Source organism: Stenella coeruleoalba (assembly GCF_951394435.1).
Source record: "Stenella coeruleoalba genome assembly, chromosome: 11".
NCBI classification, from domain to species: Eukaryota; Metazoa; Chordata; class Mammalia; order Artiodactyla; family Delphinidae; genus Stenella; species Stenella coeruleoalba.
In genome coordinates, this window is record NC_137157.1 from 98,824,552 (window position 1) to 98,964,212 (window position 139,661).

Below are 139,661 nucleotides of genomic sequence, written 5' to 3' on the forward strand. Positions count from 1 at the left end.
TTCGGTGACACCCACTTGGCTTCAAAGAACTGACTGGTTCGCTGCTGCCAAGCGATGGAATTATTGTGACAGAACAGGACGGTAGGAGGCATGCGAGGGACAGGAGTCTGAAAGAAGAATGGCAACACTCATGTTTTTATATAAATCCCTTTTATTTCTGTAGTGTACAAAAGGTATAAATATGATTCATGTGAAACCGGTCACCTGCACGATCAAGCAAGAAGGATGTGAAGCCGGGGTGTGTGTCTGCACCAGAGCGGGCAGGAGGAAGCAGGGCCAGATCCAGTCCCCCCCGGCCCCCCTTCCCCAGACACTGCATATTCTCCAACAGGAGACGAGTGAACAGCCTTCCATTTTCAGTGTCAGGCCGGTGGTCCCGCGCGCCTGGCAGGCACCTGATGAGTGAGGCACTTGAGGGGAAGCAGCCGTGTCAGGGCAGAGCGGGTGGGACTTACCCGTGGGGTGAGCCGCGGGTCTGCTCATCCCCCGGGTCTCTCTCCTTCCCGCTGCTATTTGATGTGGAGCAGGGATAGGAAGCAGGGACAGAAAGGAAGTCCACAGAAGGGACGGGACGAAGCGCAAGGCGCCGATGCCTGGCCCCAGGCTGGCAGACAGCTTGGCTGGCCACGAGGCCTGGGAGGTGACCGACGCCAATGCAGAGCTCGCGGTGTTCCTGGATCCTCAGGACTCGGATGCACGCGGAGGCCGGGAGCTAGCAGCAGAGCCGTGTGATTTGTGGGGAGAGGCTAACAATCGGAACGACTTAGCAAAACTCTTACAGTCTGTGAGGAAAAGTGACAGGACGTGATCCGCCAAGGATGAACCAGGCCTCAGGGGCTGATGACACTTAAGCCAAGAAGAGAGGCCCGAGCTCTGCCAGCCAGGCCCGGTCCTCACCGCTCCGGGCAGCGACAATGGCAAGTTCTCTCCCCTCCCACGCGGGCTGCAGGTGAGTCTGCACTAACGGCTCCACAGTAACCAGCGGGGACGCACTCCTGGGCTGGAGGTGGTGAGGCCTCTGTCAAGTCCCTCAGTCGTAAGCAGACTGGCCACCTCTAGAGGTTGTGCTTGCAGGCCACCCTGCGACTAAGACAAGCACGTAAACTGCTCGCATCACTGATCACAAACTGGGCCAGAGCCACTCTGAGCCTGCAGACAGCCAGCCGGCCCTCAGGGAAGGGGGACCGTGACACGGTGCCTCCCGAGCTGAGGGACGGTGGCTGGCTCTGGGGAACGGGCACCACACTCCCCCACAGAGACGGCAGAGAGGAGCGCTTCTCCCAGGGCCCCCCCCCACCACGGGTGAGGAATGATCACCAACGGTAAATGACACTCTGGAAACCACCGTGGCCAAAGCAAAGACAAGGCTACGTCACAGCGCATGAGGCCGGGTGCCGCTTCAGATCCGACCTACAGGCCTGCACTTCCTGGAGGCACCGTCCCCACTCAGGTGCTCTCACGACACGGCCGTTCTGGAAGATGGCCAAGCCCACAGGGGGCAGAGATACCCTACAGCCGGGACCGGCCTGCCGCCCACTTACAGAAAAACTCTGCACACCTGGAGCCTAAAGGTAATTCAGGGAACGTCCCTCTCTGAAAAGTTCTGCAAAAAAAGCGACCCAAGTACTGAAGTGTGAGAAGCTGCCTCTGGCTGCAAGTCTCCAAGCACAGGATTCTGACCGCTGGGCGGCGCCTTCACAGTCACCGTGAGCTCTGGACAGGCTCTCACCCGAGTCAAGCTGTGACCCCGACCAGGGCCGTGAGACCCCGAGAAGGGTGTGTGTGTACAGATATGTGTACACACATGTATGTGCATCCGTGCACGTGTACATACATACTCTCAGGGACCATTCCAAAAGGGGGGCCTGTCACTCTCCGTGTCCTGGGCAAGCGCAAGAGCGGCGGCTGCGTGCTCCAGAAGCCCTGCAGAGAGGAGGCCCAGCGCCTGCTCGGCCGTCATTCACAGGCCAGCTTGCTGTCGAAGCTGGAGAGCCCGATGGCAAAGGCCTGGAGCGCGCACAGCGGGTAGCTGTAGTCCAGGGTGAACACGTCGTCGGCCACACGTCCAAACTGCATGACTATGTAGTCAGCTAGAGGCAGAGAGAGATCGGGACGTCAGGAGGTAAGGAAGACATCCTCCAAATAGGTCTCTTTAAAATGGGAAACCCTTAGAAAGATGGAAAAAGGCCTGACCGAGAGTGCCTACCGAGCACGACCAAGGCTCTACTGCGACTCCACTCGGCTCCCTGCACGGACCAGCAGGAAAGGGCAAGTTGGGGGGCAGCGCAACCTCGGGGGGGGGGCCGGAAGGGCAAGGAGGGGCAGCACAAGCTCGGGGGAGCCGGAAGGGCAAGGGGGGGCAGCGCAAACTCAGGTGGGGGGCCGGAAGGGCATGAACCTTTCCTGAGGAAGGGCCTCTGCCTCTGCCCCCCCGAGCAGCACCCCCAGGACTCCTCCGGTTGCCACAAGAGACCTCACACGCTCCTGCCCTCAACTCAGCGGCTCAGACGGCTGACTGCAAGACTGCAGCTCTGTCTTTCCGAGGAGGTCATTTCTTCCTTAAATCATGCTCTCCTGAGTATAACTTCCTACCAATGAAAGGCAATGCTCATTTCCGAATCCTGTCAGAACACCTCTCTTCCTGGGGCTTACGGTCATTTTCGTGGACTATCTGGAAGTTCTTCACAGAGGCCTGAGTGACCCGGCCGTGGAAGTTCAGGACGTAGGACTGGGTGTCATCGTTCCAGACGGGGGACTTGTTGTGCAGCTCGATCAAGTTCTCCATGGCTTTGTCCTGCCACTTTGAAAGCAGGCTCTCGCGGTCCTGTAGGAGAGGGGTGTGTGCTGAGGACCATCGCAAAGCGCTCACCCTCAAGGCTGCTGAGGCGGGAAGCAGAGCAGGGGCCTACTTCCTCCGTTTCAGCAAGTAAAACAGAAACAGAGCCCAAACTAAGCCAGCTTTGTTGGATTCTTATAGAATAACTAGCGTTTCTCTTTGCAGACCCAGTGCTTGCAAATCAACCACGTCAGCAACAGCACCTACCCCGAGGTCTGGAGGGCTGGCTCTCCTGAGGAAGAGTGGCCACTCCAGGCTGGGCTCGGGAGGAATCAACACTGTTTTCTATTCATCTTGCCTGTGTCGCAGTCTTGTTGTTACAGTCCTCTGTTGATGAAATATGCTCTTACTTACATTTCGTGGCTGAAATGGGATTCGTTCATGATTCATATTCATCCCTGGGATGATCACAGACATTTTCCTCGGGCCTTTAAATCCGAGTACATTTGTTTCCTGGAAGAGAGGGAAATAAACAGGAACTTGAAACAGAAATGAAGATGAGGCCTCATTCTTTTTTCTTAATACCATGCATTGCCTTTCTATCGATCTACCTCTCTATCTATTTATGGCTGCGTCTATCTATCTGTCTATCTATCTATCTATTTATGGCTGCGTCTATCTATCTATCTATCTATCTGTCTATTTATGGCTGCACTGGGTCTTCGTTGCTGTGCGTGGCTAGTGGGGGCTAGTGGCGGCTACTCTTTGTCGTGGTGCGTGGGCTTCTCATGGCGGTGGCTTCTCTTGTGGAGCACAGGCTGTAGGCACACGGGCTTCAGTAGTTGTGGCACAAGGGCTCAGCAGTTGTGGCTCGCAGGCTCTACAGTGCAGGCTCAGTAGTTGCAGCGCATGGGCTCAGTAGTTGTGGCTCGCAGGCTCTAGAGCACAGGCTCAGTAGTTGTGGCACATGGGCTTAGTTGCTCCGTGGCATGTGGGATCTTCGCGGACCAGGGATCGAACCTGTGTCCCCTGCGCTGGCAGGCGGATTCTTAACCACTACGCCATCAGGGAGGCACACAAGACCTCATTCTTAACGCAAGGCCCTCCTGGGCACGTAAAACGGGGACAATATGGAGAGCGCTCAACACTATTCTATTACTTCACTGTAGTTAAACAAAGAGAGACGGAGAATCAAGCCCAGGAAAATAAGACTGTTTCCTCTTTTTAAACCTAATTTGAACATTTGAATTTAAAACACTCTCTAGGCTTGAAACCCTACTCTTACTCTTTAGCTTTAAGTGAAATTTCAGAAAATTATAAGCAAACTGTCCAATTTTGTCATCTTCAATAAATATATATTTCCCAGTGAGGACACGGCACTATATGATATAGAGTGAGAATTACAGTTTAAATTAAATAGGACCTGTATCTGGAGATAAAAAAAATCAAATGCCCGTCAAACCAGGCAGATTATATATGAATAAAATAACTACATTAAATACATGGATATATGTGTATTCATATACATACACACAAAGTCATGCAAAGGTAAAATATTTAATTGATTCTGAAGCTAAGAGAAAACATCTGTACATTATAAAGTGTTAAGTCAAATGATTCTCAGTCACTTAGATAAAATCTCATGGGAATCAAGTGATGAGATTAATTCCAACCGATGGAAAGCTGAGACTTTGGGATCAAAGGAACAACTGAGTCGGGTTAATTCCTTCTTGCTTCTTTGACTCCACAACTTCACATGCCCACTACGCGCCAGGTCCGTGTTCACGTGGACAGCAGTGAATGGGACTTTACGAACTGGTAGAGAAGGATGGTGCTGAAGAAGCAGTCTGGGGCACTAGAGAAAGCGCGGGGAACCGAGGGGAGCATCAAGCACATCTAGTGTCGGGAGAGACCCCTCTGCTGACGCTGGTGGACAGGCAGAGGCAAGGAGGGGCAGGGCAGGCTCTCAGGTGGGGCGCAGGGACGAGAGGAGCCGCTAGAATGACGGGAACGCACAGGAAGCGTGCCCCCGGGGAGCCGGAAGGGAAAGGTGCAGTGTCCAGGCTTGATTCTGGACTCAAGGGGCAGCCTGAGAGGATTTGGAGCAGGACAAGAGCAGCACGAGCTGGAGCTGGACCGCTCAGCAGCGGCTGTACAGGATGAACCAGGTCGAGAGGGCAGAAAGCAGAGACCGGCTTCCAATTTACGGTAACCGCGAGCCAACGGGTGAGGGGTAGCAAAGGCCTGCGTTAACATGGCGGCATTGGGAAAAGAGAAGAGGAGATGAGTGAGGGCCGGCTGAAACAGTAAATACAGCTAAACCTGGCAATTCGTAAATAACTCGAGTATACAGAAACAAGCTTGGGAGGGGGACTGCAAGCCCAGGGCTGGGACGCCAGGAGGCTGAGGAAACGGGAGGCGGCACTCACGTAGCAGACGGCGGCCAGCTCCTGCCGCACACAGGCCTTTTCTACCAGACCCTGGGCCTTGGCCGGGCTGACACCATGGTCATAAACTGTAAACTTGGTCCCCATGAGGTTGGACCTAGAATCAAGAGAAAAAGCCACCACAATGATCTGTATTTTTCTCCCTTACAAACACAAGCTAGGAGAGGTATGGGACAGCCTCTCGGCCCACTCTCCAAAGGTCAAGGGGTCATCATCGCTTTCTCAAAGATCTAGCCTTAAAACAAGGAAGGGCCTTAGACTTTCTATTAACTTTATTTTTTTAGATGACATCGACCGGCTCATTGTAAAACCGATATGGACTGTTCTGAAACTACAGGAGTCAAACCATCAGAGGAGCAGGACAGGATGCAAGGCTGCTCTCACCTGAGTTTGCCAACATAACTTTCCCCCTCACGAGACAGATCTGTTGGGTCAGTGGAGATGAGGTAGTTGGATGTTTTGCTCTTTTTCCGCTTTCTACCTGCAAGAAGAAATATCTAGAAAAGGAAAAAAATTTTCAGTAAAAAATGCACTCAAGAGAACTGCCATGTTTGTCCTACCTATTTAGTTAGCAAATATTTAGCAACTGCCTATCATGTACCAAGCAGTCCATCTCTGGGTCTTGTTTTTTAAAAAAACAGGTTTAATTCACTTTGACTTTTCTTGCAGAAAAACGATGTGGTGGCCACAGCTGGAGCCTGGGTCTCCCGCACGCAGACTTGGTGTGGGTCATTACAGGATGCTCAGTGAACCCGTGACAGGGACAGTCAGTGCACATGGTCTCCCTCCAGAGCTCGGGGGTGAGGCAGCCTAGGTCTTGGAGACAGCACAGAGGTGGCCTTGGCAAAGCTGCCCTGGCCAAGGTGCAGCATCGTCCACGCCGGCCAGCACCAGCTTCTCAGGCACAGCGGCTGGGATGACGCCGGTGTCCAAGGGCAGGATGAGAGGCACCGGCCCAGAGCCACAGTGGCCGGTCAGCCTGCAGGGATGGTCTGGGGCTGGCCGATCCTGTTCCCCCAGTAGCCTCACCACACGAGGACTACAGAGAACTTGGCCAGAACGATGGCCTCACGATGGCAGTGGTGATCTCCTTGAAGCACTGAACACCCAGACCAGCATCTGTCCACTGCAATCCCCAATAGCAACAAATGCCTTGACCCTGGGCCGCAGGGCAGAAGGGGTTATGCTCGCATCATTGTCAAAACCTCATCCTTGAAGGAGGGATGCTTCCAGGGAAGAGTCAGTCGTCTCGGATTCCCGGATGGATGAGCAGAAGAGAAGGGTCTCCTCCAGAGCCCTGACCAGGCGGCCCAGATGGGTGAGGGGTAGCCAATCCTTGCCCCCGGCCCTGACCCCGCGAGCTCTGTGGCCTCGGGCCCCGGAGGGGCCTCCATGCCCTATCGTAGCACCAGTGTACCTGCCATTTGGGGTTCTCTGGGAGAAGACCAATCTCTGGGTCCTCATCACTTTTTCTAATCCTCATAATGCTTCTCAGAATTCACTATCAAGGTTTCCCTCCTGCACAATTTTTCTAAATTCACTAGCTTGATTCTCCATATCATTATTTACAACTTTATCCCTAAAGCCTCCAGTGACTTTTTTAAAAAGCTTCATCCAATTTCATGAGTAAGAGTCTTTCCACCTTTGGAAGAGGCAGGACCCTGGACCCTGTGCTTCCCATCCTCCCTTCAACGGCTTTCCTGATGCTTCTTGCTGCATTTTGTATGTTGTTGTTCTAAACTCCTGTGACTTCCGTGATATGAGTACTGTCGTATTTATGCATCCTTCCCAGACACTCCTAGACTTGGACGATAATAAGGAAGCAGGAGAGGGCGGTTACTAAGGGGAGGGGGCACTTTGGAATCCAACAGATACAGGTTTCAATCTGGCTCTGCCACTTCTTAGTGTGTTCTGGGGCATTCCCTAAGCTGCGATGAGAAATCCTACCCTACAGCGTTGTCATAGGGTTGTCGGTAATAGTATACAGAAAGCATTTAGCACACACCTGGTAACCGTAAACACTCAGTAGATAGTGGTTATAGCAACATTAATATCTACTATCATCATCTCATTTCTAGGCTCTTTTTTTTTTTTTTTTTTTGCGGTACGCGGGCCTCTCACTGCTGTGGCCTCTCCCGTTGCGGAGCACAGGCTCCGGACGCGCAGGCTCAGCGGCCATGGCTCACGGGCCCAGCCGCTCCGCGGCATGTGGGATCTTCCCAGACCGGGGCACGAACCTGTGTCCCCTCCATCGGCAGGCAGACTCTCAACCACTGCGCCACCAGGGAAGCCCACATTTCTAGGCTCTTAAAATCATCCACTTAGACCTGGTATTATAAAATACATTGTTCATTAGCAAGTATTAACTGCCTCAAATTTATGTATAAAGTAAATTAGAATTTCTAGGATGAAAAACAAGACATTCCACTTGCATGTTTTCTGTTTTTCCAATTCCTCCTATTCCCTAAACCCTTCTTTCTTCCACACTGTCATAATCAAAATCAAAATCAAAGAGCACATGGGAAACTCCCCCACCCCAAAAAAGGGATGGAGGTAAAAATAATTACATTCAAATAGTCTCTTCCATCTTCTTACCTTCTGGATAAAACTTTCTCTTTGCGGGGTGGGTAGGTTTTGACTATTAGACTATGACCTCTTTGAAGACAGTGAGAACACAGCACTTGGGAACTAGTAAGTACAACCTAGTTCCTGTCGAATACCGGTGCTCCCCCATCCCCACCCCCCATCGTAAGACCATCAACGACCCAGCCCACAGAACTCTTCCCTCCATCTCAAGATCTGTCTTAAGAACCACTTCTCAGGACTTCCCTGGTGGTCCAGTGGTTGCGAATCCACCTTCCAATGCAGGGGACGCAGGTTCGATCCCTGGTCGGGGAACTAAGATCCCACATGCCTCGGGGCAACTAAGCCCAGTGCCTCAACTACTGAGCCCACACACCCTGGAGCCCACGTGCCACAACTAAGACCTGACACAGCCCAAAAAAAAAAAAAAAAAAAAAAAAGACCCACTTCTCATACCTTCCGATTTTCATCCTTTTCCAAGTGCATATAGTAGGTAGGGAAAAGCCCCCGATCCATTCCTTTTTTATCCCGAGTTATCCGACACTTCACTGTGACACCTCGAGGGGCAGGACTGTATGCGAAGCCCTCTAAATTCTCTATTTCTCCCAGCTGATTATCAGTGTGCTGGGCTGCAGTTCCGGAAGCTCCTGTATCCTGAAAGAACAGCCACATGTGAGCAGTAGGCGGCTGGGTCAGGAAACCTCATATTCTCTTTGAGAAACACTTAAAGGACAAAATAGCTTACTGATTCACCCATATGTCTCAGTCTTCTGACAAGGTAGGAAAGAACTCTGAGAAGTTAAATAGGTATACGAATACTGGAAGTAATGAAGCAGCAAAGTATGAAAATGGGATACGGCTTCACAGAAGCTGGTTCAAGACACAAGAAATTAGGGAGTCGTGTACTTTAAGTGTAACTTCCAGCTTAACTCTTTGAAGCAGCCTTCATCCAGTAATGGCATTTAAATTCCGGAGATGTTTAGGAAGCAGTGAAATTAGCTCAGAGGAGGAAGTTTCAGAGCTACATACTGTGGCTGGCTTCTGGCTGGATGCAGAACTGGGTCTCTCTGCCTCTGAAGAGGATGAATGAGATCTTAGTTTTTTCCCTTCTCCTTCCTCCCCATCAGTCTCCTCCTCATCAAAGTTCAAACTCCCTGAGATCCCTGGCAGAAAGGGAGAAACTGTCAAAAAGGGCCAGAGACCTTTGAACCAAATATAATTTTAACTTCCTTGCTTAAAAATTCCAAGCTGTTCTGACTTAAAACATGGCTATTTAATCCAAATTTTGACAATTCTTCCTTCATATTCTCACCTAGATCCATCCCTTGTTTTCCCTTCCTGCTGTTCCCTTCCCTAATTTATCCTCTTTTGCAAATCATATATCTGATAAACAATTAATATCCAGAATATATAACTCAACAGCAACAAAAACAAACCCAATTCAAAAATGGGGGAAGAGGGCTTCCCTGGTGGCACAGTGGTTAAGAATCCGCCTGCCAATGCAGGGGACACGGGTTCGAGCCCTAGTCCGGGAAGATCCCACATGCCGCGGAGCAACTAAGCCTGAGTGCCACAACTACTGAGCCTGCGCTCTAGAGCCCGCAAACCGCAACTACTGAGCCTGCGTGCCATAACTACTGAAGCCCGCGCTCCGCAACAAGAGAAGCCACCACAGTGAGAAGCCTGCACACCACAGCGAAGAGTGGGCCCCGCTCGCCACAACTAGAGAAAGCCTGTGCACAGCAACAAAGACCCAACGCAGCCAAAAATAAATAAAAATAAATAATTTTTTTTAAAAAATGGGTAAAGGACTTGAACAGACATTTCTCCAAAGAAGATACATAAATGGCCAATAAGCACATGAAAAGATGCTCAACATCACTAGTCATTAGGGAAATGCAAATCAAAATCACAGTGAGAAACCAACTGACAATCACTGGGATGATTATTATAAAAAACAAATTCCAAAAAACAGAAAGTAAGTGTTGGTGAGGATGTGGAGAAACTGCTGGTGGCAAATGCAAAATTATGCAGCCACTGTAGAAAACAACATAGTGGTTCCTAAAAATATATATACAGAATTACCATATAATCCAGGAATTCCATTTCTGGGTGTACACCCAAAAGAACTGAAAGCAGAGGCTCAGACAGACACTTGAACAACCAATGTTCACAGCAGCATTATTCACAGTTTTCAAAAGGTGGAAACAACCCAAATACCCACCAACTGATGAATAAACAAACTGTTGTATATACATAAATAGAATGTTATTCAGCCTTAAAAAGGAATGCAATTCTGACACAGGCTACAACATGAATGAATCTTAAAGACATTATGCTAAGTGAAGTAAGCTAGACACAGAAAGGACAAATACCTTATGATTCTACTTCTATGAGGCCTAGAATAGTCAAATTCATGGAGACAGAAAGTATAACAGAGGTTGCCAGGAGCTGGGGGTGGGGCGGGGGACGGGGAGTTGGTGTTTGATGGGGACAGAGTCTCAGTCTGGGAAGATGAGAAGGTTCTGGAGATGACGGTGGTGATGGCTGCACAACAACGTGAATGTACCTAATGCCACTGAGCTGTGCACTTACAAACGGTTAAAATGGTCAACGCTACACACACTTTCCCGCGATAGATGTCTCTATCAGTCACTTCTTTGTTTTCCTACATCTTTTTCATGGGTAGTCTTGTGAACTAATTTGAGTTGGGAATGTTGTTGTTGTTGTTGTTGTTTTGCGGTACGCGGGCCTCTCACTGCTGTGGCCTCTCCCGTTGCGGAGCACAGGCTCTGGACGCGCAGGCTCAGTGGCCGTGGCTCACGGGCCCAGCCGCTCCGCGGCATGTGGGATCTTCCCGGACCGGGGCACGAACCGGTGTTCCCTGAATCGGCAGGCGGACTCTCAACCACTGCGCCACCAGGGAAGCCCCTGAGTTGGGAATGTTTGAAGTACTACCACCTTGGACCTTTTAAAGAAAACTTCAAACTATCTGATTAAAAACTATTTTTTCATTTTATCCTCACATTTATATGAGTTTGAGGAGGAGGGACTGGCAAGTCGTATTTTTTGTTTTGTCTCTTGCTTGTTTATGGGACACAAAGTGTGCTGTGTGTTATAAAAGAAGCACGACACTCAGATTTACACGTGCGAGGATGATGCTCCAGGAGAAGCACTTCTGCCCAGGAGAAAGGGGCAGAGCTATGGGCGAGGCCCACCTCGCTGTTCTCTGTGGTCTACAAGGTAAAGCCACCCCTCATACAATAGCTGGAAGAGCCCCCAAGTCACACATGAAGGAGACTGAACAACAAGCAGTGCTGCCCACATTCATCCACCTCAGAGGAGGGACAATGATGGTCTGTTTTACATAGTTCACAAAATAAATGGTATCAAGTTTTTCCCAAGGACACCCAAGGATAAGACTAAGGCTAGTTAAAAAATTAATCTCAAGTGAAAACATATGTCCATACAAAAACTTATGCGTAACTATTTATAGCAGCATTATTCATAATAGCCAGAGTGGGAACAACCCAAATGCCCATCAACTGGAGGAACAAAACGTGGCTTATCCATACAAGGGACTGTGATCCAACGACAGAAAAGAATGAAGCACTGACACAGGCTACAACGTGGATGAACTCTGAAAACATGACGCTAAGTGAAAGCCAGGCATAAAGGGCCACACAGTGTATGACTGATTCTGTTTATACGAAACACCAGAATAGGCAAATCTGCAGACAGAAAGTAGACTGGCGGCTGCCCAGGGATGGGGAGTTGGAGGGAAATGGGAAGTGACTGCTAACAGGTATGTAGTTTCTCTGGCGTCAGACAACATTCTAAAATTGATTGTGCTGATGGCTGCAGACCTCTGTGAATATACTAACGAACCAATCAATTGTTCACTTTACATGGGTGAATTGTACGGTGTGTGAATTATACCTCAATAAAGCTATTATTTTAAAAATTCTTTGGTTTGTGAAGGATATTTCTTTCTTTCTTTTTTCTTTCCTAAAACGTTAACTTTTGGGGACGGGTAGCAAAACGCATAAAACTCTAGGGATCTCACTCTCATATGGATACTCAGTCCTACGTTTTCTTCTTTTTTTTTTTAAATTGAAGTATAGGTGATTTACAATGTTAGTACTATGCTTTCAAATGCCATATTTGTACCAAGAACTCAGTTCATGTGAATACATGTTTTAAGATGGAGATCAAGGGTTTCTCCCAAACTTGTAAGACAAGCAAACTGGATCCCCACTTGAGGAACGTTATCTTCCAAACTGACACTTCTTAAGTCTTAGTCAAGAGAGCACTTCATGGCTTCTATGGTCCAGATGCAACTTGTTCAGACTCAAAAAGGCATTAACCCATCTGGTCCTGAAAGGCCAATTCTGAGAAAGAACACAGCGGTCATTTAACAGGGCAGAGTACAAGGGACAGCTTGGTATTTACAGTAAGGGATCAGGAGCTAGACTAAGACTCAGAAAATCTAGGTCTGCCGCTATTCAGCTCAATGACCTGGGGTAAGTAATCTAGCTTTTGGTTAAACTGAGAGTTCTCCTTGCTCTGGCTCCTCCACATCTTTCACTGTCTCTTGTTATAATAACGATAGGAAAGTAACAGAATTACCACGGCCACATTCATGTTACAGACAGGGAAACTGAGGCAGAGAAAAGTTGTGCTGCTTTCCCCTTTACCAGCCAGAGGTGGCAGAGCTGAGACTCCAAACCACGCTGGCTGGCCCCAGAGCTGAGCTCTAAAGCACGCCACACCCTGCCCCAGTTTCCGCAAATACATCATGCTCTATACACCTGATGCCTCTGCTAACGTCATTTCTTCTGCCCAAGTTTGCCACCTAACCAACTAGCGGTGTGATCTAGAACGAATTACTTAGCCTTTCTGAGAGCCAATTTTCTTACATGTGAAAAGGAGAGGCTGACACGTGTAACCCCTCACAGTACTGTCACAAATACTGAGATAAGGTATGTCAAGTGCCTGACAAGCAAAAGACATTCACAGTGTCAGTCTCCAGCCACTCCTGGGCTGACAGCTGTGCACAGGAGCACACGCACCCCTCACGCCTCAGCTTAGTCGCCACCTCCTTCCATGTGGTTCTTGTCCCTCTCACTGCCCCGCAGTGGAGTTGTATTTCTCCTGCTTTCTACTCTATACACCAAAATACAGCTCGAGATCAGGCCATCAGCCAAACTATCTCATTAGCCTTCCTGCTTCCAGACTTGCCCACTCCAATTCATTCTTCATAGTGCAGATTAATTTTTCTACAGCCCAAATCTGCTATCATTCCACCTTAAAATCCCACATAGGTTCCTGTTACTCTTCACAGGAAGTCCACACCCTAGCTCGGCCTGTAACACCCAGTGTAATCGGAGCCCGCCCACCCCTCCAGCCCACGTCTCTCCAGGCCCCTTCCCACCTGTGACCTCGCGCTCCGCACTCCAGCCCTCCTGAGCTGCCGGCTCGTCTTCCCGCATCACACTCTGGCTTAGATGTCACCTCTGGATCAACTCTGGGTGGGCGCCCCTCTCCACACTCCCTTGGCCATTTAGGTCCATGAAGCCTCAATCAGAATAATTGCTCCATGAGGGCAGGAACCTCGTTCACAATTGTATCCTAAGTGCCTAGAACAAGGCCTGATATATAGCGTATCCTCAATCGTGTTTTCTAAATGAATGAATATACGAATCCATTTGAATGTGCATCTATCCTGCCAGTCTGTGGTAGAACCTCCTGACTCACATATCCCAGTACCCAGCAATGCCTATGACAAAGCAGGTTCCCAGCAAACATCCAGGCATTACTGGCCGTCAGTCTTCTCATCTGAAAAGGGGATGCTTAATTCCTTCTCGCTATAAAATTAGTTTTCTAGGAAGGAGAAGACTACAGAGGACCTCTGAAACGTACAGGAATATTTATGAGAATAACTCCAACTGGCAGAAAGCAGGCTCTCATGGAAAAAGTATTATTAGTTTAAGGATATTCTGATCCAATTTGTGTTTCCACTAAGCTGGCTATTTATCTCTCCCTTATCACTAGAGGAATATAAACCGTGAAACAGAGGCAGGGTAGGGTGCTGAGGGGCAACTCAAAGGAACAGGGTGGGGATGACAAAAATAAAATGTCAAAAGGAAGGAAATAGCCGTAATAGTAGCTAATGCTGCTGACATTACACACACGCACACACACACACACACACACACACACACATTTATATATGTATTTTGGCTGCATCGTGCAGCTTGTGGGATCTTAGCTCCCCGACCAGGGATCAAACCTGGGCCCTTGGCAGTGAAAGCGCAGAGTCCTAACCACTGGACTGCCAGAGAATTCCCTGTTTTATATTTTATGTAACTAACTCACTGCCTGAAAACTGTCAGCAATGCTCACCATGTTTCTGGAGAATCTCCTGGAGATCTGGCTTGGAAGCAGGGTCCCAGGTGCCATCTCCATCAGCACCTCCTTCAGCATCCTCCTCCGCGGCAGGAGATCCTACTGAGAGGACGTGAGGTCTGGTCTCCACGTCCTGAGCATCTGGCTTCAGGAAGGCAGCGGGACCATCAATGCCTAGGGGCCCAACAGAAAGAAGAAAGAAGAAAGCGTTGTCCACTATTTGGCCGGATGGTTTTGGTGTATGTGATCTAAGAAGCGCCAAACCGTTTCACTCCTTCTTTAACATCCACGAGGACATCTGTTAACAGCGGAATCCATTCTACGATCTGGTGGTCATTTTATCAACACGCCCTGACTGCCACTAAAGTAAATGTACCTGATGCTGTGCTTTAGAAACTTAAGAATGAGACTGAAAGCCAAGTAGGTCCTCCGAAGTCCATCCAGATCTCGTCCAAACCAGGAGCCGAGGGGGCTAGTTTTAGAGTTGTTTAACCTGGTTCCTCCTTTACCCCATCGCTGACTCAGATGTCCCTCTGAGTCCGGCTACTGGAAGAATGCGTGCTCTCTACCTGCTCCTGGCTTCATGGTTAACTCTGCCAGGAGGCAACAGTCGAGCCTGGAAGCTCCTCAAGTGGGCAGTTCCGGACACTTTCATTTTGCATCTAAAACAACAGTTCCAGGACGGCTGTGAACTTTAAGGTATCCTCCACTGATCAGACCACTGCTTTTATTCCAAGTCAAAGGCCCTGAATGGGATTATAAAGATAAACGAAGGTACCTGGTAACGATGCTAATATTGTCCCTTTGGTCCACCTGAGAGTCCTCCTGCCTCCCCCAGGTTTGTGAAAACCACGCAGCAGCAGGCAGAGATGCTGCCTGAGTACACACCGTGCAGGATGACGCCGCTGCGCGGGGCCTGAGGCTCCACCAGCGGAGCGCGCTCCTCGCTTCCCCTCGGCTTTGACCGACGTGGCCGGGCTTCTGGGTTCGGCTGCACCATGAGTGGCTCCAGGCGCTTCTTTCTCTGCTTCTTCTCCAGCAGCGCTCTCTGGGGAGAGTTGTGATGGTACAGCCAGGAGGGTGATGATGAGATCTAGCTACTTCAACACATACAGTCTTTCGTGGATCCTTACAAAACCTCTTGTAAATTAAATTTTCCCACTTAAGAAATGGGAAAATTGAGACCCAGAGAGAGGTAAGGATTCATTCACTTCATTTAATAAATATTTACTAAACACCTATAAAAGATCTAAAATTATACAAATGTATTTCTAGCAAAGCTGAGACCATGATCTAAGTATATTCAAAAGATATAGTAATTAGCATATTATGATCAAAGCACAATCAAGTTTAAAATATATGAACACATATGAATAGGAGAAAAGATGAAGGAATGGTGATTTCTCTGGGTGGTAGAATATGGATGATCATTTTTCCTTTTCCTAGTTTTCTAAATTTTCTTACTTTTGTAACTGGAAGAAAAAGATAAAACTTGTTATCAAAAACAAAAAAAACTTGTTATCCACCGGGTGTGGAGAAAAGGGGACCCTCCTGCACCGTTGATGGGAATGTAAATTGGTGCAGCCACTATGGAGAACAGTATGGAGGTTCCTTAAAAAATTAAAAATAGAATTACCATATGATCCTGCAATCCCACTCCTGGGCATATATTTGGAGAAAAACGTGGCTCGAAAGAATACATGCACCTCAATGTTCATTGCAGCGCTGTTTACAATAGCTAAGACATGGAAGCAACCTAAGTGTCCATCGACAGATGAATGGGTAAAGAAGATGTGGCACATATATACAGTGGAATATTACTCAGCCATAAAAAGAATGAAATAATGCCATTTACAGCAACATGGATGGACCTAGAGATTATCATACTAAGTGAAGTCAGAGCAAGACAAGCAACATATGATATCGCTTGTATGTGGAATCTAAAAAACAATGATACAAATGAACTTATTTACAAAACAGAAATAGACTCACAGAGAATGAACTTGTGGTTACCAAAGGGGAAGGACTGGGGTTGGGGGAAAGGATAGAATGGGAGTTTGGGATTGACATATACACACTACTCATATTTAAAATAGATAACCAACAAGGACCTACTGTATAGCACAGGGAACTCTGCTCAATATTCTGTTATAACCTAAATGGGAAAAGAATTTGAAAAAGAATAGACACATGTATATGTATAACTTAATCATTTTGCTGTACACCTTAAACTAACACAACATTATTAATTGACTATACTCCAATATAAAATTAAAAATTAAAAAAAACTTATTATCCTCTAAACCCCAAACTATTTTCATGTTTTTGTTTTTGTTTTTTTTGCGGTACGCGGGCCTCTCACTGCTGTGGCCTCTCCCATTGCCGAGCACAGGCTCCGGACGCGCAGGCTCAGCAGCCATGGCTCACGGGCCTAGCCGCTCCGCGGCATGTGGGATCTTCCTGGACCGAGGCACGAACCCATGTCCCCTGCATCGGCAGGTGGACTCTCAACCACTGCGCCACCAGGGAAGCCCTATTTTCATGTTTTAATCAGCTAAAAAGCAGTAAGTTTTGCTTTCTTGCTCATTTTTACATAATTAATAATCCAAAAAATTAGTGCCAAGGATAAGATGGGAAAAAAATGGCAGTTGGAAAATTCCAATTAAAAAACCATCAACTCTATGAATGAAAGCAAGAAAGAAGAGTAGGGTAGCAGGAAGTCAGGAAAAAAGCATGAGAGACTATCAGAAAAAAATCCAATGAGATGAAAAGGAAGGTACCAGCATATATATTATTTTTAAGCCTTGGCAAATAAGAGCTTATAATACATAGAAATTAACTATGGATCTGGGACGTCTCAGAACAGGAGAGTGTCAAGCCCCAAGCTAAAAAATTAAGCCATGATTTAAAAGCAAAGATATATAACCTACTTTACTGTTTCTCAGGCAAAAAGCCAACTGTTTACTTTTTTCATTGATACTGCTTTTAAAAAGTGCCACTAGGAAGAAGAGTTAATCTAAGGGGTGAGACTATTAGTAGGAAAGGAACCATTTTTTTCCAGAACTGGCCTGATGAATGCTTGCAGATAAATTCAGAAGACAAGAAATATACCTATTCTTTTTTACCCAACCTTGTGCATAAGGAAAAAGACTAGGGATGCTAAAATAATATGCCAAAGGGACTATACTGTCAAGAATGAAAAGAGAGCTTAGAGCAAGTTGGGAAAGAATAATTGGGGTTTTTGAGGTTATTTTGAGATCCATAAATTAATACGCACAGGTGGACCTTAATGTCCCAGGAACACTAAATACACAGGAGGTTATAACGAGGTTCTCCCCCTGGAACTTGCTGATAAGATTCTTCTAGCAACTAAGAAGTCTGTATAATGGATAAGAAGTAAATTAACTGCCTCAAAGAGATGGTAAACATGAAGTATAAAGACATGAGAAACTGTCGCATATTATCCATGTGGCCACAGCTATTTAGTCTCAAATAGTCTCATAACTGTGAAACAACTGGGACTTCCCTGGCGGTCCAGTGGTTAACACTCCGCTCTCCCACTGCAGGGGCACAGGTTTGATCCCTGGTCCAGAAACTAAGATCCTGTATGCCGCGTGGTACGGCCAAAAAAGTGAAATAAAATAACTGTGAAACAACTGATGAAACAAGAACACGAGCTACAGCGAATCCACTTTATTAAGATATGTAAAGAAAAAACTGTTGTACAGAAAAGGAGCATTCTGCTTGTGGTCTAGAAAAAAGCGGCCAAAGAGCAAGAATCTGACAGAATATGTCCATCGTGTCCGAGAAAGAGAGATACCGACTCTGGCAGACAAGCGCACCCTATCTACTGGGAAAGCTCCCTCTCTCTGAGGACAGGAAGCTATCCAAGGCTTCTTCATGGTCTTGTTGAGCGAGCCCTCAGGACTATCTCCTTCTCTTTCCTCTGACTCCTTGCTTACCAATCAGCCTTCTCACTTTCAGTCTAACTTCTTGTTCTTCCCAAGAACAGAGCATCATAAACAGTAGCAATGGATACACACTGCACAAGTACAGAGTCCTCACTGTAAATGAGTAAACTGGCATCTGGCTTCATGACTGAGTGTTGTAAGTTTGACTGGTGTGCATCTGTTCCAGAGGACGATGCTGCCTGTGGTCTAGAAAAGGGGAACCAAAGAGCTAGATGTTACATCTGGGCTCACTGACAAAACCAGGTTCTGAGACCTGCAAAGGGTAGACTAGATCTGTGGCCACAGTGATCCTATTAAGGTGTCTGGTGAAGCCCTTCTCTATCCAAGTCAATGCTAGTCACACCCATTCAGATCAACAACTTAAGAAAAAACAACTCTAGATTCAAACTGTGAACCTCAGGGACACAGCTGCTATATTACTGCACTGAACACACCCTCCTATTGTCCAAGTTTGTAAATAAGAAAAAACCCCACAAAAGGGCCAACTGCCATCTTGGTCAAAGCTGCCACCTCACTTAGCATTCTAATCAGCCTCACGTAACTCGGTCGGAGGAGGAGAGATGTGGTTGAGTTTCAATGTAATGGTGTCAACTTATTTATGCTTTACCCTCCCTGAAAAGCTAAGAGTGCTTTAGATGAGGCTATGTAAACAAAGGACTCCCTACCTTTGTAAGGGGAAGGTCAGGGCAGTCAGAAAAAGAGCCAAAGGTGACTGTTTGATGCCTAAATACAATGAAAAATGTTGACTTCAGGACTTTTAAGTATCACATAAACTAAACCTTTAAATTTCCCAGCTCCCTGGAAACTGAGCAATAACTCAAAGAATCCATCTTCTCCAGAATCTGGTGGTAGGTCCTACTATCATTCCCTGAAGCAAAATATTGAATGGTAATACCAAAATAAATGAGGAAATAAAGGAGATTATCTTCGGGGGGGGGGGTTCCATCAAAGGATTCTCTATCCAATAAAATAATAAATCCCATGCAAGCCTCAAATTAATGATAGCTTGAGACTCCACTGATTCTCAATTTTCTAAGGACTCCCAGAGATAATGGGTTGGTTACTTTATGACATTCTTGGAATGGACTGCGTAACCACAGGTACAACCACCAAGATCACAATGGTTGCCAGAGGTCTATCGGTTTGGCTAAAAATAATCAACCTTCCTGGCACACAAACAGAGATCATGGGAGGATGAAACTAAAAGTTTAAAATTGGACTTTTTTTTTTTTCCTGTTGCGGAGCACAGGCCCCGGACGCGCAGGCTCAGCGGCCATGGCTCACGGGTCCAGCCGCTCCGCGGCATGTGGGATCTTCCTGGACCGGGGCACGAACCTGCGTCCCCCGCATCGGCAGGCAGACTCCCAACCAGTGCGCCACCAGGGAAGCCCAAAATTTGACTTTTTTTTTGGCCACACCAAACGGCTCTGGGTATCCTAGTTCCCTGACCAGGGGTGGAACCCGGGCCCCTGCAGTAGAAGAGCCGAGTCCTAACGCCCGGACCGCCAGGAGTCCCTGCATCAGACTTCTTCAAGGACCGATTTGACGCACTGATGGCTGCCTCCCTTCGAAGGGTACTGTCCATAGATGGGGACCCAGCCCGAAGGGACTGCGCTACACTCTGATCCTCTGACTGCCAGACGGCGTAAACATCCTCCACCTAATGTGCATTCCTGTCTGAGCAGCATCCCGGAAACAATCTGAAACTCGTTACACTCTGGAGGTAGCTAAGGTGTCACATAGCCCGAAAATATGAGTATCTAGTGACAGTAGTAAAAATAAAAGAAAATATACTCAGTGGGAATAAATAGTGGTGGGACAACTGGATATCCACGTGCAAAAGAGTGATTTTGGACCCTGCCTCATACCATATAAAAAGATTAACTCAAAACAGATCATGGCAAGTGTAAAACTCTTAGAAAACAACACAGGAGCAAGTCTTTGTAACCTCGTTTAGGCAATGGTTTCTTAGATGACACTCCAAGTGCAAGTGACAAAAGAAAAAATAGATAAAACTTTTGGGCTGAAGATGATACCATCAAAAAAGTAAAAAGACAACCCTCAGAATTGGAGAAAATGTTTACAAATAATATTTCTGATAAAGAACTTGGATCTACACTATATAAAGAACTCTTACAACTCAAAACCAAAAAGAAAGTAACCCAGTTTAAAAACGGGCGAAGGATCTGGATGGACATTTCTCCAAAGAGAACATACAGATGGCCACTAAAAATGCTCAACATCACTCGTCAGTAGGGAAACGCAAATCAAGACTATAATGAGACTCTACTTCAGACTCACTAAAATGGCTCTAATCAAAGACAGACAATAATAAGTACTGGCAGGAAAGTGGGGAAACTGGAAGCCTTATACACTGCTGGTGGGAGTGTAAAATGGTCAGTGACTGTGGAAAACAGTCTGGCGGTCCCTTGAAATGTTCAACACAGAGTTACCATATGACCTGCAAAGCCACTCCTGTTACCCAAGGCATATTAGGTATATCTTGGTATACCTATACTTGGGTAGATCACCCAAGAGAAATGAAAACACTTCCACACAAAAACTTGTACACAGATGCTCAGAGAAGCATAATTTGTAATGTGGAAACATCCCAGATGTCCATCAACTGATGAATGGAGAAACATGGTCTGTCCACAAAACAGAATGTATTCAATAGTAAAAAGGAATGAATTCCTGATACATGCTACAACATGGGTGAGCCCTTTGCTAAGCCAAAGAAGCCAGGCACAAAAGACTGTATATTGTATGGTTCCACTTACACAAGATTTAAAAATCATTTGTACACTGTAACTGAGCATTAATAATATGTGAATTACATTTCAATAAATCTGTTCAAAAATCTGTATAGGACAAAAACAGCCATGTGTAAATTATCTGAAAGTCTAGGGTTTTTAAACATTCAATTCTAAGATGAACTATCAGAAAAACAGCATAGATATGAAGGAAGTGAATTTAATCAAATCAATAACACTGTAGTGGATGATAAAAGAATACACTGAGAGAAGGGAAGTGGTCTCTGTGGAAATAAGGTAAGTAGAACTGAAGAACAGGATTCACCCTGAGTCTCTAGTACGAATGATCCAAGGCAGGGAGTGTCCTGGCCAGATATCATGTATCTCATTCTGGGCAGGTACATCCCTTTAGTAGAGGTGAATTAATTACACCATCACACAATGATATTTACAATAAAGCTCATTTTACAAACTCCACTTGCTCTGATTTCGAACTCACCAGACTCTTCTAATGGGAAACCGATGACCTGATGATTCTGGTATATGGTTCACTAGCAATTAATAAATTAATCCCGACTTAGATTCACTGCTTATGATACTGGTTAGTATGAACCAATCCTCACGAGACTGATTAACTCTGGTTGCTCTCAGCAAACTACTTCTCAAGCTCAGACCAGTAACTCTCAACCACAGGGACATTCCCACAGCAGAATTCCCACACCGCAGGCGGGGTGGGGAGAGGGAGGGTCCCCAGCCCCTCCCAACTCCACTGACACTCACTGTCACGGATGGGAATGCCCCGTACCCCTCAGAGGTGGGGGGGTGGGGGGTGGGGACTGGCATGCCCTGGACTGTGAGCCTCCCACCAAGAGGCTGCCAGCCTGGAGGCCACAGTGAGAGCTACCGAGCCCTCCTCAAGGCACCGCCATCCACCCCAGCCCTAACTCCCACACTCTAAGATCCTCCCCAACAACCTGTTATTTTACCCAGTCTGACCTCGCTCCACACACGAAATAACTGGGGTTCACAGAGTTTGAGGACCTTCCTTAAAATCACACAGCTAATTAAAGGCACAGCTAGAACGGGAACCAAAGTCTGCTTCCGGGCCCAGCGCTGTATTCAGTATGTGGCGCTGCCTTTCCTGCTATAGGCTGTCTGACGGTGAAGTCCCTGACCCCCTGCTCTTCTGTTCACGGCAGCATTTCAGGGCTCTCATAGGATTCTCATACACTATTTAGCAACAAAATGTATACATCAGGTCCAAAGAGATCGCTTTGAATCTTTAAAAATTCCCATAAAATTTTATGTCTTTATATTCACTGACTATCTCTGGTAAAGAACTAGCCAAGTAGAGGGAGAAAGACTTTTCACCAAATACCTTTTTTGTATTATTTGAATTCTTATTATTTTTTTATTTTTTTGGCCATGCAGCAGGCGGGATCCTAGTTCCCCGACCAGGGGTAGAACCTGTGCCCCCTGCAGTGGAAGCACTGAGTCCTAACCACTGGACGGCAGGGAAGTCCTTCATATGCTTTTATTAACTACGTAAAGCCATAACTTAAAAATGTTTGTACTACAGAAAGGCTCACAAAATCCCCAAATCCCAAAACACCACACACATACCACACCACATGCAGCATTCTCACTGAAAAGAATAAAAATTACAAAATAGCTGGGCCGTCTTTTTAAAAATCCAGAAAATTTACCTATACACAAAACTCAAAAACTACACAAAATTTAAATCTTACGTCTTATTTCATTACTTGGTAGATGACCCTAGATTTCATTTCACGTTAGTAAGGGATGTACCCCTGAGCCTTATAAAAATAAATCAAAGATCTAAACAAAAATCTAAAATCTGTGGTGTGTCTCCCTAAATACAGTCTGCCATGCAACGGAATGTAAAAGACAAAGGGCTCATCGAAATTACTCTGCTCTTGGGCAGGGGCGCCCCCCCCCCCCCCCCCCCGCTGATAAATCTCTATCTAATCAGGATCTCCCTCACGATCCCAGATTCATTTCCTTCCTGTGTTTATCTGTTTTCTCAGTACTAGGAAGAACTGTTTGTTGCACAGGCTCGGCCGCAGTTTGACGCAATCAGGTGCACAACCCGAGCTGGCTCCTCCGCTTGGAGGCCACACGCCCTGCGCAGGGAGATGCAGGCAGCCTCCTGCAACTGCTGAGACGTTTGTGGCCGCTTCCTACCCTGCTGTGCAACGCCAGATTTGCTTAAAATGTGCCCCGGTCTCCTTAAAGGATGCCAGCAGTGGTTGTGAGGGAGCCTGCCTGTCCGTGAAGCTGCTACTGCCGGGCTCCCTGGGCCAGGACACCTGGAGGTGGGCAGGGCGAACAGCGCGCACCACCACCGAGCCTCGTCCAGAGGCGGTGAGGCTGAGGCCATGATCCAGGCCCGGGAGGCCGAGCCCAGCCAGGGAGGAGGGCAGTGGGCAGAGCAGGGTGAGTGGTGCTGACCACCAAGGCGACTGCCGTCACCTTGAAGCGGAGGGTCCCTGAAGACCACTGGGCCACGCTCCGTTCCAGGCGCACATGAGAAGGCCTCCCAGGTGGTGGCCTGAGAGGCGGTGGACTTGGTGACAGGCCCCACAGAGGCACCATGGACACCAAGGGCTTGGGAGGGGCCCTGGAGGCCAGATGGTCCCAGGCGCGTCCCCGTGGAGACCTCATAACTAGTTTGTAGTGATTCCACCTTTAAAGTAATTTACTACACTCCAAGTCCTGTTACGAGGTCCAACAGCAACATAAAAAAGCAAGACAAAACTTTGGAGGTATTTTTAGTCACCCACCACTCTAGACACTGACTGTTAAGGATCCTGCATCACAGCCTGGACCTACGGAATTTCCTGAATTAGAAAACATTCATATGGAAGTAATATATGTTGGGTGTAGGTTTTAAACTGACTAATCATTATGATCACATCATGTAACAGTACAAAACTGTTTATTTATTCCTTCCTTCATTCAAACATTTAATGAAGGATTACTATGGGCCCAGCCCTAGGCCAGGAACTTCTGATACAATGGTCATCATTAACAGACTCAGTTCCTGTTCTCATGGAGCTTAGTCTAATGGAGGAAATGAACATAAGTCAAATCAGTGCAAAAAAAAGATAATAATAATGCGTAAGTGAAAAGTGGGACCAGTGCTGTGAAGAAAAGTATTCTGTAGACAACAGAGGCTTTTAAGCAGCACAGTACCATTTTCAGATTTGCACTTTAAGATAAGGAAAAGGTCTTGTAGCTACATGAAATTACAGTGCAGAGAGGTGTTTAAGGCAGCAGGATCAAATTAACTACACAGAAATACAACACTAACGTTTTCCTAATTCTTATGACAGCTGCCAAGGGAGCTTCAGTGATTGTAAATCCAAGGCCAGTTTTAATGCTGATGTCCTCAAGGCATGTGGGTCTGGCCAGAGCCCGAAGTCCAGACCATCAGCTTCATGGTCAGTATAGCTGTCCTCGCCTTTCAAGAGAGGAGACTCTGCTCACCTGATTATCCAGTTTCAGCTGCCGAAGCTTCATGGTCTCATCCTCAAAGGCACTGTTAAAAAAAACATGAAAAAAAAGCATGTAAAGAGAAAATCCTTATAAAACCATGTCAATCTCATCTTTTCCATGTATCTAGTCCTTTGGGCTATTTGGAACCAATTAATTCTACCTTAGGGAAAGCACAGGTTTCTAGATGCTGCCCACACTGACTGCAGGTGGACATGCCATCCTTAATGCCACACATAGTCCACAGAGGACCTGAGGAGACTGAAATACCCAAAGGATAAGAAAAAGGCAGAGCACAGACCCCCATGCATGCGGGGATTTTTTTTTTTCTCTTTAAAACCATATACTGGGGACTTGCCACAACTACTGAGCCTGAGCTCTAGAGCCCGCGAGCCACAACTACTGAGGCCCGCATGCCTAGAACCCATGCTCCACAACAAGAGAAGCCACCACAATGAGAAACCCGTGCACTGCAAGGAAGAGTAGCCCCCGCTCGCCGCAACTAGAGAAAGCCCGTGTGCAGCAATGAAGACCCAATGTGACCAAAAAATAAATAAATGAATAATCTATAAACAACAAATGCTGGAGAGGGTGTGGAGAAAAGGGAACCCTCTTGCACTGTTGGTGGGAATGTAAATTGATACAGCCACTATGGAGAACAGTATGGAGGTTCCTTAAAAAACTAAAAATAGAATTACCATATGACCCAGCAATCCCACTACTGGGTATATACCCAGAGAAAACCATAATTCAAAAAGACACACGCACCCCAATGTTCACTGCAGCACTATTTACAATAGCCAGGTCATGGAAGCAACCTAAATGCCCATCAACAGATGAATAAAGAAGTTGTGGTACATATATACAGTGGAATATTAGCCATAAAAAGGAATAAAATTGAGTCATTTGTTGAGACGTGGATGGATCTAGAGACTGTCATACAGAGTGAAGTCAGAAAGAGAAAAGCAAATATCGTATATTAACGCATGTATGTGGAACCTAGAAAAATAGTACAGATGAACCGGTTTGCAGGGCAGAAGTTGAGACACAGGTGTAGAGAACAACGTATGGACAGCAAGGGGGGAAAGCGGTGGGGGGTGGGGATGGTGGTGTGCTGAATCGGGTGATTGGGATTGACATGTATACACTGATGTGTATAAAACTGATGACTAATAAGAACCTGCTGCATAAATAAATAAATTAAATTATTTAAAAAAGATATAAGCAACAAGGATATATTGTATAGCACAGGGAATTATAGTCATTATCTTGTAATAACTAATGTAATATTGTAAATCAACTATACTTCAATAAAAAAGGAATATTAAAAGTTAAAAACATTTGCTAATTTGATAGGTAAATTGGCCTCTTGATTTAATTTATGGTTTTGATGACTTTAAACAATTTCTAAATAATTTTTCATGTTTATTAATTACTTAATATAGTGAGTTTAAACAATTTTTCATATTTATTAATTACTTAATAAAGTGTAGTTAAATAGGGACTACATTAGTCTTGCATTTTCAGAAATAATGCTGAAGGGAATTCAGCACTATCTAGCCTCAATCTTTCATTTCATAGATAAGGACTAGTAGTTAGTCCAGGGAGGTTATATGGTTTGACCAAAGGTAAGACAGAATTATCACTGATTAAAAAAAAAAAAAAAACTTAGCACTGTGTCTGGAATATAATGAGTTTTCAGTATATGTTTTTTTTTTCCTAATTATTTATTTATTTATTTATTTTTGGCTGCGTTGGGTCTTTGTTGCTGTGCACGGGCTTTCTCTAGCTACGGCGAGCACGGGCTACTCTTCATTGTAGTGCGCAGGCTTCTCATTGCAGTGGCTTCTCTTGTTGCAGAGCACGGGCTCTAGGCACGCGGGCTTCAGTAGTTGTGGCACACGGGCTTAGTTGCTCCGTGGCATGTGGGATCTTCCCAGACCAGGGATCGAACCCATGTCCCCTGCATTGGCAGGTGGATTCTTATCCACTGCGCCACCAGGGAAGTCCCAGTGCTAAGTATTTTTAATGTATTATTTTATTTATTCCTCAAAACAGTCCTATGAATTAGGTACTATTATCTTTCACACTTTGAAGATAAAGAAACAGACCTGGAGAGCCATGCAGAAGCAGACACTAATCCTGGTCCCTTTGCAAAGTCTAAATTACACCTAAAAATCAAATATATTCTACTTCTTTTTTGAAGCTAGCTCTAGGAGACAGAAAGTTAGATAGTCTATAGCATCTTACTAAGGCCACTGACTTCCTTTAGATCTAGCAAGTCATTTAACTTCCTCTTCAATAAAAGAATTAATAAAACACTATGCCAGGGAATTCCCTGGTGGTCCAGTGGTTAGGACTCCACACTTCCACTGATGGGGGGGCAGGGGGGGCCGTGTTCGATCCCTGGTTGGGGAACTAAGATCCCGCAAGCTGCGTGGCCCAGCCAAAAACAAAACAAAACAATACAAAACTCTATGCCAGTCATCACAGTAGACTGCAAGTACGGATGAACAGACAAGATTTAATACCGTCAGGAGACAGATTTGCTTGACTGACGGAAGTCCACAAAAATGGAATCAAATGACTGTCTTCAACTGATAAACCAAACCCTTCTGAATGTCTTTAAGCTCTCTCTAAAGTCTTTTCTATTTCTGACAATTTCCTAATTTAAGATTTTGTGACTCTTCATTCTTAGAAACAGTAAAGTATAAAACAAGGCAGAAGTGGTTCTCAATTATTTGTACTATAAATTTTTTACTAGGAGTTGATTGCCAGAAAAAAACTATAAATACAAAATCTTATTTAATAAGACAAATTCCATGGCTACAAAGGGAAGAATGGCTTTCCAGCATTTGTGGTAAACACCCCAAAGCACTTTCGTTTAACGGTTAACCACCACATTCCTACGTTTTAGAGGTTTTATGCATTTTAATAATGCATTGCAACCTGGAATTTGTATACGACGTCCAAGGCTCTTCCTGACTACTAACGTGTAAGCAGATTTAATAACCCCTTAGATATAGATGTGGAGGTGCATTCTGGTTCTCTGACAGTCCCCTCTATTAATTCCTTTATAACCTTTACGTTTTAGAATAACAACAACATGGGCTTCCCTGGTGGCGCAGTGGTTAAGAATCCGCCAGCCAATGCAGGGGACACGGGTTCAAGCCCTGGTCCAGGAAGATCCCACATGTCACAGAGCAACTAAGCCCATGTGCCACAACTACTGAGGCTGCGCTCTAGAGCCCATGAGCCACAACTACTGAGCCCGCGTTTCACAACTACTGAAGCCCGTGCGCCTACAGCCCATGCTCCTCAACAAGAGAAGCCACTGCAATGAGAAGCCCGCGCACCGCAACGACGGGTAGCCCCCACTTGCCATAACTAGAGAAAAGCTCACGTGCAGCAACAAAGACCCAACGCAGCCAAAAGTAAAATAAATAATAAATTTTTTAAAAAAAGAATAGCAACAACAACATTGAGTGTTAAATAAATCTTCTCGTTTTTCTCCCTAATTTAAAAGACTGACAAACGACAAAAATATCAGATATGTTATGTTTCGCCTCGACTTTGTGGGCCCCTATCTAGATATGCTCCGGATTTACTTACTGTTTTTAATCCTCATTCACGTATTTTTAAACCAAGCTTTATGTATACAGTGATAGATTATTAGTATCCAGTGAACATTAGTATACACTTGAAAAAGTCCTACATAAAATAACTAAGACAAAAAGTAAACTCACTGTAATGGATTAGTATTTTCAACAGCTACTGCTATGAATCTGCTTTTCCTCCAACTCACTTGGTCCTCTTCACTAAACCAGAACTGTGAGACCCTCTAGCATGGAAAAAAAAATCATTCTATCCCCCCTTAAAATGCTAAAACCTCTTCAATAACTCTAAAATCTGAAACACAACTGAAGTCCTCAAACATTTCTCTTAAGACCTCTAACAGTGAAGAAAACAGGTGTTTCTTTAATGCCTTATCCTGACACCACTAATTCCTTTCATCAAGCCTGGGCAAGATGAACAGTTTACATAAACAGGGTGGTACAATCAAAGCATCTGACCGGAACAGAAGAGGCACTAAAAAGATGCTATATAACTGTTGCACTTAGGTACCTCCTCTAGATCAAAAGTTATACTTTCTCTGTGCTCTAGTTTTAAATTATAACTTAGCAGAAATAATAAAGATATTTTATGTACTTATAATAAATCTGAACTAGCATTTCTAGTCAGACTGGAATATGATCTTACTAAACTTGCATTTTTTCCTCTAATAGTGTCTTTCCTTCATTTGAAACGAAGTTGTTGAATAGCAAGCCTAAACAAGCCTGGTTAGTAAATCCACACAAAACAAAAAGCAGTCCTATAGAGTAAAAGAAATGAAATTACTGTTTTTCCTCCCACTTTTCTCATGGAAAATTTCCTGTTTAATTGGTACAGGAAAAACCTTAAACATGTATCTTTGAGGAACACAGATCTATCACACAAGTGTGGCCCATGGGAATGCCCACAGAACACCATTCTCTTGGACTGCTCTCCAGTTGCTGATTAGCCACAGTCTAAACTGAAGATACCCACAAGGCTCTGCTGCAGAATACACACAGAGAAGTTTCTGAGAACGTGCTCGACCTGCCCAACTTTGTTTATGGGCACCAACCTCAAAATGGATCAAAGACCAAAACGTAAGAGCTACAACTATAAAACTTAGAAGAAAACATAAGAATAAGTCTTCATGGGACTTCCCTGGTGGTGCAGTGGTTAAGGATCCGCCTGCCAATGCAGGGGACACGGGTTCAAGCCCTGGCCGGGGAAGATCCCACATGCCGCGGAGCAACTAAGCCCGTGCGCCACAACTACTGAGCCCACGTGCCACAACTACTGAAGCCCGCGCGCCTAGAGCCCGTGCACCGCAACAAGAGAAGCCATCGCCATGAGAAGCCCGCGCACCGCAACGAAGAGTAGCCCCTGCTCACCACAACTAGAGAAAGCCCGCGCACAGCAACAAAGACCTAATGCAGCCAAAAATTAATAATTAATTTTTTTAAAAGGCAATGAATCTACGTGAAGGGCACAGGTTATCAACTGTACTTTTCTTGCAACTTTCCAGAGTATTTAAATTTTTTCAAAATAAGAAATTAGAGGAAAAAAAGAAAACAGACATTTTGCTAGACGTCTATTTCACAGTCATGTACTGAGTACACTTAAAATCCACACGTCCTTTATTCTAGCACCTAAATTACATATGCAGTATTTCTAAGGAAGGCGGATGATATGAAACAATAAAGAAATGTGCCCAAGATCAAATATGTGAGAAACTCAGAGCCTACCTTAAAACATTACTCATTCGATTGCCGGTCCACAGCTGTACCTAACAGACCATGCTGCCAAACAATTTGAAGCATTTAGTAATGTATCAGTGACCTGCTAGATTCCACGATTATCCTACACTTTTAACATTCCTGTCAAGTTCTCTCAGCCTGCAAAAAATAAATAAATTTTTCTAGCGGCCAATAACAACATTCATTGCTGCTCTACAGTCAAGGAGTACTTCTTGCTGTATCCTACACTGTGCCAGATAATAGGGATGCTGTAACCAGCACCTAGCTGCAATCTGGCCCCTGATGCGGGGAGCTGAACAGGCTTCTTCTGTGGTTCTGCAGGAAGTCAACACTAATCCTGCCAGGAGTGCAGCAGGAAAAGACTTGCCAGATGAAGGCTGTGCGCAGCCCATGGCTTTCCTAACAGCAGCTTGAGTGAACACTTCTTTCGCTGACTATAATATTGCTTCACAACATGACAAATGATACTTTTCAGTCTCAGAAACTAGTTACAAGAACTTCCCTGGTGGTCCAGTAGCTAAGACTCTGCGCTCCCAATGCAGGGAGCCTGGGTTCGATCCCTGGTCAGGGAACTAGATCCCACATGCCGCAACTAAAGATCCCACGTGCTGCAACTTAGACCCGGTGCAGCCAAATAAATAAATATTAAAACACTTCTAATACTCAAAAGAAAAGCAAAATTACCAAAGAAACTTACAAACCTCAGCACTTTCTAACGTCACCAACATTACTAAGGGTGTGTGGTGCCTAGAATGTGGAGGATGTAAAATAAATGTCTGATGGATGAACTTTATAAATTATTTATTTATTATTTATTTTTGGCTGCATTGGGTCTTCGTTGCTGCGCGCGTGCTTTCTCAAGCTGCGGCGAGCGGGGGCTACTCTGCATTGCAGTGTGTGGACTTCTCATTGTGGTGGCTTCTCCTGTTGTGGAGCACAGGCTCTAGGTGCACAGGCTTCAGTAGCTGTGGCACACGGGCTCAGGAGTTGTGGCTCACGGGCTCTAGAGCGCAGGCTCAGTAGTTGTGGCACACGGGCTTAGTTGCTCCATGGCATGTGAGATCCTCCTGGACCAGGGCTCAAACCCGTGTTCCCAGCACTGGCAGGCAGATTCTTAACCACTGCATCACCAGAGAAGTCCCGTGATGAATGAATTTTAAAGGTACATGAAAAACATTCCTCTTACTTATGACTTAATGAAATACTCTAACTAATCATCCCTTGATTTGACTTTGAAGTAGGTAAAAGATATTATCATCCCCATTTTATAGCTGTATGACTATGGAAAATAATTAATAAAATTTTAAAGAATAACCCGTTACCTTGCCTAATTATGAGAAATAATTTCAACAGTGGTTACTGTAAGCCTAAAATGATTTTTTTAAAGGAAAAAACTGTTACTGTTATTTAGTTTTAAGCCTCAAATGAACCTTTCACAGATTTAATAAAATAGAACCTACGCTACTGGCTGAACACATACCGTAGTCTACTATCAGAAAGGTAAATCTCTTAGAGGCACAATCAATCCAGTTGCTGGGATGATAGAGCCTTCTGCTCTGTTCTTTTGTTTTCTCATTTATTTTCCTCTGTCAGTTATGTGTTTCATTGGGACAAAGTTTCAAACTATACTGTAGTATTGGTTATATCATATAACAGACCTTTAGTCTGTTTGCTGGCCAGAAATAGTCAGTCTGAGATCATTATTCTATATGACAAAAGCTGGCAGCAATGATTTTTAAACACATCCTCAAATTTGAACTCACTGCACTGTTCATTTCTTTATCAAAATGCATTTGAGAGCCAAATGATTAATAATTGTAGCACCTCCAAGGTGGCATATCGTCCCATTACACATTCAACTATATTTTTCTAACCAGATCTCTTGCACTTGTCAATCAAAATTTATTTTATTATATACTTCTGATAAAGTTTTTGTGGCAACTCCCTATTACAATTGCCAGAAAATCTTGGACTCAACAAACAATAAGCTTTGTTTCATCTACAAAGAATGATGCTCTGTTTGCTACATAATCTTGGCTACCATTGTTCCTACTTTGATACATCAATTTGCTGTTAGCTGTTGAATACTGCTTTGACCCTTGAAGGATGTGAGGGTTAGGGGTGTCGAACCTCCTCAAGTCAAAAATCAGTCCCAAATCTGACTACAACCTTACAGCCGGCCCTCTGTATCTGAGGTTCCCCATCCTAGGATTCAGCTGACCAACCAACCACAGATCGTGTAGTATTGCAGTACATATTTATTGAAAAAAAGTCTGCAAGTAAGTGGACCCACTCAGTTCAAACCCATGTTGTTCAAGGGTCAACTGTATATTCTTGCCTTACCTGATCAGCTTAAATTGACTCTGATCCAAATTGCAAATAGCCCCTCCGTTTTACACTCATCTTTATCACCTGTAAATATTTACTAGGCGCCTACCGTGCACTAATTTTGTACATACAAGGGACTGAGCAACAAGAATGGACAATTGCTCCACTTCAAAATGGGCATTCATCATCTGTTAAAGAAAAACTTTATAACCTTTTTGGAGGGAAATTTAGCAGCCTTAACCAAAATTTAAACTCTGCATCTCCAAACGTACTAAATTTACAAAATACTCGGCCAAACATACAAAGATACAGGTATCAACAAAGATACATATAACAAGCATTACTGTCTGTTTTCAAAAGGAAAAAACTGAACATGATATTCATGTCTGTCAACAGGTGAGCAATTAATAAGATACATTTATGAAAAATGATACTTTGTGGTCATTAAAAAGAATAAGATGAATCTAAAGTACTGAGTTGTAAAGCAATCTATGACACTTTGGTTTAAAAATAGGCTCAGGCAGGGCTTCCCTGGTGGCGCAGTGGTTGGGAGTCCACCTGCCGATGCCGGGGACGCGGGTTCGTGCCCCGGTCCGGGAAGATCCCACATGCCGCGGAGCGGCTGGGCCCGTGAGCCATGGCCACCGCTGAGCCTCCGTGCCCGGAACCTGTGCTCTGCAACCGGAGAGGCCACAACAGTGAGAGGCCCGCGTACCGGAAAAAAAAAAAAAAAAAAAAAAAAGGCTCAGGCAGAGACGCGGAGTGAGGAGCCCTCAGCGACTCCAGTCCAATCTCGGCCCGGGGTACCCTGGAGGCGGGTCGAAGGCTGGCCGAGGACTCTGCCCACCGCTGGCGCGGGGAGGAGAGCGAGAACCGACTGAGCCGGGTGTACTTTTCGCACCCTGCGTTCCCAGGCTGGCCCTCAGCCCGCAGCGCTGAAAAAGGGGCAGGGGATCAGAGTTGGAGGGGAGATCCAGGTGAAGCAGGTTCCTCTGCAGATCCAGCGCTGTTAAACCCTGCCAACGCACACTTTTTAAAACATGCAGAAATTAAGGCTTAGGGAACTAGACAGTCACCTGCAACAAGTGGATGGATTCGAAAAGTCCAAGCTCCTTCTAGAACAGCATCCAACCAGGCCGCACATTGCAGCATGTATGCTCTATACAATTCATAACACACATGATGACATTGAAAATAAAGTGGTTGCAGATCTAGGATGTGGCTGTGGAGTGCTTAGCATCGGAACTGCAATGCTGGGAGCAGGGTTGTGTGTTGGATTTGACATAGATGAAGATGCACTGGAAATATTTAATAGGAATGTAGAAGAGCCTGAGTTAACAAATGTTGACATGGTTCAGTGTGATGTGTGCTCATTATCTAACAGAATGTCCAAGTCATTCGATACAGTAATTATGAATCCTCCCTTCGGGACCAAAAATAATAAAGGGACAGATATGGCCTTTCTGAAGACTGCTTTGGAAATGGCAAGAACAGCAGTATATTCTTTACACAAATCCTCACTAGAGAACATATTCAAAAGAAAGTTGCAGAACAGAAAATCAAGATAGATATTATTGCGGAGCTAAGATATGACCTGCTGGCATCATACAAGTTTCATAAAAGAAAATCGGTGGACATTGAAGTGGACCTAATTTGGTTTTCTTTTTAAAAGCCTCCAAAGAGAGAAGCAGCTTAAAATCTAATTAAAATGTTTACTAAAAAAAAAAGGCTCAACAGTTTTTCAACAAACAATCCTAGGGCAACTGGATATCCACATGCAGAAGGATGAATCTGGACCTCTACCTCACAGCATACATAAAAATTAACTCAAAATGGATCAAAGACCTAAATATAAGAGCTACAACTTTGAAACCCTTAGAACACAGGAGTAAATCTTTGTAGGCTTGGGCTAGGCACTGACTTCTTAGACACGACACCAAAAGCAAAAGGAATAAAGAGAAAAATTAACTAATTGGACTACGTGTACATCAAAATAAAAAACATTCACATGTCAAATGACACTATCAGCAATTGAAAATACTATCTATAGATGAGATAATATTTGCAAAACGTTTATCTGATAGGCACTTGCATCCAGAATATATATAGAACTCTTACAATTAAGTAATAAAAAGACAAATAACCCAATTAAAACTGGGCGAAGTAAATGAATAAACATTTCTCTAAAGATACAGGAGTGACCAATAAACACATGAAAAAAATGCTTCATAGGGACTTCCCTGGTGGTGCAGTGGTTGAGAGTCCGCCTGCCGATGCAGGGGACGCGGGTTCGTGCCCCAGTCCGGGAAGATCCCACATGCCGCGGAGCGGCTGGGCCCGTGAGCCTTGGCCGCTGAGCCTGCACGTCCGGAGCCTGTGTTCCGCAGTGGGAGAGGCCACAGCAGTGAGAGGCCCGCATACGGCAAAAAAAAAAAAAAAAAAAAAAGAATCCGCCTGACAATGCAGGGGACACGGGTTCGAGCCCTGGTCCGGGAAGATCCCACAAGCCACGGAGCCCGTGCGCAACAACTACTGAGCCTGCGCTCTAGAGCCCGCGAGCCACTACTGAGCCCGCCTGCCACAACTACTGCGGCCCGCACGCCTAGAGCCCAAGCCCTGCAGCAGGAGAAGCTGCCGCAATGAGAAGCCCGCGCACAGCAAGGAAGAGTAGCCTCCACTCGCCGCAACGAGAAAGCCTGCGCAGCCACGAAGACCCAACGCAACAAAAATAAATAAATAAATAATAAAAAACCCTTCATATTATTCATCGTTAGGGAAACAAATCAAAACCACAATGAGATGCTATTTCACATCCACTAGGACAACAATAATGAAAAAGACAGACAATAACAAGCATTGGTGAGGATGCAGAGAAACTTGGTGGTAGTCCCATAAACTGCCGCAGCCATTCTGGAAAGCAGTCTGATAGTTCCTCAAGCTGTACAACAGTCACCACATGACCCGACAGCCCTACTTGGATGTATACGCAAGAGAAGTGAGAATACATATTCTCACAAAGACCTGGACACGAGTGGTCATATAGCAGTATTACTCGGTATAGCCAAAAAGTGGCAACAACTCAAATGCCCATCAATTAACTGAATGAATAAACAAAACGTGGCGTAGCCATACAAGAGAATATTATTCAGCAATAAAAAGGAATGAAGTACTGATATATGCAGCACATGATAGCATGAATGAACCGCAGAAACATTTTGCTAAGTCACAGTCACAGGATCCAGTCACAAAATACCACGTATCGTACAATTCCACTTATATGAAATGTCCAGAGGAGGCCAGTCCGTAGAGGTAGAAAGTAGATTAGTGGCTGTCTTGGGCTAGGAGTAGGGGAGGGGACAAGGGAATGACTGTAAATGGGCAGGTTTCTTTGGTGGGGGGGTGTGTATGATGGGAACGTTCTAAGATTAGATTTTGGTAATAGTTGCAAAACTCTGCAAACACGCTAAGAACTACTGAATTGCATACTTAAAATGGGTGTATTTTTCAGTATGTAAATTATACCTCAATATAGCTATTAAAAATAAGGTACAGTAATATATACTGTATTTTCAGTATATAAAGATTATATTTTTCCAAGTGGGGGAAAAAAAAAAAAAGATGTGTGTGATGTCCACAGGCACAGAACTCCAGGATATACACAAACTGTCAACAAGTCACCTCAAAGGTAGGGTATCAAAAAACCCTTCTTTTCCAAACCAGACATTTTTGAGAGTAAAAGAGTATGAGTAATTATACATTTATAATTATAATTAGTAATTACAACAGCAGCTGTAATCAGAGACAAGAGTAGTGAAACAGGAAAGCTTTCCATACCCCACGTTTTACTTCTGTGATTTCACAGAACCAGTCACTAGTCATTACTTCCCTCCAACTTATGGACATATAAATAGCCTTTAAAGTCTAATTGTATATCTAATAACCTATTATTGGCACACTGATGTTTATGTCGCTTTGTTCAGGCAATATTTCCATCAAAGTGCCTCTAACAGCCGAAGAGAGTGATTTCATAGGGAAAGGAGGGGAAGTATAGCCCAAAGAAACCATCTACAATACTCTATCTTTAGAACCTCAAGTTTTACCCTGAAAATTAATTTAACTTTGCATTCTACATTACATTATTACTGGCTCTATTTTAACAAAAACCCCACTTCTGTCTTATAATAATATTCATAATATGAATAAATATGACTGTCCAGGAAGAAACATCCTTATCTTGTGACTCAGCACAGGGGTCTGCAAACTACAGCCTCTGGGCCAAATTCGGCCCACTGCTTATGTCCGTATTGCCCGTAAGCTAAGAATGTTTTTTTCATTTTTAAAAGGTTAAAAAAAAATCAGAATAATAATATTTTATGACATGCACAAGTTATATCAAATTCAATTTTACTGTCTATAGCTAAAGCCTTTCTGAAACAGCCATACCCTTTCATTTACTGCACATTCCTTTATGTATTCCCTACAGCTGCTTTTACCCTAGAACAGCAAAGCTGAGTAGCTGGGACAGAGACCGTATGGCCCACAAAGGACAAAATATTTATCATTTGGTTCCTTACAGGATAGGTTTGCTGACCCCTGGCGCAGACCAAACGAAAGGGTCAAATTCCCCATTTAGGGAAGCACGGGTCTGTGGTTAGAGTGGTTTCTAACACAACTTAACCTCATCTACAAAATGAGGATAACTGAGCACTAAATCAGAAAGTTACTGTGAAGATTAAATGAGATTTAGCCCATATAAGTACTCAATAAATGCAACGACTGCTATCAATAAGATTTTTGCTCTACAACTTTTTTTTTTTTTTTTTTTTTTTTTAGCCACACCACATGGCATGCAGGATCTTAGTTCCCTGACCAAGGATCCAACCCGTGTCCCCTGCTGTGAAAGCGCAGAGTCTTAACCACTGCACCGCCAGGGAAGTCCCTACATTACAACTTTTTTAAGCCTACAAACAAATGTATTACCTTAATCTTGTTTTCACTGACAGGGCTTTAAATAATTTCACCATGATATTACCACCTCTTTAAAACTTCTTCATAGCCTTTCTAATGCTGGAAACCTAAACATTTCTAGATTTCTCCTTGTATTAAATAAATCTTCAAAATTTTGAATTTTTATTGATATTGAAACATTAATACGTTGTCACATTGCCAGGTGCAGTACAGTTCCATTTAGTAAAGAACTACTGCGTGCCAGAAACTACATTAAAAACTCTACATACCGTCTCATCTAATTCTCACAATAAACCTACAATCCCATTTCACAGGTACCAAACTCAGAGCGGAAGCTATCTGCTCAAGGTCAGACAGCAGATGAGTGGAAGAGCTAGACTTCAACCACAAGTCCCAGTGCCACCCGCCTCAGCCTGCAGACCTGCACCTCTGGACCACAAATATTCAAATGGTCAGCAGAGAGTCTGGGATTTCATTATTATGGTATTTCAGTAAGTCTACCAAAAATCTTTTCAGTCAAAATGCCAGTTCACTGGTATTCCCCCCCACACACACTGGTATTTTTAGGCAGCAGAATTTCGAAGCTAGTGAATGGATTTTTTTTTTTTTTTTTTAGTGAATGGATTTTGAAGAAGCCCTTGGAAGCAGTTGATTACAGTATAAATACTATTGGAAAAGAGTCATCAGATTTCATTGTGTCTGAACTGATTACAGTGTCAGGTAGTTGGGTCAATAGCTATTAATAAAGGAACTTTCTCTAAGTCAACTGACAAATAGATTCACCTTGTCCAAATCCCAAATGTCAATATAGGAGGCCATATTTTCACATGCACTGAGACTTAAGAGCACATCTGGCTGGAACAAAACATTGCTTCTGGGAAAAGGCACATAAAGATCAATTAGAACTGCCAGAAAGACTCATTAGAAATCTAACCTCCCGCATCAGCAGAGAATTGTTAATATTCTAGGCTCAGCTGTCTTCTACTTGAATGACTGCCACAATCTGGAGCTAACTTAATTGAAGCTAGAGAATGAAGATCCATTTCCGAAGAAGCCCATTCAGTAGAGACAATCAGAGAGAAGGGAGAATTGCTTGGGGAGAGAGAGGCAATGAGAAGGAAAACTTGGCAACCGATCAGATGATTCATTTGGCCCCAGAGAATGCAGCAAGGAAAACTGCTTTACATGAAGCCCTCTCCATTTTGCATGTCCCACGGAGCAAAAGCAAAAAGCATTCTTTTAAGCGAGCCAAACAGAAAGGTTATTTAAAATGAATGACTTGATCCAGAAGTTCAAGAACCCATTTATTCTTTTTTTTTTCTTTTTGGCTGTGTTGGGTCTTCGTTGCTGCGCGTGGGCTTTCTCTAGTTGTAGCGAGTGAGGGCTACTCTTCGTTGCAGTGCGCAGGCTTCTCACGGCGGTGGCTTCTCATTGCAGGCTCTAGGCGTGCGGGCTCAGTAGTTGTGGCACGTGGGCTCAGTAGTTGTGGCACACGGGCTTAGTTGCTCCACGGCATGTGGGATCTTCCCGGACCAGGGCTCAAACCCATGTTCCCTGCATTAGCAGGTGGATTTTTAACCACCGAACCACCAGGGAAGTCCCCCCATTTATTCTTTATAGATTTAAAAAAGGACATTACTCAGAATCACAGTGCACTCCACCTTTTGCTGGATTCTCCTTTCCTCAGGGGTTATAGTTTCTCTCCAGTAATGTTACTTATTTCCCTTCTCTCTTGTGTAAAGATGAAAGTACACTTTTTTGCCTAACAACACCAAATAAATATTTCCACTCCCATTCCATTGGATGAAATTAATACTCATTTGTACTTTGCTAAAATGTCCAATTTCTTCAACTGTTTGCCCTAAAAATAATTACTAGGATGTAATCAGTATCAGTTGTTAGCATTTATGTGCACGAATGGCATCCAGAAATATCTGGAACACATTTTGATAATAATTGAGAAAAAGAAGAGAGGAGACTAGAAGTCAAAAGCCCAGTTTTACTTCTAGATTTTAGTTTTGATTACATCATTTACTTGTCTTGTAACTTAGCTATATCACACCCTTTCCCAGCCTTAATTTCCCTATCTATAAAACAAAGATAACAACAGGGGCCGTGCTCTCTTCAGAGTTGTGCAGCTCAGAAGAGATCATGTACATGAAAGCTCTAGGAACACTGCAAAGGATACACAAATGTAAGCCATCATTATTGATCGTTTCATCTTGACAGAGCTCCCTTTGTAAAAGCACAGCTTGCCAACTGCACTCAGTCAAAACATCTCCTTCTACTTTGCCCCTGGCTTATATGACATATCAAATTGCCTTAACAAAATTACACTGAATTTCAATTGGAAAACAAGTCAACCCTCTATAAACTTGCTTCATTCTAAAACCTAAAATCAAAGGCAAACTATATATTTATTAACATTTCTTCCAGCAAATCTAAGAAGCAATGATTTATTTTTCAGGAAGGTTGGCTGAAAAATAATTCTTGTTTTCTTCCTACAAGGCTTATTTTCTACACATTAATTATCACAGAAAAAAAAACCTGAAGGAACTATAGTTCACAGTCTAAAAATATATCTTGCCCATGACGAATGCAGATATCAGAGTTTAGATTATCGTATTCTACCCTAAAACTCAAAATCATCACTTTTTTTTTTCCCCGGTACGCGGGCCTCTCACTGTTGTGGCCTCTCCCGTTGCGGAGCACAGGCTCCGGACGCGCAGGCTCAGCGGCCATGGCTCACAGGCCCAGCCGCTCCGCGGCATGTGGGATCTTCCTAGACCAGGGCTCGAACCTGTGTCCCCTGATTTGGCAGGCGGACTCTCAACCACTGCGCCACCAGGGAAGCCCTCAAAATCATCACGTTTTAAGAAGAGGAAAGGAAAATGAAGAGATTACTTAATATACAGAATACCTTTGGAAGATCCCCCTAAGAAACCTGCCAACGAACGAAGTGACACAAAGACAATGAGAAAAGACATACTTTCCACTGAATATCATTTTGTACCTTTTGATATCTGAGCTATGTGCAGTTAAAAATATGTTATTTTATTAATTCAGTATAAATCATGGAGGGAATCTGAAGAAGCCCTATTATTCCAGAGGAGAAAACTGAAGCCAAAGAAGTAGATGAGTGCTTCAACATCGCACTGCTGGACAGTGGAAAAGCTGGGACGAGAGCTCAGGAACCCAGTGGAAGCCTCCAGCGCTTCCCCCTCGCCACAATGCCTTGTGGTAAAACAGCAAGGGACCTGATAAACAACTCAAGTACTAATGCAATCCCCTTCAGAACTGTGGCCTCCCAGGGGTCCTCGCGACTTCTATGATACAACGATAATCATTAATGTTGTCACAGAAGTTCTACAGCAAAGGGTCAGAGATGCCAATCCTCATTACCAAGACTCATAACAAGTACTAAGAGTTAATAAAGACAGCACAGCCATCGCAATGTGGACAGTGTTCTCTTCTCAGGCATCAGCAGATTCAAGCTCTAACCGGACAGGAAAATGGCGCAGCCTTTACTAACAGTAAGAAAGTCTGATGAGGCAGCACAGATTTAGTACAAAGAGCTTCTTCCTAGCGAACTGCCTCAGAGGAAGTAAAAGCAGACCACAGGAAATTTTAGCTGGAAAGAAGCCTTAACAATTCCACTGAGAACTACTCTTGAATAGAACTAAGGATTATCAAGGCCCCTTCCAGTCCTAAAATCCTCAAACACGGAGAAGCAAGGCAGCTTCAGCTCCTCTTCTGAGTAACTCAAGCATGCTTTTCCTCTTGGGAAGAAGAAATGTTAACTTCTTCTTTCAGTGGGCACAAAGGCAGGGAAAACAGCAGCATTTCCATAGGAAAGAATAAGAGAAGCCAGAAATGAAAAGTATTCCAAAAACGTCTGAGTCTGTCTGCATGGAAAGGAAATTTATTACAGGGATTCTTCTTTCCTTCCTAGGTCTCTATGTAGCCTTCATATTTGAAGAAATACATGCATGTTAGACGTTATTAGGCTTTTACTGTAGCTTTTGATATCTGCCAAACATACTGTAGTCACGTATTAGTTAATCTAAGTATTTTTAAGCACTGGGTAAGTCTGTCTGCCAACAATTAGTTCATCTGATGAAGCCTTTGAAAGAGAGAGAACTTGAGAGAGGATAACAAGCCTGGCCAAGACATAACCTCCAGCCATCACTGCTGTTTGTGTTTCTGAAGAAAAATCATAGCATATGGACAAACCATACACTAGGACTTTCTCAGTCAACCCTGGGTCACAAGGTCACATCACGCGGAGAAGTCTCTCTCATCACATCTTCAATCCTGTATCAGGAACAGAAGGCCAGAGAGGCTCAAGTTCCGGCAACTAGCCGACCACTGTCATCTCCAGGGGAATCTACAATGCAAGCACCTAACCTCAGCAAGCATCTGAGAGTGCTGTTTCAAATTCCATCTCCAATTTCCACTAAATATTTCAGATACAGGAAGAAGGTCTGAAGTAGTGTTTGTTCATAATTTTTCTACTTTGTTGAAAATAACTCTGCCTCATGGGAAAATGGTCTCATCATTCAAAGAAGAAAAAAAAAAAAAGTCACGGGAAACTTGAAAGTCAGATGCTATCCTTCACACTGAAAGGTACTAATACCAAAAACTCTATTCATGTATTTCATCAAAAACGTCCTAAACACACAACCGGAAGCCAAAAAAGTCAGAGACATTAATTCCACTCCCTCTCGGCAACAAGTCAGTTAACCAGTGACTGAACCTACAGCAGAAGAAACACTTGGTGACTCACACATTCCCCTTTGAGGTCCATTTTAAAATTAAAGAGCAGGTTTCTTTGGGAAGAAAAAGAGGGACAAACTTTAAAATTATCCATTGAAACTTCAGGTCCAAAAACTTAAAAACCTCTTTGCCTCCTGGTCTCAATTTCAAAGTCAATTCCATTTTTCCTTCCAAAAATCATGAGTCACACCATACATCTGGTAGCCGGGAAATTTACTGCCTTAAATTCACTCACTTAAGACTGACCGAATGCCCACAAGTGAGCGAGCACCATCCGAATTCAACGAGGATGCTGAATTTTAACGGGATCTCCTCCTGGCGCTTCCATATTTATACCTGGAAACGCAGATTCTTCTTCTCTTGACTTCAGGGAAAAGAAAAAAAAAAAAAGCAGTAAACCAACTTCACAGAGCGCTGCTCTCACGTAAATAAAACCCGATGAAAGAGAAAAACGGGTCTTGTCCGCGGCAAGGCCACCTGGGCGACAAGCTTTAGAGTGGTTTTCAGCTGCTGACCCGCGACCAGGCGGTACCGGGCAGCAGGCGGGCGTGGGCGGCGTGTACGGGCTCGGGTCCAGGCGAAGCCGTGATTCCACCCCACCCGCCCGCATCCACGCTTCGGGATCCCGGCCGAACCTACAGGCCCGGCCCGGCCCGCGCTCACCCCTCCGGAGCACCGGCCCTGGGGCGGGATGCCGCCACCACCACGGCCGCTCCGCTGGCCCCCGGAACCACCCTGCACCCCCGGCCCAGGCGGAGCAGCCCCTGACGGACACGTTCTGACGAGGCCGGACCCACCGCGCGGGTGACGGCGCGACTGGACACGAGCCGGCCCTCGACGCGGGCGGCCGCCTGCCCGCACGCCGCCCCCACTCGTCTCCCGCCGCCCAGCCGCCCGCACTCCCCTCGGCTCCCAGCCCGGACCGCCACGGCCCCCTTCAGCCTCCGCTCGTCGCCACCGCTCCTGACCTGTCCCCGCGGGGCGCCGGGTAGCGGCGCGACGCCTCCATCCCGCTGCCCCGAGAGCAGCGACCTTGTCCACACCCTCGCGGCGGCCGCTGGGGGCTAGCCTGGCGCAGCGGCCCAGCCCCGCAACAGCACTTCGCACTGTCGCCGCCGCCCATTGGCCATCGCGCTCCCGCCGCTCCGCATCCATTGGTCCGCGCGCCCGCTGCTCCCCCCCGCCCCCGCGGGTGGGTTGCTAGGGGCGGTGGCGGCGCCGCGGGAGGGTTGCTACGGACGGGTTGCTGCGCGCTGCTTGCTGCGCGCTGCTTGCTACGCGCAGCTGGGTTGGAGGAGCCGCCCAGCCCCCAGTAACCGCCGCGCGCCCAGGCTGCCCTCACCCAGCGGTCCACACCCGGAGGCCTCCCAGGGCGCTTCGTGGGGGCCGCCCCCTCCCGACCCCGAGGACTTCCCGGAACCACACTTGCTCGCCCGGCAGCCCTTCCCAACCAAGTGCGTGTGCGCCCCCTCCCCTAGTCCAGCCCAAGCTTTTAGGGCGTCCCCGGACCTGTCCTGCACACCCGCCTGACGACCTTTTCCGTCTACCGCCCTCGGCAGCCTACCGGCCGTCTTCGAGCATCAGTATCTCATAAAGAGATCCGCTGTCGGATCCAGTAAATCTTGTCCCCAACTTATATGCAGCATTACAGTCCCTACAGAACATCCCGTCAAAACTCATCGCGTGTTGACTTTGCGGCGTTCCATTCCGAGGCCAAAGTTGTCCCCACACTGGTTTTGAGCCTCTAAAAGGCAGAAAATTTGGCACAAGCTAGGAGAGCCGAGCACTGCTTTCTCTGGTCAGCCTCCACTCACTGCGTGACCCCGAACACGGTTATCTGTGTTTCAAATCCCCATCTTTAAAATAATCCCTGCTTGTCTAGCTCGGGCTGGACCTGACACAGACTAGGTTCTGAAGGCTGACGAATGGAGTTGAATGAGATGCTGCTTATATGGGTGGAAGGAAAATTGAGATATTTTGTTGACCAGGCAGTCCTTCTACATGAATTCCAATAAAAAGTAGTATTTGAAAAGATTATATATTTATTTACATACATTTTAAACAGTTACAAGAAATCGTTTTCCCACCCTATTTAATATTTACAGATTACTACAGTTGGAAACAAAAATTCAAAACATAGTAACCCTAAGTAACCTATGTCCCCTTTATCTCCCTTGGTCCCACTGACTCATTAAAACAGGCTTGCTGCCCTTTCTTCATCCAGCCCTCTCAGCAGATGAGCCAAGATTGCAGAGACAGCAGCTCAACTACAAAAAGTCACAGTTTGCTTCGAGTTTTTCCGTGCATCTGGTCACAGAGGAAGCGGTCACTGAGTCGGTACTCAGACATGTGGAATGAATTAGTTTGAATGAAGTGTTTAAAAGGATGAATAAGCAGTGGTTAAAGGGAACAATTAAGAAAGACCATTTGTAGAGGGGGCAGTACTGCTGCATTAGTGACAGAAGCAGGGTTCTCTAAAAACTTCCTGCAGCCATTTATTTACAGACTTTTTAAACAGTTACAAGATATTTAAAATTTTTTAACAGCTAATACAAGGAAAATACAAAGTGAACTGTTTATGACACTAAAACTGTTTATGACACAAGATATTTTAAAAAGCAAATCTGGGAATTCAATTCCCTTTTGACTCCAGCAATCAATTTCTTGAGACCACGGATGTCCGAGAAACCCAGTCAGTTTTTCACAAGGAACTGGTTTCTGCTCAGCTTCCCCCTCTCCCTGAGGTAAGTGAACAGGTGTCGCCGCCTCCTCCATGTGACCTTTATCCCGTACTTCTCCTCAGGAGTGTCTTTAACCAGAACAGGCCCGGGCTCTGGGCTCTTGGGCGTGCTTGTGTGAAGGGAGCAGCTGGGAAGGCTGTTTTCCCTCTGCACCGAGGGAATGGGCCCTCCCTGCCCTGAGGACTCTGGGCTCTGGATATCCGGTGGAATGAAGACATAAGGGAAGTTCTGAAGTGCATGTGCTGACAGCTCCCCGCAGCTTTGGGGGCTGAGCATGGGAACCAAGGGCCTTCCAGAAATGTCCTTTTCTGGTTGACCGGGACAGTCCCTGATTAGGGGGATCCCAGGTCTGGCTGAACTGGCAGAAGGCTGTGGACTCTCAAATGTTAGGTGTGGAAACCTGGAGCTGGTAGACTGTCGACTTGAACGCCTTGCCTGGTCTCGGCAATGACGTTTCCTGTTGACCGGGAACCAGCCTTCTGCTGTTGTATCAAACTGAGGTGATACCTAAGGATTCCAAAAGAAAAAAAAAAAAAAGTGAAGAGCGCCAACTACCAAATACAAACCTAAGGAAACTGCATCCCATGACCAGAATCCTAAATGGGGGCCCATAACAGCAATGGACACAAAACAAAAGCAGCTGTCTATTTGGATAACAGTATCCAAGGGATACGGGCTTTGGGCAAGTTACTCAATCTCCCTGGCTTTCAGTTCCCTCCTGTGCACGAACGGGGACAATGCCTCTTTCGCTTCATCATACCATACGGCTGCAACACGCTTAACTGTCTATGTTTCAACTCTGAGAGCGGGCCCAGCAGTCTTATTCACCATCGATCCCCAGCCCTAGCAGAGCACCTGGCACCAAGAAGGCCCCAGTGAAGGACGAAGGGCTGAAGGAAAGAACGGGGAGTGAGATCAGGCACGGAAAGCAAATAGCAGGGGGCGTGGCACAGTGAGGACTCGATACATGTTCACATGTTCATTCCTCCTCATCAACAGGGTTCTAACATGTATGTTTCTTCCCCAGTCCTGAAGCCAGGGCTCTGGTTCTCCCCAGCAATCGTGGGCAAAGCACACTTACTAAGCTCTCTTAGGCTTTTGTCTGGCTCTTCTGCTACACTACTTCCCTGACATGCGGTAGCTGTGTTCTCTTCCCAGGGCTTTTAAACTGTCAAAATAGAACATATGCCATTTCTGAGGATTCTTCTTCAACGTTTGGTCATTTAAACAGTAAATAGAGTACTTAGCTAAAAACTCCACGTCTCACGGGAAGCTCAGGGAACAATCTCATTTTTTACTCATTCTGACATTTCTCTGGCTTTCTCACCCAGCTACTGGATAGTGAAACTTTTATACTGAACTCTTACAGAGGAATGTGGGGCACGGGAAAGAATCCAATTCCAATCAACCCACGCCTCAGTCTGAACTCAGGAAAAAAGGTAAACCAGAGAACATGGCTGAGGACAGACAGAAGGAGTACACCATCTCCTTGTCCCTGCGCCCACGAGTCTCCACATGGCAGCGTGAGAAGCCTGGTAGAGGAAAAGTCAAGGCAAGAATCCCATGGCCTACCCAGGAAGTGATGGTGCTGTCGTCAACGGGCTTGCTGGGCACCTGTCTAGTGTGGGTGATAGGAAGCTGGGGAGACCCATAGCAGTGTTTGGGGCCCTCCAGTGGTTGTTGGCAGAATAGCAGCTGGGGTTTCTGGGAAATTTGGCGGCGTTTTTTCCTGGGAGGCATCAATGGGTGAGGGTAGGGCAGTTAGTAACTGCATGATGCTGGTTGTGGTCAGGTCCAGGGAGAGACTCCACTTCCAACCCATGCCTGTGGAGAAGAAACAAAAGCTGGGAGAAAAAAATCTGCTGATTCCCCAGCTCTTCCTCACACTCTGCCAGCCGAGTCTGCTAGCAGCCAGCAGCCCTACCCCAAGATTGTGGGGTGGTACACCTACACCACCAAGGCAATACACACTAGTTTCACACTCAACGACATTCGTTCAATGAACACTTATCGAGCACGTGTTAAGCACCATGCTGGGTGTTGGGAGTTTAAAGATGAATAACCAACCACTTATCCCATGATCATTTACTGGGTGCCAAGCACTTGTAGAGACACAGACTGCCCGTCTTCAAAGAGCTGAGAGGCTAACAGAGGGAGACAGACAATTACAATAATGAGAGCAGTGCTCCCTTGCACTCCCCCCAGGGGAGGCCTTCTGGAGAGGGTGATACCTGATCTAGGTATAGAAGGGCTAGGAAAAGCCAAAGAATGGGGAGTGGGGGGGGGGGGGCGTTCCAGGCTGAGCAGCAGCACACACCAGGGCAGAGACAGGAAGGAGCACTGCGAATCCAGGCACTCAGCCTCCACGGAGCTGGACACAGGCATGAAAAGACAAAAGGCAAGACCTGAGGAGCGACGTGGTGTCAGGCTCAGGGCAGAAAACCAGGCGGACCATCTGAGTTTGGACTTTGGCCTAAGTAGTCACTGAAGATTTTCCAGCGGACGGATATGACCAGACTTGGATTTTTTTTTTTAACTTTTACCCCAGATAATTTCGAACATACAAAAAAATAGTTAATAATATAATGAGCTCCCACGTGCCCATCACCCAGCTACAACCATCAACCCACGACCGATCACATCCCATCCACACCCCATCCACTTCCCCCACCCCTTTATTATTTTGAAAATACTCTGTTCCCAGTCATGATATCATTCCTAGTAACACAACTAACATATATAAATATACATATTTATATAATATACATTAATATATATTTATATGTGTAAATTCCTTAAATAGTAAATATCAAATATTCAGGGTTGAATTTTCAGTTGTCTCCTAGGTGCCATGCTTGGCTTTTGTTTGCTTTTGTCTTTTAGACAGGACATCCAGGCAACAGTGTGGAAGGTGAGATCAAGTGCCCCGGAAGCAGGGGGACCAGTGAGAAGGTAACTGTGTTGCCTGAGAGCCGATGAAGCCGTAACCTGGGCAGTGTCAGCAGAGGTGGGAGGCGGGAGGCAGAGGCAGGGCCAACAGGACCCACAAAGGAATAACAAGTCTGAGAACGCATCCAGTGGGTCTAGCCCCCAGATCAGTTTTAATAAGGGTTCTGTCAGTGGGTTGGTGGGACGGAAGTTTGAGTCGAGAGGTGAACGGGTGGTGCCGGCATGCTGGAGGGAGAGGCACAGCAGGGCAGACTGGTTCCGTTATACAGCGTGATTCCTTCATTCAGTCAACAGCAGCAAAGCAACATACTCTGATTTATGTCACTGGGCAGTGGAGATACATGTAAAGAGAAATCAGGACGAGGTCTCTACCCTCAAGGAACAAACATTTTAGGGAGAACACAGGTAATGAATACATCCATTTGTTCATTCATTCATTCAGCAAATATTTACTGAGTGCCCACTGTGTTTTGGGCACCGTTACAGGTGCTAGAAATATATAGCAGATTACAAAATTAAATCCCTGACCTCATGGCGCTTACATCTAGTTGGGAAGTGATTAGAGGTACAGAGAAAAGTGAAGCAGTGTAAGGGGTTGAGCTGACCCAGTGCTACTTCAGACAGGGTCGTCGGGGAAGGCCTATCTGAAAAATGATATTTGAGCAAAGACCTGAATGAAGAAAGGAGAACAAGCAGACAAGAGAAAGATGTGAGAAAGAATGTTCCAGACTGAGAGAACAGTTAAGTGCAAAGACCACAAGATGGGAATGTGTCTGACTTGTTCAAGAAGCAGTAGGGTCAGCATGGCTGAACTGGAGAGTGGTAGGAGGTGAAGCCAGTTCACGTGACACAGGGTTAAGGCAAGGGTAAGGACTGGGCTGAATTATGCTTAGTGCAAGAGGAAGTCACCGCAGGGCTCTGGACAGGGAAGTAACACAGTCCGATTTATACTTTTCAAAGATAGCTCTAGGTGCTTTGTAGGAAAGGTGGGTTGGGAAGAGGGGGGACAGAGAAAGGAGGCAGAGAAGCGAGTTGGGAGGCTCTTGCAGGAGCCCAGCGGGGAGATGACAGTGGTAACAACCGCTCCAGGGAGAAGTGCCGAAGTTCACGCCTTGCTCAAAGTCCCCAGCCTCTTGGGGACACCACATTGTTCAGCAGTCCTACTGTGTCCTTGATCAACTCATTTTCCACAAAGGTTATCTTAAAACTTTCCCACTGTCTTAAAACTTCGGAACTCTTCTTCTCTCCAAACCAACCGCCTTACTTCCTACTTCACAAAGAACACAGGAGCCATCAAAGGAAACACTCTCATCTTCCAGAAGGCGAGCTCACAAACCTCAGTACATCTGCATCCATCCTCTTCCTTTCTGCTGTAACTAGAGGTCAGTCCCTTTTGCTACTGTGGCCTCTCCCTCTGGCTGGGCTTTGGAGCCTTCCTCACTCCACACGCCTTTCCCAGGCAATCGTCTGCTGACATGTCAATAACCACCTGGAAGTACACGAGTCAAGCATTTCTATATTTGGCTTAGAATTCTCCACACTCAGGACCCAAACATTCCACTGCCTACGCGATAGCAACTAGATGTCTCAAATGCACCTCAAACTCAAAGCATTTACACCCGAATTCATGCTCGTTTCCCCTGCACCCCCCTCCGTAAAAGTGATCATCTTCCAGGGCCCTTGCTCAGGAAATGGTATCATCATTCATCCAGCTATGCCACCAAAAACCTTGACATTTACCTTTTCCCTCTACCATCCAACCCAACATCAAGCCCTGTCAATCCTATCTCTTAAACATGTCTTCAAAAATACCCCTCTCTTGGGCTTCCCTGGTGGCGCAGTGGTTGAGAGTCGCCTGCCGATGCAGGGGACACGGGTTCGTGCCCCGGTCCGGGAAGATCCCACATGCCGCGGAGTGGCTGGGCCCGTGAGCCATGGCCGCTGAGCCTGCGCTCCGCAACGGGAGAGGCCACAACAGTGAGAGGCCCGCATACGGCAAAACAAAAACACAAACAAAAAAAAATACCCTCTCTCGAGGAGGGCAGTTGGGGGGAGTTCGCAAAATGGATGAAGGGAGTCAAGAGGTACAAACTTCCAGTTGAGAAATAAATACGTCATGGGATGTAATGTACAGTGTGGTCACTATAGTCAATATTGTATTTCAAATTTGAAAGTTGCCAAGAGAATCTTAAAAGTTCTCATCACAAGAAAAAAAAGGTTTTTGTCACTCTGTATGGTGACAGATGGTAACTAGACTTACTGTGATCATTTTGAGGTGTAAATAGGTAATCATTATGTTGTACATCTGATACTAACATAATGTGTTATGTCAATTATACTTTGGGGGGAAAAACAGATTTGTGGGTTTTAGCGACAGTTCAGTATTAAATGTGGGATCAGAATCAGTGGCAATTTTTGAGACTTATTCAACTCAAAATTTGATAAAAGCATTCCTTTGTGAAAAATAATAATCTTACCCTACCCCTCTTTCCCTCTCTCTCCACCACCCTTCAAGTCCCAACAGTTCTGACCCAGGGGTAATGCAATAGCCTAACTGGTCTACCCTAACCTCTGGCACCCCCTGCAGGGGGACCTTTTTAAATTGCAAATCTGATCTTGACTCACACTCCTGCTTAAAATTTTTGAGTTTTGGGTAAGGACCAAACTCCTAGTGGTGGCTGAGGTCCTGTGGCTCTGGTTCCAGCTTCATCTCACACGCCCTCCAGTGCAGGTCTCTTAGCTCAAATCCCTCAGATATTCTTCAGCCTTTGTGCCGCCCACGCTTCCTCCTGCGGCTTGGCCCGGCACACCTCATTCCCTTGGCTTGGAGGGTCTCCCTCCCGTGTTTGCATAAAGGCCTCAGATCTCAGACGAAGCTTTAGTTCATCAGAAATGCCTTTCTCTTGGGAATTCCCTGGTGGCGCAGTGGTTCAGAATCCGTCTGCCAGTGCAGCGGACATGGGTTCGAGCCCTGGTCCAGGAAGAGCCCACATGCCGCGGAACAGCTATAAGCCCGTGTGCCACAACTACCGAGCCTGGCTCTAGAGACCGCAAGCCACTACTGCTGAGGCCATGCGCCTAGAGCCCGCGCTCCGCAAAAAGAGAAGCCACGGCAATGAGAAGCTCCCGCACCGAACCGGAGACTCCGTAGCCTTTGCTCGCCCCAGCTAGAGAAAATGCCCCAACGCAGCCAGATTAATGAAATGCCTCTCTCACCTACCATAAGGCAAGATCCCCTTATTTACTAAGCAATTCGCTGCGAATCTGCTCCCATCAGACCGTAAGAGCAGAAGAAAGACCCCGTCTTCCACTGCATCCCAGCGCGGCCCGGCACACGGTAGGTGCTCAACTAAACGTGTTAACTAAGTTAGTAGATAAAGTCCTTTACTACAAAGAAAAGACTGCGGGGGGCGGGAGGAGATCAAAACTCGAAGATGCAGGGTGGAGGCGGGGTTCACCGTGTGCGAATAATTTTTCAGGAGGGAACCTGAACGAGGTCGTAACTGCGCTCCAGGAGCCCTCAGGCCGCTCGGGGGCCCGCGGGCCCGCGACGGTCGCTGGTCGGAGGTCAACGGAGGACAGTGCCCCCAGCGAGGGGGGAAGAGCCCGGGGCGGCGGGCGCATCGCAGCCGGGCGGGGCGGCCCGGGGTCCCCACTGTCCCTGGGGTCCCCCGCGCCCCGCCGCCCTCCTGCGCTCTCCCCACGAGCCGCCCGCCTCGTCCGCCTCACCCGCCCGCCCGCCCGCCAGGCCCGCACGCCGCTCTGTCTGCCTCACCCGCCGCAGACCAGCCCGCCCGGCTCGCACGCTGCTCCGCCCGCCTCACCCGCCCAACGAGGCCGCCGTTCCGCCCGCCTCACCCGCCCGGCTGGGCTGCCTCGCCAGCCGTTCCGCCCGCCTCACCCGCCCGGCTGGGCTGCCTCGCCAGCCGTTCCGTCCGCCTCAATCGCCCGGTCGGGCTGTCTCACCTGCCCTTCCCGCCGCCGCCCCGCCCGCCTCAACAGCCAGGCAGGGCCCACCCGCCCGCCGCCGCCGCCGCCGCCGGCGGCGTCCCGGCTGAACGCGGAGACAGGGCCGGCGCTGATTGGCCACGCCCGTCACGTGACCTCAACGCTCCGCCGGCGCCAATTTCAAACAGCGGAACAAACTGAAAGCCTCAGAGCGGGACCCCACCCCCGGCCCCGGCCCCGGCCCGGGACCCCCCCCTCCCTCCCGGGATCCCGGGATTCCCCGCCCCGCAGCCGGGGTCGCTACCCGGCCTGCCGGTGGGAGCAGCGCGGAGCCGCCCGGAGCCGGCGTGTCCGGCGGTGCAAGCGAGGTGAGTGGGCGGCGTGCGAGAGGCCGGGGCCGGGAGTACGCGGAGAGCTGGCTCCGGACGGGGCTGGCGACGGTGCGCGGCGCTGCTGCATCCAGCCTCCCGGCCCTCCTCACCTCTCCCGCTGAGCGCCCCCGGCCTTCCCCCGGGAGGAGGGGCGGCCCGCTTGCTCTGGCAGACGGCGGCTGGGGTCCCTCTGAGCTTACTGCGCTGGGAGCCGAGGCCGACCTGCTCGCACACTCCCCTGAACCCCGTTGCTCTCACCTCTAGGCCTCCACTCCGCCCTTTCCCAGGACCCTCCTCCGGGTTCCGGAGACCCTCGCAGCCTAGCCCTGGTCTGGATGTGGGTGAGTCCCGGGAGCCGCTCCGGAAGTCTCCGGGCTAGAAAGTGTTGGCAGTGGTAGCAAGAGGCTGGTCAGAGTAGAAGGGAAAATTAAGCTTTAGACCAGGAAGTTATCTTTTGCGGGTGGGGAGCGACTACTAGTATCTACTGGTTGATGGGTGGAGGGAGGGAGGCCGGAAGAGATAGGAGGTGGAAGTAAAACTGAGATTTGAAGGTAGAGGAAACCTAGATATACAGGAAAAGGAGGCAGAGTGGAGAGGGTCTGTGGATTCTAAGCAGATGGCAAATGTCAGGCGAGTGTGACAGTCAGTTTTAGGGAGAAGGCAGATATCCTAAAAAAGGGACAGCACATTCCTCTGTCGCTCAGAGTACCTCTCACTAGAATTTCACAACTTTACACAATGGTAGAGTATTCCACAGATCTGTTAAAATCAAAAAACACAACTTTTAAAAGATAAAACAGTTTTCCTTAACACTACAAAACCACCTTAGCACACTGAAGATAGCACAGTCTGTTAGTCAGAAGACAGGGATAACAGTCTTGGTTCTGGAAGAGAAATTAAGCGATACAGTCACATGCTTAGAAAGTCAAAATATGAATAAGCTCATGCAAGTACTAAAATGTCACTATATAAATAGTTTGCAAACTGTAAAAGAAAAATGTATTTTTTTTTTAAGAAAGGCAAGGATAATAGCCTGTGAAATGATGTCACCCCTTAGCGTTACCCTGGGCCTTGAGTAGAGCAGTTTCCCCCTTATCTGAGGTCTTGTGAGCTGGAAGATGATTTCTTCAGTGGTGTGACAATAATGGTACAATCTGCCTTTTTCCTCTGATTTTGTGGGCTCAGATCCTTTAATTTATAAAGTAAGTTGGTATAAAAAATATGTGGTCTACGCTAGAATGGATTATGGGATCAGAGTCTTGTCAGGATGTCCTATTCCATCATTCCCGTCCCAATAGTCACTGCAAGGGATCTGTGTTACAGTAGGAAATAAGAGACATTTCCACATTTTTGTAGCTTCCCTATTTATTTCTGTAGCTAAACATTCTTTTTTGGCCACACCGCGTGCCATGTGGCATGTGGCATCTTAGTTCCCTGACCAGGGATTGAACCCTCACCCTCAGCAGTGAAAGCACCAAGTCCTAACCACTGGACCGCCAGGGAATTCCCAAAACATTCTTAAGCTCCTAGAGCTTTGACTATGTTGACCTACAGCCAACCTAATCCCACTTTCCCCCTTTGAATTTCTTCTGTTTGCTTCAGTTTTAACTTTTGTCAGTAGAACTCATCTCCTTATTGTCTGTGGTCTTTACAGAGCCCCAAGGAGTATTCACCTGGGCCTGTGGGCTTATGCTCCTGGTCATGTGATGAGGAAGACCCCTCCCTAACAGAACCTCCTTCTCAGCCTAATAAACCTCTGACCTCCTGCTGCCCCTTGTGCTTTCCAGGGTCCATGCTTGTCATTCTCAATGGAGAGTGAAAGCACAGATTCATAATGAAAACCAGCCCCCGTCGGCCATTGATTCTCAAAAGACGGAAGCTGCCCCTTCCTGTTCAGAATGCCCCAGGTGACACATCAGAAGAGGAGCCTAAGAGGCCCCCTGCCCAACAAGAGCCTGCTCAACCGCAGGCCTCCAAGGAGGTGGCCGAGTCCAACCCCTGCAAGTTTCCAGCCGGGATCAAGATGATTAACCACCCGACCATGCCCAACACGCAAGTGGTGGCCGTGCCCAAGAATGCCAACGTCCAGAGCATCATCACAGCGCTGACTGCCAAAGGAAAGGAGAGTGGCAGCAGTGGGCCCAATAAATTCATCCTCATCAGCTGCGGCGGAGCCCCCACTCGCCCTCCAGGACCCCAGCCTCAAGACCAAGCCAGCAATGATCCCAAGAGGACAGAAGTGATCACCGAGGCCCTGGGACCAAAGTCTGCATCCAAGGACGTGAATCTTCCTAGACCAGCTGGAGCCCTTCCCGGGCAGAGATGGGAGAACTGTGGTATGTGGTCTGTAAGGCAAAGGGCTGGGGAGCTAGCCTTCCCTCTCTGGTGGTGAGGACTGCAGTCCGCCACATTGACGCTTAGGACACACAGACGTCTGCCCGAACCGGGGGAAAGTCTTGCCTTTCTTCATCCTAAAACCTTGACCCGGATCCTTTGGGCACTGTCAAAGGGGTTGCAATGTAATTTAGCATTTCTACTCCCTTCTTTACATTGGAAAAGGATTTGTTTATCGTTTCTAGTTATCCCCTGCATTGACCACATAAGGAAATAGGAATCTTTCTCCATCTTAATGAAGGAGAAAGCATAAGGAGGAAAAGTGACTTTCCTTGTTGAGATGCTCAGTCATGCTTTTATAAGGTCGCCTTGACTGAGCTCTAAGGCTCAGTGTGGCTCAGACTGAAATGCAACTTGAACCATGCTCCTGAATTTCTCCCGACATCCTAATGGGGCGGAGTACCCGGGATGTGTTCCCTGTCCCTCAGGGCAGAGGTGATCCCTAACTGCCACCTTCACCGGGCCTGCTGGGCTCGGGATCAGGCAGCTAAGCGGCGTCTTGGGTTGTTTCCCCCGTAGCTGGCGGCGAGGCAGCCGGCTGCACGCTAGACAACAGCTTGACAAACATCCAGTGGCTTGGAAAGATGACCTCCGATGGGCTGGGCTCCTGCAGCATCAAGCAAGAGGCGGAGGAGAAGGAGAATCGTCACCTGGAGCGGAGTCAGGCTAAGGTGAGCTGTCCCGTCACTCACTAGGGCAGTCAGAGCTGGTGCAGGGAATTTCTAAGATGGGAAATCAAGCGGCCTGTGGAGTAGAATTTCCAAGTTCTGATATTAGCACTCACTTAGTGTGACTCTATATAATTTGGAGCTCCCTTTCTACCTGGGATCTTACCCCCCGCCCCCGCACCTCCCTCGCTCCTACCTGTGAAATTTCCTTGAGGGCAGACTCCTGTGGCTCGCTCTGTACCCCGTCAGCACGGGGTTTAGTACTGTGCCCTTAGGAGGTATTGAGTAAGTATTCAGGAAATAATGAAGAGGTGTCAGTTTGGAAAGCCACTTGAACTTTAAAGAGGTATCCCAACAGTATGAAAGGAATACAGCATTTTAAACAAGATTGTTTTATTAGAAGATAACTTAATAGCAAATAAAATGAGTTAGTTGTGAATTTTAAATACCTCTCCAGCAATCAAAATTGATTTGACCCATTTGTGTAGCCTGGGTTTGTTCTTCATGGTTGCCCTTTGTATATACCCTTTAATCCATCATTCAACAATATTTTTTTATCTTTTTATTTTTTCCTTAAATAATTTTTATTTTTTTAACATCTTTATTGGAGTACAGTTGCTTTACAATGATGTGTTAGTTTCTGCTTTATAACAAAGTGAATCAGCTATACATATACGTATATCCCCATATCTCCTCCTTCTTGCGTCTCCCTCCATCCCACCCTCCCTATTCCACCCCTCCAGGGGGTCACAAAGCACCGAGCTGATCTCCCTGTGCTATGTGGCTGCTTGCCACTAGCTATCTGTTTTACGTTTGGTAGTCTATATATGTCCACGCCACTCTCTCACTTCATCCCAGCTTCCCCTTCCCCCTCCCCGTGTCCTCAAGTCCATTCTCTACGTCTGCGTCTTTATTCCTGTCCTGCCCCTGGGTTCTTCAGAACCCTTTTTTTTTTTAGATTCCATATATATGTGTTAGCATACGGTATTTATTTTTCTCTTTCTGACTTACTTCACTCAACAGTTTTTAAAAGGGAGGATTTACGTGGATGTGTACATAGGTGAAAACTGAGCTGTTCACTTAGAACTTGTGTACTTTACAAAGTTATAGCTCAATTTTCTAAAACATGGATGATCAGATCTTTGCCTGCGACTTAGCCAGATGTGTGCCCTGCTGACATTTGTCTGTCCCATACCCTTGGGAATATTTCTCTTGTACAAACATTGAAAGGAGGTGGGTTTATTCACATCACATCAGGAGTAGAAATCAGACTAAGACCTAAGTCCCTCGACGCTCAGGTCTGAAAAATGGGTGTAGTTTTAACATACAGTTGATGCTTTAAGAGTCATAACATGTACCCAGACTTTCCTGAGAGGTTTCAACTGACAAAGACCGGACTTCTAATTATTATTGGGCAATATCTTCAAAAAAATGACTGACGACAGAGAAGTGGTTCTATGTTTGGAGACTGGATTAGATCACCTCTAAGATTCTCCCTAACTCTAAAATTTTATTCCATGGAATAGTGGTCTCAGGTGATTTGTTTCCAGTACAATTCTATGGGATAAAATGTTTCTCTAGGGGATGTTCTTTGGGGTGGGGTGGGGTGGGGCGGGCGAGGTCTTGTGAACTCTCCGTGTCATCGCCTTTTCTCTTTCCCTTTGGCTTCTCAGAACGCTCAGGTTGAGGGGCCCCTGGGAGCATCGGCAACCTGGCCGGATTCCGTGTCTGAGCGGCCACCCTACTCTTACATGGCCATGATACAGTTTGCCATCAACAGTACGGAGAGGAAGCGCATGACCCTGAAAGACATCTACACTTGGATCGAGGACCACTTCCCCTACTTCAAGCACATCGCCAAGCCAGGCTGGAAGGTACCGTGTCCTGTAACAGCCACAGTCAAGGTCAGTCCGGCCCAACAGTTTGTCTACACGGAAGGGCAGTGGTCTGTGTCAGGTGCAGAGGGAGCAGTTAAGTGCCAAGGATGCTAGAAACTTCAACAACCATATCTTTTGGATTGGGACTCGATCCTGCCGAATCCAGACAAAAGCATCACTAACAGCCCTGTAACCACGTCACCTGTCGCTACCCTGGGTTGATGGAGACTCCAGTACAGCACAGAGCCCACTTCTGTGCTACACTGAACAGCAGCTGGAGTGACTAAGTAGCTTTGTGAAAATATATTAATGAAAAAAAAAATCTGTAGGCCTCACGATCCAAAGATTCACCTTCTATAAAGTCACATTTCTTCTCCAGAAGGCGGGGATCTTTTCCTCCCGCGCACGGGAACACAGATGCCTGGGAGCCACAGCTCACACGGGGCTCAGAGCCGCAGCGTAGGTGCCCCAACAGGTGCTCTGTCCCAGGCCAGCGGGCTTTTGTATTTTTTTCCCCACAGCAGGACAGTTAACCTCACACTCACCTCAACTGAATTCCCCAGCAGCATAATTTTTCTTTTTTTTGGCCACGCCACGTGGCTTGTGGGATCTCAGTTCCCCGACCAGGGATTGAACCCGGGCCACAGTAGTGAAAGCCCAGAATCCTAACCACTAGGCCCCCAGGGAGCTCCCTGGCATCGTAATTTCTTCACTCGCCTCTCTGGCTACTGGTTGCCACCCACAGCCTCACTCCTGTTTCCCAGCCCCTGACAGCTGTCCAGGTCTCTGCTTTATCGCCCCCTCAGGAATGGCCCCAGTCTCTGTCCCTACTGGGCAGACGGGTTGATGGCTCCGGTTGCCAGCTCCGCCACGCGGAGTGTCACAGGAGCTGCCAATAGGCACGGTTACGAGGACACAAGGCCTGGGCCTGATTTCCTTGGGGGACGTCGGCGGCGGTGTTTGCAAAGCCAAAGTAGCTGATGAGTGGCATCCTCTACTTTCAGAACTCCATCCGCCACAACCTCTCCCTCCACGACATGTTTGTCCGCGAGACGTCAGCCAACGGCAAGGTCTCCTTCTGGACCATCCACCCCAGTGCCAATCGCTACTTGACGCTGGACCAGGTGTTTAAGGTAAGCATCCAAATAGGCCAGTGTTGGAGGTCATGAGATCCATCGCGAAAGGAAAGAAGTCCTCTTGGGACGAGCTCATCCGATCAGGGTAGAGTTAAAGGCCAGCCAGCCCGTAAGGGATGGTACACTTCTCTGCTAGACCAGGCCACAGAGAGGACTCTCTGATCCAAACACGGGACCTCCTGGGGCAGTGTTGCCCTGTGATAAGAACTGCCTGGAACACTTGTTAAAATACAGCCTCCTGGGCCCCTCTCTTGGGGCTTCTGACTCAGTAGGCCTGGGATGGGCCCAGGAATATGTGTTTTTAGCAAGAATCTCAGGTGATTCTTACAGAGGAAGTCTGGGAAACCTGGTTTTTAAAAAGCCCTTCTTTAGGCCGGAGAGCAGAAACGAAGCCCCCTGAATCTCTCATCAGAAGCGACTGCTTTGGAGTTTCAGAGCGCCCACAAGGGCGCCGCTAGCTGCCCTCGTCCTCCCGGGAGGGACCGTTGTTGAGGGTGGCCCTCGGCGTCCATCAGGAATAGGTTTACCCGGTCTGGTCAGCTTGACTGCACTGGTGGTAACTCCGTCTTGTTTCTCTCCCACGATGCCTGACCACCATCAGCCACTGGACCCAGGGTCTCCACAATCGCCCGAGCACTTGGAATCAGTAAGATTCTTTCCCTCCCGCTCGGGGCTCGGCCTTGCCTCCTTTCCACGCTCAGCATGGCTTCGGTGACAGGGACAAGACATTAGCAGGAAAGGGAGCCTGTGGCTGTGTGCCTGCCAGCCCTGAACGCAGGGCACCTGAGCTGCTGGGTGTTCAGGACACGTGACCTCCACCTCCTTCTGCTCCCGTGGGCTCATCACGGTGCCCCAAGCAGCGCGGCGCGTGGCAGGAGAACCCGCCATAGTCTCCCTGCAAGATGGTGACCACGGTGCATGGCACGGGCCTGGAGGGCGGCCGTCTTTGCTCTCACTTCTCTACCTGGCTTTTCTCTGCCCCTCATAGAGCTCCGTGCTTTGCATCCCGGGGGTGAGGACACCTGGATGAGGTGGTAGGACCGCCCACTGCCATGTGTCTGTGCCACCACCTGCCCAGGGCCAGGCGGTCGGTTCGCTCCATGCCCGGTACCGGAGCAGCTGGTGGGGTCGCCTGCCTCGTCCCCCTGCGTCTCTGACCTGGTCTCTTTCTCCCCCTCTCTGCCCCAAACAGCAGCAGAAACGACCCAACCCTGAGCTCCGCCGGAACGTGGCCATCAAAACCGAACTCCCCCTGGGCGCACGTTAGTATGGGGGAGCCTGGTCCCGGGGGGCGCACCTGTAGGGAGCAGACTCGGGGGTCCCAGCCCAGGGAAGGAGAGCAAAGATCCCGTAGCCTGGAAGGGGCCTGTCCCTGGGTCCTGCTCCTGACCCCTCCCGGTCCCCCCCAGGGCGGAAGATGAAGCCTCTGCTGCCGCGGGTCAGCTCGTACCTGGTGCCCATCCAGTTCCCAGTGAACCAGTCCCTGGTGCTGCAGCCCTCGGTCAAGGTGCCGTTGCCCCTGGCAGCCTCACTCATGAGCTCAGAGCTCGCCCGCCACAGCAAGCGAGTCCGCATCGCCCCCAAGGTCAGTGCCTCGGGTTCTCTCTGAGCAGAGAGTCCAGTCAATTAGAGATTCTGCCAAGTGTCCCTTGAGAAGCTTATACGTCTAGTTGGGACAAGGCACCGGCGCATAGGAAAGTGCAACAGCATCATAAGAGCTAACAAGGAACCTGCCGTAGGACGTAAGGGATGTTGGAGGGCCCACCCATGCCTGATGAGTTTACAAGAGCTCAGACAAGGGTGATTATAACAGATGGGCTGGGACGGTTCAGGAGGAGTTCACAGGGAAGGGGGTTTTACAAAGTAGATTTGGGCAGCAAGCAGGTGTGGAGACGGCCTTTATTTTTTCTTTTTTAAATTTTTATTTATTTATTTTTGGCTGCACCACGCAGCCTGAGGGATCTTAGCTCCCCGACCAGGGATCGAACCCTCACCCGCTGCACTGGAAGCTGGAAGCGCGAAGACTCAACCACTGGACCGCCAGGGAGGTCCCTGGAGAGGGCTTTGTAATGGGCATGCCCTGGAGGCCCCCAGTAACCATGGTCTAGTGATGGGCCAGTCTAGCTCTGGGTTTCTCAGCCTGCATACAGCTGACATTTAGGGCTGGATAATTCTTTGTTGGGGGTGGAGGGGTGCTGCCCTGTGCACTGAAGGGTGTTAGCAGCATCCCTAGTCTCTCCCCACTAGATGTCGGGGGCACCGCCTGGTGTGACAATTAAAATGTCTCCAGGTGTTGTCAGATGTCCCCTGGGGGGAGTTGCTCCTGGTTGAGCATCAGTGGTCTAGCCTCGAGGGCTGAGGACAGTGAGTGAGGACCGTGCCGTGATGCAGAGAAGGATTTGCGAGCAGGAGCTGGCCTGTAACAAGTACAGGAAGGGCCCCTGTGCTCCTTTCTCTGAGATGGAAGTAGCGGGGGCTCCAGATAAAGAGCCTTGGGTTTGCTCTTGTTTTTTGTTTTCGTTTTGTTCTGTTGTTTTTGGTTTTTTGGTTTTGGGGTTTTTTTGGCCGTACCACACAGCATGCGGGATCTTAGTTGCCGGACCAGGGATCAGACGCCTGCCCCCTGCAGCGGAAGCATGGAGCCTTAACCACTAGACCGCCAGGGAAGTCCCTGTTTTTGCTTTTGTTTTTTTAATTTAAAAAATATCATTTTAGGGCTTCCTTGGTGGCGCAGTGGTTGAGAGTCCGCCTGCCGATGCAGGGGACACGGGCTCGTGCCCCGGTCCGGGAAGATCCCACATGCCGCGGAGCGGCTGGGCCCGTGAGCCATGGCCACTGAGCCTGCGCGTCTGGAGCCTGTGCTCCGCACCAGGAGAGGCCACAACAGTGAGAGGCCCGCATAACGCAAAAAATATATATATGTATCATTTTAATATACATAAAAGTATACCTACGAGCATAGATAATTTTACATAAATGCATTCCTGTGGTTGTAGCATGTACACTGTTTTCGTTTCAATGCAGTCTTTTCCATCTCCTTTTCTTCTTTTTGCTTCCCCTCGCCTCACCTTCACCCATGTCGCCCCTGCTCCCCGTGATAAGCCATGTTGACAGTTTAACATGCTTTCTCCCACTTGTTCATGCTCTTAGTATACTCTGCATACACCGATCGCCACAGCCATGTTATACACGCACACACCACACACAGCGTTGAAAATGGGATCGTATTACACTTTTTTTTTTTTTAATTTATTTTTGGCTGTGTTGTCTTTGCTGCTGTGTGCAGGCTTTCTCTAGTTGCGGCGAACGGCGGCTACTCTTCGTTGTGGTGCGCGGGCTTCTCATTGCAGTGGCTTCTCTTGTTGCAGAGCACGGGCTCTAGGCGCGCGGGCTTCAGTAGTTGTGGCTCACGGGCTCTAGAGCTCAGACTCAGTAGTTGTGGCGCACAGGCTTAGTTGCTCCGCGGCACGTGGGATCTTCCCGGACCAGGGCTCGAACCTGTATCCCCTGCATTGTCAGGCGGATTCTTAACCACTATGCCACCAGGGAGGCCCTACACACACTTTCTGCCCCAGGGAAATTCTCCCAAGTCACTTGGCATCACTTTAATTTATTGTTTTTTGTTTTTTACTTTTTTGAGGGGTTTTTTTGTTTTTTAATTTTATTTTTTGGCCGTGGCAGGCAGCATGTGGGATCTCAGTTCCCCAACCAGGGATAGAACCCGTGCCCCCTGCAGTGGAAGCGCAGAGTCTCAACCACTGGACCACCAGGGAACTCCCTAATGCATTTTTTTAAAATTTATTTATTTTATTTATTTATTTTTGGCTGCATTGGGTCTTTGTTGCTGCACGCGGGCTTTCTCTAGTTGCGGCGAGCAGGGGCTACTCTTCGTTGCGGTGCGTGGGCTTCTCACAGTGGTGGCTTCTCTTGTTGCGGAGCTCGGGCTCTAGGTGCGTGGGCTTCAGTAGTTGTAGTACACCGGCTCAGTAGTTGTGGCTTGCAGGCTCTAGAGCACAGGCTCAGTAGTTGTGGCGCATGGACTTAGTTGTTCCGCGGCATGTGGGATCTTCCCGGACCAGGGCTTGAACCCGCGTCCCCTGCACTGTCAGGCGGATTCTTAACCACTGCACCACCAGGGAAGCCCTGCATTGTTTTTTAATGGCTACATAATATTCCATGGTGTGGCTCTGCTGTACGTTTTCCAACCATTCCGCTTTCACGGGCACATTATGTTTCTAGGTCTTTTTGCCCTATGGCGAACATTGCAATAAATATCTTTGCAAGTATCTTTCTTACTAGTGTTTTTATTTCTGTGGGAGAACCAGACATGAGATTGCTGAGTGAACAGTTATTTTAAAGTTTATTAAATATTGCAAGATTGGCTTCCAGAAAAATCTGTGATAATTCACACATCCACCAACAAGACCTATGTTTGCCAGCCATGGGTGTTATCAGTCTTTTTAATATTTGCCCCTCTGTGGTGTATGAAGGACAGCTCCTTGTTTCATTCTATCATCCTTTGCTTATCGGTAAGTCAGCACCTGCTCACTGCGTTTGGTCACTGGGAATTTTTCACTGTGAGACGATTATTTATGGACATGGCCCATCTTCCTATAGGGTTTTGCTAATAATTTGTGATTTCTTTGTTATTAAAATATTAACCTGTCTTTTAAGATTTTTTTTTTTTTTCTGTACGTGGCCTCTCACTGTTGTGGCCTCTCCCGTTGCGGAGCACAGGCTCCGGACGTGCAGGCTCAGCGGCCATGGCTCACGGGCCCAGCCGCTCCGCGGCATGTGGGATTCTCCCGGACCGGGGCACGAACCCACGTCCCCTGCATCGGCAGGCGGACTCTCAACCACTGTGCCATCAGGGAAGCCCAGGAAACGCTCTGTCTTTTACCCCCAGAATTGAACTACCACCTTCATCATCTAGTCTCATGTCTAATAGTCTTGAAGACTTTAGAAAGACAAAAGAGGATGAGTACCCGCATGTCACTTGTCTTAGTCATGTACTTGTGTCCCACCCGCTGCCTGGTTGAATCTCCAGACCTGGCTTTCACCTTAACCTGCTTCCCTTCCAGGTGCTGCTCGCGGACGAGGGCGTCGCCCCTCTGCCCACGGCAGGACCAGTGAAAGAGGAGAAGCTCCTCCTTGGAGAAGGGCTGTCTCCTCTGCTTCCAGTCCAGTCCATCAAGGAGGAAGAAGTGCAGCCTGGGGAGGAAACGCCACACTTAGGGAGACCCATCAAAGTCGAGAGCCCGCCCCTGGAAGAGTGGCCCTCGCCCTGCCCATCTGTCAAGGAGGAATCGTCCCCCTCCTGGGAGGATTCGTCCCACTCCCCCATCCCCAGGCCCAAGAAGTCCTACAGCGGGCCCAAGTCCCCAGCCCGCTGCGTCTCTGACCTGCTTGTCATCAAACGCAGGGAGAGGAGGGAGATGAGCCGGTCTCGAAGGAAACAGCACCTCCTGCCCCCCTGTCTGGACGAGCCGGAGCTGCTCTTCTCCGAGGGCCCCGGGACTTCCCGTCGAGCCACAGCAGGGTCCTCGCAGCCTGCCTCCCAGCTTGGCTCCTCCCAGGAGGAGGGCGGGCCTTTCAAGACACCCATCAAGGAGATGCTGCCCATCTCCTCCACCCCGAGCAAATCTGCCCTCCCCGTGACCCCCGAATCCTGGAGGCTCACACCCCCGGCCAAAGTTGGGGGGCTCGATTTCAGCCCCGTACGAACCCCCCAGGGTGCCTTTGGGCCCCTGCCGGACTCGCTGGAGCTGGCGGATCTCAGCGCCACCCCGCTGAAAAGCGTCCCCCTCTTTGACTCCCCCCGAGAGCTCCTCAATTCCGAGCCCTTTGACATCACTGCTGACCCCTTCAGCGGCTGTCCCTCCTCAGATATGGAGGTCCCCAAGCCAGGCTCCTCCGAGCCGCAGGTTGCCGGCCTCTCGGCCAACCGTTCTCTAACAGAAGGCTTGGTCCTGGACACGATGAATGACAGCCTCAGCAAGATACTGCTGGACATCAGCTTCCCCGGCCTGGAGGAGGACCTGCTGGGCTCCGACGACGTCGGCTGGGCTCAGTTCATCCCCGAGCTGCGGTAGAGACAGGACCGCACCGCTCAAGCCGGCGGCTCTCCGGGCGCTCTGCGCCAGGACAGCAGGCGGGGGCCGTCTGCTCCTCCAGCCCACCTGGCCTGGTGACGCCAAGGCAGGCGTCACGCCAGAGCCGCCACTGGGCCTTCTGCAAGCCGCGAGGTCCTGGTGACCAGTCTCCGTGCCACCCACTCCCCAAGAGAATCTGATTCCTCCCTCCCTACTAGGAGCTGCGGGTGGGAACAGCAAAAACAAGGGTGAAAAGAGATGAGGAGCCCCCCCCCCGCCCCCGACTGTTTGTGCCTGTGCCCAGCCACCCCCCACCTTCCCTGCTGCGGGCAGGGTGGCCCTTGTAAATGGTGTATATGTTCCTAATTATCCTCTAATTATAAACGTAAACCTATCTCCTTAGATCATTATCTAGAGACTGCCAGAAGGGGGTCACAATAACCAGGAGGTTCAGTTCGCTTCTGTTACTTGCTTTTGGTTCCTGCAGTAGGAAGGGCTGCAGTGCACAGTTCCTCCCAGGTCCCTCCCTCAAGGGTTCCTCACTGTAGGTGCCCCGATACGCGAGTCAGCCTGCCAGGATCCCTCCTACTGCCACTGCCTCCCACCTGCCCACGTTTCCAAGTCAGCTTTCCTGCAAAAAGAAATCCTGGTGAAAGGGTCTCTTATTATGGGTCAAGAGTGGGGCGGGGGCAGGGAGGCACCTGGAGCAGAGTGGGTGCCCAGATGTGCCCGAGAGACGTTTCTCTGATAAGGTCCCTGATCATGCCAGAGAGACGAGTTAGGAGGCGGAGGCCGGCTGGCCTGTCTGCCTGCCTGTCTGCGCTGGTGCCGCAGCTTTGCAGAGAACCCAGCTTTGCAGAGAGCCGCCCTGGGCCCCAGCTGACCGCGTGCACAGCCCCCAGCTCCAAAACACTACTGTAACTACCTACTCAATAAAGCCCAGGGGCACATGCTGGTCTGTGGCGCGCTGGTGTCTGGTCCCTACGGTGTGAGGGGGTTGGGAAGGAAAGTGGGTGACGATGAAAATGGTTGTGACAGGGAGATGCAAGGCTTGAAGCCAACACGGAGCCCTGGAAGGAGAGTGCAAAGGGCTGTGGCCCGGTCACCTCCCTCCTCCGCCCTGGCACGTCCTCCCAGCTCAGCAGTCAATTGGCAGTTTTCCCAGTGCCGGGCCTGCACAGCCAGCCTCTTTGGGGGACCTCTGAACCTGCTGGGTCACTTAGGCCTTCCAGGGCTCCCTGAAGAAAGGCCTACCCAGGGGCACGCGCCCACCAACATTAGGGAAGGATGGGCCCAGTTACAGGCGCCTCATGACCACCTCCACCCCCAACCGGAGGCCTGGGAGCCAGCCCGCCCTGCTTTTCTGCCTCCCACCTCGAAGCAGCTCCTGTTACGAGCCCTATTCCCCACCTGCCTCACCTGAAAGGCAGCCAGGGCCCGAGGGACTGGTGAGCCCTCCCAGGGAGAGGTAAGGGCCTCCTCCCTGCGTCTCCACCCAGGAAGCATCACCATAGCAACCCCAGCAGCAAACAATGCTGGCAAGAAGGTCTTCCCTACAAAGCTGCCCCTCCTGCAGGGAAGCCCAGGAAAATGGCCAGCAACCGGCAGAAATCGCCCAGGGGGCAGCGTGACCCGCCCGCATCAGAGAACCTTTCCTGAAGGCGGTGGGCGGGGCCGCATCTCTGCAGCTGCCTTTCTGTACCACACTGGGTGAGGGGCTGTCCCCAGCCCCACCCCCCGCCTGCCCCCTGCCCGCCCTGGGGTGGGCCATGCTTTCTCCCCTCCGGGTCCGTGAACCCTTGTCCTATGACCCTGTGAACACGGAGCTCAGGGCAGAGGAGAGGAAATGTCTGGTTATGACATCCAGACCCACCCCTGCGGTGTGCGTGTAGACATGACTAAGGGGACTGGGCCCAAGCAACAGGTGAGTTTTGGGGATCAGAAAAGTCCTAGCGGCTTCCCTGGTGGCGCAGTGGTTGGGAGTCCGCCTGCCGATGCAGGGGACACGGGTTCGTGCCCCGGTCCGGGAAGATCCCACGTGCCGCGGAGCGGCTGGGCCCGTGAGCCATGGCCGCTGAGCCTGCGCGTCTGGAGCCTGTGCTCCGCAATGGGAGAGGCCACAACAGTGGGAGGCCCGCGTACCACAAAAAAAAAAAAAAAAACAAGAAAGGAAAAGAAAAGTCCTAGTGGGACGCAGAGGCATTTGGAGGAGCCTGGTGTCCTGAGTGGCACAGACTCAGTGCCGGCTCTGCTGCCCTCACTCTGTGCCGTGGGCAAGTTATTTACCCTCACGTGCCTTGCTTCTTGCATCTTTGAGATGCAACAAGAACACTTACTCGCAAGGTGTGAGGGTTAAATGAGATGAGGATAAGTATTTCGCAAAGTGTCAAGTATATATCTGCCACTGTTTATTTCACGGGGGGTGGAGGGGCGCCAGAAAGGAAAGGAACCCACATCTGGATGCTTCCTACACGAGGGGGATGCACCAATGACAGAGCAGCGGGGGACGGGAGGGGCGGGGCAGAAAAGCTCCAGCCCCATTCCCTGGAGAATGGTTTCCCTTCTGCACTCTGCTTGGAAGGGGCGTTTTCCCTCACACTACCTCAGGTCCAGTGTGCCTGGAGAGGAGCGCCAGACCCCAGGCAGGAACGGGGGCCCCAGGATGGGGGGATGGTGAAGGCAGAGTGAGGAAAGAGAAAATGTCAGCTGAGGAAAGAGCCTGGGAAAACACAACCTGATAGATGGACAGAGGACAGTCTATGAGGATGCGTGCAAATCATACCAAGCGGCCACGCGCTCTAGGCAAGAACCGAGAAAACGTCCCGTCCTGTCCCAACCCCCCTGCCCCTGGCCACCCGGTCCCGATGAGAATCTGGGTCTGGAGACCGCGGGCAGCTTGTCCGCTCCAGCCGAGGAGAGGCAGAGGGCTCCCAGGCTCCCTTGTCTCTCCCTAGATGGTCCACGCCCATGAGACCCTCCCGACGCCCCACACGTGGGCTCAACGCGAGTTCGTCCTCCCCAGGGAGTCCTCAGAGCTGCCCGGCCTCACCTGGCAAGCCTACCACCAGCTGGCCCTGAAGCTGCCACCCTGCGTGGAAATGAAGGCCAAGGTGCGTCATCGACTGGCCTGCCCCGGAAGGATGCGGCCCAGCACACCTGGGGCTTCCACACGTGGCTGCATGTGGGACGTCTGCCGGCCACCTTCCCCGCCAGGCCTGACAGGCCCTATGACAGCAACGTCTGGCACTGGTTGACGGATTCCAGGGCCCACCGCCACCCCCGGCAGAGCCCCCGGTGCCCCCTCCGTCCTGGATGGGTCAAAACAGCTTTCTGACCTTCATCTCCTGTGCTCCTCTCTTTCTGGACGCACAGAGGAGGCAGCAGGTGATTCTCAGGACAGTGAAGGAGCTGAGAGAGGTGGGGAAGCTCACGCTGAGGAGTGAGGTCAGGGCACCCCTGCTCGATGCCAACGGCAATGTCCTGCACCCGAAGAACTTCAAGAAGTAAGAGGAGCTCCCTCCTCGGGGAGCCCACCCAACCCACCCGTGCCCAGGGGACCCCTCCCTCTTTCCGATTCCTGTTTCTGACGTCTTACCGTCCCTCCTCTGGTCACCTGAAAACTCAACTCTGTCCAAACGTAGCTGGAGGGACCGGGTAGAGGCCAGGGAATGACAGCCAGGGGCGGGGCTTGATTACTTAACGAAAATGTAGGGGAGACAGCTGTGTATTGATACGTGATGCCTGCCAGGCCCCAGGGATACAGAGAAATGTCATTCAGTCCCTGCCCTCAAGGAGCTTCTGAAAGGCGGCTACCAACACACGTGCATGGAAAGACAGCTCTCAACACCAGCCCACGTGTGCCAAGTACCCAAAGCGTGAGACAGACAACGGGTGTTGTGAGGACGTCAATTATTAATAGAAAGAGCCGAGAGCCCGAGGCAGAAGCTTGGATTAAACTCCAGACTGTGTCACTTTGGCAAATGGCTTAGTTCTTCCAGACTCAGTTCCACGGTTGCTGAAAGATGGGTGGGGAAGGGGGGAGTGGTGAGTGCCATGCCCACCTCACTGCGTGAAGATAAAGTGGGTGAACGGGCACATTAAGTCACCATAGCAAACACAGACGTTATTACAGAAATTCAGAAGGGGGGGGTGTCGTCTGGAGCACCGCCCCAGGAAGGCTTCGTGAGGCGGGCTAGAGGGGTAGAGGCTGGGAGGGGAGGAAGGCTTCGGAAGCGTCGAGAGGAGGGGTGGCTGGTGTGAGCAGAGGCAGGAGTGTGGAGGGACTGTCCCTCCCTGCCCATCGTGGGCATGCACGGGGCATCTCCACTCCGCTGCCCTCTAGGCTCTGGGCATGGGTGGCAGGAAACAGGGAGAGGAATGCAAAGCGTGTCTCAAACTCCAATCCCATTGACAGAAGCCCCAAGGGACTGGAGTGGGAGGCTGCGGAGGTGTTTAATCTTTAAAAGAAAAAGCCAACAGTTGGTGATTTTGAGAGACGATTACTAGGACCTCGACTTCTCTCTGCTGTCTCGCAACGCTGACCACTGACGGCTACTCCGTACTAACTCTGGACACACGGACGTGGGGAAGACTCAGATCGCTGCTCAAACACCTCACAGCCAAATGGTTCTAATCACTTTACTATATTACTTAATCCTCCCACTACTCCCTGAATAGAAACTACTATTATCAACCCCCTTTTACAGATGGGGCATCTGAAACACAGAGAGGTCAAGTATCTTGCCCAAGTTTGCACAGCCAGTAAGAGCAGAGCTGGGATTTGAACCCAGAGAGCACAGCTCCAGGGCTTCATTCTTTTATTCTTTTTTTTTTTTTGCCGTACGCGGGCCTCTCACTGCTGTGACCTCTCCCGTTGCGGAGCACAGGCTCCGGACACGCAGGCTCAGCGGCCATGGCTCACGGGCCCAGCTGCTCCGCGGCATGTGGGATCTTCCCGGACCGGGGCACGAATCCGTGTCCCCTGCATCGGCAGGCGGACTCCCAACCACTGTGCCACCAGGGATCCAGGGCTTCATTCTTAACCACCACGCTCCACCTCCCCTCCTGTCGGACCCAGGAATCAGACAAGTTCACAGCCAACATAATGCTCTATAAAGGTAGCAGGAGAGAAATACAGTAGCATCCACAGAGAGCTCGGCCCAGTGCTCTGTGCACAGGGAATGTGTGTGTATGCTGGCAGAAGCGGCCAGGCCCTGGGAGTCGAACAGAACTAGGCTGGAATCTACCATCGCAAACTTGCGACACAACGTCAACATTCTTAAATTCCTTGAGCTTCACTTTCCCCAGGTGTGTATTGGAGATGTACCTGGTACCTTTCGGGGTATGGCGTCTGGCAGGGAGAAGGGGCTCAATAAATCATCTCTGTGTGAGAAGGGTCCTGGTTTCGCTGGCTTGCTGCTGTAGCCCGCCCCTGGAGCAGGAATAAAGGAGGAGGTGGCATTGGAGCTGCACCTTGAAGGGCATGTGAAGTCCACCAGGTGGCAGCAAGAGAGAGTGAGAGGGGAGGCCCGCCCAGTCTTGTGGCCCCTGCGGAGCAGCTCTGGAGGGGCTTCAGATGAACCCCGTCTAGGAGATGAAACAGCACATTCTGAGCAAGAGGACCACACAAGGCTTCCAGACGCCCATGATCATGGGGAAGCAGGACATTTACCTGCAAACCCTGCCTCCCTCCAGTCCGACAGTATGTTAGAATCACCGGGCCCACTTCAGAAAAATGTTGAGGTTTGAGCCCCACCCGGGAGAGTCTAACTTGCTTGGCCTGGGGGAGAGTCCAGGCACCGGTGTTTCTAAAAAGCTCCCCAGGGTGATTCTAACAGGCAGTCAAACCTGCGAACCTCTGATCAGCAAACGGGAGGATACCTGCTGGGCCAGGGCAAAGCACGTTGAACGATCTGCCAATATTCAACCCTGTTGTATTGAACCAAATACCGCAGGTCTGCAGAAGAGTGAGCCATGAGACCGGTGTCGCAGGGCAGCAGGGCAGAGTGGGAAGGGCTCCTGGACTGCGTTTGTGGAGAAGGTGGAGCTTGGAGGACAACTGGAATCTGGACGACCCCCTTACAGGCTACGTGTCCGAAGGATGGAAGATTGACCCACCAGATAACATGATTTCACCAGCCTAACGCCAAAACGCACACACAGGGTGCAGGCCATTGGGCACAGGTCAGTATCCAGGTGGGGAGAGAGCTAGAAGGGGCCTCCACAGTCTGATGGCTGACAGCTGGCGGAAGGCAGCATCTCCTCCTCTTCTGCCCCCTCCATCATGCCCAGGTCTCTCCTTTGACCTCTGTCCTCTCCACACCCCTTCCCCCCCACAGGTACCGGCACATCTCAGCTGGTGGAAGGTGTGAGCCTGGAGGCCTCCAGCTCATGCCCAACCCACTTCCCAGTGATTTCGCCAGGAGCTGGCCCTGCCCAAACCCGCTGCCTCATTACCGGGAGAAGACGGTCAAGTTGGCCTTGCTGCCCAGGGCGCCTCTGAGTCAGGACCTGGTGAGGAGTCACCAGACCCTGCTAGTGGACCGGGTGGTCTTGCCCCTCCATTATCTCTCCAGGGCCCATCCTGGCAAAACCTTAGCGAGAAGGAGAAAACCTGGACACATCTAGAAGAGTCTCCAGATGGGTGGAGACTGCAGTGGGCATACAGACCCCCAAGCCCTTGTGTTCTCAACCAATGTACCTTCAGCAAGAAGGCTTGGGTGGCTGAAGGGTGCAGGCTTCTGCAGAACCGAGCCCCTGCACCATCCTCCCAACTTCATCTGTACCCTAGGCTCCTGAAGATTCTACTGAAATTCTAATTTGTTCTGTCACCCTCAGAGGACCCCTCGCGGCAGGTAGGAGCACGGGTGTGGTGGGGAGAGCAGAGGGGGATCCAGTTCCTGCAGACTGCCGAGGAGTGGGGAGGGAGAAGGGGTGTGTGTGTGTGGGGGGGGGATCCAGTTCCTGCAGACTGCCGAGGAGTGGGGAGGGAGAAGGGGTGTGTGTGTGTGTGTGCGCGCGTACGTGAGTAGGTGTGGAGGGGGAGAGGTGCTGTAAGACATGTGGCTCTCGTAACCCATTTGGAATAAGACTGGGATTGGTCAGGATACAGAAAGCTTCTCCCTGGACAACTTGACGCCTGGACAAATCTCAGAAGCAAGTCTGCTGGGCTGCAGGTCCCACACAGGGTTTGGGGGAGCAGAGGTCAGGCCAAAGCTGTGCTGGAGGATGGAGAGTCAGGTCTGAGGAAGGCTGACCAGGCTTCGGTGGAGGGACAGGAGCAAAGTGGGGACTCAAGGTAACGGTGGGAGCAGTCACCCCAGAGCATCATCTTGGGCCTGGGCCCGTGCTGCTGACCCCTCGTGCCACAGCTTTTGCACTGGGGGGTAGCGGCAGAGACACGTGGCCTCAAGTGGAGGCAGGTAAAGCGCGTGGGTCCGCAGGGTGCTGGCCGGCTGGGGCAGAGAGTGGAGGGGGAGGGGCAGCGGGGAGTGGCCAGAGAGGGAGAAGCTGCAGGTGGGGCCCACCTCACCTCCCCTGGCCCCTGGCCCACGCCATGTCGGTGACCTTCCCCATCGGGGCTGCTCTTGGCTTCTGCTCACTGCCCTCTTTGCCCACTTTCCTCAAGCTGTCAGCACCTGGGAATCAAACACCACTGGGGTTCCAGCCCTGGCATAACCACTAACCAGCTGTGTGCCCTTTGGGAGGGTCCTTTTTCCCCTCAAGCTCTCAGCTTCCTCCTCTGCACAGCGGGAGCCACTAGGGCGAAAATAAATGGAATAAATAAAAGAAACAAGTGACGCACCTGCAAAGTGCCTGGCACAGCGTTGGCCCTCCGTACCTGCAGCTGTCAATCATTACCTGTAGAATAAAAGTAATAAGTGGGTGGGACACGATTCAGCCTTATGGAGGAGTGAAGCACTGACACACGCAAAAATGTGGAAGAACCTCGAAAACATGAGTGGACGACTCCAGACACAAAAGGGTGCATATCGTACGATTGCATTTCCAGGAAGAGTCCAGAGGAGGCGAATCCCTAGAGACAGAAGGTGAATCGGTGGTGGCCAGGTGCTGGGGAGGGGGATGGGGGCTGAGTGCTTCATGGGTACAGGGTTTTCTCTTGGGGCGGATGAAAATATTTTGGAACTAGAGAGAAGTGCTGCTGCACAACATCATGAGTGAACAAGATGCCACTGGATTGTACAATTTAACATGGTAAATGCTGGGCTTCCCTGGCGGCCCAGCGGTTAAGACGCCATGCTTCCAATGCAGAGGACGCGGGTTCGATCCCTGGTCAGGCAACTAAGATCCCACGTGCCACAGGGCAACTAAGCCCATGGGCCACAACTAGAGAGAAGCCTGTGCACTGCAACAAAGGACCCCACGTTGCCACAACTAAGACCCAATGTAGCCAAACATAAATGAATAAATATTTTTAAAAGGTAAAAAGATGGTAAATGTTATGTGAATTTCATCTCGATTAAAAATAATTATATAGGACTTCCCTGGTGGCGCAGTGGTTGAGAGTCCGCCTGCCAATGCAGGGGACAAGTGTTCGTGTCCCTGTCCGGGAAGATCCCACATGCCGCGGAGCGGCTGGGCCCGTGAGCCATGGCCGCTGAGCCTGCGCGTCCGGAGGCTGTGCTCCGCAACGGGAGAGGCCACAGCAGTGAGAGGCCTGCGTACCGCAAAAAAAAAAAAAAAAAATATATATATATATATATATATATATATGGTATGTATAGAGAATTTCCAAAATTCCTTCTAGTTCCAAATCTACAATTCCACCATGGTCCTTCTCCTGGCCGCCTCTCCCTGTGGTGGGGTGGCCCAAAGCCAAGGGAGGAAGGAGAGTTTCCGGAGCTCTCTAGGGGAGGGTGGGGCTCGGGGAACGGCCGTTCTCCCCGCTCTGGATCAGGAGTGACGGTGGAAAGGAGGAGGTCCCTTGACTCTGATCCTGGCATGTCAGAGCGGGGAAGGCCTCTGGGAAACAAGCGTTTGCATGGTAAACCGAGGCCCAAGGCCGAGGCGATTTGCTCCGGGCCACAAAGCCGGGTTGTCCTTGCCCTCCTGGTACAGCCAGACCTCCAGGGCCTGTGCTGTCATCCTGCTTCTCAGCCTACTTGCCCATCATGCCTGGGTTTCGTCACCTCCAGCAAGAGAAGCCCAGGGCACACTTAGAGGGTTAATCGGAAGTTCTGGGGAGTGAGACGGAGGAGAAAGCCTCCCACTGTCCAGCCCGGAGCCGGGAGGGAGGGCAGAGGGGTGAGCTGTGCTTCCACAGACGCCCGCCTTGCAGACCCAGACCCCCTCCCCCAGGCTGCCGGCCTCGCGAGGGACTTCCACCCCCGCCTCCACCTCGGCTCTGCTCTCTGGGTGGCGGCCTCCTTCCTGCTGGCAGCACTGCCAGGGGTCCCTTGTCCATCACCAGCCAGAGATGCAGAAGCAGGATTCCTGGAATTCCTGAACTCCACCAGGCCATGGAGCTCTGGGGACAACGGCCTCCGTAGATCCTCCTGGGCCTGGGGACTCTTCAAGGCAACCCTCAGCCCAGCCTGCCCGCAGCCATGGGTATCACCCCTCCCCCACGCTCCCCCATCTGCTCAGTATGGAGTCCTCGGAAGCCTCTGCGGGGGTCTGGGGGACCCCTGCAGCCTGGGCCCACCTTCAGGACCTACTCTCTCACTGCAGCTTTCTCAAGCAGATCTGAGAGGGAAGCAGGGCTGGAGCCCGCTTGCCCCATACCTCGCACCCCTCCCCAGGGCACCCCGTGCTCTGCTGAACGACGCCAGCTTCAGGACGCGAATTGGTCCCAGCACAGAGGTTTCAGAGCCGCTTCTGGGTCCTCCCCTCCCCTCCGCAGCCTGCCTCTCCCTCAGCCGGGCTCCAGCAGAGTGGGCAACTGAGACCAGGTCAGGTTGCTGAGCCACTAGGGCCTCAGGAAGGGCTGGGGCCCATAAGGCTGGAAGCTGGGGGGCTGGGGGCCCCTGGGGGAGACGCAGAGCCAGCCAGTCTCCATCTCACCTGCCCAACTGCAAGGCTGTCCCATCTAATTGCCCTGCCTCAGAAAGCCCTGCCACTGGGGACTTCCCTGGTGGTCCAGCAGTTAAGACTCTGTGCTCCCAATGCAGGGGAGCCGGGTCTGATCCCTGGTGGGAGAACTAGATCCCGCGTGCTGCAACTAAAGGCCTGCATGCCGCAACTAAAGACCCGGCACAGCCAAATAAATAGGAAGGAAGGAAGGAAGGAAGGAAGGAAGGAAGGAAGGAAGGAAGGAAGGAAGGAAGGAAAGGAAGGGAGGGAGGAAGGGAGGGAGGGAGGGAGGGAGGGAGGGAGGAAGGAAGGAAGGAAGGAAGGAAGGGAGTCCCGCCGCTGCTCCGCGACGACAAGTCAGAGCACGATTCCCTGCCCAGGCCGCCCAGACCCACCTCTGGCCTCCCCGGGACGCGCTGGCCTTTTGTTTCCACCCCGCGCTGACCCACCTGCTCAAGCCCTTTGCCTTGTTGCGTCTCTTCCACCGCTGAGCTTCTGCTGGTCGTGCTGTCCCCTGAGCCACGTCACTTACTCTTTTCATTACACAGTATACATAATTGCTGTTTCCGGTTTATCGTTATATTTAGTGGTTCCTGTGGCTCTTCACGGAGTTGCCCATCTCATGTTAGTCTCAAGCCAACACACTGTCTGTGGGTCCCAGGGCAGAACCTCCCAAAGGCCCACCTGGAAGACACAGCTGCTGCATCCTGGCATTGTTCAAATCCCAAGGCAGGGTTTGGATGTGTGGCTTCCCCTAGGCCACCATGGTTTCCACTGGACGGTCACTGAGCACTGACATGAGACAGCATGACAGGCTTCCCGGACAACAGTCAGTGGCTTCTTCAGCAGGAGTATCACTAGAGAGCGGTGCCAGGGGTGCCCAGGGCAGGCCCGGAGCTTAGGCCAGGAGGAAACGGAGGTAAATGGAAGCAGGAAAGAAAGTCGCTAAACACAAGGCGGGGGGAGAGAAATGCTGAGGCCAGAGGGAGGGCGAAGCAGGATCCCCGCTGGCACTCGACGTTCAGGATGTCTGGAAGCAGGTGGGCAGCTTGCCAGATTCCCGAGGATCAAGATTTGGGTGCATGGCCCAGGGGTGGGGGCTGGCAAATGAGTCCCATGGGTACCAGGGAAAGGGGAGGAGTAGAAAGGGATCTGGAGTGACCGCCTGTGCTGTCAGCCGGATCCTGGAAAGATCAGGTGGGCGCTCACCAAGCTGGTCTAGTGTCTCAACACCTGAGTCGTTGGTGGTAACAGCGCGTTTCCTCTTGTGTCCTGGAGTCCTGCTGGACAATTCAGCCAACGAACTTTGTGTATAAGAAGAGAGAGAAGGGAGCAAAAACAAGCAAACAAACAAGACCCTGCCCTTATAAAGCCTAAGACCTGGTGGGAAGATGGACAAGTAAACAATTTTAAATAGTGTGAGAAGTAAGGTGAGAGGTGCCTGACCCGGCTGTACTATGAGAGCAGAGGGGAGAGGCAGCTAGGGCAGAGCCTGTGTGTGTGTATGTGTGTGTGCGCGCATGTGCACACGCTCACGCAAGAACACTCCTGTGTACGTGAATGTCAGCTCCCAGATAACAGCAGGCAGGTACCCGGGACTCACTGTGTGCTGGGCAAGGGGTTGCAAGCTCTGCATGAACCAGCCCGCCTAATCCTCCCAACACGATGAGGCCCCACGTGCTCTCCATTTTAAAGACGAGTCAACTAAGGCCCCCAGAGCTCTTAACCAGTTTGCTGTTGGGCTTCTCATTCATACTTCACAGAGATTCTGCAGATGACACGTTATTTCAGTTTTACAGATGAGAAAGTGGATTCCAAACGATTAAGCACTCCACCCAAAGTCACCCAGCTAGTAAGTGAGCTGGGAAACGTGACCAAGCTTGTCCGAATTCAACATCCTGTGCCTCGTCTGCTTTCATCAATAGCGACAAGTGCTCCTCCACCTTTCTGTGTCTTGGTGTTGTGTTTTGTTCTGTTTTTTGGTCACGCCACGCGGCTTAAGGGATCTCCTTTCCCTGACCAGGGATTGAACCCGGGTTACAGCAGTGAAAGCCCGGAATCCTAACCACTAAGCCACCAGAGAACGCCCTGTGCCTTGGTTTTGCCACCCATGAAATAGGAGCAAAGCATCCTAGTCTCAAATGTAAAAAGTGGTCCTAGCCCAGGGCTTCCCTGGTGGCGCAGTGGTTGAGAGTCCGCCTGCCGATGCAGGGGACACGGGTTCGTGCCCCAGTCCGGGAAGATCCCACGTGCCGCGGAGCGGCTGGGCCCGTGAGCCATGGCCGCTGAGCCTGTGCGTCCGGAGCCTGTGCTCCGCAACGGGAGAGGCCACAACAGTGAGAGGCCCGCGTACCACAAGAAAAAAAAAAAAAGTGGTCCTAGCCTGGCAGTCTTTGGAAGATCTACCTCTTTGGGGTGGAGGTAGGGTGAAAAATTTCAAAACTGGCCCTGGCCTTCTAGGACCCTTGCTGGAGAATTGTGGAAAACAGCTTCATTCCTGTCTTAAGCAGATCTGACAAGGCCAGAGGAGAAAGCCTGAAATAGAGCTGGCTGGCCTCACCCTCCGTGGGATCAAGGGTGCTGCTTGTCTAGCTCTGAATAACCCACTCTATGGGGAATATCCTGGGAATTTCCTTATGTGGTAGGGCTGGATGATTTCACTACATCAGATGAACTCTCCTCTCCGTCCCTAATATCAGTGACGAGAAATGGCACAATTTCACTTTCTTCTTAAAAAGAAAATGTAAAAGATATTTAAAGGCATGGAAGGTTATTACAAGGAAAGTGGGAACCAGTTCATCTCCATCTGTACTGAGGTTTGGACAAGAGGGCAGGGATTTTGAATACAGCGACAGGGGTTTAGATTAGACATAAAGAAGAACTTCCTGATGAGGTGGAGGGATGCTGGAATAGCTTATGCCAGGTTCCAGGGAGCAAGCTGTGAATCTATTTAGACCAGTGCTGTCCAAGAGAAATATAATGGAGCCATGCATGCAAGTTTAAATTTTTTAGTTGCCATATTAAGAAAGTAAAATTAAACAGGTGATGTTAATTTTTATAACACATTTTCCCAAAAAAAAAGAAAAAGGGACTTCCCTGGTGGTCCAGTGGTTAAGAAAGACTCTGCGCCACCCATGCGGGGGGCACGGGTTCGATCCCTGGCCAGGGAGCTAAGATCCTGCATGTCACTGCCACACGGCATGGCCAAAACAAAAAACAAAAACAAAACAAGCAAAGAACCAAACAAAACAAAAAGCACGTTTTACTGAACCCAACAGATCCGAAATATTATCAATATAAATAACGTAATCAACATAAAAATAATGAATGAGATATTTCACGTTGCTTTTGGTATTGTTTTCAAAATCCAGTCCGTATTTTACACCTATAGGACATCTCAGTTCAGACCGGCCACATTGCCACTGCTCAATGACCATGTGTGGCCAGTAGCCATGGCATCAGTCAGCACGTCAGGAATCACTGATGACTGACACCCCATGGCAGATATGAGATGTAGTCTGGTTTTACCTCAAGGCAGAAGGTTCTCCAGAAGACCTGAGGGCCTATGAGGGTGAAGGCCAAGATAGCGGTATCTCCTGGAGCCCTCTCAGCCTTCCTCGTTGCTGGAAACACAAAGACCCATCGCCCTCTGCCAGTTCCGAGAACCCACTAGGCAGGGCTCTGGGTTCCCTTTCAGTAGAGGAGCCCCTGACCCCCTGTCAGATGCAGGCTTTGGTGACTTGGTAACGCCAGTGAGTTAACGCTGTCCGGGAGAGCAAGGAAAAGGGTTCCGTCCTGGGTGGGTGAGTAGCTCTGCTCTTTCCACGTCTTGCTGGTGTGAATGACTAGTCATGGGGTGCGGGGGAGCCGGGCCGGACAGGGGGGATGGAGATCTACCCCGTCTGGGGTACAGTGTGGGAACGTCAGCCCAGGCCCAGGCTAGCCCATCTTGCCCCCGTCCGCGGCATCTCCTCCAGGTACCAGCATGGCCCTCCACCTCACCTTGTTCTCATCCTGCACGATGTCATCTGTCCCCTCCCCCGGCACTGCTCTCCCCTGCTCTGTCCCCCGGCACTCAGCACTACCCAACATCATAAATGGTCTAGAGTCTGCCTTTCTGTTTTGGATGTGAACTCCATGGGGGCAGGGGCTCCGTCCGACTCCCCACTGTACCCCCAGGGCCTCGCTCAGTGCCTGACACACACAGTAGGGGCTCCAAAAATATTTTTTGACTGAGTGAAAGGAAAACTTGTTATAATTCAGAGGAGGACCAAAGCAGCGAGGGAGCCGTATCCCACACTTCCATTTTTTTCTCACAAAATTTCTCACTTTGGATCCATTCTCTTCAACATGGACGTGAACCGCAAGATGAAATAAATGAGAAAAGTTACAGATATTTCCCAAGCGTCTCGGAAAGGAAAACCTCCAGTCCTTCTCGTCCTAAGAATGCAGATGGTTTAATCTTCCTGAATACTGTCCTGGGGAGTTTTCTCCCTGCGTTTCACGATCAGAGCTCAGTGTAGTTATTCCTTGTGAACGAATCGGTTTGTTGAACTACACAACGGTTAGGTTAGAAAACGATGAGGGGAAGGAAGAGAGGTGAGTTATTGGCAAAGACACAGACAGTCCAGCCGAGGATGTAAATGGGCCACAAAACATTCCCAGGCATTCTGACAAAGAAGAGGTCAGAGCTCTGTATTGCCAGAACGTTCCCCTCGCAAGAGCTCCCTGCAACCTGGGGGAAAGCACAGATTAACAAAGGAAGCAGCCAAGGAACACAAAAAGCAAGAGTCTCCTTACCCCTGAGCGTGTGGGATGATGAGACAGCAAGCGAGACAATATTAGTCTGAGTCACAGACACGGGGACCAGCTGGGCCTCTTCTGCAGCTGCGTTCCAGAGGATGGCATTTCCTGAGCACGGCTGGTTCCCAGGCCTTCTCAAACCCACTGGAAAAGAGGTGATGCTGTCCCCAAGCTCACCCCATCCAAACCGCAAACACCCAGGTCTCCCTTCTACACCGCAGGAGCACCTGCTCTCCCCTTGGGTGCAGTCCACGTGCTGGGACACCCATCCAGGTGGTCAGCCCGGCCCGAGGCAACGTGGCTAAGGGCCCAAGAGTTGCCTCATTCTTGTTCACCGACAGCGGCACTCCTCCAGAGAGTGCATTAATAAAGGACTCTTGAAGATCTTGAAGACTTTTCAAACCCAAGGAATGGCTGGCTGAGAATAAGGTTGGAGGAGATGCCTTTGGGCATGGGGCCTGCCCGGCATCCTGGTACGCAGGGCACTGGCTGATCGGTCCACGCACGTGGTTAATCCTACTGAAACAACCAGGGAACCCAGTACATGGCAGTGGGTCCTCTTCGACCTCTATCCCAGGCAAATATGCAGGTAATAGGTGTCAAGGCACAGGGGTGGAAGGCAGCTGGAATATTCCACTGAAACTGACTCTAAAGGAAGCCAGGACCAGGGGGTGCTGAGCTCGGTCAGTGGAATCACACTAGTGTTTGGTTTTCAGTCCACGTTTACCTTCTACATCGTGCTCTCGCTTCGGCATAACGGAGACCGAGCAGGACTCGGGAGACAGAACCGGAGGCTTTGATTCCTAGCTCTGCCACCCGACACCTGAATCTGGGGCGAGTTTTCTAAGTCTTGGGGTATTCGCTTCCTGGGGCCGCTGTAAGAAACCACCGCAACCTTGGCTGCTTAAACAAGACAGATGTGTTGTCTCACAGCTCCGGAAGCTGGAAGCCCAAGATCACGGTGAGGGCCGTGAGGGCAGGATCTGTTCCAGGCCTCTCTCCCGGCTGCTGGTGGCTTGCTGGTGACCTCTGACCTTCCTCGTCTTGAGAGGCACGGCCCCATCTTCAGCTTTCATGCTCACATGCTACTCTTCCTGCGTGCATCTCTCTCTGGGTCCAGATTTCCCCTTTTAATAGGGACACAGTCGTGCTGGAGTAGGGCTACCCTGATGACCTCATCTTAACTTGATTATCTCTGTAAAGACCCCATGTCCAGATAAGGTCACATTCTGAGGTCCTGGTGGTTGGGACGTTAACATATGAATTTGGGGGGACCACAACTGAACCCCTACCACTTAGCTAGTTTCCTCTTCTGTAAATAGGGATCATAATACAGTTGCAGTGGTTGTAAAATGCCTCAAGAAGGCATGGGGTCCGCAGGAGGCCAGTGGATGTCTGCCTTGTCTGACTGAATGTGCAGGGGCCTCCGAGCCTCCTGGATCAGACCACGCCCCGGGGAGCAGGGCTCAGGTCAGGACTCACCCTGTGAGTGTCCAACACATGTCAGCAGAACCGTGGCCAGTGCTCGCTGATGATGGTGAAGACGAAAGGCTGGAGTGGAAAATCTGATGGCAGACATGCCAGGGCTATGAAAATCTGATACCGAGTGTTGGCGAGGACATGGGGCTGAGGACCCCTGGACGCTGCTGCTGGAGTGCACATTAGTACAAACACTTCACAGGGCAAGTTGTGTTGAAAGGAAGAAGGTGCATACCCGATGCCCCAGCAATCCCACTCCTAGGTATACACTCTCGAGGAATGCTTACACGTGCGCCCCAGGAGATGGGTGCCAAAATGTTCACAGCAGCATTGTCTGTAAGAACAAAGCATGAAAAAGAACCCAAATTTCCTAACTGTGTTGTATTCACTGGAGAAATACTATATTGCATCAAAGTGAACTAACTCGAGCTATGCGTAGCTCACGGGTGAATCTCACTAACAAAATATTGAGCAAAAAAGAGCAAATTGCAGGAGAACCTCTACAATGGGGCATGCAAGACGAAACGACACACTGCATAGAATACACACATATGTATGTGCATAAAGAGAGGTATGAGGGAATTCTCTGGCGGTCCAGTGGTTAGGACTCTGAACTCTCACTGCTGAGGGCGCGGGGTCCATCCCTGGCTGGGGAACTGAAATCCCACAAGCCAAGCGGTGAGGCCAAAAAGAAAAAAAAAAAAAAAGAAAAAGATGTGAGAAATACCAGATTCAGGAGGGGATGTTAGCTGGGGAGGAGGGGTCCACAAGGAGCTTCAGTTATATTTGTAGCAGTTTTTTTTTTCTTTTCTAATGAAAAGAGAAAAAAAAGTTATAACTTTCTGCATGCTTGAATTATAACTTTTTAAAAAGGAGCCAGGACTCAATGAGCCTTACGTAAAGGAGAGGAGGAAGCTGGGGCCCTAACTGCGGGGAGATTCAGAGCTGTTCTTAGCCAGCCCTGGAAGCCAGAACCCAGCGTAAAGAAGCAAAGGATGCTGAAAGGTTGAGGCCCAGGAAGGGAGGAGGCTCCTGCTGAGAGGGAGGAGAGGAGCGGGGACACTGTGATGCTGCCCCTCTCTGTTCTGAACCTAGTGTTGGCCTGTGTCCCAGCCCCGGGGCTGCGGAGAACCCCAGGTGGAGAGCACGGCGGGGCAGCCCAGGAGACACGCGCACAGAGATATGCGCCCTGCATCCCACACACGCCCCGAGCACGCGGGCTGCCACCGCCGCACACTGACACACACTCCCTCTCTAACAACCTGGCACGGACACCTTGACAGTTTACAGCACAGATACACCCACCCTCTCAGCCACACACACACACACACACACACACACACACACACGCACTCCGCGGCCGCCCACTCCGGCCAGGACCCAGGGGCTGGCGAGGCTGCAGAGCCTACCAGCTGCAGCCCTGCCAGCGCCCCCTCTCCTCCAGGGCTGGGTTTTTCCAGCCGGAGCCCCGCTCCCTCTACTGCAAGCTCTGGAAATTGGTGTCTGACGTCGCCGCTCCTGCACGTTATTTATTTACTTCCTCTTTTCTTCCCTCCGCTGAGGCCCTCCGGTTGGGAGAGCTGCAGGCAGAAAGCTGCCGGGTGGAGGAAGCAGAGAGGACGGTGGGCAAGACCGCTCAGGAGCCCCCGGCCTGCCCGCGGGGGTCATGAGCGTCCGGCCGGACGCCCCGAGGGAGGAGGGAGATGCCGGGGACAGGGGACAGGAGGCAGAGCTGCGGGGCCGAGCCAGCAGCCGGCAGCGCCAGCGCAGACAGGCCACCCGGTTCCTGCACAAGGACTCGGCCGACCTGCTCCCCCTGGACGGCCTCAAGAGGCTCGGCACCTCCAAAGACTGGGTGAGGCTGCCCTCCCCCCTCCCCACCCCCGGGGGGCCGGGGTCCCTTCTCTCCTCTGCCGGAGGGTGCAGACCCCAGCCTCCAGCTGCCCCTCCCTGCCCGCGGGGAGGGGAGAGGCAGCCCTGACCTGTGGGTTCACCTTGACCGTTCCCGGCTCTTCACTGGCGTGTTCCCACGGCTTGGTGGCTCTGGGGGACCCTATCTATTGCTCAGCTTCCCCAAAGAGCCCCAGGCTTGTCTTAGGGGGGCAGAGAGGAGCACTTGTTAGAGCAGAGGTTTGTGGGGCCCGGGAGCCCCTGGAGCAGTCGTTTGCCGCTGGGCCCGGCGGGTTCAAGGTCGCGATTCCCTCCTCTGCCTACGCCACAGGTCCCCTCACACTGGGACTGGACCTTCGGTGCCCCCCGCCCCACCCTCGCCAGAACACCAGGGCTTCCCGCGGCTTTTGCCTGGGCGTCGGGCTCCTGAGGGCCCCCTTGCTCCCTGCAGGTGCAGTGGCCCTTCCAGCCTCCTTTCCTTCCACCCCCCTGCAGCAGCGTGGCCTCCCAAGGGAACGGGGTCAGGGAGCGACACCGAGGGGTGGGTGAGTCAGGGGACAGCTGCATATACTCACTCCCCTCTGACAGAGGGAGGGGCCGAGAGAGTGGCCTTCCTCGGAGCCGGGATGCTTGGGTTCAGATCCTGGTTCTGGCACTTAGCAACTCAGCCAAGTCTCTTTATGTCTCTGAGCCTCAGTTTCTTCATATGTTACATGAGGATCAAATTAACAGGATGTACCTCACAGGGATGTAAGAGTTACATGAGCTAATACCTGTGAAGGACTTAGCAGAGTGCCTGGGTAATTGGGAGCTCTGCCTAAAGGCTGTTGTCCCTCCAGCTACTCTTACTGTTCCATTTAGCCTGAGAGAGAAAGTAAGACCCACAAGGTCCGGAGAAGATGCCATGGCTCCGGCCTCCGGCTCACAGAGGACGAGAGGGCTTCTGTAGAAAGGCTGCGGTACTCTGTCCTCTCTCATCTCTTGGGCAGGGAGTCTGAGAGGAGAGACTCCTGCAACCTGAGGTGTATGGGGCCATTTCCAGGCTACTCTGGCAGCCCCTTCTCCCCGGAAACCTGGAGCCAGATGCAGCCCCTCACTGCATTTCCTGAAAGAGCCCTACCTTTCCACATTCCTCCCAGCCAAATGTTTACCCTCCAGGAGCCCGGCCCAGCAGCGCCACAAGGGGAAAGGCGACCAGACTGAGACTTCAATTCAGAGAACCTCCTTGCAAAGAGCCAGCAGAGCTGAGACACAGAGGGAGCAGGGAAGCAGGCTCTTTGGCTCTCAGTGGCTAGGAAATCACAGCCTCTGCCCTCTGCGGCCCATCCCTCATCTGTTCGGCCCTGGCGAAGAGGCTCTATTGACACTGCCGCCCCAGCGTGGCAGGTCCAGCCTTCTGCCCTCAGGACCTCCCGGACCGACACGGAGCAGTTACCTTGCATGGCTTTGGGAGTGAAGACACAGCATTTGGGGGCCTGAGCCTGCATCCCTCGTGGGACAGGTGGGAGGAGAGCTGGAAGCCACAGAGCTGCCCTTCCCAGCCGCTCCCAGAGCTCGCTGCTGCCCTTTTCCCAGAGCTAGGTCTCCTGCTGGCAGCCTGTTGGCGGGAGCAGCCTCAAGGGCCTCATTAAGCGAAGGGTAGGAAAACAATCCCAGGCTCCCAAGGAGAGAGGGCAGGTGGGGAAGCAAGTGTGGAGCCCGGAGGGACACAGTCATTTCCCGGTGAGCATTTAGGGAATGCCTACTGTATGCTGAGCTGAGCCCTGTGATGCAAAGAGGAATGAGATACAGACCTGACCTCAAGGGCAGATAACAGCTTTGAGACGCGTGACAAAGGGGGCCATGGGACAGGACGCTGCCCCTGCCTGGTGTGTGGAGGGAAGAGTGGGAAGAAGTCAGGCAGGGCTTCTTGGAGGAGGTGGACCCTGCGTGAATTACAGCATGCCCTTGGAACCCCAGACATAAAATAAAAGCCTCTGTCCAAATAAAGAGTAGTTCCTGAGCCAGTGGCCCAGTCTGGCCTAGAGAAGGGTGAGCAGAGGAGTTTCAGAAGGAGGGGCGTGCAGGAGCAGAGGCATGGAGGTTACGGGCAGCCTGGTCCAGGTGGCCAGAGGGGGCGCTGGGGCCGATGAGCACAGCGGGGTGGGGGGTGGGGGGAGATGAGGCAGTGGCCGGGTCACCTGGGCTGTCACCGCCACGTAAGCACGGCGGGGAGGGGAGGGCTCTGATGGATTTTAGGCAGGGGAGTGACAGGCTTAGTTTGACATGTCGCTTTGTGCTTCTCAAACCTTACTGTGCACACAGGTCATCTGGGCATCTTGTTAAAACAAGGCTCCAGTTCAGTAGGTCCCGATTCTGCACTTCTAGGAGCTTTCTAGTGGTGGTAAAGCTGCTGATCTGAGGACGGCACTTGGAGTAGCAAGAGTTTCAGAGACTCCCAGGCTTTGAGCAGGTGGATTTGAGAGACACGTCCTTACGGACTTAGGGAGGCGTCCCAGGGACTCAGGAGAGCCGTGCTGAGGTGTGAACGAAGCAGTAACAGAAAGAGAGGTGGACCGTGAATACAGGAGGCGAAGCTGGCAGAATCTAGACGTGACTGGACGTGGCGGGGTGGCTTCAGGTGAAGGACAGTGAGGATGACGCCCAGCTTCCTAGGCTGTTTGTTTGGCCACGCCTCACAGCTTGCAGGATCTTAGACCACTGACCAGGGATGGGACCTGGGCCCCGGCAGTGAGAGCACCAAGTCTTAGCCACTGGACCACCAGCGAACTCCCCCAGCTTCCTAGTTTAGATTTGGACTTTTTTCTTTTTTGTTTGTTCTTGCTACTTTGACTTCTTTTCATCACACCATCAACTCTGGGATCTGCGTCCCACAGAAGGATGAGGTCAGAGGAAGAAAAAAAGAAAAAGTGTCCCCAAGAATATGTGTTGTAGACTTGAGACAGAATTCCCCCCCAGCATCACGCGAGTGCCTGAAATGTCCCGTCCGTCTAACCGAGGAGAGACCCTTCCCCCCTCCTCATCTCTCCATTACTGAGCAATACACTGGGGTCCTGGAGAACGGCATGATTTGATACTGGGACTAGCTCTGCTCTAATGATCTGACTGCTGGGATCCTTGGGGAAGCTCTCACCCCTTCTCACTCCCAGGAGACTCAGGAGCGGGGTGGGGCTGGGGAGAACGGCCTGGGATTTGTAAAGTGAGGGAACTGAGCATCTGCACGTTTTGTGATGGAAGCAGCAACCGCACAACGTGATCCAGAGGCGTCTGGTGGAGGGGAACCCGAGCCGGCCTCAGGGGGAGCACCCCTTGGTGCAGGCCGCGATCCACGGCCAGGAGACCAGGAGGAAGACCAGCAAGACAGAGAGGCCAGCTCTTCTGGTCAACTGCAAGGTGAGACCCCCCTCCCGGGCCTGCTCCCCTCACCCACTCTCCCTTCTGCCCCAGTGGTGAGGGAGGGATGGGGGAGCCCTCTTCCCAGGCTGGGCCATAGACTGGGATCCTCCATGTCCTTTGCTTCCCGCCCCTCGCCGCCCCGTCTTTCCGAGGTGTACACGACTCCCTTTCCTTGAGCAAAGTATCACCTTTAAATGTGAGTGTGCTCCACACACACACGGTGCGCACGTGTGGGTAACGCAGCTCTCCCGCGAAAGCGCACGTGCTCCGGATCACAGCCTTGTCATCCCCAGAGCCAACGCCGAGCCGTTCCTTCCCTTCCGCCCATCCTTGCTCCATGCTTCCTCTGCCTGTCATCCTAGGTCCACGTTCTCCGATCCTTCCAGCCTCAGCTGTCACTGCCTCCGGGAAAGCCCCCCTGACTTTCCCGATGGAAGAGCCTTTCCTCCGGCTCAACATCTAAGGCTCTAGACTCACAACCCACAGCCTTAACACTCTCCGTGCACTGGTGCCCCTCCACTCTCCTGTATCCTGGGGCGCAGCCTCCCCTGCTGCCCCTTCCACGTGCCCACGCACAGCAGACCTCAGCAAACCGTGTGGAAGGAGAAAACAATATGTTTTGCGGTATCCAAGTGCAAACCCAAACGTCTGTTTTTATCTAAAAGGAAGCGACCTTGTCTTCCTTCGCCTGCAGTGGCGAATCTGATCCCCACATCTAATTTCCTAACCAGGTATCCCTCCTCATCCCCACCCCCGATTCCTCTAACGGGAGGCCCTCGGCACCACTGTCAACAAGCACAGGCACAGACCTACACTTCGGGGCGAATCCTCCCCAAAGTACACTCTCACCGCCTGCGGCTTGACTTCCTTTCTTGATTCCGTATCTGACCCATTTCTGCTCAACTGTATGAGTCCCATAAAAAACACCCTTAACTCACTTTTTGTGGGCCGGAGGCCGCACTCAGCGGCTTGTGGGATGTCAGTTCCCCGACCAGGGATTGAACCCGTGCCCTTGGCAGTGAAAGCATGGAGTCCTAACCACTGGACCGCCAGGGAATTCCCAGCCCTTCGCTCATTTCTGAAAGGGACCCATCAGGGGCTGGGAAAGGTGACAGAACCAGTCTCAACCCTTTCTCCCCCCTACCCCCTGGGGACTCACGGAGTCCCCTCCCCTCCCCCTTTTCTCAGTGCCAGGACCAGGTTCTTCAGGTGGCCGTGGACACGGGCACCCACTACAATCAGATCTCCGCTGGATGCCTCAGCCGCCTGGGGTAAGACGGGGGCCCAAAAGAATGGGTAGGGAGGGGGCTTCTTCTTGGGGTGATGAAAATATTCTGAAATTAGTGATGGTTGCAGAACTCTGTTGTCTACTTTATTTTTATTTATTTATTTTTGGCTGCGTTGGGTCTTCGTTGCTGCGTGTGGGCTGTTTCTATTTGCGGGGGCTACTCTTCGTTGTGGTGCGCGGGCTTCTCATTGCGGTGGCTTCTCTTGTTGCAGAGCACGGGCTGTAGGCGTGCGGGCTTCAGTAGTTGTGGCACGTGGGCTCAGTAGCTGTGGCTTGTGGGCTCTAGAGCGCAGGCTCAGTAGTTGTGGCGCACGGGCTTAGTTGCTCCGCGGCGTGTGGGATCTTCCCAGTCCAGGGCTCAAACCCATGTCCCCTGCATTGGCAGGCGGATTCTTAACCACTGCGCCACCAGGGAAGTCCCTCTGTTGTCTACTTTAAAAGGGTGACTTTTGGGAGTTCCCTGCTGGTCTAGTGGTTAGGATTCAGAGCGTTCACTGCCGTGTCCTAGGTTCAATCCCTGGTCCAGGAACTGAGATCCCACAGGCCACGTGGCACAGACAAAAAAGAAGAAAAAGGGTGTCTTTCACAGTATATGAACTGTATGTCAATAAAGCTGTTACTTTTTAAAAAAAAATTATTTTAATTTATTTATTTTTGGCTGTGTTGGGTCTTTGTTGCTGCGCACAGGCTTTCTCTAGTTGCGGCAAGGGCTACTCTTCATTGCAGTGTGCGGGCTTCTCATTGCGGTGGCTTCTTTTGTTGCAGAACACAGGCTCTAGGCACGTGGGCTTCAGTAGTTGTGGCTCGTGGGCTCTAGAGCGCAGGCTCAGTAGCTGTTGCACACGGGCTTAGTTGCTCCACGGCATGTGGGATCCTCCCAGACCAGGGCTTGAACCCGTGTCCCCTGCATTGGCACGTGGATTCTTAATCACTGCACCACCAGGGAAGTCCCAAGCTGTTACTTCTTTGAAAAGAGGTGACAGGGGCTCTGGCAGAGAAAACAGGATTTAGACCCCACGTGGGTCCAGGGTTGGCTGAGAACCCAAAGCGTGGCGGGGAGGGACACTAGCGGACTAGCGGCATGGGGGGCTGTGGTGGCCATAAGCCTTGCTTCCCAACCACAGGTTAGGGAAGAGGGTCCTAAAAGCCCCATCTGGGGACCTGGCGCCTGGGTCCCCAGCCCAGGTGGAGCAGCTGGAACTACAGCTGGGCCAGGCAACTGTGGCGTGCTCGGCCCAGGTGGTAGGTAAGTCCCCTCTCCGTCAGCATCCCCGCGTCTCTGCTCTTGCAGCTCTCCCTCCTGGGCGGGGCGAAGGCAGAGCCTGTCAGCTCCTGCCAGCACAGACAAGGTACCCCCAAAGATGCTCTGATTATCCCCAAGGTTCTCTGGCCTCGGGTGGTGGGGGGAGCAGAGAAGGGGCGAGTGCTGACAGGAGGACAGCAGCATTCTCAAACGGTTCCCGCAGATGTGGAGAGTCCTGAACTCTGCCTTGGCCTGCAGACTCTGCTCTCTCTCAAGGTAAGGAGGATGCTCGTGCTGACACCCACACCCAGGGCCTGACCCCGAGCGCTGGGAAAAAGAAGTAGGGGGCACGGGTGTGGAAGCATGGGCCAGGCTCCGATGAGACGGACTTGGAGATGTGGAATTTCACCCTCGATGCTTAGAGGTTCCTTATTTGTGAAAAATATGGAGAACTGGGTCCCTCCATGATAGCGGTCCAGGTGAATGGAAACAGGGAGGAGAAAAGAGCAGGGTGCTGTGGGAAGGCGGAGGGGAACAAAGCAGCGCGGCTGGGAGAGGGGTTACCTGCCCAGGTGAGCTCACCGTCCCCCAACCCCACAGTGCTGCATTGACCTGGAGCATCGCGTGCTGCGGCTGAAAGCCCCCCTCCCTGAGCTGCCCTTCCTGCCTTTGCACCAAGAGCCGGACCAGTGACCGCTGCCCCAGATGGTCCCCAGGGGAAAGCTCCTTGCCTGAAGGGAAGAGCCATGGGGGGATGGGGCATGACTAGAGCCAGGTAGCTGGGACAGCTGGGGCTGTCCCTCTTGTCACCACCTTGGCCCCTTTCCCGTTTCCCAGTCGGCCACACTCCTCTGCTTCTCAGCACCTGCCCCATCCCCCAGGAGGAATGTTCCCTGGAGAGGGCCCGCGATCTCAGGGTGCTGGTTTCCCCGTCCTCTCTCATCCCCGCTGTCCCAAGAAGAGCAGAGCTAAGTCAGGACTGCAGAAAAGGACATCAGCAGAGCGGGGTCCTGGCTGGGCCCCTGGCACAGCATGGGGTGGCCCGAGTCCAAGGCTACAGCCTGCTGCTGGCCCCTGCCTGCCCCGTCCACCCCGCACACCGTCGAGGCCTTGACTCCGCGTGGCTCGCCTCACAACTAGCCTGCCCCCCTCCCCGGCCCGGGCCCCTGGCCCTGCTGTGTCCACTTCTCTGATCTGCGCATAGCTGAGCGGGAGAGAAATGGTCACCACAACAGTAGAGAAATGCCTAGCCCATGAGGGCCGGGGGTTCCTTCATCGGCTGCCTCTTCTGGGGCTGCAAACGTCTGAAGCCAATTATTAGTCGATGCCCTGCGCAAACCTTGGGTAAACCTCTACTATTTACTCCAGATACGTACCCTCCACCTGCTTCCTCACCCACTGGGCATGTGTGGACAGCCCTGTGGGGAACTGCCCCCCAAGGCAGACAGGAATGGTGACGTTGCCAGGACCCAGACTTAACCTGACCAATATTCCTTCTTATTTCTAGAACTATCCACTTCATTAGACCTTCTTCCCACCCCTCATCTCTGGCCTCCTGAGCTTGAGCTGGTTTTTTCTGGCATCAGTGGCTACCCAACCCCCCCACCCCGGCCCTGAGTCCAGCAAAGACACAAGGCGGCTTTGCTACCTTCCCTGTGAAGAGCCCAAACCTCAAAGGGCCAGGCCCCCGGGTGCCTCTCTGGCTGGTTTGAGTCTCTCATATGTTGGATTACGGGAGAGGAAGACAGTGGTGTAACTAACCCGACCAGGGGACTAGGACACTCAGCTCGGAGTCAAAACCCTGACCCTGGAGTAGATTAGATCTGAGCAGAACCAGGATCTGCCGTGAGCCCTGGCCATACCTTTCTCAGCTGAGTCCTCTGCACCCAGAGGAGAGGAGAGGGGCTCACTGGCACAGGTGTGAGAGTGCGCTGGCCCCTCTGGCCCTGCTCCTCGACCCCTGCTCTCCCGGGCCTCTCCCTGTCCCCCTCCCTTCCGCCTCCTTTGCTTCTGCAATTGCAGACCCAGGCCCAAGGAGGCCCTCAGCTCAGTGGCTTCCCCATTTGAATAAACACCTGTTTGTCCTAGCTAGTGTCCTTCTCTGCTTCTCAGACACTGATCACTCTGCCCTTGTTCCCTTACAGAAGGAAATGTGAAGGGGGACATTCCCTCGGGCTGACCCCTCTGGCTGGGGTCACTATAACTGACAGCAGTGGCTTTCCAACTCCTCTGAATACAACTCAGCAGGAAGTGTATTCTACGTTGCACTCACTACACACACGTGCACGGACACACACAAGTACAACAAAACAATCCTTCCCTACACGTGAGCAACATACTCCCATATTTTTGGTCCTACTTAGTCTACTCTATCTCATTTATTTAAAAAAATTGCCGACCACAACCCAACAAAGGATCGCAACCTACAAGTCGAAGACCACTGATTCAGAGCACAGGAAGCAAGAGAAGAAGGGATATACGTGGCCCAGGGTATCGTTCTGATCGTGGCCTGCCTGGACTGCAAACCCGCATCAGACTTTAAAATCATGAGGGTGAACAACCAATACACTGACAACCATCCTGTTTCTCACTTCCAGTGCAGTGTCCAGTTTATTAGGTGAGATATCCCTCACTTTACTATAAAGCAGGCTTCGCGTTAGGTGACCTTGCCCAGCTAGAGGCTGATGTAAGTGTTCTGAGCACGTTTGTCACAGGGTAGGCTAAGCTGTGGCGTTCGGTAGGTGAGGTGTGGGAAATGCATTTTCAGTTTACAATATTTTCAACTTACGATGGATTTATGAGAGTGAAACCCATCGTAAGTCAAAGATCTGTGGTTCGCCATTCGTGTAACAATCACTGACGTCAGTGACCTGGAGCCGTGCCACAAAAGATGGAACTTGGGGGTGGGGCCTCACTGCCATCGCGCCACTGGCCCCAAAGTCTGGCTGGGGAGCAGTAAGAGATCTGTAGTCCCTCCTCACAAACAAGTCTGTTTCCCACACAACAAGAGTGGGGAGCTCTGGGGAGGGGGCAGTGCCTACCGGTGTGATGGGCCAGGCACACGAGGAAAGGGGCAGAGGAGCAACTCGTCTCCTCCTTCACCAGAAAGACCATGAGGTCTACAGTTCCCAGTCCCCCGAGGGTTGCCGCCATCCCTCCTCTATAATGTGCGCTCCCTGTCCTGCAAACACCGTGGACAGCTTGCGGGGTGGGGAGGTTCAGAAGGGTCCCGTTTAGCCAAGATGGTGGTCCAGCTAGGAGGCATCGCGGAGGCCTGGGGGGGCACGCTGTGGCGGCCCATCGGGATGGTAGAGGGTTTGGTGAAGCAGGGCCCGGGCGGCGGGGAGGTCGTCAGGGTCTGCGGGCAAGAGGGGCTGGTGGGTCTGCTGGGACCTGGCCTCCCGCAGCAGCCCCGCCCCCAGGACTCCCCCACCCCAGCTCCCGCAGCAGCCCCGCCCCCAGGACTCACCCACCCCCAGCTCCCGCAGCAGGCCGCAGAACTCCGGCTCAGCCTCTAGCACTTTGAGCAGGTTGGTGGACTCCATCCGCTCCAGCTGCACCTCCCAGTACACGTAGATCTTCTGATTGAAGGTGACGTACACGAGGCAGGGGCTGTTGCAGCCCCCTTTGCAGGCGTAGAGGCCTGGGGGAGGGGTGGCGGGGGTAGGAGAAAAAGGTCGGGGAGGTTTATGCCCGGCGCGGGCGGCATTCGTGTCAGCAGTTTCTATCCACCCGTGGACGCCAAGCAGAAAACTAAAGGCCCTCTTTCTATTTCTTCCTTGCTGGGAACTCAGTAAAGCAGGTAAAACGTAAAATATCTGGCCCATTCCAGATACGGAGAACCACAGTAACAAAGCCCAGGCAGGACAGTGTCCTAGGAGGTGACACGTGCTGGTTTCCCATCTCAGTGACAGCCCCAGGGTAACGCGGGGCGGCTTCTCCTGGGTGGTGATCCCTCTTCCCAGGTCACTGCAATGTGGCACCAGCGCGTCGTTCAAGTGTTACCATTTCAGTGACCAGAGACACCCCCAACGGAGTTAACGCTGCTTCCCAAGGTCCCCGATTTGGAACTAAGAGAATGGAACTTGGAGAACAGTCTTCAGAGTCCTGACATGTTCAGATGGGGAGGAACTTTCCCATATCTCCACACAGCAGGCAGACAAGAACTCATCCGACTCTTTCTTTTTCTGAACAACCCGCCCCCCATATCTGATCCTTTAAAATATCCAAAGATAGACACCTCACTGTCTTTCATCTCCTCTTAGTTAAAACCATAAAGATGGCAATCTGGTGTCCACTCACACCCTCTAACCGAAGAGCTGAAGAACTCGTTTGTTTACGAAGACTTGTGTCAGGGGCCGCAGTGAGAGTGGAAGCAAGGGGGACAGGTGTGCTTAGCAAGGGGCGCAGGGCAGGGTCCCACCTGCACAGAAGGCGCGGACGTTCTCGTCCACCTGGAAGCGCACGACGGTGCGGTTGTGATCAATGATGTACGTCTGTCCATCCCAGGCACAGGCGACCACCTCCTCGTGCCCGTTGCCCTGAAAAAGGCCAGAGACAGGGATGCAGGGGTGGCCAGGAACCGTTTTATTTTATTTTTATTTTTTCAATTTATTTATTTTTCGCTGCATTGTGTTTTTGTTGCTGCGCGCGTGCTTTCTCTCTAGTTGCGGCCAGCGGGGGCTACTCTTCATTGCGGCGCGCGGGCTTCTCATTTTGGTGGCTTCTCTTGTTGTGGAGCACAGGCTCTAGGCGCGCGGGCTTAAGTAGCTGTGGCTCGCGCGCTCTAGAGCGCAGGCTCAGTAGCTGTGGCGCATGGGCTTAGCTGCTCCACGGCACATGGGATCTTCCCAGACCAGGGCTCGAACCTGTGTCGCCGGCTTTGGCAGGCGGATTTCTAACCACTGCGCCACCAGGGAAGTCCCCAGGAGCTGTTTTAGAAAGGCTTCCTGACCGGGTGGATGAAATTACGGGAGCTGTGGACTCTGGCTCCGGGTGACAAACAGCTGGGAAGGCAAACCCCCTGCGTTTCTCACCGAACATGTCCCGGCACCCGGCACCAGAGGGGGCTGCTGAATGAGCCGCCCCCCGAGAGTGCTCGCGACAACCCTAAGTAGTAGAGGTGATGCCACTCCCATTTTATATTGAGGAAGTGACGTCACTCCCATTTTATATTGAGGAAGTGATGTCACTCCCATGTTATATTGAGGAAGCGCCAGCTTACAGAAACAAGCTCACTCACCCAAGGCCACCTGGCCGGGAGGTGGCAGAACTGGACTCAGAGCCGGGCTTGTCCTGACCTGACCTCAGAGCCTCACGCCTCTTCTCCTAGACCCTCAAGCAGGCACAACGGCCGCATCAGCGCAGCCCCACCTGCCGACCCAGGGGCCACAGCTCTGGTGAACACGTGAACACACACTCGTGTGCGGACATCTGCAGATGGGCGAGCAACTCAGTTCTGGACCCTAAGAACAAGTTGCTTCTCTTTGGAGCCATCGGCTCTGCTGAAATGGGAGCTTCCCCAGCGGCACAGAGAACAGCGCTGAGCCCGTGGAGTGGGCGGAGCTCGGGGGCCAGGCCTGTCTAGGGAGCCTTGAGGGAAAGGCGGAGTCGGCGGAGAAGGGAGAATGGCCCCAAGGGCCCCCACTCACCGTGACGTCCAGTTTCTCGAGGGCGAAGAGCTGGTGGTCCACCTGCACCGACCACAGCAGCTTGTCCGCCTCCTCCGTGAGCTTCAGCGTCCCTGCGGGGAGAGGCGGCCAGGCTGGGGGCAGAACCCTGCGCAGACCCCGGGCACACCCCTGCCCACCCTGCACGGCCCATGGCTGACCCGAGGGACTCACCATCCAGGGTGCAGAGGGCAAAGAGGCCCGAGGCGCCGCTCTTGGGGCTGCGGCCTGCGGACGCAGAGGGAGGGGCGGTAGAAGGACCGGAAGAAGGAAAGGCGAAAGGCAAGGCTGTACCTCCCCTCCCCCCTCACCTCTGCACCTCCCGCCCCGCCCCTCCCCGCCCCACCTCGCTTGATGTTGCCGATGAGGTGAGTGGAGACGTTCTTGTTGTGGATGCGGCCGGACGTCTGGTGCAGCACAACGTCTCGGGCAGCGGGGGTCTCCCTGTGGTGGGGGACGGTGGCTAAGTGGGAGCCCAACAGAGCTGGGCTCTCCGGACCCGCGTGGGCCCCATCTCTGTGCGAGTTTCCAGGACGTGAATCAGCTGGGAGACCTATCGCCCACCCCACCTGGGCCAGTGGGCAAGTCGAGAGAGAGGGACGGAGCTGCCAGGCTGGAATCTCAGAACCTCTTCCAGTTGCTGCGTCAGGGTCAGGATTCCCTGGGTCCCGAAATAATCTTCCTTAATGGGGCAGAGGTGCTTGTGTCGGGACCCAGCTGAAGCTGCTCCAACCACAGACCCATCCACGACTGTGGGCGCCCACCTCGCTGCCAGGCACCCCACCATCCACAGGCCCGCCCCCCCTTACCTAGTACCCTCCTCGGGCCCCTCAGAGGTGGGAGGCGGCCCAGGGTCTGTGTTCCAGGTACACAGCAGAATCGCGTAAGCACAGCCTGGCTGAGATACCATTAGCTCAGGAAGACCCATGGGCCCTGGAGTCACCGAGAGACTGTCCACCTGCACCAGAGAATGGGGGCTTAAGGGAACTGCTGGCGAGAGAAAGGGAAAAGCCTGCAGAGGACGGGGGTGGGCAGGGGCCCTGGGACATGTCCTCAGCCTTCCAGGGCAGCATCAGGGGGACGTGCAGCGTCCACGGGGCTCCTGCTGGTGCCACCCTCTCCACAGGGAGCACCTGCGCTCCCGCAGCACGGATCCCGACGCGACACACCCACCATCACATCCCTAATTCTTAGCACAATGTTCCTTCCTGTCGGCCTGTTAGTGGCCATCTCCCCTAAGACCCTGATTCGAAGTGATCTCCTCTGGGTCTCTGTCAACAAGGTGGTTTTCCCTCCTTCCCACCCTGAGCCCCAGCCCCCGCCTGTTCTCCCACAAGCCCCCTCCAGGAGGGAGGCCCGTTCTGCTCCTGGGCTGTGGCCCCCATGCTCAGCCTCTCACCTGACCCTCCAGCATCCACTTCTTGAGTGACACCAGCTGCCCTGTCAGATGCTCGGTACCATCACCCAGGTCCTCCCAGCGGAAAGCCCGGACTACGCGGTCTGTGTAACCCACCACCAGCTCGCAACAGCCATCGCCATCTGTGGATCCAGAAAATGAGACGAGTTTGGAGCCAAACCTGTCTTCGCCAGCTGCAGTCCTACAAGCACGCCCTCCTCCCCGCCCCTCTAGCACCACCGCCACTGGCACTTGTTATCAGGTTCGACCTCAGGCCCACCTGCCGACCTGCCACATCACCCCTTGAGCCAGGCACCCGCTCCCCTGCCTGCTCTTGCACCCAGAGCCACACAGCTGCCTCGCAGGGCCTGTCGCTTCTTCCCCCGGGTACACGACTCGAGTGCCCTGGTGCACCCATATCCCTACCAGCACCTTTGAGACAGCCTCTGGCCCAAGTACCAGCCCCATATCCAAGCGGCTGTACCAGGTACAGCCTCTGGCCCACGTACCAGCCCCGTATCCAAGCGGCTCACTCTTGCAACCTGGAGCTGTTGATCAGCTGTCCCCTTCTCGGCAGGGACTCCCCGACAACTCCACTTAGAACAGCCAACTCGACCTCAACGCCCTCCAGCCCCTTTCCGTGGGCGATCTCCTCCACGGCACTCACTACTTTCGAATATACTATTTAATTTTCTTACCACATTGCTAGTGTTTATTTTCTGTCCCTTCCTAGTAAAGGTCCAAGAGGGCAGTCACTTTTGTCTGTTTTATTCACTATTGCAATCCCAGTGCCTGGAACGATGCCTGGTTTATAACGGGAGCTCAGCAGCCTGGCGTTAAATGCATGACAACTGCCCAAACAAACACTGACGAGACCCCTGGCTCCCTCGAGATCTGCTCTACTGCCCCTTGACTCCTATTCCCTGGCTGCCTGCAAGACAGCCATGCCCACCGATGTCGCTGATCAGCATGACCTTGGTGTTGGCGGGGATGTGCTGCTTGAAGACTGGGCGCTGCTCCTCCCCGCCGAGGGTCTCGTGGTGCCCAGAAGCATCCGGGGCCTTAGTGGGCGTAAGGTCACACAAGTGAAACCAGCCCTCGGCACTCACGGCCACCACCAGGTTCTGGGAGAGACAGAGGTAGAGGAGGGGGCTGGTCGTCAGAGCACAGGAGTCGGGGATGGACCGAGGGAAACCCGCAGCACCCTGGGCTTCCTACCTTTCCTTTATTACACACATCTCCAACCCCGACGCACGTGAGCTGCAAAAGAAGAGAGAGGGGCTCAGGGGGACACGCTAAGGGTCCCCAGTGCTCCCTAACCTCTGTGAAGCACGGAGCGGGCTTCTCATCACCGTCATTCACTGAAAACTCCTGCGCACGCCCCACGTCGAGAGGCCGGGCTAATCCCGTTACTGTGCTCTGGGTCCAGTTCACCAGACAGCAGTGTAAGGACCTGGGGTAGTGAAGACAAGTTGGGCTTAAACAAAACAAAAACTACATCAATAGAGCCAGACTATCATACTTCTAGACGTATTCAAATGACTGCCCCCATGTTCTACTACACTTCGTACGATCAGACAACCTCAGCAGATCCACGAAGAACTAAGGGAGTCATTGCACCACATAAAATGAAAACCAGCCCAGCTGTGTGTGCGCATGACATCTGGGAAGCCTGGGGGCTTCCCTCCGATTCAAATGGACCCTTAACCAGTAGCTGGCGACCTCGGACACGCTGGGGAGCTCATGCGTGCGGCCCAGCCTCGACAGTCCCTGGGCAGGAGGGGTCCCTTCCCCCTGGAGACCCAGGGAGCTGAATACTGACCATTCCCTGGCAGGAGCAGGTGAGCCACGGCCGGCTGTCATCGTTCTTATACACGGACAGCTTTCCACTGGTGTCTCCCACCACCAGTTCATTTAACTTCAAATGGAGAGAGAAGAGAGGGTTAAGCTGGGGTCCTGCTGAGCCACTCAAGCCCTTCTCGACTGGGCCCACTCCGCGGAAGTCACAAGACCTCAACCTGCATCTTCAGCAACTTTATTAGCAAGATTTCGAGACCAACACAGTCACAGTCTCCCAGGTTCTTTACCTCCAGTTAGGGGTATGTGTGTGTTGAGGGCAGGGCAGGTTAGAGACGGGCCAATACAGAATCTGTGCTCCGTCTCAGAAAAGTCTGACATCTGAACAGCTCAATGCCCCACACGCCTGCTTTCGGCGCTTCTAATTTGTCCTTACGCATGGGATACGTTAGGAAAATGACCCCAAATACGTAACCTTTGGAGAATTTAACTTCAGAGCTCATATTTAATCAGGGACCAAATAAAGACAACGTCAGCTCTGGGGTCCTCCCTCCCCTGGCAAGGCCTTTCGACGTTGGTGCGTCTGAGTGAACACGGTTGGTGGAGGTGCCGGAGGGGCAGCATCCCAGCTCTGGGCCTCTGGTGCCCCCTAGTGGTGGCTAAGCTCCCAGGAGGGTCTGGAGCCTCTTCGCCGTTTACATGTGGGCTCCCCATTTCCCAGCGGTTCCTCAAAGGCTGGCCGCCCTTTCAAGGGGATAACGATGATAGCCAGCTGGCTCCAAATGCCATTTCCAGAAATACTTTCATGATTCCTTCTTGGGGGGGGCATCTAACACCCTTTCCTGTCCTCAGAGTGAATATTAGATTCTCAAGAGATTTAATTTTAAAGGCAACAAAAACATAACAGATCAACAGTAAGAAAAAATGAGAAACAAATTGGGGTTTATTAATAATGATTTGAAGCTTACATTTATTATATTTTAATAGTTATGGCAGTTTCTGGTGGGGACATTAGATAATAGAACCATAAAACAAGTTTATCTATTTACATCAAACCCTCTGCACCCTGGAGGACTTCTGCAGACACACAGGAGAAAGGCTGAATAGCGCAGAGCCTCCGAGCGCAGCTGCCTGAATTTGAATCCAGTCCTCTATGCCTGAATCTTTTCATCTATAAAACGAGGATCACAAGACTATCCACCTCATAAGGTTGCCGTGAGAACAGAGCTAACGGAGGGAAGCATCTAGAAAGGTGACTGACAAATAGCAAGAATAACGGGGGTTTTCAGCTTCCAGTTAAATGCCTCCAAGGCTTGGGGATCTTAGCATCTTTCACACAATTCACTCTTTTTCTATACATTCATTCAATAAATGCCAAAGTCCATGGTAGGCCCTCGATAAATGTTTACTTAATGACAAATTAAAGATTTTTTTTTTAACAAAGAAAAATCAGAATGAAAGAGAATGCCCAGTCAACGCTTGAGTTTTCAGGGAAAGCTGAACAACCCGTTAGGGGCCCAAAGACAAATGCCACAGATCCACAGTTGTACAGCTGCTGAGAAGGACCTCAGTTTAACAAGGGCACAGACGAAGGAATAAAACTGTAAAACAGTGTGGTGAGTGCGGTGAGTGAGTAGATACAACTCAGTAGGCGACCTGGATGAGCACGATTCCGGGGTCGCCCATCTGCTCCCCAGCACTTCTGCTCCTCTGTGGTCCATCCTGGCTCTGGCCTCTGGAGGTTACTCAGTGACACTAAAGAACACCTTCAGTCAGAAATGCTACCAGAGAAAGGAAGTGTGCTCTTTCTGTGACCTGCGTCCCCCTTCTAGACACCGTCTCCCCACTGGTTCTGTGGGGTTCTCGAGGGTGTGTATTCTATCCCTGGCTTCTCCCTCTGACTTAGCAGGAAATAAATTACTCGCAAATAACTTTAGGTTACTGGTTTAATGGGATGAAATAAGTATTTTTCCTGCCCCAAATCTCCAAAGGCTGGCCTGGAGAATCAGTACCAAATTTCTATCCATACTCATGCAGGCTGAGTGTACCACACCTGATTAGTAGCCAACTACCTCACCTACTTGCCTTTCTTTCAATTATATTTATTAATAACAGGCAAAACCCTTCAAACTGCTTTGAGATACATAATGACATTTGCCTTTAATAACAACCCTCATTTATTCAACAAACACTTACTGAGTGCCTACTATGTCCCAGGCACTATCCTAAGTATTGGGAATACAGCAGTGAAAAAAAGTTTTAAAAATTCCTATCCTTACAGAGCTTACAATGCTTACAACTAAGGTTTAAAAAAAAAAGAGGTAGGGAATTCCCTGGCGGTCCAGTGGTTAGGACTCCATGCTCTCACTGCCGAGGCCCAGGTTCAATCCCTGGTCGGGGAGCTAAGATCCCACAAGCTGCACGGCACCCCCACGCCTCCCCTCCCCCCCAAAAAAAAGTAGTGTGATATACCTAATATTGCAGAACTGAGTGTGCAATTCACTCAGAAAAGTACAATTGCCAAAAAAAGCTGACACTGTGAAGCTAGGGAAAAAAGGCACATGTGCCCTTTTAAACAATCAGGTAAAATAGAAAATAATGCACATCTAACGTCACTCTGTTAATGTACTATTTAAAATGCCTCCCTTGATTGTCTCATAAAATTATACTGCTGAGCATATGAAGAAACGAGAGAGCCCAGAAAACATAACACAAATTTATGGGAATAACTTTTTCCTCCCTAGACAGGATAGAGCCAAGAGGCCTCATAAAATACTTTTTCCATCACAGCGCAAAGGAGGCTGGGGGCGGGGTTGGGGGTGAGTGATGGGGACGTTTTAGCCCGAATTTTTTTCCCTGGGAAGAGAGCACAGACAAGTTAGGGAGGTGAGGATGAGATGTGAGGGAGGCAGAGAAGCGACGGGGTCAGAGGGTAGGAGAGGAGAGCAACCATGTGCTTTGCATACACACCCTCGAGGACCCCACGGAAGCCTGGCGACACCAGTGGGGAGACAGTCTCTAGAAGGCGGACGCAGGGCACAGAAAGCGCACTTCCTTTCTGTCAGCTTTTCATATGAAACTGAGATTATGGAAAAAAGTGTCCTACACCATCAATGGCCACCGTTCCCTTGGATGCTTCACCCCAGAACCCTCTACATCTTGTAATCAATGGGCCTCACTACATTTCCCTATTCTTCTATCACCCTTCCCCCTCCCCACGCTGAGCTACCTGCGGGCTGGGGCTTTTGAATTCCCAGAACGCAGCAGAGCCCTCGGCCCATAATCAAACGCTACCGACGACGCTAACGCGTCCTGAGCGTTAACCGAATGCCAGACACAGTTCCACCTGCTCTACCTGTATTAAGTCACTTAACCGACGGGAAAAGGAAGGACCGCTGGGGGAGGAAAGGGACATGGACACTGAGCCAGTAACTCAACCGAGGTGGGCCCGCCGGGCGGAGACGCCCCGGCCAAGCGCCGAGAGCAGTCCGGTGGGCCGGGCCGAGCCGGGCGGTGCGGAAGGTGCTCCCGCAAGAGCCGCACGCGCGCTCTTAGCCTACTTCCGACGCTCTGAAAGGGAAGGCGGCCCCGGAGGAGCTGGGAACTCGGCCATCACAGTTCACAGACTCCTCTTGGGAACAAGTGACTGACCAGGCAGTGCACCCGGTACGCGAGTCCCTAGAAGGACACTGGAGCAGGGCTCCGGACCAATCCAGCCAGGATGCCGGGTACCCCAGCCGCCCACACAGCCCTTCCCGATCCAGCTCTCAGCGCCGTGCCCGCACCGCCCGCCGTGCAACGCACGCCGTCCACGCCCACACCGTACGCACTCGCAGCACGCACACGCCGCCGCGGGCGGCCTCCGCCGCTCCGCCCCACCCCGCCCCACCCCGCGGTCGCAGACGGGCTGCGTCTCTCCAGTGCGCATGCACTGACCGTGTCGTTATCGACGTCTCCGAGGCAGATGGCGTGTGGGAAGAGGCTTCCGCTGAACTCCAGGGCCACGCGCTGTACGTAGCTAACCGACCTCATCGCAGTTCCCAGGGCTCAGGGACCGGGGAGCCCCGCTAAGTGTTCCCCGAGCCCCTCCCGACGGCCGCCCGAGCGGAAACCCACCCACAGCGGGAGCTTACGTCACCCCCTGCGCCTCCAATCGCTGCCTTCCTCGCTTAACCTGAGAGGAGGCGGGCCTTCCGGGCGCGCCTGGCGTGGGGGCGGGGCTGAGTGACAGGGCCTCGGGCCATTCCTCTTCTCCGCAGGCTCTGCGCGCCCAGGTCCGCCGACGCTGGCCTGGCCGAGCCGTTTCCTTGGCAACAGGGCTTTCGCGGCCTTGACCTAATAACCTTGACCTTGTCCTTTGTTGCCCTGGCAGTGAAGATTCCCAGCCGTCAGACCATCCCTGAGAATCATAATAATCGTAATAACCGATGAGTGTGTGGTTTCCAACAGTGTTTTAAAAAAAACTGCGTAGCTCCCCATTATGAGTCTTGAAATGAGGGTAGTGAATCGGACCAGCTTTTTAAAAACCGAAATAGAATAGAAAATGCAGGGCTTCCCTAGTGGCACTGTGGTTGAGAGTCCGCGTGCCAATGCAGGGTACACGGGTTCGTGCCCCGATCCGGGAGGATACCACATGCCTCGTAGTGGCTGGGCCCGTGAGCCATGGCCGCTGAGCCTGCGCGTCCGGAGCCTGTGCTCCGCAACGGGAGAGGCCACAAGCAGTGAGAGGCCCGCGTACCGCAAAAAAAAAAAAAAAAAAAAAAAGAGAAAATGCCAAGTAATCTCGAGTAGTTAAGGTAAGTATTATTTTTGTGAAACCTTTGTTTCAATTGTATATATTTATACGTGTATATACCGGCTTATCAAAAAAATACTTTTTTTGTCCCACGGTGGGTGTGCTCTGTGGGTAAAAGTTTGAAACTCACTTGTAAAGCACATTGCACAATTATTGTTTCATGTAAATAGTGCAACCACCCTGTGACCTTGTCTCCTTATTCCAGTTTTTTGGATGAATAAACGGGTTCAGCAAGATAAAGCAACAAGGCAGAAAGTGATGGAGGTGGGGCTCAGACCATAATTATTCGAGCCAAAACCCCACGTCCTTTCTGTCATTGACTGCCAGAGTTCCTAGCAAAGTCCTCAGGCTAGAAATCGGGGTCGCTGGGATTCTGGGTCTGCTCTGGCCCCCCCAGCACAAAACTCTTGCTTCCCTCCCTCGGGGGCCCCCCTCCGTAGCGTAAATGGGACATCGCCATCAAGGCTGGCCTCGGGGAAACCTTCCATATTGAATCCAGTGCAGCCTTGCTTTGGGCCTCATCAATCAGGATATCAAAAGTATTATTTGTGAGATTCTACAGGTGTTCGGTATATTTTTAGGTTTAGGTTTGCAGGCCCAGACTGATCTACACGTTGGTCTTTCAGGGGTCAACATTGTAAAAATAAGGACGTCTACCTCACCTGGGGATGTTGGATCAGGGCTGGCCTACTTTCTACATCTGAACATAGTGGGAGAAGGCCCTGGAGGGCAGGACCTTTTTGTCTGGGACCGGGGAGGGGACCGGAGGGGACCGTGATTTCTAGCCTCAGGACTTTGCTAGGAACTCTGGCAGTCAATGACAGAAAGGACGTGGGGTTTTGGCTCAAACAATTCTGGTTTGAGTCCCACCTCCATCATTTTCTGCCTTGTTGCTTTATCTTGCCGAACCCGTTTATTCATCCAAAAAACTGGAATAAGGAGACAAGGTCACAGGGTGGTTGCACTAATTGCATGAAATAATATATGTGCAACATGCTTTACAAGTGATAGCTAGGGAGGGGATGGCCCCTAGAGATCCTGTGGCTCTTATGGCCAGATAAGATGGGAACAGGAAGCAGCAGGTCGGAACGGCAAAGAGGAGATAGTCTGGACAGACGCTGGGGACTGTAGGTACCCTTAGGTTTCTGTTTCTTGTGGTGTATTGTGGGGCTGGCCAGGTCCATTCCAAGGCTCTGGGTCCCATGTGTGTACCTGGTGCTTTAAATCCATCTGCGTACGGAGGAGTTGCATGCTGCTTTGTACCGCACTACCACGTGTTCTCTCATCCTGGCTCAAACCCTAAGCTTCACACTAGGGTTAAGGGTGGAAAAACAATAAATTTTAAAATGTTTCCCTCTAATAAGTGTAAACTTATTTAGTTCTGAATTGTTTCTTTTCACTGTATGTATGACTCCATTGTTTTCTCTTTTCCCAGCCCTGTGAATGAAATAGTAAAATAAAATAATTAATAATCCAGGGCAAAATAGATGAGGATCACCTTGCTCCTGTCTCCCAGGGCCCTGGCCTGCCCCAGCTCTCTGAAATGGGACCCTGACCCGGCGCCCACCGTGCCTTGATTTATAACTTGGGCTTCTTGTTCTTGACCTTCCTGTGCCAGGGTGCCTGTTTTTGTTTGCTCTGTGTTTGTCATTTCATGAAGGTCATGTCATTATGACTGCAACTTGGATACAGTGCCTTTTGGCTTTTGTCAAGAGGGCCAAACAAAGTTAGAAAGGAAGGAAAGATAGGTCTCCCAGAAACATGGCGAGAATCAAGCCTCCCTGCCCCATGCCTCTCCCCGCTGCGCCAGTTACTTTAACTGCAGTGAGTGTTACGGTCCCAGTGAGTGGAACACAGGCCCAGGCATGGCAGGGCCAGGCAGACAGAGCCCTGGCTCCGCAAGGAGACCCCTGTTGTCGGCCCTTTTTAGTGAGATGGTTGGCGGGTCTCCAGCGGCACTATCTAGAGCTCGTCTCATTTAGGCCAAGCGCTCTCTCAGCGTGGATTTTGGCTTCCTCCCCAGCACTGCCTAACCAGGCGGTCTTCCTGGTGAGATGACTTGGATACGGTGTTTGTGTGGGCGTAGCCGAACAATAGCTTCAGTAGAAACGTGCGAATGGCAGGGGAAGGGGAGGTGTGTTAAGCAGAAAGCGTTTCTAGGGAGCTTCTTCGTCCCCCTCTTTCTGCACGAGTAGACGGGGTGGGCCTGTTCAGGGTGTCGGCCTAGGGTGCCCAGAGGGGAGACAGGACCTTGAAATGAATCTCTTTCTGCATGTGAGGCCCAGAGCCACTCACCATCCTGAGGGTGGGGCCAGAGCTTCCAGTGGGCTCAGAGTGAGACTTCCACAAGTGTGGTTCACAGTGCACCTTAGCATGCTGAAGGTTCTAGAGGTCGCGAGGCGCAGAAAGCTGTCCTCACACTTGCCTTACCCGGCCGTCAGGCAGAACAGCAGTGTGGGCCCTGCTCTGAGCGAGATGGTCATTCAGAGCCCACTGCACTTGCGTGGCGTTTCCCCCGCCCGCCCCCATCAGAACCCGTCAGAGCTGTTGCCTGTTCAGGACTCTACTGGCCATTAACTGAAGCATGGACAGTCGTTCTTGTCACCGAAGCCCAAACATCAGGACATGGGCTTGAAACGTGAAGGGCGGTAAAATGTTTCAGGAGCGGCTAGAGGTGGTGCTTGTGCAACATTGTAACCGGACTAAAGGCCACGGAATTGTTCGCTTTAAATGGTTAAAACCATGTGAATTTCACCTCAATAAAAAAAAAAAATACAAACGTAACCATTTTATGTGTGAGGCACTTCTAACCGTGGAACTGGAGACTGGAGATCTGAAGGGAACGTGCTTGTCTTCGGTTGGGGGACAGGGTATGGCTGGTCCTCTCTTCTAGGCAAGGAACTCTCAGTTCACTAAGGCACTGCTTTTTCTTGATCATTCGTCCCTAGAACCACTTTGTGAGTCTTTCACGTTCTCACTTTGCCCCCCACAGTGGTATATTGAGCGTTCATTACGTGCTAAATAAGGTTTTGTTGTGTTTTACAATTAAGGATAGTTGGTGCATCCGTTATCCGAGGTTGGCGAGCAGCTGGGGAACTGCAGCCGTAAAGTCAGCAATAACGATTTCCAGAAAGAGGACAAGAATGTCTTCTCACACTTGCATTGGCTTTTTTTCAGCACTGCCCTAAGCCCACTGTCCGTTCAACCTAAGGGTTACAAGGCTTTGAGGAGTGCTGGTTTGGGACCGGGAAGGTTGGTCTTTAAGACTGTTTCTCTATTTCCAAGCAATAGTTTCCTAAAAAGGGACTACCTGGTACTAGTCCTGGCTAAAATGTCTTCCACGTGTTATTTCTCCAACTGAAATGAGATTCACAATTCACCCTCTCACTCAGACTGGTGTGGCTGGTGGAGTCCAGTGCACCGATGCTGGGACGGCAGGCTGGCCCAGGCCCGCGGGGTGTGACCTGCAGCCCAAACGGGCTGGGAAGGCGCGGTCAGTGCCTAAGCGGTCGGAGGGAGTCGACTGGGACGCAGCACACGGTGACCCGCAGGGGCGCACACGGGAATGCGGGGGAGCCTTTCACAGGACAGGCGTATGGGGTCGGGGCACGTGGGGGTGCTGGGAAAGGGCTGCTGGAACGGGGACTGCAAATACCCGGGAGATAAAAATCTATAGAACTTGACGTTTGGACCAGCACTAGGACAAGATAAACCTCATTTAAGATCTTCCAGAGACCACGTGGTAGTCTGCAGGAACAGCTCAGTTCTGGTTGCCACTGGTTCTCTTTACTCCACACATTCTCTGCATATGGAAAGATTTAAGGGTTGGTGAGGAGGGTGTGACTGACTGGGAAATAGAGTTGCACCCGACCCAGAGCAGAGTGGAGTAGCTAGTGCATTTATTTTTAACCTTAAAGACTTCTGGCCACTGTACTAAAACTTTTTTTCTTTTTAAATGAATATGTTGAAGTCCTAACTCTTAATTTTTGCTGTATTGTGTCTTCGTTTCTGTGCGAGGGCTTTCTCTAGCTGTGGCAAGCGGGGGCCACTCTTCATCGCGGCGCACGGACCTCTCTTGTTGTGGAGCACAGGCTCCAGACGCGCAGGCTCAGTAGTTGTGGCTCACGGGCCTAGTTGCTCCGCGGCACGTGGGATCCTCCCAGACCAGGGCTCGAACCCGTGTCCCCTGCACGAGCAGGCAGATTCTCAACCACTGTGCCACCAGGGAAGCCCAGAAGACAGTTTTAATGGTACATAAACCAAGGCTTGTCCAGTTTCCAGGGTTCTACAGATGTGCAGTTATGGTTTGGGGTTTTTTTTTCCGCTCTGTTTCAAATTCTTGGAATCCTACAGAAGCATCCAGAGGGGAGGGAATCTCAGGCATGCTTTTTGTCTCCATTTTTGCAGATGAGCAAAGAGGCTCAACTCGCCTAAGGTCACATGAACCTCAGGGCAGTTTGGATTTGTTCAAGAGGTCATCTCACATTCCAGGCAGATCATCTTTCCATTTAAGTTCTGACCCTTGGTTTCCTCATCTGTAATATGGGGCAATACCTTTTTTGTAGGATAGTTACAAGATTAAGATTAAGTTAATCTGTGTGAGGCTGGGCTTACATCAGAAGTGCTCAGTGAGGGTTAGCTATTTTCATGGGCTGCAGGGGCAAGTCTAATCCTGAAATACCAGAAACCCAGACACAAACCCTAAGCCCAGGGCTATGATGTGAACCCAGCAGAGAGCAAGCAGTGGCACTGGGAGAAAAGAACACCCACATTTTAGTTCTGGCTCTAGCACCAGCCATGCTGTACGACTTGAACTTTTTCACAGAAATTCATCTTCCACAGTGAAAGTATAGAGAAATTTCTTCTGGAAGGAACTGTACAGGCATGTGGTGGGCAGGCTAACCATATCACCGAGCAGAAAGGACTAGACAGCCCCCACAGACGAGGGAGAAGGGCACAGACACAGGCTCTGGCCTGCAGTCAAGACCATCCGAGGTGCAGCGTGATTCACTCACGCCCCTTGGCTTCTCTCCCAGGGCCCCGGAATGCTATAGAAGCCAGGGGTCAAAGCGCGGTGAGGAAGAAGCATAAGCTTGTCCCCACTAAGGCCAAGGCGCAAGCTGGACAGTGGGCCTGCGGGGCTGCCGGTGCTGCCGGGCTTGACGACTGTTCTTCCCTCTTCCCTTGTGTAAAGGGCGACAGGCGTGGGTCACACCAGGGCTTTCACTGTTAGGAAACCAAGACAGCTTGAACTCTCCACTGGATCAGTTGGGCAGAAGTAGACAAATCTAACCTCAAAGCAAACTCAGTCGCTTGGTCCCAATGTAGTTTAGATGTTTATATATTTTCCTCTTCCCAAGTGTCAGGGAAGAAAAACCAGAGCTACTAAAAACCTGCCAGGCTGCTGGGGGGTGGAGTGTGGGAGACCCACGGGCAGGCTTTGAGCGCAGGCCCCGCTACAGCCCGTGTGGTGCGCAGGAGGCCCTGCTCGGGGTGGGCGACTCTCTTAGTTCTGCCCCCTGGTGTAGCCGCCCACGCCCCCCACTCCGAGGCCAAACACAAAGGGCTGCCCAACACCCAGGTTTTATTGTTTCCACTTTATTGCTCAAGCACAGAACTTGAGGCGAGCCTGTACCTTCAGCAAGTGCAGGGAAGAGGCTGAGGGGGTGGGACACGCCTGGCTGAGGAGGGACACTGACGGGAGGGGGCACAGGGGTGGTCACCACACCAGCCACACCACCTGGGGCGAGGAAAGGGGAGGTAACGGGCACAGCAGTGCTTCCCATGCCCCTAGCACCCACGTCCGCGAGGAGGAACTGGGGGGGAAGGGGCTGTCCAGGGGTCCCCCCTCCACCCCGCCTTCTCATCAGACCTCACATCCCTACCGCATGCCCCCTTCTACCACCTGAAAGACGGACAGAGAAGACAGAGGAAGCAAAATAAATAACGTTCTCGTGAGTGTGCGTGTGGAGGGACATTCGTTCACGTGGAATGGGGGAAGGGAAGGGGGTGACACCACCTAAAATGACCCCCCCGACCTCAATCCCCCAGCCTGCTCCTTTCCCCCTTCCCCCAAAGCCACCATCGAACCCGATAGAAAAATAAAGGTCTAATTCACTCAAAGTTCTTCAGTTTTTACAAAACTAACAGGGTGGAGGAGGGTAGGGAGGAGGGGGCAGGCAGCCGGGAGCAGGGCTGGGCGGGGCTAAGCTTCCGCCTCCACCTGAGGCTGGCCCCCTGCCACATCGTTCTTCTGCTCGTCCTTCATCTCCGTGTCAGCGGGCTGGTTTCCTGCAGCCGTGGCCTTGGCCTGCGAGAAGGGAGAGGGGGAAGGGGGTGAATTCCAGTTCTCATTTGCCCCCTGACGGTAAAGGTGACTCTTACCCACATCCCTACTCTCACCTGCCTGCACCCAAGTGATCACCTAGCACACACTGACACCAGGTGTCGTCTGTACCCAGAAATACTCGTGCCCAAGTTAATAAAAAAATACTAACTGCTAACAGAATTATAGGGACACAGCAATTCCCTTTCCATGTACGACTTAAAGATACACCTGCTCATGTACAAAATTAATGAATTCACTTGATGGCAACACTGTATAAAAGTCTACTTGTCCACGGCAGCTACTACCATATGTGCCTACTGAACACTTTAAATACAGATAGTTCAAAACAATTTAAGTATAAAATACACATTGGATTTTGAAGGCTTAATCTGAAAAAAATGCAATTAAAACAATTACACGTTGCAATATTTAGATACCTTGGGTGAATGAAATATTAAAATTAATTTCACCTATTTTATTTTTTTTAAAACACAGCTATTAGAAAATTTTAAATTCCAAATATAATTTGCATTCTATTTCTATCAGTGCAGGTTTAGAACACTGGGAGACTAAGAACTAGGGACCTGGGTAAGGAAGATACGGTGCATCCACACAGTGGAAGACTGCGTGAGCCTAAGAGCGAACGTAAAGCTTCACACGCTGATGTAAAATAAGCTTCCAGGTATGAAGAGAGCACGATGCACAAAGCGGCAGGCAGAGCCCGCTGCCTGTCGCCAGGGATCACTGTCTGTCCCGCTGGCACACTGGGTGGGGGAGGGAGCCTTTCCACTACACCTGTGCAGTCTGAATTTAACCATGTACGTGTGTTACCTATTTAAACCTCAGTTTCTGAAACCTGAGTTTTAAACAGGCAGAGAACGTAGGCTGGAAAGACCATCAGAGTAGCCAACTCCTGACACAGGGGGCCAGACGCGGGGGCGGGGGGGGAGACCCGGGCTGCTGCTCCAGGCTTCCAGGGTCGGCACAGGCCCAAAGGGCCCGCCCGGGCTGTGCTGGGGACGAAGGGATGCCTCTGTCCCTGTCCCCCCTAACCGCTCCCGTCCCCAGCCTCACCTTGCTCTCCTCCCCAGCCAGCCTCTCAAACATGTTGGCGTAGAGCTTCTTCTCCCGCTCGAGCTGCTTGCGGATCCGCTGCTGGCAGATAGCCAGCTGGGCCTTGGCTGCTTTATTGCTGGGGTAGAGCTGCAGGAGCTTCTGGAAATCAGCCCGTGCCAAGTCAAAGTCGTTCACCGCCAGGTGGGCCTCTCCCCGGCGGAAAAGGCCCTTCTCGTTGTTGCTGTCCAGTTCCAGGGCCTGAGACACAGGGAGCACACAGCAGCGAGACCTCAGATCCTGCAGCTTCTCTGGCCAGCACTGGTTCCCGAGGCAGCCCTCAGCGGGATGAGGCCCCACCCCAGGAAGAACGAGCCTTGGGCACCACACGGAAAGGACCAAGGGCTAGGAAGGCACCTCGTTTAGTCCAAGAGACAGACAGGGAAGACAGGTCGTTAGATGAAACAGAAGAACCTGTGACATTTCCACGCTCTTTTTTTTTTTTTTGGCCGTGCCATGTGGCTTAGTCCCCCGATCAGGGATGGAACCTGTGCCCCCTGCAGCGGAAGCACAGTCTTAACCATTGGACCGCCAGGAAAGTCCATCTCTTTAGACTAAAGTGGGTGCATAGGAGGGAGAGGCAAAGAGCCGGGGAGGAGAGAACGCGGAGCCAGTCCTTCCATCCAGTGTTTCTGCCCACCGCTGCGCCACTGCCTCCGACCACTAAGGCCAAACCACTTGCTTCCCACAGCCCTGCCTCTGGGCCCAGCACCTGAGAGCCCCACGGCTCCGTCCTGCTACCTCTGCCCTAGTCACTGCGGGCAAGTTCCAGACACGCCGGCAGCTCGCCCAAGCCTGCCCGTGAACACTGCCCTCGCTCTCTCACCTTATTGCAGTTCTCAATGGCAGCTGAGAAGGCTTGCAGCTTCAGGTGACACATGGCCAGGTTGAGGTGGGAGGCCAGCCGAAGGGCCTGCGCCTTCTGTGCGTCCTCGTTAGAGAAACTCGACTCGAATTCCAGCCAGGACACAATCTTCTTGTACTGCAGCAGAGCCTGCTTGTACTTGCCTTCCTGGAACGGGAGGGAGGCTCAGGCACCCAGCACAGCTTCGGTGGCCCCCAGCTGTCGTACCCTGTGGACACCGGTGGCCCACAGGCGTGAGAAAGCCCCGCCCCGCCCAACCCCTACCGCCGGCCTGACCAGGCGGCTCGGGTCCACTTGGGGACAGGTCCTCGGGAGCGTGCTCAGGGCCACGCGGCAGGCTCACCTTGAAGTACATGGTGCCCCGCTCCTTCACTATAGTGCTCTGCTCCAGCTTCTCCTCTGAACTCATCTCCCAGGACTCCTTGGCCTGCCGTACCCCAAGGGAGAAACAAAGTTGTCAGCCACCCCAGGGAGTCACGTCCAGGGTGGGACCTGACTTCAGGGTAGGGAAGACCTTGAACAAACTCACCTTCTCAAAACTCTTGAGCTGTACTTCATACTTCAGCTCAGCATTTGGTGGGATCTGGAACTTTTCCTTCCCAACGCTGCCAAAAGCATAGCTGTGGGGCAGGAAAACGCTAGGTCATCTCAGCAGCACTTAACCTGCTCCACACTGAAAGGGCTTCCTGTTTCCTGCAAAGTACCTCCTCATCGCTTCGGTCTTGGTTCAGATGTTTCCTGCTTGGCAAAACCTTCCCTGACCCCTTCACACAATTCCTTGGGCTCTCACTTAGCATGTTACAAATCTTTCTAATAACTCACATGACACACAGGCACGATTACTAATTTAAATGGTAGCCCACAGAGCAATGAGTCACTAGAAGGTGGCAACAGTGTCTCTGAATAACTAAGGATTTTCAGCACTGTGTCCGGCACACAGTAGGTGTGTTTCAGTAAATACAGTTAATGACTGAATGAACAGAAGATGAAAATCTTGATGTCACTAGAAAAGGGAAGCTGTAGCAGCATGACTGAAAACATCAGGTTTGGATTCAAGGAGATCGTGATGGCGTGCGTGCAGGGTGCCCAGAGCCCAGTGACCGCACGCAGGGGAGGCGTACAAAGGGCCGGTTACACAACTCAGTGTGGACGAGTAGATCTGACCTTGGCCCACCCACCTGTTCTACAGACTGCCACACCTGGGCCAAAGTGTACCTCACCTGGGCTTGAGATACACGATGGAATGTTCTCCTTTTTCCATGCGCTGAATGGCTTTCTCCAGCCCACAAGGCAGATCCACGCTCTCCCCCTCGCCGACCTCAAAGCGGAGCTCCCGGCGGTCAAAGATCTGGTCCTTGTAGTACCCTTCCAGCGCAACTGGCGTGAAAGCAGGCAGGAGACTGAGGAAGGATGCCGCCACAGCCGCCCCCATTGCCTCGTCACTTCCTGCTCCCCAAACGCCCTTCGGCCTTCTCACACGTGCGGGAGTGTCAGGAGGATGTGGTTCAGCCCCTCGCTTCACAGAGGAGGGTACTACAAGGACAGGCGACCCGGGGCGTGCACACCAGAACCCGACCGAAACCCCCCCTGCCCCGCCTCACCCTCCACGAGGGCGCCATCGTTGGGCTTGGCGTGGCCTTCCCCCCGAGCCCGGATTCTCCTGATGATCCCGCCGTCTTCTTCGTCCGTCAGGTCCTCTCCCTTGAACTCAAACAACTCCACCTGTGGGACAGGGTGCAAGGGGTCACAGCTCCTCTCTCGCTCGGAAGAGTCCCTAGTAAATGCCAGAGCAGGTCTGACCACGAGGGCAGCAACAGCGGGAGTGGCCCAAGTGGCAGTTCTGCGAGGTTCCCGGGAGCTGCCCTGGCTCAGCTTAGGCAGACGCGGGCAGGCCGCAGGGCTTCACTCCACCTCAGGAGATCACTCTGTGCGCTCGCTACTCCCGTAACAGTGTGCTCTCCAGACAGCCCCAACCCAGCTACTGGACAAGCTCGGCCCGACGGGCGTCAGCAGCCACCCAACGCCTCTCGCCAGCCTTCCCAACGTTCTCCCGGCATCCACTCGGTGGGGCTCAACCACCTTCAAGTGTGAACACTGTCACGTTCCAGCTCCTCGGCAAAGGTTCTCCTCCCCGCCCCACACAGCGGGCATCTCTCCCCTCCTATCATCCCCCGACCCACGCGGCGGGCGTCTCTCCCCTCCTATCGTCCCCCGACCCACGCGGCGGGCGTCTCTCCCCTCCTATCGTCCCCCGACCCACGCGGCGGGCGTCTCTCCCCTCCTATCGTCCCCCGACCCACGCGGCGGGCGTCTCTCCCCTCCTATCGTCCCCCGACCCACGCGGCGGGCGTCTCTCCCCTCCTATCGTCCCCCGACCCACGCGGCGGGCGTCTCTCCCCTCCTATCGTCCCCCGACCCACGCGGCGGGCCTCTCTCCCCTCCTATTATCTCCGGACCCACGCAGCGGGCATCTCTCCCCTCCTATCGTCTCCGGAGCTCCAATATTCTCTGCTGTCAGTCACCACTCTATGTAGATAATGACCTCCTGATTCCTTTCAGTTAGGACCCATCGCCTCTGGGCACCGCCCCAGAGATAAACAGGCCTCAAGCCCTCACCCTGCTGCTTCAAGTCTGAAAAGGGGTGCGTGGCTACCTCTTCCCACCTGAACCCTCCTCATCACTGACCACTTTCTGGCAGCAGCAGGTTACATGCATGGCAAAGCTAGCCGCTCTCTCCATTCCTCCCCTTCCCCCGAGGGCAGGCCCTCAGCCTTCGCTACATTGTCTCCGAGAGGCAGGAAGCGCTGGAGGGCAGCCAGGCCCTGGGCTGAGACAAGGCTGGCTCTTTGCCTTGCTCTCTGTGGCCACTCACCTCGAACACAAGCGTGGCGTTGGGAGGGATCTTGGGAGGGCTGCCCGCCGAACCGTAGGCGTATTCTGGCTTGCAGGTGATGTGGCACACTTCCCCCACCTTCATGGTCGCTACAGCAATATCCCAAGCCTTGATGACCTCCCCTGTAGGTACAGAAAACAAATAGATCGAGACTTCTCTGGTGGCGTAGTGATTAAGAATCCGCCTGCCAATGCAGGAGACACGGGTTCAAGCCCTGGTCCAGGAAGATCCCACATGTCGTGGAGCAACTAAGCCCGTGTACCACAATTACTGAGCCCGTGCTCTAGAGCCCACGAGACACAACTACTGAGCCCACGTGCCACAACTACTGAAGCCTGTGCTTTGCAACAAGAGAAGCCACAACAAGAAGTACATGCACCACAACGAAGAGTAGCCCCCGCTCGCCGCAACTAGAGAAAGCCCGTGTGCAGCAACAAAATCCCAACACAGTGAAAAATAAATAAATAAATATATTTAAAAAAAAAAAAAAAGGAAGAAAACAAACAGGTTCTCCTTGGCAGGGATCTGACTCTGAGTTCAAACAGTGGCCTCAGAGACTTACTGTCCCATGCCCAAGGGGAAGCTGGACACTCTTTAGAAATGGGACCAGGAAGGTAGAAAACCTGCTTGCAGACCACTTTAAAAAAAAACAAAAAAAAACAAACCACTCAACTCTGGAACAAAGGGGTTCAAGAAAACAAGGCAGTCCATCCTTGAAGAGGAAGCAAGGCGTTCAGAGGTGATCAGGGGAATGAGAGATAAAAATCAATACAGTTCCAGGACCTCCCTGGTGGCGCAGTGGTTAAGACTCGGCGCTCCCAATTCTGGGGGCCTGGGTTCGATCCCTGGTCCTCGAACTAGATCCCACACGCATGTCGCAACTAAGAGTTCGCATGCCACAACTAAAGAGCCGGTGAGCTGCAACTAAGGAGCCTGCCTGCCACAACTAAGCTCTGACGCAACAAGGAAATAAATAAAAATTTTAAAAAATCAACATCGGGGCTTCCCTGGTGGCGCAGTGGTTGAGAGTCCACCTGCCGATGCAGGGGACACGGGTTCGTGCCCCGGTCTGGGAAGATCCCACATGCCGTGGAGCGGCTGGGCCCACGAGCCATGGCCGCTGAGCCTGCGCGTCCGGAGCCTGTGCTCCGCAACGGGTGAGGCCACAACAGTGAGAGACCCGCGTGCCAAAAAAAAAAAAAAAAAAAAAATCAACATCGTTTCAGGACAGTGGAAACAAAAAAAAAGAAAAAAATTAAGATTGTAACAAAGCCTTCCTTTTTGAACTCCTGAGAATACTGTTTCTGCTTGTGACAGCTCACACACCCCCATCCCACCAGCCCGCTAACCATGCCCACCTTTCCCCAGGTCGAAGGAGAATCTGTCCTCGCGGTCCAGGCTGGAGTCAAACTTGGTGCCATCCATCAGCCAGCCCGTGTAGTGGACAGAGACTCGGTCCCCGATCATGGGCATCTCCGTGCCCGTGCCCTCTCGCTTGATGACCTGGAGGAAGGGGAGAAGGTGAGCACCTGGGCATGGACACAGAGGCACCACGACTACCCGCACGCCTCTGACCAGAACGTAAACACTCTCCTGCCTCCTTGTAAGTAACTCGACGAGCCCGTCATCAAATGACTGCTGTGGAGCTTGGTTAGAACCAACTGACCTCCCTGTCTTCCACTACGACGTGACTTGGTGTGAAACACTGGAGACAAAACAACACCTGAGTTCAAGTTTTTGCGGTATGCTCTTGTACAAGTCACTTTCACTCTCCAGACCTTATTTGTAAAGTAGTAATCATAATCCCTATCAGAGTTGTTACAGGACTAAACCGGTGAAAGACTGAATAATTATCAGCAGCAAAGGGAAAAGTATTTATGCTACATTTCCTCATTCTTCCTAAACATCAGTCATCAGCTCAGGATCTAGTTTAGAGAGAAAAGAGGAATATGAATAACGAAAAGAACAGGAGCAGTCCGGGAGAGGTAAAAGCAATCAGCAGGTCACAGGTGAGCCCGGGCGCGCAACCAGGCCCTAAGCTCTGACTTGGGAATTGAGCATTCGTGACTGGCAGGCTACTGAAGTCCTTGGTTTCAGGGCTAGAGCATTTCCCAGGAACTTCTAAGACTCCTGCTTCTCTTCTTTACCATTTATAAAATTTGGTGGCTCTGTGGGCTCCCTGGTACGTGTGTGGTCACCCTCTAAGGGAAAGCTTCCACGATGGAATGGATGTGGACTTAAATAGCAATAGAAAAGGAAAAGGGAAGGAACGGAGAATCAAAGAGAAAGAGTCTCCCGGAAAGCCGCGTCCCCACCGCGTCCCCACTGCAGAGCAGCCAGGTGCGTTCTGCACCAGCTAAGAGCGCCCCGAGGTCTCGAGCTCGCCCAGGGCACACGCGCACGTGGGGCTGAGCAGTGGGAAGCCAGGAGGGGAGACGCTGGGTGAGGACTCGGCACGAATCCGGGCTAGGATTTCGCTATCCTGGACAGCGCAGAAGCAGCTCCGAACCGCGGCCAGCTGTCCTGACGTGGGTCAAGATGCCCCGCTGCCTGGGTCCCAGACCCCTCCCCTGGCTCCTTGGGCGGTAACACGGTTTCGGGCGCCCAAGCAAAGCACCTCCTCCCAGCCCCGCACCCCGCGCTCAGGAAGGCCCGGGGGGGGGGGGGGTGAACTACAGGTCCCGGCATGCAGCGGGGCGGGGGGGAGGGGGACAGCATGGCCGAGCGGGTGACCTAGCCGGGTCCCAGCCTTTAGAAAAGGGGTGACGAGAAGGCGGAGGGCGCCGGGTCCGCGCGCCAAGTCGCACAAAGGCCGGCAGGCCAGGAAATAACTCCTGGAACCCGCTTCGCGTCCTGGCTAATGTTTAACTGCCAGGGTCGGCGAGCTCCGCACCCCCGAGGCGCAGGCGGCCGGGGGGGGCTCCCCGGCGGCGGTGGCGGCGGCGGCAGGGAAGGAGCCGGCCGCGAGGTCCCGGGTCGCAGAGAGGGGTGGTGCACGCCGCCCGGCCCCCCGCAGCTCACGCGCCCGCTCCCCCGGCGCGCCCCTCCCCGCGCACGCGGCGGCCGGAGCAGGCGCTGCGCTCCCGGGCCTGGGGGACTGGGGAGCACTCAGCCCAGACCTCCTCCTTCCAAGCGTGTGGCCGCCCTCCCGCCCCGAACCGGCGGCCCGACCAGCAAGGCGGTGCGCCCGGCCACGGCTGCACGCCGCGGTCAACGGCCGGCCGGGAGGCTGCAGAGGCGGCCGTCCGAGCCCCGAGCCCCGGCCGGCTACTGAAGCGCGGCGGCGACGGGCTCTCGGCGCCCCCCGCCGCCCCGGGGCGCCCCCGCCCCTTACCTTAAGCACTCCCTCATCCTGCTTGGGACTGATGTCCACCCCCTCGAGGGGCAGCGGCGCCGACTGCGCTCCGCTCTCTGCAGCCTTCGTCTCCTCTGCGGTCATGGTGCCGTTCCTCGGGCAGCGGGCGCCGGTCAGTGCGCGGCTGTGCGGGCGGCCGGCCGTGGCTCGCGCACCTCTGCTCCGGCGCGGGCGGGCGCAGGAGGTGGGTCGTGGGCGGCCGGGGGAGCGATTGGTCCCACCGCCGCGGAGGGAGGGGCTGGGAGGAGCCGGGCGGCCGCGAAGGACGTGGGGGGAGAACTTTCTAGAGACGGCGGCCGGTTCGGGCTCTGGCGCTCAGGGCGCTCCTGCGAAAGGTGGTTTCTGGTTCGTTCCTCCCGCCGGCCGCCTGGCCCCGCCCCGGTCCTGGGACCCTCGGACTCCCAGGCCAGCCCTCGCTCCCGCGGCGCGCTCTCCCGGCCTCCCCCACCCCCCCGTCCCCCCGGTCTAACCGGATTCTTCCAGATCCTTCTCGATCCTCCGCAGCGTCCGACGCCGCGCCGCCGGACGTGGGCGCCGCGCGTGCGTCTCCCCGGCCCGAGACGCGGGCGGCCGGCCTCCCCGCCTGGCTGGGCGCGCGAGCTGAACGCAGAGCGAGCGGAGAGCGTTACCCGGGCGCGCAGGGCCGGGGAGGCGACCGGGTGTCCCCGGAGCGGGGCCGGCGTGCGCCTGGGGCTCGGCGAAGTGCTGCGAGCTGCCCGTTTGCAGGAAATGGCCCGCGTGGTAAAGGGGCCTTCCCCGACAATAATAAAACTGAAAACCTAAAAACTGTTTCAGCTCACGAAGGAAGCCATTCCACCTTACTGAAAGCCCATGGGAAGAAATATTTTCTTAATACTGGGTTCCAGGTGATTCTGGACTTCCTGTGGCAAGCGCGTCTGCGCGGTGGGCCAACGCACCGCAGCGCCTAGATACCCAAACAATAGCCTTTTGACAAAAAGGTCCGTGGAGGGAAGGTTTTGATTTTGCTTTAGCGCTTAACCCCATCATGGCATAGCTCCTGAGGCGTGGTATCAAATAGTTATCGGCTGCATGAATTTGTATTCCAATAAAAATAGAAACTTTTTTTGGAGCCCTCGCTCTGTGCTTGGCGCTGTGCTGTATGCTATGCAAACTGTCCTGTTTAGGTAGGCAACCAAAAGGGCTATTGCAGATGAAATTTTAATACCATAACGTAACTGGGAATTTCATCGTAGTCTTTTCTGTTGGAACTCGGCTGGAAAGGGATGCAGGAGAAAACTGTTTCTTCCAGTGATTTACAGCAAATGTGTTTACCCTTGACTAAGTCTCGTTGGCTGACTGGGGATACCCTCAGAGGACATGGGGGGTTGACTCACTAGAGGCTGTCTATTTCTTTTCTACACCGTCCTTAGCAGGGTGAAAAGTAACAGTGCCAAGGCCTTCCAAAACGCCAGGGGACAGGGATGGCGGGTAAGGTGCTGGCTTGTTGCCTTGGCAGTTATGTTGCTGTTGGCTCCTGCACCTGCGTTTGGCTGGTCTCTGTGTGTGTGCTGGTTTCTTTTGATGCTGGGGCCGTTGGGTATTATCTGACAGAACAAGTTGGGATAGGAAAGGAAAGTTCCCTTTGGAGTAATGCTATTCGGCGTCTTTTTCTTCGTCGGAAGCAAACAGTGTAGGTTATGTCTTTCAGTCTGTCATCACATATTAATTGAGCACTGAAGGTGTGCCTGCTTTTGCACGAACGCATGCTGACAGTAGAAAGAACATATGCTTCAGAGTAAGCAAGGAATTGGGTCGCCCACATGGTAACCGATTTGGGGCAGGTTATGGGGATGGTAACGTCTATCAATGAGGGTAGTTGTGATGGTTACAAAGAGGGAATGTATGTCAGGTATCTAGGCCAGTGCCCACCTTCAAACGGGTGGTTGGTAAATAATGGTCATTATTCTAATGCGATGAGTGTGTATGGTGAGATAGGGACAAAGTGCTAAGAATACAGAGGTCTGTAAGAGGGGAAAACCCTGTGGAGGGGAAAGGGGAAGGACCAGAGGGAAAGGTTTCCAGGGAGGAAGTGCTGTGCTCATTCAGTCAATGAGTGGTTGAGGGGCTGGGAGATGGAAGGGGGTGGGGAGGGGGCAGTAGGCACTGGGTTCTTGGATCCTAGAGCAGGACCTTATTTCTAGAATTTTTTTCTAGTTATTTACATTATATTTTTCAGATTGTAAAACTTACAGTCAATATAGAAAGTATACACAGGTGTTTTGTTCTTTCCCTCCTCTTCCTCCTGCCTTTCCCAGCCCGTTTAAATTAGTGTTCCCATTAAAGATGTTTAACAACGTACAGTAAGCCCCCTACATACGAACGAGTTCTGTTCTGAGAGCACATTTGTAAGTCCAGTTTGTTCGTAAGTCCAACAAAGTTAGCCTAGGTACCCAACTAACACAATCGGCTATATAGTACTGTACTGTGATCGGTTTATAATACTTTTCACACAATACATAAAAAACAAACACACAAAAAAACACATTTTTAATCTTACGGTACAGTACCTTGAAAAGTACAGTAGTCCAGCACGACAGCTGGCACACGGGCTGGCACTGAGTGAACAGGCAGGAAGAGTTACTGACTGGAGGAGGGAGAGGAGGTGGGAGATGGTAGAGCTGAAGGGTCGCCAGCAACAGGAGACGGAGGAAGCTGCAGTTTCACTCACGGCTGGCTGACGTTGGTGGACCGCACCTTCACAGATTGAAGGCTCGTGTGTAGGGGCCTTACTGTAATTCTTTTCAGTGGTATCATCAGTCATTCACAATCCTCCCGGAACTCCCCCTTTGCTAGAGGAAGACAGCACCCCCCCATCAACCACCTTACTCTTACTCTGTAGATGACCCGTGCTGTGGTTAGTTTTGTTATTGCCAGAATGAGCCGGCGGGAACTCACGTGGTACATCTCCCTAACGCCAGGCCCATCCCTCAGACACGAAGACCCTTTTTTTTTATTTTTGGCTGTATTGGGTCTCTGTTGCTGCACGTGGGCTTTCTCTAGTTGCGGTGAGCAGGGACTACTTTTCGTTGCGGTGCACAGGCTTCTCATTGCTGTGGCTTCTCTTGTTGCAGCACGCAGGCTCAGTAGTTGTGGCTCGCGGGCTCTAGAGCGCAGGCTCAGTAGGTGTGGCGCATGGGCTTAGTTGTCCCAAGGCACATGGGATCTTCCTGGACCAGGGATCGAACCCATGTACCCTGCATTGGCAGGCGGATTCTTAACTTCTGTGCCACCAGGGACGTTCCCAGGACCCTTGGTTTTAAACCCCGTGTTTTTAAAGGTGCTGTTTTGACCTTCTTAGACTGACAATCTTCTTAAACATTAAAATAATTATGTGATACTCAAATAATTCAAGAGAATGTGAGATGAGTATGTACATGCACATACACATGTTATGTAACACAGCAGCATAATGAACTCTGGGAATATACCACCCAACCTAAGAATTAGAACATCACCAATATGATGGGTGTAAAAATGTAACACCAGAAATGTTAAGGACACTCATCAATTCTTGCTACTTTTGGTGTCTGTGGACTGAGAAAACAAACTATACTACTGACCAAAACAGCTACTACACGTTTCATAAAACATTTATTTACTTATTTATTTTAGAGATTACAGCTCCATTTTCATGCATTTGAAAAACAGTAGACCGCTATGTGGGGTCTGCACATAGTGGAGACCTGAAGCTTCATCACTGAACACACCATGGGTCACCGGGTGAGTTTTCCTCACCTCTGAGATGGGAATCATGATAGTGTCTATGTCACAGGATTAAATGATAAATTCTTATGTGTGAAGTACTTAACGCAGTGCATCGCACATAGCAAGCAGATGGGTGGTAATGAGTGTGTGTGCCGTGTTTTATTTGTTCAGCCTGTTGATTGCTGGAGTATGGAAATGGAAGACCCCACAGTTCCCAGCGCTCAGGTTGCAAGCTACTGAGTGGTCTGGACAGGGGTTTGAGCCATTGTTTCCAGAGGAGTGCTTCTTCCTGATGTTAAATCACATCTGTATTTTTTTCTCTTTGACCCTCAATGATGAACCTGACTATCTAATATACTAGCTCTGATATCTTGTCATTCCAGCAAGTCTGGGAGCCTTGTGAAGGTAAAGACTTGGTCTTAATATTTCCTTGGGCTCCACTGTTATCTGAGCTCCGTGGGGTGAGGAGGTTGGGGTATTTGGTGGTTGTCCTGCTGAAAGAAAGTCGTTTTTCCCTTCTTTTAAAAAATAAAGTCTAATTTCCTGCTTCAGACTAATATATATTTTTGTTTTGCTCCTCGGGGCCCCAGTCTTCATCCTTCTGCGTTTGTGGATGAACTGAAATTCGGATTTGGCCTCATTCATGGGAGGGTCCAGTAGCCAATTGCCTATTTCAGCATTGTTTTCAGCCTCCCCAAACTTGTGTGTGATCAAAGATCCCATGTTTGTCCGGGTCATCATATCTAATTAGCATAACTAGAACTAGGATTGCCTTTTGGGAAAAATCTTGCCCTGCATCATCCTCAGTGGACAGTAAATGTGTATTTAATATGGTAAATAAATCGTGCTCTGCAGTGACCTCAGGAACAACCCAGCAGCTCTTACTACTGAGACATTAAGAAATTATTGTTCCTTCAGTATAATATCAAACTTCTGTTAAGTGGTCTGCTAGTATTTGTAAACGATTAAATTATAATAATAATAAAAAAACTTGTATGAAAGTTCAGATTTACTCTTGTATCCCAGAAGTCCCTTCTGAGTTGGTAACATCAAGCTTTAGTCAAATATTGACTTTAATATTTACCGTTTCAGCATTTAGCCAAAACGTGTACTCAGAGCACCTCTGAGTTTACCCCTTCCCGTGGGCCCTGCAGGTGGGTTGCTCAGCAGCCCTTCTCTCCAGATCAGCCTCCTCCAGGGGAACTATTCTGGTATTTCCTTGGGCTGACTGCCTCAGCTTTAATTTCCTCCTGGGTTTCTGGAAGCCCTAGCCAGGGTGGGAGTACTCCTCCAGATTCCTGCACAGACCAGACAGAGAGAGTCTCACACACCTTCGTGGAGGGGTAAGGGGTGTCTATTTTTCTTAAAGGGGCTCTGGATTTGCCACGGGCTTCACTGGTCAAGCACTTGACCTCCCAACTATCCCCTTCCTTTCCCGTGGAGAACAGCCCTCAGCCCCTGTCCTCAAGATGTGCGCCCACTGATGCTTGCGGTCATTACTTCCTATAAGTGGCCAGTTGGTGCAAAGCTGTTTATTGAGTGGGTCGGGAGGCTTTGAGACACGGAGTGGGTGGCGGCTGCTGGGGCCATAGGGCATGGGCCGACGTGCTTTGGCCGCAGGCTCTCGGTCCCTTGGGGTCCTGGGGCGGAGAGTCGGGAGCGCACCCGCGCTGGGCACTGAACTCAAGACTGTAGGGCAGTACTGCACTTTCCCTCGGTGACAGCCCTCCCTGTGGCTTCGGATTTGTTCCCAGAGCAGGTGCTGAGTTGAGTGGGCAAGGCCGCCTGCGCGCTGGCGAGGGTCGCCGGGCTCAGGCCCGGGCTGTGGGCGCGGCTGCCCCGAACTCCTGCCCCAGGGACGCGGCCGCAGGCGGCTCTCGGCCCTGGACGGAGGGACGGGGGACTCAGGGACGGAGAGACTCAGGGACGGAGCTCGGTCTCATCAGCCGGAGCGGGGCCTGCGCCTGAGGCTTCTCTGGGGGCTCGGGGCTGGGTCGCCGAGGGCCTTGTGCGCGCCCCGGCCTCCGTGCCCGCTGGTGCCCTCTGGGGGCCCCGGAGCGGCTGCCTGGCACGCGAGAGGGGCTCAGTAGACTCGGGAAGAACACAATTCCGGAAGGACAGTGGCCCGCCCAAGGCCCCGCCCCGGCGAGGTGGCCAGCGAGGCCCGCTCCCCGGCGGCCGGTCTTCGGAGAACTCGTGTTACCGGGTCGCCCGCCCCGAGCGCAGGACACCTTCCCAGCCGGCGGGGAGAGCGCGCGCCCGCGGGGGACGCGCAGCCAGGCGCACACCCGGTTCTCGGCAGTAGGGCCTGCTTTTCCGCCCAACTCCTTGCACCTTAGTTTTTGCTTGTACCTGTGTCATTGGGATAATATCAGCGGCCGGCTTTGGGAGCTTTTATACGTACTGCTCTCGGTCTTCATCCCCCGTCCCCTCCCACCCCCTCCTCGCTTCTCGCCTTCTCCGCCCCCTGGAATCCGGCGTATGGGCACGTGACCTGATGTTTGAACCGCGATTTTGGTTAAGACCGAGCTTGATCAAACGTACCGGGTTCATTTTTATCTAAGAAGAAGAGACATATTGATTGAGCACCTGCGAGGGCGCCGGGTCAGCCCGAGGGACTGTGGGTGCGTCGTCTGTGAGGCTGTCGTAGCCCCTTATGGCATAGACACGGAGAAGTGAGGGCAAAGGAGAGACTGCGGCTGTCGGTCTGCTTCAAAGTGCAGGGCGGTCGGGTGTGTGGCGGGGAAAGTGTTCTGGGAAGGCCTCACAGAGACCCAGAGCTTGAGGAAGCTCTTGAAAATGGATAATATCTTATTTGTTTATTTTTTAAAAAGATATAACATCACGAGTGAAATAATGTCACTTGCAGCAACATGGATGGACCTAGAGATTATCATACTAAGTGAGGTAAGTCAGACAGACAAATATATGATATCACATATGTGGAATCTAAAAAAATGATACAGATGAACTTATCTACAAAATAGAAATAAACTCACAGACATGCAAAACAAATTTAAGGTTACCAAAGGGGAAAGGGGGTGGGAGGGATAAATTAAGAGTTTGGGATTAACAGCTACACACTACTATATAGATAACCAAAAAGAACCTATTGTATAGCACAGGGAACTATCCTCAATATCGTGTAATAACCTATAATGGAAAAGAATCGGAAAAAGAATATATATATATATACACACACATACATCTAACGAATCATTTTGCTGTACCCCTGAAACTAATACAACATGGTAAATCACCTATACTCCAGTAAAAAAAATTTTTTAAATAAAAAATTTAAAAAGATATAACGGGTTTCCCTGGTGGCGCAGTGGTTGAGAGTCCGCCTGCCGATGCAGGGGACACGGGTGCGTGCCCCGGTCCGGGAAGATCCCACATGCCGCGGAGCGACTGGGCCCGTGAGCCATGGCCGCTGAGCCTGCACGTCCGGAGCCTGTGCTCCGCAACACGAGAGGCCACAGCGGTGAGAGGCCCGCGTACTGCAAAAAAAAAAAAAAAAAAAGATATAACAATAAATGTATAGCTTGATAAAGTTTTACATAGGTATGTACCCCCCTAACTACCAGATCAAGAAACAGAACTCGTCAGCACCCCAACAGGCTCCTGCATGGCCCCTCCCGGGCAGTAACCATCCCCAAGAGTAACTGCTATTCTGACCTCTCCCAATAGGTTAGTTTTGTCTGTTTTTGAACATCGTTCAGAAGGAATCATGCAGTATATGCTTTCTGTGACCGGCTTCTTTCATTCCACATGACGTCTGTGAAATTCATCCACCGTCTTGCATATAGGAGTAGTTCATTACCTTCCCTTGCTATATAATACTCGATTGTGTGAATATACCACCGTTTACTTGTCCATTCTGTTGATGATATTGGGGTTGTTTCCAGTTTGGGGCTGTTACGAATAAAGCTTCTTATGCACATTCTTGTACCTGACTTTCGGGGGACATAAATGCTCATTTCAGCTTGGTAGATACCTAATAAATGGAACTGCTGGGTCGCAGGGTTTTTCTTATATTTAGCTTCAGCAGATACTGCCAGTTTTCCAGAATCAGGGTGTCAAGTTACACTCCCACCAAGAGTGTATGAATTCCAAGTTGCTGGACATTCTTACCAAAACATGGTATTGTCAGTACTTTTAATTTTATCCCATCAGGGGGTTGTAGTGCTATGTAATTTATATTCGTTGATAGTTAATGAACACATTTTCATATACTTATTGGCTATCTGGATATAGCCTCATTTGTGAAGTACTTACTCAAGTCTTTCGGCCTATTAAAAAAATTGTATTGTCTATCTTTTTGTTATTAATTTGTGGAATTTCTTTATATATTATAGATAAGATTTGCTTTGACAGATACATTGCAATAATCTGGTCTGTGGCATGGCTTTTCACTCACATAATGGTATATTTTTTTAATGTTTTTTAAATTGAAGTATAGTTGATTTACAATATTGTGTTAATTACTGCTGTATAGCAGAGTGATTCAGTTACGCATATATGTACATTCTTTTTCATATTCTTTTCCATTCACATAATGGTATTTCTTGATGAACATTTTAATTTTAATGGAGTTCAATTTATTAATCTATTTTTTATGGTTAGAGATTTTCTTTAATAGACTTTATTTTTTAGAGCAGTTTTAGGTTCAAAGCAAAACTGAGCAGAGGCACAGAGATTTCCCACATACCCCCTGCCCCCACGCAGGCATAGATCGCCCCCCACACCATTAACAACATCCCTCATCAGAGTGGTACAATGTTACAATCGATGAATCTACTTCCACACATCAAGGGCACCCAAGGTCCCTAGTTTATATTAGGGTTCACTGTTGGTGTGGTACTTTCTGTGTATTTGTACAAATTTATAATGATGTGTATCTATCATTCTAGTATCATGCAGAGTAGTTTTACTGTCCTAAAAATCCTCTGTGTTCTGCCTATTCATCCCTCTCCTCCCTGCTAACCCTGGGAAACCCCTGATCTTTTTACTGTCTATAGTTTTGCCTTTTCCAGAATGTCATGTAGCTGGACTCATACAGTACGTAGCCTTTTCAGACTGGCTTCTTTCACTTAGTAATATGCATTTAAGGTTCCTTCATGTTTTCTCACGGCTTGATAGCTCATTTCTTTTTAGTGCTAAATAATATTACGTTGTCTGGATGTACCCCAGTTTATACATTCACTACGGAACATTTTGGTTACTTCCAAGTTTGGAAATTATGAATAAAGCTGTTTTAAACAGATGTGTGCAGGTTTTTGTGTGGACATAGTTTTTGACTCCTTTGGGTAAATACCAAGGAGTATAATTGCTGGATTTTATGATGAGTATATGTTTAGTTTTGTAAGAAACTGCCGAGCTGTCTTGCAAAGTGTTCGTCTTGCATTTTCCCACCAGCAACAAATAGGAAATCTCCTTCCTGTTGCTCCACATCCTCGTCAGCATTTGGTGTTGTCAGTGTTCTGGATTTTGGCCATTCTAATGGGTGTGTAGTGGTATCTCATGGCTGTTTTCATTTGGTTTTCCCTGATGACATATGATGTGGAGCATCTTTTCATATGCTTATTTGTCACCTGTATATCTTCTCGGTGAGGTGTCAAGATATTTTTTTTAAAAATATATTTATTTATTTATTTATTTATTTTGGCCTCGCTGGGTCTTAGTTGCGGCATGCATGTGGGACCTAGTTCCCCGACCAGGGATTGAACCCCGGCTCCCTGCATTGGGAGCACCGAGTCTTACTCACTGGACCACCAGGGAAGTCCCAAGGTGTCAAGATCTTTGTCCCATTTTTTTGATAAGATTGTTTTTTTTTTACTGTTCTGTCTTTTTTAAAAATAAATTTATTTATTTATGTTTATAATTTTTTTTTTTTTTTTTTTCCGGTACGCGGACCTCTCGCTGTCGTGGCCTCTCCCGTTGCGGAGCACAGGCTCCGGACGCGCAGGCTCAGCGGCCATGACTCACGGGCCCAGCTGCTCCGCGGCATGTGGGATCTTCCCGAACCGGGGCACGAACCCGTGTCCCCTGCATCCGCAGGCGGACTCTCAACCACTGCACCACCAGGGAAGCCCCTATGTTTATAAATTTATTTATTTTATTTTATTGTTTTTGGCTGTGTTGGGTCTTCGTTGCTGCGCACGGGCCTTCCCTAGCTGTGGAGAGCAGGGGCTACTCTTCGTTGCTGTGCACGGGCTTTTCATTGTGGTGGCTTCTCTTGTCGCGGAGCTCGGGCTGTAGGTGTGTAGGCTTCAGTAGTTGTGGCACACGGGCTCAGTAGCTGTGGCTTATGGGTTCAGTAGTTGTGGCTCACGGGCTCAGTAGTTGTGGCACATGGGCTTATTTGCACCACGGCATGTGGGATCTTCCCAGACCAGGGATTGAACCCGTGTCCCCTGCATTGGCAGGCAGATTCTCAACCACTGTGCCACCAGGGAAGTCCCTACTGTTGGGTCTTAAGTGTTCTTTGTATATTTTGGATAACAGTCTTTTATCTGATGTGTCTTTTGCAAATATTTTCCCCCAGTCTTTGGCTTATCTTTTTACTTTCTTGACACTGTCTCTTGTAGAGCAGACTTTTTTTTGAAAGTCTTTATTGAATTTGTTACAATATTGCTTCTGTTTTTTATGTTTTGGTGTTTTGGTGGTGAGGCATGTAGGATCTTAGCTCCCTGACCAGGGATCAAACGCACACCCCCTGAATTGGAAGGTGAAGTCTTAACCACTAGACCACCAGGGAAGTCTCCAACATCTTTAATTTTAATGAAGTCTAGCTTATCAATCCATTTTTTCATGGATTGTGCCTTTGGTGTTGTATCTAAAATATCATTGCCAAATTCAAGTTCATCTAGATTTTCTCCTATGTTATCTTCTAGGAGTTTTATAGTTCGGGATTTTACATTTAGGTCTGTGATCTATTTTGAGTTAATTTTTGTGAAAAGTGTAAGATCTGTCTAGATTCATGTTTTTGCATGTGGATGTCCAGGTAGTTCCAGCACCATTTGTTGAAAAGAGTAGCTTGGCTCCACTGTATTGTCTTTGTCAAAAATCAGTTGACTGTATTTATGTGGGTCTGTTTCTGGCCTCTCTTTTCTGTTCCAATGATCTATTTTTCTGTTCTGTTGTCTTGATTCCTGCCACTTTATACTAAGTCTTAAAGTCAGGTAGTGTTAATCCTCCAGCTTTGCTCTTCTCCTTCAATATTGTGTTGGCTATTCTGGGTCTTCTGCCTCTTCAGATAAACTTTAGAAGTTTGTCAGTATCAACAAAATAACTTGCTGGGATTTTGATTGGGATTGTATTGAATCTATACACCAAGTTTGGAAGAACTGACATCTTGACAGTTTTGAGTCTTCATATCTATGAACGTGAAATATCTCTCCGTTTATTTAGTTCTTTGATTTCCTCCGTCAAAGTTCTGTAGTTTTCCTCATATAGATCCTTGTACATATTTTGTTAGATCTATACCTAAGTATTTCATTTTGCTTTTGGATTTTCTACATAGGTGATCATGTCATCTGTGAACAAAGAGTTTTATTTCTTTCTTCTCAGTCTTGGGTTAGTGATTTTTCATGTGTGTCTTGTTTAAAAAAATCTTTGCTTATTCCATGGTCATGAAGATATTCTCTTTTTTGTTTTTACTTTTCAAAATGGACGCTTTTTTGTTTTACTTTCACATTTAGGTCTATAATCCATCTCAGATTAAAATTTACATATAGAGCCAGGATTGAGGTTTATTTTTTTTCGTACGGATGTACATTGACCCAGTACCATTTATTGAAAGACTATCCTTTCCCCACTGAACTGTGGTGGCTCCTTTGTCGTCTATCATGTGTGACCATATATTTATGCCTGTTGTGGACTCTTTTTTTTAAAATGTTTTTTAACAATTTTTATTTAATTTTTTTGGCTGCGTTGGGTCTTCGTTGCTGCGTGCAGGCTTTCTCTAGCTGCGGAGAGCGGGGGCTACTCTTTATTGTAGTGTGCGGGCTTCTCATTGCAGTGGCTTCTCTTATTGTGGAGCACGGTCTCTAGGCGTGCGGGCTTCAGTAGTTGTGGCACATGGGCTTAGTTGCTCTGCGGCATTTGGGATCTTCCCGGACCGGGGATCAAACCTGTGTCCCCTGCATTGACAGGTGGATTCTTAACCACTGCACCATCAGGGAAGCCCCTGTTGTGGACTCTTCTGTTCCATTGGTCTGTTAATTATCCTTGTGCCAATAACTTGGCGTCTTAGTTGCTGTAGCTTTAAAATAAGTTTTGAAATCCAGTTTTGTCCTTCTGTTTCAAGATTGCCTTGACTCTTCTAGGTTCTTTGATTTTCTGTATACATTTTAGAATCACCTTGTAAATGTCGTTAAAGAAATCTAGGATTCTGATTGGGATTCCATTGAATTTACACATCAAATTAGGGAGATTTGACATCTCAAAATATGGAGACTTCCAGTCCATGAACATGATCTATTCTTCCATTTTTATTGGTATTCTTTCATTTTTTTCCACAATGTTTTATGTTTTATATTTTTCAGTGTAGAGGCTTTGTGCATCTTTTATTAGATTCATTCCTAGGTATTTTTCAGTTTGGGTGCTCTTTTTTTTTTTTTTCTATACTGAAGGTTCTTATTAGTCATCAATGTTATACACATCAGTGTATACATGTCAATCCCAATCGTCCGATTCAGCACACCACCATCCCCACCCCACCACGGTTTTCCCCGCTTGGTATCCATACATTTGTTCTCTACATCTGTGTCTCAGTTTGGGTGCTCTTATAAATGCTATTTCCGAAAGTTTATTTTCTAACTGTTTATTGCCAGCATATAGAATGCACTTGATTTATTTGTTTTTATTTATTTTAATTGTGGTAAAATAGACATAACATAAAATTTATCATTTTAACCATTTTTAGGTGTATAATTCAGGGGTACTAAGTACATTCAAGTTGTTGTACAAACATTCAATTGATTTCTTTTTGGTAACAGCCTTACTGAGATAGAACTCAGACACCGTATAATTCACCCATTTAAAGTGTAGAATTCAGGGAATTCCCTGGTGGTCCAGTGGTTAGGACTCAGCCCTTTCACTGCTAAGGTCTGGGTTCGATCTCTGGTCGGGGAACTAAGATCCCGCAAGCCACACAGTGCAGACAAAAGTGTACAATTCAGTGGCTCTTCGTATATTCACAGAATTGTGCAACCACCACTATAATCCATTGTGGAACATCTTCGTCACCCCGTAAAGAAATCTTGTACCTTTTAGCTATCATCTCCCAACCATCCTCAGCGCCCAGCCCTTGGCGACCACGAATCCACTTTCTGCCCATCTATCCCCCACCCCACTTTTTTAGACTTAATTTTTATTGGACTATAGTTGACTTACAATGTTGTGTTAGTTTCAGGTGTACAGCAAAGTGAGTCAATTATACATATACATATATCTGCTCTTTTTTAGATTCTTTTCCCATATAGGTCATTACAGAGTATTGAGTAGAGTTCCCTGTGCTGTACAGTAGGTTTACCCCCTTCTTAGCTCACAGGTATTTAAGAGTTTGAAAGAATGGCTAGAGCTTCATCTCTAGGCATGAGTAAAGCTTTCAGAATTCCTGCAGACATCTTACCTGCTCCTGGACTTCCATTGGTCTTTTAGACACTAGTATTGTTTTGTTGATCTGCCTGCTTTTTAGCTCTTTTTCTTTCTTCTGTTCTGTTTCTTACTCATGAAAGAAAGAGGTGTATATGTGACACCCGCCACTCTCCCTCTCAGGACCTCAAGGCGAACAAAGCTGCTTCTCCTGTCGGTGGCTTCTTCCAGCCCCATCGCATGTCCTTCTCTGTGGTGTGCCTTTCCCTGGGTCATTCAGCTGCTGCTTGAAAACACCTACCTTTCCCCGTTCCTATTCTCCAATTTTTCTTTCTCTCATGCAAGTGATTTTTAAAATCAGCACTACTGAGGTATAATTTACACGTGCTAAGTCCACCACTTTTAAGCGGATAGTTCAATGAGTTTTGACAAACGCCCATAGCCATGCAACCACGACAACAATCAGGATGTAGAACATTTCCTAAATTTATCCCCCAAAGTTCACTTACGCACCTTCACAGTTAATCCCTAGCAACCCTCCTCCCTGGGCCCTGGCACCCACTAATCCGTCTCTTTTTATAGTTTTGCCTTTTCTAGGATGTCATGTGAAAGAATTATACAGGATGTCTCTTCTGTATCTGGCTTCTCTCACTTAGCATAATGCGTCTGAGTCGTACCTACGTTGCGGTGTGTATGTTGTTGTATGCATGGGTAATTTGCTCTTTGTTTATTACTGAATAGTATTACGTTGTGTGGATGTACCACAGTTTGATGATATATTCACCAGGTGAGGTTTTGGGTTGTTTCCAGTTTGTGGCTACTAGGAACAAAGCTGCTAGAACATTCTTGTACAAATCTTTTTTTGGAGATATGTTTTCATATTGTGTGTATACCTAGGAGCAGGACTGCTAGGTCCCATGGTAACTATATGTTTGACTTCATAAAGAACTGCTAAGCTGTTTTCTAAGTTGGTTGTACCCTTTTGTACTTACACCAGCAATGGATGAGAGTTCCATTTGCCCTGCATCCCTGCCAACACTGACTGGTCTTTTAACCATTCTAGGGGTTATGCAGTAAAATATCATTGTGTTTTTTTTTTTTTTAATTTAATTTAATTTTTTTTTTTTTTTTTTTTGCGGTACGCGGGCCTCTCACTGCTGTGGCCTCTTCCGTCGCGGAGCGCAGGCTTCGGACGCGCTGGCCCAGCGGCCATGGCTCACGGGCCCAGCCGCTCCGCGGCATGTGGGATCTTCCCAGACCGGGGCACGAACCCGTGTCCCCTGCATCGGCAGGCGGACTCTCAACCACTGCGCCACCAGGGAAACCCCCTAATTTAATTTTTAATTGAAGTATAGTTGATTTACAATATTGTGCCAATCTCTGCTGTACAGCAAAGTGACTCAGTCATACACATATATTCTTTTTTTAATATTCTTTTCCATTCTGGTTTATCACAGGATATTGACTATAGTTCCCTGTGCTATACAGTAGGGCCTTGTTGTTTATCCATCCTACATATAATAGTTTACGTCTGCTCATCCCAAACTCCCAGTCCTTCCCTCCCCCACCCTCTCCCCCTTGGCAACCACAAGTCTGATCTCTATGTCTGTGAGTCTGTTTCTGTTTCATAGGTTCATTTGTGCCATATTTTAGTTTTCACATATGAGTGATATCATGTTATTTGTCTTCCTCTTTCTGACTTACTTCCCTTAGTATGATAATCTCCAGCTGCATCCATATTGCTGCAAATGGCATGATTTCATTCTTTTTTATGGCTGAGTAGTATTCCATTGTATGTATGTATGACATTTTCTTTATCCATTCTTTTTTAAAAAAATTTTTTTGAAGTATAGTCGCTTTACAATATTGTGTTAGTTTCTACTGTACAACGAAGTGAATCAGCTCTACTTATACATATATCCCCTCTTTTTTTGATTTCCTTCCCATTTAGGTCACCACAGAGCACTGAGTAGAGTTCCCTGTGCTATACAGTAGGTTCTCATTAGTTATCTATTTTATACATAGTGTCAATAGTGTATATAGGTCAATCCCAATCTCACACCCCCCCTTCCCTCTTGGTGTCCATCTGTTTGTTCTGTACATCTGTGTCTCTATTTCTGCTTTGTAAATATAAGATCATCTATACCAATTTTTTCAGATTCCACATATATGCATTAAAATACCATATTTGTTTTTCTCTTTCTGACTTACTTCACTCTGTACAACAGTCTCTAGGTCCATCCACGTCTCTACAAATGACCCAGTTTCATTCCTTTTTATGGCTTAGTAATATTCCATTGCATATATGTACCACTTCTTCTTTATCTACCCCTCTGTTGATGGACGTTTAGGTTGTTTCCATGTTCTGGCTATTGTAAATAGTGCTGCTATGAATATAGGGGTGCATGTATCTTTTTGAATTATAGTTTTGTCCAGGTATATGTCCAGGAGTGGGGTTGCTGGATCATATGGTAATTCTATTTTTAGTTTTCTGAGGAACCTCCACACTGTTTTCCATAGTGGTTGCCGTAACTTACATTCCCACCCCCAGTGTAGAAGTGTTCCCTTTTATCCACACCCTCTCCAGCATTTGTTATTTGTAGACTCTTTGATGATGGCCATTCTGACCAGTGTGAGGTGGTTCCTCACGATAGTTTTGATTTGCATTTCTCTAATAATTAGTGATGTTGAGCATCTTTTCAGGTGCCTACTGGCCACCTGTATGTCTTCTTTGGAGAAATGTCTATTAAGATCTTCTGCCCATTTTTCGATTGGGCTGTTTGTTTTTGTGTTGTTGAGTTGTATGAGCTGTTTGCATATTTCGGAGATTAAGCCCTTGTGTGTCACATCATTTGCAAATACTTTCTCTCATTGTGGTTTTAATTTGCATTTTCCTAATGGGTAATGATGCTGAGCACCTTTTTGTGTCCTAATTTGCTATTTTGTATATCTTCTTTGGTGTTCATCTCTTTTACCTATATAAAAAAATCAGATTGTTTTCTTATCGATATGTAAGAGGGGTGTGCGTGTGCATGGCACTGTGCTATACTGAATAATGGCCCTCCAAAGATGTTCATGCCCTAATCAGCAGAAGCTATGAATACGGTAGCTTGGACCTTGAGTTGGGGAAATTACCCTGGTGGGTCCAGTGTAACCACAAGTGTCTTTCTGAGATGGAGGCAGGAGGGTCAGCACCAGAGCTGGAGATGTGACAGCAGAAGCAGGAGTGTGTGCTGTGGGCCCACAAGCCAAGGAGCGTGAACAATCTCTAGAAGCTGGAAAAAGCAAGGACACAAATTCTCCCTGGGGCCTCTGGAAGGAGCACAGCTCTGCTGAGACCGTGATTTGAGCCCAGGTGAGACTGATTTTGGACTTCTGACCTCCATAACTGTAAGAAAACTGATTCGTTTTGTTTTCAGCCTCCAAGCTTGTGACAGTTTGTTATAGCAGCGGTAGCAGTATACAGACACTCAGTGTTTATTGAGTGGTTTGGAGCTAGCTTTTCTGCCTCTAAGTCCAGTGTTGCTTGTTTCTGCCATATTGTTCTGAGTGGGGGGGGCAGGGTGCTTCAGGTGGTGGGAGCAATACGAGAAGCTGCCCAAGGTGGACATGAGCGTCTCGGTACAGAAGCAGAGGAGTCTTAGGTGGAGTAGAGCGGGCTGGAGGAATGGGAGATGAGATTATTTAGTGGAGAGCACTAGGTTTTGGAAGCAGAGGAACTTAGGCTTGAGACGGTAAGAAACCACTTAGATGTTGGAGCAGGTAGGCTGTTTGTGAGCCACAGCAGGGGTGGCTGGACGGGTAGGAAACGAGCCTTGGGGAAAACATCTCCCTCCAGCCCTTTCACTCAGTTCTGATGGGAAGACCAACCTGGCATGCTGCTTGTTAGTTTAGAGCAGCGTTCTACAGTTCTTCAAGCAAGGCTGACTCTGTTAATAAGGGGTGGGGAATCTGGGAGGTCAAGGCCACCTCATCCCTTAGAGACCCTCTGGCTCAGCGTGTCCTACCCCTCAATCTCCAAACTGGCGCTGGACTCACTGATAGCATTTTGAGGTGTCCTGGTCAGCCCTTCACTGTATCCCTCTGCACAGGCATGTGATTTGTTGGCATGAAAAGGCAAGGGGTTCGTTGGAGGGGGGCCTTTTGCAAAGGGGGAAAAGCATACTGGTGTCTGGGAGCTGGAAAGGTAAGGTACGTGGCTGTGTTCCTTGCTGCCCCTGCCCTGGCCCAGCTCTCAACAGTGGGCAGGTGGGCTGGCTGGCTGTCTGCTTCACGCCCACGTCTCCCCACCTCTGGAGCTGTGACCGAGATCCCCATCCCTGGGACTCAGGATGCCTCCAGACCCCTGGACAAGGAATTTTCTTCTCTTTGCTACTTCCACCTAGCCTAGGGCAGTTCAAACCCACCCCCCTCCAGGACGCCTTCCCCGAGAACCCTTATTTCCTAACCTGCACATTTTCAGGGCCCAGGGATTGTCAATTTACCGTTTCATTATTCAGTCCCTGGTTCTCTCATCATTCTGGAGCAGCAGGTGTGTCAGGAATTCCCTGACGGTCCAGTGGTTAGGACTTCATGCTCTCACTGTCAAGGCCTTGGGTTCAATCCCTGGTCAGGGAACTAAAATCCCAAAAGCCACGTGGCAAAAAAAAAAAAAAACAAGTGCAGATGGATGCCTTGTCTTCCAGTGAGATTACAGACTTCTTGAGGACAGAGAGCAATCTTTCTTCGTTTGTGTCGTGTCTCACTAAACATATTGTAGACCACTGGAAGACAGTACACTCTTCAGGGAAAGGATGAGTGGACTGGAGCTGAATGGGAGACAAGGAGCACGTCTTTGGAAGCCCAGGAGAGATCCTTTGTTAGTTGAAAAAGGCATGTCCTTTCCAGTGGGGTGGATTCCTAAATTTAGGGCAAACCTATCAGGAAGCTCAAATTTTTTACACTCTAAAAAGATGCGCCTTAGCTCCTTAGTCCCTTTTGCTTTCTTGGTTTCCTCTCATCTCAATATGTCAATGGATGTCATATGTTTGCTGAGTACCTTGTGTGATAAACATGCAGGACCTCAAGATGAACAATAGGTGGCGTTTCTCCGCAGGTGGCCACCTATCTCAGAGCTTGTCACTCACAAGCCTCTGTCTCCCCAGTCCCAAGCTCCTTCCCCAAATCCATTTCTTATGTGGGTGTTGGACCCTTTTCCATGTATGAAAATATACACAATTAGACCTGCAGCCCCAAGGGGAGCTGAGGTCGTGCTTTTTCTTGCCAGGAGGGGCCACAAGATGTCCCATGACTCGTGGAAGGTGGGGACGGGGGCGGGGGAGGGGTTGGGGGGAATCCCAACTGGCTTTTGGATTTTGGCAGAAAGCTGAGAAACCCAAGACATCAAAGCCGACTTGCTACCAGTAGGAAGCTGAGTTAAAATCAGGAGAGGCTAGTGGTCAAATTCAGTCTCTTTTTTTTTTTTTTTTTTTTTTTTTTTTGCGGTACGCGGGCCTCTCACTGTTGTGGCCTCTCCCGTTGCGGAGCACAGGCTCCGGACGCGCAGGCTCAGCGGCCATGGCTCACGGGCCCAGCCGCTCCGCGGCATATGGGATCTTCCCGGACCGGGGCACGAACCCGTGTCCCCTGCATCAGTAGGCGGACTCTCAACCACTGCGCCACCAGGGAAGCCCTCAGTCTCTTTTATACACAAGAACCAAATAGATGTTTTACAACAACGGAGGAAAAAATTAGTGGCCACCTACTAAAATAAATGAAAGCAGCAGTAATAATAAAAACAACAACAACGGCAACAGGACAGACCGAGAAACAAATATGATACAATCCAAAGAGTTTGCAGTTTAGTGGGGGGAGGCCAGCCCACCCTAAAGAATTGACCTCTTTTTTTGTGTGTGATGACATGAAATGTTTTTATTGCGGTATATCTGTGTTCTGCCAGTTTTTTCTTTTTTTTTAAATTAAAGTGTAGTTGATTTACAGTGTTGTGCTAATCTCTGCTGTACAGAAAAGTGGCTCAGTCATACACATATATACGTGCTTTTTAAAAAATACTCTTTTCCATTATGGTTTATCCCAGGAGATTGGATATAGTTCCCTGTGCTCTACGGTAGGGCCTTGTTTTATATCCATTCTAAATATAATAGTTTGCATCTACTAACCCCAAACTCCCAGTCCATCCCTCTCTCCCACCTCTCCCCCTTGGCAACCACAAGTCTGATGTCTGTGCCTGTGAGTCTATTTCTCTTTTGTAGGTAGGTTCATTTGTGCCATTTTTAGATTCCACAGATAAATGATATCATATGGTATTTGTCTTTCTCTTTCTGACTTACTTCACTTAGTATGATAATCTCTAGGCCCACCCATGTTGCTGCAAATGGCATTATTTCATTCATTTTTATGGCTGAGTAGTATTCCATTGTATATACGTACCACATCTTCTTTATCCGTTCATCTGCCGATGGACATTTAGGTTGTTTCCATGCCTTGGCTATTGTGAATAGTGCTGCTATGAACATAAGGATGCATGTATCTTTTTGAATTACAATTTTGTCTGGGCATATGCCCATGAGTGGTATTGCCGGGTCATATGGTAGCTCTATTTTTAGTTTTCTGAGGAACCTCCATACTGTTTTCCGTAGTGACTGCACCAACTAACATTCCCTCCAACAGTGCAGGAGGGTTCCATTTTCTCCACACCCTCTCCAGCATTTGTTATTTGTAGACTTTTTTTTTTTTAGACTTTTTGATGATGGCCATTCTGACCGGTGATAGGTGGTACCTCATTGTGGTTTTGATTTGCATTTCTCTAATAATTAGTGACGTTGAGCATCTTTTCATGTGCCTACTGGCCATCTGTATGTCTTCTTTGGAGAAATGTCTATTAAGATCTTCTGCCCGTTTTTTGATTGGGTTGGTTGTTCTGTTGTTGTTGAGCTGTATGAGCTGTTTGTATATTTTGGAGATTAAGCCCATGTCAGTCACATCATTTGCAAATATTTTTTTCCATTCCATTGGTTGTCTTTTCTTTTCTTTTTTTTTTTTTTGTGGTTTCCTTTGTTGCGCAAAAGTTTGTAAGTTTGATTAGGTCCCATTTGTTTATTTTTGTTTTTATTTCTATTGCCTTGGGAGACTGACCTAAGAGCACATTGGTACGATTCATGTCAGAGAATGTTTTGCCTATGCTTTCTTCTAGGAGTTTTATGGTGTCCTGTCTTATGTTTAAGTCTGTAAGCCATTTGGGTTTATTTCTGTGCATGGTGTGAGGGTGTGTTGTAACTTCATTGATTTACAGACAGCCGTCCAGCTTCCCAGCAGCACTTGTTGAAGAGACAGACCTCCTTTTGAGGCACCGCCCCGGTTCTGCACCCTGGCTTGCACGGACATGGGGACAGTAGGAGCCCACAGGTGTCCCACCAACACGTCAGCCCAATTTGTCTCTTTAGACAGCTCAGCAGCACCCCCAGTCTCCAACTCATTTTTCTGCCTCCCCTTCCTCCTTTTTATCCGGGCGGGGTGTGGGAGGGGAGGGAAGGTGTCTGTGGTCCAGACAGTGCCTCTCATTGGCAGGAGAGGGCAGCAGTCACCTCCCCTTCCCACAGGTGCACCCTCAGCTCGATCTAGGATTGCGTCACTTTTCCAATGGCCACTGAGTGCCCACTAGGTGCCAGGCTCTGCGCTGGGCGCTGGGGATGCCAAGCTGACTCCCCTCTCTGGAGGAGTCCGTGGTCTAAAAGAGTGAGTCAGCCACAGAAACACACGAAGTGCCGAACAGTGGGGTGAGGCGCTCAGGCAGAAGGCTCCCCCGGGAACTCCAGACTCCCAAGGAGGGGTGGGGAGAGAAGGGGCCCTAGGAGAAGCCTCATAGGAGAAGATGCTTGAATGGAGTGTTGCAAGAGGATAGTTTTTTTGCAGGGTACACGGCCTCCAGGAAGAGCATCCCAGGAAGCGGAACTGAAACCGCAGGACTAAGATGGGATTTCAACCCATGGGCCGGGACTCCAACCCAGCCAAGACTCAGACTGGGACTTGAATCCACTGTCTTTTAATTGAAATCGCATACCTGGTCTCAGGACTTAACAAAGCTCAGGTTCTCACGGCAGAAAGAATTCAGTGAGGGACAAAGTGGTAGGTAAGAAGTGGATTTATTTAGAGATGCACATTCCATAGACAGAGTGTGGTCCATCTCAAAAGGCAAGACTGGCCCTGGGAAAAACACAGTCTACAGAGTGTGGGCCACCTCAGAAGGCAAGAGACCCTGAAGTATGGGGTGGCTAGTTTTTATGAGCTGGGTAATTTCATAGGCTAAGAGTGGGAGGATCATTCCAACTATTTTGGGGAAGGGGCGGGGATTTCCAGGAGTTGGGCCACCGCCCACTTTTTGGCCATTTATGGTCGGCCTCAGAACTGTCGTGGTGCTGGTGCGCATGTCATTTAATTGCCAATGTGTTACAATGCGCGTATAATGAGGCTCGAGGTCCACTGGAAGTCTAATCTTCTGCCGTCTTGGGCCTAATCGGTTCTAACCAGTTTATGTCGTCACCTCAATGGCTGTGTCATTCTTTTAAAGGTTGTGCCCTGCCCCCTTCCCTCGTGTTTCAGAACCAGGTGAACCTGACCCTCTATGGCCAGCTTAGCTGGAACAGAGGGTGCTGGGGAGGGTCAGGAAGACTCGGTAACTGGGACCGTGGAGGGGTCCCTGGCTGCCGTGCCGAGGAGCCTGGGCCAGAGTCGTGGCGGAAACAGGAAGCCATCACAGGGCTTTAACCAGGAAAGTAACACAATCAGATAAGCACTTTTAAAAAGTCCACTCTTGGGACTTCCCTGGTGGCCCAGTGGTTAAGGCTCCACGCTAAAAAAAAAAAAAAGGAGATAAAAGTGCCTGTGGGGAAGGGTTGAGGATGGAGGGAAGCTGGCATAGTGGGGAGGCCTTCCAAAGCCCTGGTGGAGGGTTTGAGAGGGGTGGAGGTGGAGGGGTAGGTCAGGGAGAGGAGGCACAGAGCAGGGAGACCACTCATTCATTCATTCGTTCCATTTAATGAATATGGACTGAGAACCTGCTCCAGGCCAGCAGTACAGCAGTGACCAAGATGGGCAAGCCTCCTGAGCTCAGGGGACTTAACGTTTTTTTTGGCCTTGCTGCCAAGCTTCTGGGATCTTAGTTCCCTGACCAGGGATTGAACCCGGGCCCACGGCAGTGAAAGCGCAGAGTCCTAACCACTGGACCGCCAGGGAAGTCCTGGGAGGAGTGGGAGGAGACATACAGTAAACAAATACGATCATTTCAGACAGCGATAAGTGCTACGCAGAAGGGAAAACAGAAGAATGTAACAGATTGTCGGGGACCAGGGTAAACCTCTCAAGAGGTGACATTGACATGTGAGCTGACCGGGAGGTGAGCACCCCGCTCGGGAGAGGACACGGTCAGAGCAAAGGCAAGAGGGTGCGGGGAAGTGTGGATGCCTGGAGGGTGGCGAGCAGGGACAGTGGCTGGGGGCCAGATGGATTCACCGCTCACAAGGTAAGGCAGGGACTCAGTCCACCAGGCCTCCAGTGGGTGGACGGACCCTCTGGCCTGGAGGGGCTGTACGGCTGGAGGAGCCTTCTTAGTCTTTGACAGGTGAGGCTTGGGTTTCTGGAAGGAGCTGGAGCTGGTCTGCGTCTGGATCGGTCGGTCACTGAGGCTCTGGGAAGAGGCTCCAAGCTCCAGGGCAGCAGTTGGTAAACTACAGCCCGGAAGGCCGAGTCCTGTATTCTGAGAGCACAGCCGAGCTGCTTCATTTATGTATTGTCAGTGGTTGCAGTGTCAAGATGGACAGTTGCCACAGAGACCACATGGCCTGCAAAGTCTGAAACGTTTCCTCTCTCTGTGGAAAAGGTTTGGGAAGCCCCGCTGTACGCTGTGGCAGGCAGTTTTCTGGGACGTGGTTCAGGCCTGGCCTGGTCT

General features: G+C 50.4%; 7 protein-coding genes and 1 pseudogene across 12 annotated transcripts; 4 read left to right on the plus strand and 4 right to left on the minus strand.

Moving 5' to 3' along the window:
• Window positions 1-201: 201 nt before the first annotated feature.
• Window positions 202-42,952, minus strand: TULP3 (TUB like protein 3). 3 transcript variants are annotated; one of them, XM_079938595.1, is made up of 11 exons: window positions 42,843-42,952; window positions 24,449-24,500; window positions 15,103-15,262; window positions 14,212-14,388; window positions 8,836-8,969; window positions 8,263-8,460; window positions 5,608-5,720; window positions 5,206-5,320; window positions 3,191-3,289; window positions 2,653-2,824; window positions 202-2,090 (listed from the first exon to the last, which is right to left on the minus strand). In XM_079938595.1, the coding sequence occupies exons 1-11, from the start codon at window positions 42,881-42,883 to the stop codon at window positions 1,957-1,959; spliced, it is 1,395 nt and encodes a 464-aa protein (XP_079794721.1). In that variant the 5' UTR covers window positions 42,884-42,952; the 3' UTR covers window positions 202-1,956. The 3 variants fall into 3 exon arrangements, with proteins under 3 accessions (XP_079794721.1, XP_079794722.1, XP_079794723.1); XM_079938596.1 differs by lacking the exon at window positions 42,843-42,952 and adding an exon at window positions 42,110-42,276; XM_079938597.1 differs by lacking the exon at window positions 42,843-42,952 and adding an exon at window positions 16,330-16,369 and having other exon boundaries at window positions 24,449-24,497.
• On the plus strand, window positions 32,619-33,799 carry LOC307194776 (rRNA N(6)-adenosine-methyltransferase METTL5-like; annotated as a pseudogene). The gene has a single exon. The product of its transcript is annotated as an rRNA N(6)-adenosine-methyltransferase METTL5-like (transcript).
• Window positions 42,953-44,024: 1,072 nt separating the features above from the next.
• Window positions 44,025-46,389, minus strand: RHNO1 (RAD9-HUS1-RAD1 interacting nuclear orphan 1). Its single transcript, XM_079937732.1, has 2 exons — window positions 46,188-46,389; window positions 44,025-45,122 (listed from the first exon to the last, which is right to left on the minus strand). Exons 1-2 carry the CDS (start codon window positions 46,353-46,355, stop codon window positions 44,568-44,570), a joined length of 723 nt encoding a protein of 240 aa, XP_079793858.1. The 5' UTR covers window positions 46,356-46,389; the 3' UTR covers window positions 44,025-44,567.
• A 5,394-nt stretch (window positions 46,390-51,783) lies between these two features.
• FOXM1 (forkhead box M1) lies at window positions 51,784-64,255 on the plus strand. Its single transcript, XM_079935966.1, has 10 exons — window positions 51,784-51,880; window positions 52,148-52,224; window positions 53,671-54,219; window positions 54,797-54,948; window positions 56,619-56,819; window positions 57,827-57,955; window positions 58,560-58,604; window positions 59,151-59,220; window positions 59,368-59,543; window positions 63,040-64,255. Exons 3-10 carry the CDS (start codon window positions 53,718-53,720, stop codon window positions 64,048-64,050), a joined length of 2,286 nt encoding a protein of 761 aa, XP_079792092.1. The 5' UTR covers window positions 51,784-51,880; window positions 52,148-52,224; window positions 53,671-53,717; the 3' UTR covers window positions 64,051-64,255.
• Window positions 64,256-65,360: 1,105 nt separating this feature from the next.
• On the plus strand, window positions 65,361-70,677 carry TEX52 (testis expressed 52; the record flags this gene model as incomplete). Its single annotated transcript, XM_079937528.1, is given in 6 exon segments — window positions 65,361-65,518; window positions 65,696-65,711; window positions 67,005-67,176; window positions 67,179-67,322; window positions 67,325-67,553; window positions 70,389-70,677. Coding segments are annotated over 6 exon segments (1,008 nt in total).
• Window positions 70,678-82,030: 11,353 nt separating this feature from the next.
• NRIP2 (nuclear receptor interacting protein 2) lies at window positions 82,031-89,318 on the plus strand (the record flags this gene model as incomplete). The annotated part of the gene is made up of 6 exons (XM_079937086.1): window positions 82,031-82,219; window positions 85,495-85,647; window positions 86,839-86,921; window positions 88,063-88,184; window positions 88,405-88,457; window positions 88,782-89,318. The coding sequence occupies 6 exons, from the start codon at window positions 82,031-82,033 to the stop codon at window positions 88,872-88,874; spliced, it is 693 nt and encodes a 230-aa protein (XP_079793212.1). The 3' UTR covers window positions 88,875-89,318.
• Window positions 89,319-89,814: 496 nt separating this feature from the next.
• Window positions 89,815-101,742, minus strand: ITFG2 (integrin alpha FG-GAP repeat containing 2). Of its 3 annotated transcripts, none has more exons than XM_079937098.1 (12): window positions 100,980-101,740; window positions 97,069-97,164; window positions 96,465-96,506; window positions 96,199-96,370; window positions 95,250-95,389; window positions 94,660-94,808; window positions 94,197-94,294; window positions 94,025-94,078; window positions 93,833-93,924; window positions 92,605-92,722; window positions 91,655-91,824; window positions 89,816-91,539 (listed from the first exon to the last, which is right to left on the minus strand). In XM_079937098.1, exons 1-12 carry the CDS (start codon window positions 101,073-101,075, stop codon window positions 91,342-91,344), a joined length of 1,425 nt encoding a protein of 474 aa, XP_079793224.1. In that variant the 5' UTR covers window positions 101,076-101,740; the 3' UTR covers window positions 89,816-91,341. The 3 variants fall into 3 exon arrangements, with proteins under 3 accessions (XP_079793225.1, XP_079793224.1, XP_079793226.1); XM_079937100.1 differs by having other exon boundaries at window positions 89,817-91,539; window positions 91,651-91,824; window positions 100,980-101,738; XM_079937099.1 differs by lacking the exon at window positions 94,025-94,078 and having other exon boundaries at window positions 89,815-91,539; window positions 100,980-101,742.
• A 5,653-nt stretch (window positions 101,743-107,395) lies between these two features.
• On the minus strand, window positions 107,396-117,482 carry FKBP4 (FKBP prolyl isomerase 4). Its single transcript, XM_079938182.1, has 11 exons — window positions 116,863-117,482; window positions 116,372-116,718; window positions 114,396-114,540; window positions 113,017-113,159; window positions 111,746-111,866; window positions 111,365-111,521; window positions 110,674-110,764; window positions 110,488-110,571; window positions 110,106-110,291; window positions 109,241-109,480; window positions 107,396-108,148 (listed from the first exon to the last, which is right to left on the minus strand). The coding sequence occupies exons 2-11, from the start codon at window positions 116,474-116,476 to the stop codon at window positions 108,044-108,046; spliced, it is 1,377 nt and encodes a 458-aa protein (XP_079794308.1). The 5' UTR covers window positions 116,477-116,718; window positions 116,863-117,482; the 3' UTR covers window positions 107,396-108,043.
• Between the last annotated feature and the right edge of the window lie 22,179 nt (window positions 117,483-139,661).

Excerpts from the sequence above, each read along its gene's own strand:
- TULP3 (XM_079938595.1), bottom strand. The coding sequence starts at position 42,883 with ATGGAGGCGTCGCGCCGCTACCCGGCGCCCCGCGGGGACAG. Across the intron at positions 5,721-8,262 it reads AAAAGGATGAAAATCGGAAG|ATATTTCTTCTTGCAGGTAG; the intron begins GTATGAGAAGTG and ends TTCCTTTTCTAG. Across the intron at positions 2,825-3,190 it reads TCCCATTTCAGCCACGAAAT|GACCGCGAGAGCCTGCTTTC; the intron begins GTAAGTAAGAGC and ends CCTCTCCTACAG.
- RHNO1 (XM_079937732.1), bottom strand. The coding sequence starts at position 46,355 with ATGCCTCCCAGGAAAAAACGCCGCCAAATTTCCCAGAAACCCCAGCTG. Across the intron at positions 45,123-46,187 it reads ACAGCACCATCACTTCCTGG|GTATCACCTCAGTTTGATAC; the intron begins GTAGGCCATGGG and ends TGGAATCCTTAG.
- FOXM1 (XM_079935966.1), top strand. The coding sequence starts at position 53,718 with ATGAAAACCAGCCCCCGTCGGCCATTGATTCTCAAAAGACGGAAGCTG. Across the intron at positions 57,956-58,559 it reads CGCTGGACCAGGTGTTTAAG|CCACTGGACCCAGGGTCTCC; the intron begins GTAAGCATCCAA and ends GACCACCATCAG. Across the intron at positions 59,221-59,367 it reads CGAACTCCCCCTGGGCGCAC|GGCGGAAGATGAAGCCTCTG; the intron begins GTTAGTATGGGG and ends GGTCCCCCCCAG.
- ITFG2 (XM_079937098.1), bottom strand. The coding sequence starts at position 101,075 with ATGAGGTCGGTTAGCTACGTACAGCGCGTGGCCCTGGAGTTCAGCGGA. Across the intron at positions 94,295-94,659 it reads GGGCCCGAGGAGGGTACTAG|GGAGACCCCCGCTGCCCGAG; the intron begins GTAAGGGGGGGC and ends CCCCCACCACAG. Across the intron at positions 94,079-94,196 it reads CATCGGCAACATCAAGCGAG|GCCGCAGCCCCAAGAGCGGC; the intron begins GTGGGGCGGGGA and ends CTGCGTCCGCAG.
- FKBP4 (XM_079938182.1), bottom strand. The coding sequence starts at position 116,476 with ATGACCGCAGAGGAGACGAAGGCTGCAGAGAGCGGAGCGCAGTCGGCG. Across the intron at positions 114,541-116,371 it reads AGGATGAGGGAGTGCTTAAG|GTCATCAAGCGAGAGGGCAC; the intron begins GTAAGGGGCGGG and ends CCCTTCCTCCAG. Across the intron at positions 113,160-114,395 it reads CTCCTTCGACCTGGGGAAAG|GGGAGGTCATCAAGGCTTGG; the intron begins GTGGGCATGGTT and ends CTGTACCTACAG.